Source organism: Juglans microcarpa x Juglans regia, chromosome 8S (assembly GCF_004785595.1).
Source record: "Juglans microcarpa x Juglans regia isolate MS1-56 chromosome 8S, Jm3101_v1.0, whole genome shotgun sequence".
Classification (NCBI taxonomy): domain Eukaryota; kingdom Viridiplantae; phylum Streptophyta; class Magnoliopsida; order Fagales; family Juglandaceae; genus Juglans; species Juglans microcarpa x Juglans regia.
Window position 1 is genome coordinate 19,822,138 of NC_054609.1, and position 140,629 is coordinate 19,962,766.

Below are 140,629 nucleotides of genomic sequence, written 5' to 3' on the forward strand. Positions count from 1 at the left end.
TGGATCCAATACTTGTTCTCAATGCAGCATGTGAAGCAAATTAAAGCATTGCACATGAGTAAGATATCCAAGTTTTTCGAATAGACCTGACTATGGATCAGTAGTCAGTAGTACGTCCGTGCTTCATTGGGTCTATCCATCCGATCAAGGAATGACTACTATCAAACATTCAAACCTATCCTCAATCACCATAGTACATTAGCTTGATTATTGATCTCTGGATACCATAACGAGACAAGAAGTGATGCAGAGCATCAGACGTTTGTGAAAAGGCCTTAGAGAAAATGACAGTGAATGAAAATGCTCCGTATATTTCATATATTCCAAGGTACTGCTGATTACAATACTTATAGACATTTCAACCACAACAGAATTCCACAATTACAATGCCAGCGCATACTTTCTGTTACAACAATACAATTCTAGATGATTCTATTTTATTCTCTTGGAATATTCTCTTATTCTTCTAGAGTATTTGCTGAGGTCTGTAACTGCATGACAGGTATTGCTGTTGCCTTAACATCCCCCCGCAATGCAAGCGGCACTGCAGTGATAGTGAGATTGGATTGAAGAGTGGCAAACTGTGTTGCTGATAGAAGATTAGTCATGATATCAGCAATTTGTTCTTTGCTTGAGATGAATGAAACTTGTAGTGATTTTGCAGCAACCCTCTCTTGAACAAAATGATAGTCGAGTTCGACATGCTTAGTCCGAGAATGCAGCACCAGGTTAAGTGACAAATAAGTCGTACTAATGTTGTCACACCATAGTATAGGAGGAGTATTAAGAGAAATACCCAGTTCATTTAATAAATACTGCAACCAAAGAAGCTCACAAGTGATTTTAGCCACAAATTTATATTCAACTTTCGTAGATGAACGTGCAATAATTGGTTGTTTCTTAGATCCCCCTGAAATCAAAAGAGCACCAAAATAGACACAATATCCACCCGTGGATTTACAATCATCAGGGCACTTAGCCCAGTCAGCATTAGAAAAGGCAGATAAATTGAAGGATGACTTAGGTGAAAAATATAAACCAGGATGCAGAGTATGATTAAGATAGCGCAGGATCTGCTTAACGGCCTGCCAATGAGGAATACGAGGACTGTGCATATACTGACAGACATGATTAACCGCAAAAGATATGTTGGGTCTAGTGAATGCTAAATATTGGAGACTACGGACAACACTGCGATACCATTGTGGATCATCAAATGCACAACCATCAAATGCATTGAGTTTCTCAGAAGTGGACATTGGTGTGGACACTGCCTTGGAATTGTGCATATTTGTACGTTGCAATAAATCAGAAATATACTTGGACTGAGATAGAAACAAACTAGAATTGGTACGAGTAAGTTTAATGCCTAAGAAAAAATGTAAAGACCCTAAATCCTTGACTGGAAAATGAGTACTAAGTGCTTTAATGACATCAATAATAAGAGTGGAATCTGAACTTGTCACTCTTATATCATCTACATACACAAGGATAAAAATACTAGCAATAGCAGTACTCAGAATAAACAAAGAGGAATCCGCAACCGAGCATGTAAAACCTAAGGAAACCAGCCTATCACTTAATTTTGCAAACCAAGCCCTAGGGGCTTGTTTTAATCCATAAATGCATCTTTTTTAACTTATAGACATATGTAGGCAGATAAGGATTTACAAACCTGGGAGGCTATTTCATGTAGACTTCTTCCTCAAGGTCCTCGTGTAGAAAAGCATTATGTATGTCAAGTTGGTGCAAAGTCCAATTAGATGAAACAAGTGAAAGTAAAGTGTGAATGGTTACTAGTTTCACCACCGGACTGAATGTCTCAGTGTAATCCTGTCCAAGTTGCTGATAGAACCCTTGAGCAACAAGGCAAGCCTTGCGACGCTCAAGGGAACCATCTGCACACCGTTTGGTCTTGAGTATCCATTTGAATCTAAGAAGATTGTAAGATGGAGAGGACAGGACCAGGTCCATGTGTGGTTTTGGAGAAGAGCATCAACCTCAGAATTCATGGCAACACGCCACTCTTCATATTTTGATGCTTCAGAAAAGGAACAGGGTTCTTCTAGTACAGAGGATCACGAAGATGTTTCTGTGAGGGAGTTGGAAATTTTGGACGAAGTCCAAGAAATGGTGCCATTATTGGATGCTTTGGACACTGAAGATTGGACTTTGAACGGGTAACCATTGGATGATGCGATGGCTGAGTGATTGGAGGTGATGGAGGTAAGGAAGGGGCTAGAGTGGAATTGGGGGGAGAATCAATGTGTGTGGCGGGAGCAGAAAGAGAAGAACAAACCCTAGAGAATGATTCGAGCAGTGAGGATGAATGAAGAGAAGATGGGCCAGAGATAGTGTGAAGGCTGGTTGAAGGAGACCTATGGGGGATGGGCCCCAAAGGACTTAGTGAAGAAGCTGGGCCCAAGAAGTCTGAGAGTTGAGGAATATGAGGCCCAAGAGACAAAAAACTAGGAGAGGGAGTAATAGGAAGAGTAACGGACTCAGATTGAGATTTAAAGGGAAAAACAGTTTCATCAATTGTAACATCTTTTGATATATAAGTTCGGCCTGAGAGGATAGACATATATAGATAGCCTTTATGATTTGGGCTATAGCCCATAAAAACACAGGGTTGTGAACGGTAATCCATTTTATGTTTGTTAAAGGGACGCAAGTTGGGCCAGCATAAAGACCTGAAAACTCTAAGAAAATGATAATCAAGAGTTTGGCCCATTAACATTTCAAAATGACATTTATCTTGTAATAATGGTGTGGGCATTCAGTTTATAAGGTGTGTGGCAGCAAGGAAGGCCTCAGCCCAATACTTTTGAGGAATCGATGCCTGGCATAAAAGTGAGAGGCCTGTCTCAATAATATGACGGTGACGACGTTTAATACTCTCATTTTGTTGATGGGAGTATGAACATGTAATACAGTGAGAAATCCCTTGTGATTTGAAAATGGATTGAAGTGGACAAAACTCCCCACCCCAATCAGACTAAACAAAAATGACATTGGTGGAAAAAGTATTGTGAACAAATCGAAGAAATACAATGACAAGAGATGTAACATTTGATTTTAAGTGCATAGGAAATAACCATAGAAATTTTGAGTAGTCGTCTACAATACACAAATAAAACGTGAACTATTGGAAGAAAGTAGGGGAGCTGGGCCCCAAACATCTAAAAACAACAATTTAAATGGGCTTGTGGATCGAGATGAGGTAGCCGGATGTGGAAGGGAGTGAGCTTTCGCTTGAGCACAGGCAACACAAGGAAGAAGTTTAGCAGAGGAGTTGAGAGGCAGCTGAAACCGTTTAAGGATGAGCTCGGTGGTGCAAAATGATGGATGCCCCAACCGTGAGTGCCAAAGCTGGGCAGAAGTGTGGGTTCCAATGAAAGCTTAAGGAGTGGTGGTGGACGGTGGTGGCAAGGATGTTTGCAAGGCATACAGATTGTTTTCAACGAGATCCTGAAGCAGAATCTCCCAAGAGCATAAATCCTTTACAAGAAAAAAATCTGAGTGGAATTCAAAAAAGACACGATTATCTTGACAGAATTTACGAACTGAAAGCAAATTTTTAGAAATTGCTGGAACATGAAGAAGATTATTTAAGGAGAAATTGCCAGAAGAAGTGGTCATTTGAGCTGAACCAATGTTGTGAATGGGCAAGGATGAGCCATCGCCGATCTGACATGATCAGGTCCCTGATACTGCATTGATCCCTGGTTAAGATTGTGAATATTCGGTGTGAAATGATCAGTGGCGGCTATGTCGGGAAACCATGTATTGAGAGGAGTTGTGTTGGTAGGTAAGGATGTGAGATTTGCCATAAGGGATGGAGAAGGGGGTGCTTGATAGGCCTAGTCAAAACGATAGTAGCAGTTTATGGCAGAATGCCAAGGTTTATTGCAAACCTGACAAACAGGACGTGAAGAAAAGGATGAGTTGGAGCAAAGCCACGAGATCCAGTAGAGTGACCTCGCCAACTAGAGCGACCATGTTGTCCTCCCCGAGCTGAGAAATGGGCACGACCACGAGTAGGAAAATTAGGAGCAGATAGGCGAGTGATGGTAGTGTTGGCAGAGAGGTTGGTGCCTATGAGAAGAAATTGATTTTGATGAGATAGGTTGGTGCCTGTGAGAAGAGATTGATTTTGATGATTGAGATGGGACTCATGATTTAGTGAGAAACTATAAAGTTGATGAGTAGTGATTGGATCTGGACGTGTAGTAAGCGAAGTGACTATAGAATCATATTCAGTACCCAGCCCAACAAGTAAATATATAGAAAACTCAAAATCGGAGAGAGTGCGACCAGCAACTCTAAGTGAAGAAGCAAGTGATTTTGCTTTGTTGAAATACTCAGAAATTGATTCCGACCCTTTCTTAAGGGTTGCTAACTGGTACTAAGTATGAGCAACGTGAGCATTGGATTTGGTAGAAAATAAATTCTAAAGAGTAGTTCAGACAGCACATGAGGTTGTACAGTCAAGTACTTGAGCCAATACATTTTCGGAAAGAGAAGAGTTGATAGTGGAAATGAGTAATTGATCTTGCTAAAGCCAGCGTGTGTGATCTGGATTGGGTTTATTTTCAAGCAGATGAGGAGGGCAAGGTAGGGATCCATCCACAAAATCAAGAAGATGATGACCTTTTAAAAATGGCACAATTTGTGCCTTCCAAAGTAGATAATTGTCAATTGTTAATTTGACTGTGACGAAATGAGGAGCTGAGTGTATAATGGAAGAAATGGTTGTGGAAGGAGATTCGGAAGTAGCCATACTTTCTGTTAAAACAATACAATTCTAGATGATTCTATTTTATTCTCTTGGAATATTCTCTTATTCTTCTAGAGTATTTGCTGAGGACTGTAATTGCATGGTAAGTATTGATGCTGCCTTAACAAAGAATAAGGTTTTTATTTATTTTTTAAATGATAATATTGTTTTTTATTTGGTATATTCTTTGAGTTATTGGTGTCACATTCATGGAATCATAAACGTTCCCTTAAATGATTATAATGAATTAGAAGTTAAGCAAAGTTTGGTATATTATTTGAATTTTTTTTGTCCATTTCGTCGCTTGAGCAAAGTTTTATGAAAAGGCGTCAAAGATTAAAAAAAAAAAAAAAAAGTTACTCTACCAAAATCTCAAAAATATGTAAATCCAGTTTTTTTTTTCTTCTTTTTGATCTTCTAAATGAAGTAGACTTCATTAATAAGCAAGGTCTTAATACAATAAACAAATATTACTACTAATCTATTTAGTGTTCAACTACATTTGGTGGATCCTTACCATTATGAAAATCTAATAGACATTGTGGGATTTTGAGTAAGGGTATGCTTCTAGTTACATTGTTGGATGCTTCACATTGCGCAATGGCATACGCGCATCGATTCTGAGAACGATATATTTTATCCGCCTCCAATTTTTCAAAGTTTTTCAGCATTAATCTTGTGTCTCTTATTATACCTTCTGCAAGCCACTCTTGGTTTCCTTGTGGGTCTTTTAAAGCTGATATGATTCTCTGAAAGTCTTCTTTCACTATGATATTCTTTAGGTGTTTGGATTGAGCTTCATGTACTCCTATGAACGCTACCATAGCTTCTCCTTGATTTGGATTATAGCTCCCTGAGTGCTCAGCTATTATGAATACAATATCACCACTGTGTAATCTGCATATGGCAGTAAATGTGCTACCATTTTGCCTAACTGTTACATCAAATGTAATTGAAAAAGTTTCTGGAAGAGGAGGGGACCAATTGTTGTTGCTATGCAATTCTTTCCATTCTCAAGCATTGCAACGATCCTTGTATGAATGCTGACTCTTGTAGCAAATTGATCTATCGACAAGATTTGAGAGTCGTGGACAATTTGATTTTTGTAAAACCACAGATTATCCATTGCAATCACCGCATAGGGTTGAAATTTGTGGATATCAGATTCCAAAATTTGGAGTTTATCCTCATGATCTAAAATGCACGAGATCCAATTGTTGATGTCCTACCTACCAATGGAAGAGATGTTAAAAGGCCATGGTGATTGTCTCCAAAGAATTATGGAATTGGAGCATTCTGAGAAAAGATAACAGATAGTTTCTTCTGTAGAATTATAAATTGAACATATAACTTGATCCTCATTAGGGGAAATACAACTTTTCAGTAAAGATCTCGTTAGAAGGATATTGTTGAATACTTTCCACAAGAATAATTTAAGCCTGTCTTGGATCTTTAAAGACCACATTTTTCTCCAGATTGAGGTAAGTTGTGGTTAGGTGGTTCCACTGTTCTGAATTACTAAGGTAGAATATGCAGATTTGATTGAGAATTTTTCCGAAAAATGTTGTATCCACCTGAGACTATCTCTTATACTATGAAAGTGAAGCTGAGCAAGAGGAATTTTTTCAATTTCGTTGGTAGTGTCCTGGGAGAAAAGAGATTGTAGGAGGATAGTGTTCCATCTTCTAGGCTCCTCAAAAACTAGTTTAGAAACTCTCAGTTGTGCATCCTGAGTTATAAGTGGTGATGATGGATTTGGAATTGGCGGGAAAAGAGTAGGAATCCAATGATCAATCCAGACTTCGGTGCTGACTCCATTATTAATCTACATGCATAAACTAGAGGGTAGAAAGTCTTTTTGTTTTAGCAGTCCTTTCTAGAATCTTGAGTCCGTTGGTTTGGCAGAGATGGTCAGTCAGGATACTTTTTTCACATATTTTTCAACGATGAGAGTCTTCCCCAAATTGGTGTTATTGCTAAGAAGGTTTCACCCTATCTTACAAAGCAAAGCTTTATTAAAATGAGAAGTTTGTCTCATTCCAAGACCTCCAATGGATTTGAGTTTGCAGATGGATTTCCAAGATTTAGGAGTGAAATTATGGATTTTTCTTTTTAAATCAAAACACCACTAAAATTTCATGAAAGATTGATCAATTTTCTTGAGACGTTATTTGGAATCAGAATACTAGACATCAAGTAAGTTGGGATGGAACTAGCAACGAATTTGATAGGGTTGTTCTGCCAGCTTGGGATAAGAGTTTCATTTTCTAACCAAAAAGTTCATTTTGAATTTTCTCAAGAATGTCATTGAAATGGTTTCTATTTAGCTTTTCAAAGCTTAAGGGAAGACCAATATATTTGATTTTGGATGAGGAGGCTTTGAAATTGATAGATCTAATAATTGAGTTGGAAGAATTTCTACTAAATTGGATGAAAGATTTATTATATTGGTCTTTTTACCAGACCAGGAAGAGTTCTTATCAAGACACCTGAGAAATGAGTTTGCATTGCTGATAGTTGCATTTTCAAAGAGAATCAGATCATCAGCAAAAAGAAGGTGGGTGATGAATGGTCCATTTTTACTGATATTAAACCACGAATATTGCCCAAATTTTCCTCTTTATTGATGAGTCTAGAGAACACTTCACTTCCTACAATAAAGAGAAAGGGAGAAAGAGGATATCCTTGTCTTAGGCCTCTAGATGGATTAAAATAACCCATTGGTTCTCCATTGATAACCACTAAGAAAGAAATCATGGTTATGCACTTCCTTATCCATTTGATCCATTTATGATTGAATCTTAAAAGTTCAAAACAGTTGATAAAAAGTTTCATTCCATAAAATCAAAGGCCTTCTCCATGTTAGTTTTAATAGCCATTAATTTTTTGTTACCCCTTTTCTTATAATTTTTTGTTACCCCTTTTCTTTTTGAAATGATGGAAGATCTCTTGGGCTACTATTGTATTTTCTTGAATTACTCTACTAGGGATGAAAGTCGATCAGTGAGTAGAGATGAACTTGTGAAGAACATTTTTGAGTTTATTGGATGGGATTTTTGCAATCACCTTATAACAATAATTGGAAAGGCTTATAGGTCTGTATTGGTGCATTGTACTGGGTGATTCAATTTTTGGGATAAGAACTATGTGGATATGATTTAACTCTTTTAGACAATATACATTGATGAAAAAAAAATATATATATATATGGTCCTGGTAAAATCATCCTTCACAAAATCCCTATAGTACTTGTAAAAGAGCTCAGTAAAGCCACCAGGGCCAAGTGATTTGGAAGAGGCTGTTTGTTTAATAGTCAAATGACTTTCTTCATCATCAGTTATTCTACAGAGGGTCTCATTGTCATGACTGGATAACTTGTCAAGAAAAAGATTCTCAAGATCATTAGGAAAATTAGGTTTAGAGGATTTGTAAATTTTTTGAAAATGTTCCAAAAACATGCTTTGGATCCTTGAAGGGTCTTGAACCCATTGATTGGTCAAGTCTTTAATGCAATGAATGTTGTTCCTTCTTCTTCTCATGATGGAGGTCTTATGAAAGAACTTAGTATTAAGATCCATGGTTGTGAGCCATTGCAGTCTAGATTTTTGTTTCCAAATGATCTTCTCCCTTTTTAGTTGTTCATTGAGGCATTGTTTTATGCTATCTTCAAGGTAAAGAGAGTTATCAAAAGAATTTTAGTTTTGAACCTCAATTAATTGTTGATTTAACTTCTTAATCCTTGTTTGTATATGCCCGAAGTGATTTTTATTCCAGATTTTTTAAAGCATTATTTTTTTATACAACTTTTAGTTTTTTAGGAAGGACATAATCAACAAGACCTGTTATGTTCCTTTCCCAAGCCTTTGCCACGACAATAACACTGGTAGGGTCTCTAACCCAAAATTCTTCAAATTTGAATGTTCTTGGAAGTTTCATGGAACTAATGGTATCCACGAGTAGGGGAGCATGGTCTGAGGAATGGATTGATAGATGAAGAATTTTAGGATTTGGGAAAAGAGTGGTCCATTTTGTGTTGGCCACTTCTCTATCAAGTCTTTCTCTAATATGAGAGTTGTCATGCCTCTTGTTTGACCATGTAAATTTAGAACCAGAGTACTCTAGATCTGCAAGTCCATTATGGTTCATGAAAAAATTTAGGGCCATTAGGTTGAGAAGAGGATGCAAAATATTTACCTCCAATTTTTTTAGATTGATGAAGAATTGAGTTAAAGTCACCTAATCCTAAAATGGATCTAGGAAAAGTTGAGACTATGTTGTTAAGTAGATCCCAGATATCTTGTTTCTAATTGTGATGTGCAGGACAATAAACAAGGATGAGAAGTCAAGGTATATGCACAGGATCAGAATACACCATAAAATCCATTACATTACTAGATATATACACAGGTTCCACGTCCAGACCTAGACGCCATACACAAAGCCCCCCCCCCCCCCCCCATTTTTCAGGGGAGGAACATAAAAATAAAGAGAAAAATCTAGCCTATTCACAACACCATTAGTCTTAATATTAGACAAAAATGTTTCCTCAAGGAAAACTAAATTAGGTTGGTGTAACCTGATCTGAGCTCACAGGGAACGCATAGTAGAGGGTCGGGCAATCCCTTTGCAGTTCCAACAAATCATTCTCATATTTGGGTTGGTGGCAGATTGGGCTCAGCCACCTTAGCCATTTCATCATGTGAGGTTTGTATCTGAGGCTGAGTAAGATTAGCGACTGGGGCCTCCTTAGGATTAACCTGAGGGGCTGAGGGTTGAATTGAGAATTTCCTTTTGAGTTTCTTCTTGGTCACTGGAGATTTCTAGGTTGTTTCTTTTGCCCTAGCCATCTCTGCCAGTGACTTGTTGACATCAACATGCCATTCTTTTCCACCCGAGGGATCTAAGATTGTGAAAGTGGGGTTTTGATTGATTGTACAAGCTTGGAGATTAGCAACTCTCTTCTTCAGTGGAACCTCTACTTCTAAATGAGCGACTTCCCTCTTATTTGGGTTTGTTTGAGCTTCATAATATTTATCTAGTCAGTCATTTCTTTGGAAGCAATGCTTGGGCTTTGGTTGCCTAGTGGGGTCGTGATGTTCTCAAATTGTGAAATGATCTGATGGTATATTGAAGGGCCCTTGAAAAGGGTACTGGCGTCCATTGGGTCCTGCTTAGAAAAGCTTAAGGAGTCATGTCTTGAAGTATTCTGACTGAAAATTAATTCAGAGATCTCATGTTGTGGTTTCTTGAGATTTATGGGACAAGATTTGATAGGGGAGATGACGAAAATGGTGGGCTCAAAGGCTTGAAAGATTTCTATTGGAGAAGAATTTGGATTATGGGCAACAAATGGGTTGGCAGCAATTAATGAGGCAATCGGTTTACTGAAGGCACATTGTTCATCTTCTTCCTTTCGTTCTTCTGTTATTTCTTATGTTGTTTTTCCGTGGCTCCTAGTAAATGTGCTTAAACTATTCCATTGTCTCGCATTTGGAATTCCTACCAAGATGTGAATTGTGTTGCTCTGATTCTCGGAACTGGAGTAATTTGGTCCTTTTTCATGAACATTTTCTCTTTCCCTTTGTGGAGCCGATTACCTGCAGATGCTTGAGTTTTGGGTGGCTAACATGCGACTAGATCTCTGATGCGAACTGGCGGCAGTATGCTTCTTTAAGGCATCTGAATTTCTTTTGCACGTTGATTTGATCTATAGGAATCGTTTCTTCTAGCCATGGGATTTTCAACTCTCATATATGACCCATATTATGATATTTCGAGTAGAACAGAGTACCTAGGAAAAGCTTGGGCAATGTGACCTAAATATCCACATGCATACCAAAAGTTTGAGAGCCTTTCATACTTGATTAGGATTTTTTTCAATTCACAGTTTGGCCTTGACAAATCAAAACCCTCTAAGAGAGGTTTTTCAATATTGATTTCAACTTTCAGTCAAAGATACATTTTCAGTGCTACACCGAATATGGAGGCTTTGTCTATTTCAGTAAGGTTGCCTAAAACCTCTCCTATTTTTTCTGCATTTCAATTTGTGAGCATTTCCATAGAAAGACCATGGATCTAGATGTAAAACACCGAAAAATTCAACCCCACTTCGTGCATACTAAACGTGGCCAGTGTCTTAGCACCATATGGAAACCCTTGAAGGTCCATGGGTAGTTGGCTAACACTCTTTCTTTGTCTTGTTGAGCTGGAAATGTAAACAAGAAAGTGATGGTGTCTATATCCTCAATTATGAAATCTGAAATAAAGCTTCAAACAACTTTGATTGTGGCATGGAACGTATAAGGTTTGAGGATATCAACTTGCCAACTAGTGCTAGATTGGAATGATTAACTGGCCTACCTCTAGTTCAAGCTAGAGATTACTCCATAACAGTGCTTCGGTCTGCCTGATGAGCTTAACGATATCAAGTTGTTGTGATGACATGTTGGTGTTGATTGTGGGATGATTTATTGGGTGGTTTTTGTTGAAGGGGGAGGAGGGAGTGCTGTAGATGTTTTATGGATGGCTACTAAGAGGGAAAAAACCCACACGAGACGTAGAGATAACTCATCCTAGAGAGAGAGTTGGTTTTTTTGCTACTATTTAATATATAAATCCAGTTATATAGACTATTCTTATTTACGGCTAGTTTAATTAATGAATGCCTTTTTTTGACATTACCTCATTGTTTTCGCAGATAAGATGCGATAAGTTGATAGGAATTGTGAAAACAAATGATGTCTTAGGGTTTATGAGAATCTGGTGGTCAGGGTTTAGAAAAGGAGAAATTATACTCATCAGCCACTATTCATTCTCACACCTACAACTTTTTTTTTTTCATAGAGTGTGAGGTGTGAGATAGTAACTAATGATTGATAAAAAGAAATTTTCTTAGGAAATAGCTACTCAAGATTTTAATTTTATTTAGAGCAATGCTAGGTACAATCCCCATTTGGAGACTGCAATGAATGTCTAGATAATTTTATCTTTATAATTTTTTAAAATTACAAAACTATCCCTCTTAAAATGATATTTTTTCTTATTTAATAAAAAGTTTGCACATACAGTGTGGGTTTTATTGGTTGCTTTTAAAAGCATAATGATAAAAATAATAATTAATAATAGAGTAATACTAGAGAGAAGTCATTGTAGCAGTGCACACTTTGCACTTACTGTATGGCTGCTTCTGGTTGATTGTTCCCAACACTCACTTGGAGAAATATGTGGTCTAGATGATGTCACATCATGTGTACAAAATAGATGCTCCCAATAGTAAATTCTATCTATATTTATTCTTAATAATAAAGGAATTCACTATTTTCTTTTCTTTTCTTTTGGCTACAGTGTCGGCCTCTCCTAGAACCCTTTTCCTCCTACTCTTTCTTCTCCTTGTTCTTCTTCCCCAAAATCCAAAAACCCCATTGCCTTTTTTAACTAACCAGATTTTCCCCGAGGTAATCTCTCTCTCTCTCTCTCTCTCTCTCTCTCTCTGGTTTTTCAATGGCCTTCAATTTTTAAGTACTTGAGTTTCCGGACCCATTTGTGTTTTGTGGTTCTATCTAAAACCATAATTTATTTTTATTTCTTTGGAACTCTATTTAGGGTTTTATGCTATTCTTGTGGCTTCTCTAAACGCTCCCCTCATGGTTTTTACTTCTAATTTTGGGTTTTTTTTTTTTTTTTTTTTTTTTTGGGTAATCCTGGAGTTCAGTTAGCTTTCTGAGAAAACGAGGGAATTCGAAGGAAAAAATAAGTTTCAGTCATATAGTTTGCTTGAAAGGGTGCTGGGTAAATGAAGTATGTCTTGTATGCGATACATTATTTTATTTTTCTCTGTTTAGGCTAGTTTTGCTGGGGTTCAATGTAGATCTTATACATCTTGTTGATCTTCATTAAAATTGGGCTGTGCATTTATTTTTATTTATTAATGCTACCTCGTTCTTATAAGAAGAGAACTTTTTTTCTTCTCATTTGAGAGAGAGAGAGAGAGAGAGTTCATCAGAAGAAATGTCTTTGTCTATTTGTCGACCGGTAGGGTTATAAAAGGAATGATAATTTTAGGATGGGAGCTCCGGTTGTCAGACTACAGGATTGTGTTGTTTCCGCTCATATACAGGCAAATGAGATTTTATAGGGATTGTGTAATATAAATATGACACCAACTTCTCCCTTTCCTGTGTCACATTCTTCAAGTGTTTACATATGATGATTTTATAGGGATTCATTTTTTGTTTCTCTCATATGCGTCTGTGTACTTGGGCTGTGCCTCTTGATTTTATCATTAAAATTTCCAATTACCTATTAAAAAATCGAAGGATTCATTTCTTAAGTGTTAAACATGTGACATCGTTTCGTTTGGAAATTGGCATGCATGCAATATAGAGAAAAAAGTCAGCAAAGGTATAACTAAAGTATTTAAGCATTCTCTTATGTTGCAGTTGTTAAGTGGCACTCAATTTCTGGGGAACTGGGTGGAGACTATAAGAAGGGATTTGTTGATCTTAGCTAGGAGACAGAGGGATGGCACAATGGGCTGGTCGAAAACAAGTTGGGTGCATTAGTGAGCATGGAGAAATTAAACCTCGATGTTTATTGAGAATTGCTGAGGATGTAGTGTTGATGGATGAGGTTAAAGCAGCAGGTAAAGATGAAACTCTGGCAATATCAGAAATTAGGAAAAGAAAGCGACTGGGCCGTAGTCAACTTAGAGAGATGAAAGCAGCAGAACGCATGAAGGAAAGGCAAAGCATGAGCTACATTAGTAGGCAAAGTAAGCGTGATGCAAGGAACCGCAAGGGTGTAGAAAGATGGTCTGCTGAGAGGTTAAGCCAATTTATGATTGCTCTTCTAATAATTTCTGTTTATTTTAATCTGCTATGTAGGTTTTGAATGAACTATGTATTATGCAGGTATGAACTGGCAGAGCAAAGTATGTTTGAAGTCTTGAAGGCTGAGGGAGCAACTTTTGGGAATCCAATTTCCCGTCTGGCACTGAGAACTGCTGCTCGTAAACGCATTGGTGACACTGGACTGCTAGACCATTTACTGAAGCACATTGATGGTAAAGTGATACCAGGGGGGACTGAGAGGTTCCGGCGTTGCTTCAGCCCAAATGGAGTTATGGAGTATTGGCTAGAGAGTGCTGACCTGGCTAACATTCGGCAGGAGGCTGGGTGGCAGGATCCTTTTTGGTTTCCTCCAAATAGGTGGCCAGGTTGTGCGCCTTCTCTGGATTCTGTTTCTTCTGGAGAACTGATGTTGCTTAAGAAAGAAATGGTCAACCTGAAAAGGTAGTGAACTTGAATACTTAAATTTTGATACTAAAATAGGTCATTATCATTGCTATCGCGTGTGCCCCTTATATTGGTCCATTTGCATAAACAGAGATATGCAGGAGTTCATATCCAAGAATCAAGAACAAGATCCGGCTGAGGTGAATTTTAAACATAGTATGTATATTGTTAATTGTGCATTAGGAAACCCAATTTTTGTGTTATTTTGACAGGTGATGCATAAGGATTTGGTGAAATATAAAACTACAGTTGATGAGCACCTAAAGGAGATCACAAGTTCTTTGGTTGGAATGAAGGTACTAAAAACATGCACTCGATCTCTCACCTAGTATTTTTTTTCCTCTATACCAGTAGGATAGATGTTTTTCTAAATTCAGTTAGGTGAATCTCCCTCGGATTTTTATTTGTTTGCAGGGGATGCAAGATGAATTGATAGCATGGAAAGTTCAAGTTGAGCAACAGCTGGTTGAAATTAAAAATTCCTTGAGCAGCATACAGGCATCAAAGCAAGTCACTGCCTTGAGTCTTCTGGCCTCTGAAAGATGGGAAGATTGGCTTGAGAGCAGTAATCTGGATAGTATCCAGGGTAATGAACTTGCACCTTTTTATGAGAGTGCAGATCTAGTTAATGTTAAGCAAGTGCAAAACCCATACTCAACCCTACCACCTCAGATGGTATCTGACCCTATTTGTGCAAGAGATCTAGAGCTATTTAAGGAAGAAATGGGCAAAACAAAGAGGTAATAGTATGGTACTCGGTAACTCAAACTTTATGGACATTTGTTATAGTTGATCTTACTTATGACTTCTTTTTCCTGCATGACTTCTTTTTCCTGCATAAAAACAGAGATGTCCCAGAGATGGTGCCCAAGAAGCAAGAGGAAGATCATGCCAATGTGACCCCAGATTCTTCTGCTACCACCAATTCAAAGTCAGACCGTGATAACTCATTACTTCCATTTCAGGTGATGTCGTAAAGCAGATGAAATTGAATGTCTGATAATAAATTCATAGCTCAACTCAATATTTTCCCCGTGGAATTATCTGTACTGACAGGAAATGATTATGGAGCTGTTTAAGTGGAAGGATAAGATGGAGCAGCGGCTGGAGCAGATATCAAATTCCGTGAGTTGTATGCAGGCATCAAACCAAATAGATTTTCTTCAGCCTTTTAGTTGTTAAAAGTTAGAAATCATAGGATAGAATGTCAGTCAGTTCCATGTTCTGGAGAACCATAGATACGATTTAGATTAGTAGGATTTAGATCTTGTATAGCATTTACAAGTCAAATGCTTGACTCCCTAGTTCAATCTATTAGCTGATAGGATTCTTGTCTAACACACATGAAGAGTCAAACCATGTAATTTAATGAGAAAATTTGTCATCAACCTTTACTTAATTACGTGGTGTAAATTGTTAATATTCTGCCTTTAACAGGGATGGGGCTTAAGAAACCAGTTGGTTCCGTTTTGGATGGTGTATATCATCTTGACTTTTTTGTGCTGGAATCAATGAGCTGTGGACCTAGCTTATTTATTTTGGTATTTTTGGTTGAGTTGATATATAAATATAATTATTTGCAATAGTATACGTAAATCATGGTATTTATGATTTCATCTTGGCTTCAATAATTGGTGCACGACATGCACTCAAGTCATGAAGAAGGCTTAGGTCGAAAATCTAGCCTTGGTGATAGTGCTGTTCTCATGGATTGCTTTGATGCTATGTTTTTTCCTTGTTTATTTGTCACTGGAAAACTACAAAGTTTCAATTAAAAGAGAGGTGTTGTTCATCATCTTTTTAATTCATTCTCGATCGTACACAAATCCATGGATAGATTACCAATTTTCATCATTCATTTACTTCAATTAATTAAGATGAGTTCCTCGTAGTTCAATGAAGTTTAGTTTGGGTGAAGAAGGACCTCACGGCATGGGGGTTCTCGATGATGGAGATTAGGCCTGGGCTCCGACTCCGACGGAGTCGGAGTTGTCCTTTCCGACCTCCAACTCCGACAAGAGTCAGAGCCAAAATGCTCGTCCGACTCTGACTCCGAACTGGAGTCGGAGTCCGACTCCGATCTAAGGTCGGAGCTCCGACCTCCAAATGGAAGCTTCGACCCCCGTTCGGAGTCGGATCGTTTATTTCTCTACATTTCTAACAGATCGAAATGTATTTGAACGGATGAATCAATTTGGACGGCAAAATTATATGGTGGGGAATATATAATAAATTACTTGTTAATGTTTTGTATTGTTGAAATCGAAGGACAAGCTCAAAGGTAGTACTTCGAGCTAATTAATCTGGATTAACTTCATCACCAGATCAGATACATGTATGTAAATACGTGGGAATAATATTCATGCATGTATGATGTATGTATATATAGAGAAGAATGATGATACGAATCTATATAATTCAATTAATTTCAGTTGGATAATAAATTATAAACGTTTAAGAGAGGATGGATAAGTACTAATAGAATCAAGAGTACTTATCTCACGTCTTTGCTCGGGATATAACTACATAAATATAACTACATAAATATGATCACCAAAGCCCAAGTCCAAAATCTGTAAAAAAAAAAAAAAAAAAAAAAAAAAAAAAAAAAAAAAATACTGAAAAGATAAAAATAAAAAAATCCTTAAATACAATAGTTTAAAAAGTAAATAACATGTATGATGTAGCCATAAGTTATAACAGTCTCATTTATAACGTAATAACAACATTGACTTAACCTTGAAACTTAAACTACATAAAAATTAAACACGAATTTCACTCAAATGCTTTTTGTTCCATTGGTCATGCCTGAAATGAAGATAGAAAGTTGCAATCAATAAATGAAAAAAATTGAACACGGTAAAAGTATAATTTGATTCTTACCATGACTCTCAAGGGGCATCCGTTCCAGACTCTCAATCATTGGCAATTATGTTAGGGTTCACAATTGGATCTATAAAATTATAAAAAGTAGAAGTTAGAAATATTAAAAATAATTAAATCATCATTTAAAAGCATATAAACTTACTCGATTCAAGCCTATAGCTCTCGGCATCAACGCCAACGGGGTATCTAGTCTAATGGGCGTTTAACTTATCCAATTCTATGTGCAAATGAGGGCCTCCACAGTTGACGGTGATAAGGAACTCCGATAAGCATCCAACACGCGACCTCCAGTGCTAAATGCCAACTCTGAGGCAACCGTAGTAACAGGAATGGCTAGCACATCTCGGGCCACACGGGAAAGGACTGGATACTTGGTGGAATTAACTTTCCACCGAGTTAATAACTGCAATACATCACTAGGTGCCTCGACAGCTTCTATAAAATATCATTCAACCTCAAATGTACAATGCATAATATTCCTTGTTGACATGAGTTGATAATACTGCCGTATAATACGATTGCCTCTAACCCCCACAGATGGGTCAGTATCACCTGAGGAAACTGTCGATCCCGTCGGCCTCGAATGTGAAGAGCTACCAACTGCGGATGAAGGCTGACAACTATTACTGTAGTGATTATATAAGTCATCAACATCACTTTTTAGTAATCTAATAAAATCTGCAGCCTTCACTGCCCCGAGGACGGAATTTACCCAAAATTCTAGAACGGCCAACTTAACTGGGGGGTCAAGGATTACAGTCACAAATAGCAATCTATTTATCTTCTCAATATTCTCCCAATATTTATCATATTTGATCTTCATCCTCGTAGCCATAGCAGATAACAATCCAGCAGAGTCAGTACAACTATTTTCTAACTGGAAGTGAAGCTCCGAGAGCTCGCTGAAGAATGAGTTCGCAGTCGTATATTTGGATCCAGATAGCCGCATGGTTATGTCATAAAAAGTTCTTAAAAATTCAACAAAGTAGCTCACACTGATCCAATCATGTGCGTCTGGCGCACCGAGCCCCTGTCCTGTTGGCTCCAACAAAGCATACTTCAAGCCCCCATCCTCGACCTCCATCCGCTCGAATGTTTTTTGGTACTTCTGTGCCACATCCAACATCATATATGTAGAATTCCATTGAGTCGAAACATCCAAGCACAGCATACTAGAACATTCAATCTTAAGATCTTCTGCTATTGCTTTAAACTTGGCAAGCCTCTGAAGGGAACCCCTCACATATCGTACAATGTTGCGGACTCGAGTTATGGAATCATCAACCTCTTTTAACCCCTCAACAACTATGAAGTTAATGATATGAGCACAACATCGAACGTGAATAAACTCATGGGCCCGAATGACATCATCTCTCACCGTCGTGTTCCGCTTAGACCAATCAATTGCTATTTCATTCGCACTGGCATTGTCAACTGTAATACACAGCACTTTTCGAATTCTTCAATCCTTTAAACAATCATCCATCTTCGCCCCAATGGATGCACCTTTATGATCCACAATTTCTTTAAAACCAATAATTTTTTTATGCAAAATCCACTCACTGTCAATGTAGTGTGTTGTGATACACATGTAGCAGATGTTCTGCATGGAAGTCCATGTGTCAGTCGTAAACGACACTCTCTGCCAGTGGTAATAAACATCTTCCTCATCTCCGCCTTGTCCTTTGCATGCCTCTTCATACAATCGCACATCACTGTATACCGTGATGGAATCAGAAATCGTGGCTCAACAAAATTTAGAAACTTTCGAAAGCCTCTTTTCTCGACTATGGTAAATGGCATCTCATCAGTAATTATCATCTCTGCAAGCATATCCCTCAACATCTTCTCACTATATTGAGAGATGACCAATTTCTTACTCTGTGTACCATCAGTGGCTGTAAAAGTTTGGTAACTAAGGTTGGTCTGATCAGTGGCTTGCAATCTCTTCGCCATCTTATATCGTTGGCAACCATTTAGATGTGCTATTAACACACTGGTACCTTGCTTCTTCGAATGGCATCCACAAAGTGATCCACAATAATGACATCTCGCTACCGGGTTCGCAACATCACCAGGAATTTTGGTGAAATGCTCTCATGTCCACGACCTCTTTTTAGAAGGCCGTGGTGGTTGATCTTGTTCAATGGGCATCTCTTCCTCTTCGTTGAACATACCCTCATCCTCTATATCAACTGGGAGTGGGAGTCGACTACTCGCACAAGAAGTAGCTGCTCTAGATGTAGCTGCCCTAGATGTGGCTTTAAGGGTGGAAGTACCCACCGGTGTAAGAGTTGTAGCATTGGCATCTGCCATATCCCCTTGTGGACGATCCATGTCACAATCAAAGAAACTGAAAAAATAATAATAAAAAAAAATTAGTTTAAAAAATAATTAGTTTAAAAATAATTATGGAAGAAGTCAGAGCAAGGTGGCTCCGCCCAAATGAAATTCATGCAATTCTTAGCAATTACAAGTATTTCACAGTCAATGTCAAGCCACTGAACTTGCATACAAAACACACGTACTACTATATGGATATATGGACACACACGTACATATAAAACAAATAACAGTTATACCCACCTATTCACATGTGTGCTCAATAATCATCACAACAAACAATTTACCGCAAACATAATCTATCTTGCATACAAAACAAAACAAAAGAGTTGTTGCTTATATATAGACAAATTAGACAAGTGTGAAAACAAAAGATCCTCTAATCAGTAGTTTCAATGTTATCCTATATATATATATATGCATGCTTCTTTTGATTTTGTTTGTTTGGCATCTAGCTAGCTAGCTATCCTCCAACACTATTGATCTATATGTATAATCTAACATGGTGTCTTTCAAGTATCTCACCAACTCTACGTTCCCAATTATCTAGTTCTTCTTGACTAATATTTCTTGTCATCATGGTATATACAAATATATCATCATCTTTTTTAAGTATAAAATGGAGGAGGAGTTATATATCTTTGACCCAAAACAATTTTTTTTTTTTTCTTTTTTGGTTATGAGAGAAGCCAAGCAGTGCAAGCACACCCAAGACCTTACAAAATGGATAGAATTAATTACAAAATATTCAATTGTTATATATCTGTTATTTGTTTTACATGTAAAGCAGTAAAGAAAACAACACCTCTAAGGGGGCTTGACTCTATGCACATCTCTTACGCATTTTATCAAACACTATACATGCATACAAAACAAATTACAAACACATCATACATTTCATTAAACACATTTCCTTACTACAAATTTACAAAATCAATTCATAGGAATTACAATAAAATACCAATTCACAAGAGAGTGAGAGACGTTTACATAAAATTAATTAATTAAACTACTAAATTTAATTTTAGGACTCGGAAGTTCGGAACCTGTCACTCTCACCGTAGGCTAAAGCTCGGCTTGAAGTCGCACGGAGGAGCAATGACGAACGGCGGCAACGGAGATGCGAGACGCGAGAGAGACGTGAGAGTCGCAGCACGGCAACAGACGCAGTAGACGAGAGAGAACAAAGAAGTGAAAAGGAATTCAAGGAAGAAGAAAGGAATGGGCCGGGGGGGGGGGGGGGGGGGGGGCTCCTGCGTTTTGGCCCCCTCCGTTCCATAAAACGATGCCGTCCCACATTAAGTGGGATGGCGTCGTTTATTTTTTTTTTAAGAAAACCCCAGATGTAAAACGACGTCATTTTACATCTGGGTTTTTTAAAAAAAAAAAATCGGAGTCGGAAGTCAGAGCTCCGAACTCCAACTCTGAAATCTGACCACTCCGACTCCGTCGGAGTCGGAATCGGAGCGGATGTCAGGCGGAGTCGGAAATTTCAAAATTTTGCCCTGTCCTAATGGAGATGACAATAGCACGGATGTGAATTATATATTTTATGATGAACATTACAACGATGATAAACTGATGATAACGGTAATGATAATGATAATGGTAGGATTGTGACGGCAGCAATGACGTTACTCGTGATGATGCAATAATAATATGGATAGATGCGTGGTGAATGATCCTAACAATTTTCATGTTAATGGTTCTTACAAGATTTTAAACTTCAGTTTAAGCGAAAGGTGGATGGTCAAACATCTATTCGGTTTAACTTGAGTTTATCCTCAAATTATGTATCAAACAAATTCGAGATTTTTCATGAATTATTTAATTTTGACAAAATAAAGTATTTATATTATATTTTATAATCTTATGTTAAAACTTTAAAAAAAAATTAATTTCTTGTTTTAAATTAAACTGTATTAGGCTAAAACACTTGTTCACCTCGTTAAATATATTAGGGTATCGGTGCCAATGGTTTTTCAAACATGTTGGATATAATGGGATTTCATGTTGATGTTGATATGAATTATCCTCTCCAATACTAGTGAATGTGGCTAACGGGGCAATGGATCTGCTTCTCATATCATGAACCGAACAGATTTATCTTCTTCGAACATTCTTCTTATGGATGGAACGGCACTGTTAAAAATATTAATATTCGCAAGTGGAGATTAACAACCCCTCTTTCACTCCCAAAATCTATCTCCAATATCAATGATGGGTACCAGAATGGATCTAATCTTAAAGATCATTTACAATTTCAGATATGTCAATTACAAGGTAAAGAGCTAGGAAGATCAAGAAGGCAATGTAAGGATTGGTGCAATCCACTTAGAATGAAGCTAGCAAGACTCCAACACTCAAGATAAGCTTCAGAGAAGGAGATCCAGTACTGATCTACCTGATACAAGCTATGGAAGACATGAGCTAGAGTTATTATTTGGACCTTGTTTAATTTATTAAGATGGTTTATTTTATTAGTTATAGGAATTAGTCTAGAATAATAGTGCTTGAGAATGTTTGGCCCACATATGTTTTATATTTTATGTTTTATGAACTAAGGTTTCAAAAGAAGTTTTTAAGGGTAATTTAGGGGTTGTTTTAATTTGCATCTAGAGTTTCTTTTGGGAAGGCCTTATATTTCGTCCAAAGGTATTTTGGAAAATGATTTTATGTTAACCTAAGATTTTATGTTAACCTAAGATTTTTTGGGGATTGATATATGTAAGTTACTGTAGCCGCAACACGATTCACTCAGAGGTATTTTTGGAATATGTGGATTGATTTTAGATAGGGTTTTAATTAAGTTTTGGTTTAAATACTCTTTATAACCTCATTTTATCAGTTTATGAAATTTAATGAATTTATTTATTATGAGTTAAGTTTACTCCTCTTGTTCTTGATTGAACTTTTGAACTTATTAAAAGTAAATCACAACATTTGTGACGTTGCTCTTTGTAATCTAGGTTCTTAGGACAGATTTTTCAATAGATCTAGATTTTAATATAATATAGATTCTTAAAACGAGTTCTCAACGGATCTAGGTTCTTCATCCATTGACTTGATTTTGACTTTCTTGGATAAATTTTCAAATTGATTTTGAGTTCAAGAGATTCCATTCCCACGAGTTTATATCATTTGTAATTTTATCCGATCCGAACGCCCAGGCTAATTAATGCTAGGCAATATGAGAGCCGGGGTCCGTTTGAGATTTTTTGGCAATGTGTACCTGTACGATTAACTTCATGTCTAATTAACTTATCTCCTAATTGAATCATCCAATTCACGCAGTAAAAAGTAGTCCCTCACTCGAGGACATTGAAACATCCTTATTCCAGAAAGCACCTCAAATAATCAGTCTACTAGATCTTGAAATACTAAAGAATAAAACGTGGTGTCTGGATACTTCATTTTCTTTCTTTCTTTTGATCTCTATAAAACCTGGGGTTATGCAATTACTGACGATCGATGGAGATATTAGTCGATTGTAAAAGGTTGTGAACTGATGATATCTTCCAATCATAAGATGAGCTTTCACATGGACTAACAACATACAAACTTCAGTCTAGAAGATGGTATGGATCGATATGATCTTATATGTGACGTCAAAATGTCCTGATGGGATTGTAACCTATGGCAAATCTCTAGAAGATTATTAACAGAACCATAAACAGCAGAATAATCAACATCAGAAAATTCTTCAAAGACCATTCAGATGCCATGAGACATTTACATTTGCCTATCAAAAAAAAGAAAAGAAAGAGGGAACTCGCAAAAATTGGAAGGGGTAGGTAAAGATCCAGACCTCCAGAATAGGTAATTCAAACACATGTATTGTTAAACAATCATTATTTTATGAGAAATTATATTTGCAATCTCCACTTAAGGACTGTATGTGCAGGTCTTTTATTAAATGAGAAAAAACATCATTTTAGGAGTGATAGTTTTGTACTTTTAAAAAATTTTAAAGATAATTGCCTAGGCTTGTATTGCAGTTCCCAAATGGAGACTGTATCTAGCATTGCTCTTATTTTATTTACAATGGGAACGAAACTACAACATTTTCGAATGAACGAAAAAATAGAAGCACGTTTTCACATCTTACTAGGCACAGCAAGGTACTTGGTATGACGCCCCTGAGCAATAATTTTGCCAGTCTTTTTCTTCCTCAACTCAACACTGACAACTCCAACAGCCTTCCCAACACGTAAAACCCTACCCTCAATCTCAATTTCCTCCTGCCTTGACAGCAAGAAAAGCTGTAAGCATGAATATAAAAAAACAACACGTTGCTGCAAGAAAATGCTAAAAAAGGGTCCTGAATTCCATGGAATCCAAATGTCAATTTGACACTAGAAAACAACTTCCATAATTATAAAGAACCTAATTGTTAACCCAAGCCAGCCTTGAACAAAAACATAAAATCAACCAAGATATATGACTTGAAAATATTGACAAACAAGGAGAGGAATAAAAAGAATAAGGATGACCAAAAACATCAAATGCACGGCTTCAACACTTGATAAACATATCAACCAAATAACATCAGATTCACTGCATTATGGGAGGATGAAGTTTTGTTTGAGCTAGAACTCATTGATGCTTATTGGTGATTGCTTATCTAATATTGATAAACATGTAAAGCAAACGACATTGGATTCATAGCATTCCTATGGGAGGAGGAAGTGTTATTTGAGCTAGAACTTATTGATGCCTGTAGGTGAATGCTTATCCAGCATTCTTATGAGAGGAGGAAAGTGTTATTTGAGCTAGAACACATCAATACTTATAGGCGAATGCTTATCTGAACTCAAATGCTTATCCAACCTACTTCACAGTGGTCATGCATTATCTTGCTTCTTACCTCTCTCTCTCTCTCTCTCTCTCTCTCTCTCTCTCTCTCTCTCTCTCTCTCTCTCTCACACACACACACACACACACAAAATAAGAAAGGATGTACTAGGAGTTGTGCTCCATACTTCCATAGCATTAATGCAAACCATGCCAATACTGGTACAAGTATACCAAGTAAAACTGTGGTCAAGAACAGGTCAAGGAAGCAATGCTGACTTTTCTTGAATTTTTTCCACCAAATTAGGTCCAATCCATTATCTCCTTCAAGCCTCAATGTAACAACTCAAGGAAGGCCGAAGCCACATCTGGACCATACTTCAAATAGACTAGTCAATAATACAACTTGAGTCCCTTGAAATTCCTCATAAAGGACAAGAACTTCTCCGTTCCAAGTAATGTGGGATCTCATTCACCACCTATACTCACTCAATATGGGGGTCTCACACTCAAGGGAGAAACTAAGAGGAGCCATCCAAAATACACTTTTTTCTAAGGATGCAATTGTGCCCAAGAAATGGTGAAATCAAACTGAAATAACAAAAAGACATGCTAATATTGCTGAAATATGTACAATACCGGTAAGCATAAAATAATATCTCTCTGTTCGACTCAGCTTTCCTGATAGATAACTTTTAGAACACAAAAAGTCACAAACAACTCAAGGTCAAGGACTTGACGTAACAAATAGTAGGAAAATCACTCACATCAGCAAAAGCAGCATCCAAGTATGAAACGTTGATCTCCACCGAAACTCCAGTCACTGGAGCTCCAACAGTGTATATCACAGCCGATCCCACCATGTCCACCAGTGTTGCCGTCGCTCCACCATGCAAGAAATTACCAGAGTTCTGGACGACATAGCACCAAAAGCATATAACCAGAATCGAAGCCAATTAGTGAATAAAAACAGTTCCAGAGAGAAAGGGGAGAGGATTCCCGAAGCACTCTCCCTGCTTTGACAAAAAAGAAATCCACTTTTTATTGGCACCCGTATTCGGAACAAAGTCCCGACAATCCCGGGATGCACAGGAACTCGATAAGGAGTTTTTTCAAGTGTAACTCGACTAATTCAAGAAAAAATTCTCCCTTCCGATGACCCCAAGCTTGTAAATGCAGATTTTCAAACCCATGACGTTCGTTTTAAAAAAGAAGATATCGCTGATTGTGAAAAAGCACTTCCAAATCCCTCACCAGACAGTACCCAAAATATCCACTTTCTCTCGTTTCCCCTGTCATCTCCTCACATGCGAAGCGAGGGTCATTCTCTTATTACTAACGTTCATCCACAAAAAGAATACAAGTGGGTGAGAGTTAGAATTCCTTATTCTAAAAGAGACCCAAAACTATATCCTCTATTTTTTATAATTTTCCCGATCAGCAACTAAAGGTCTAATTCTGATCAATTATTTTCACAAAGGGGGTTGCCACCAGATTCCTAAACTGAGAGGCAGACCCAGAAACGAGATCGTTGAAATTTCTTGCCTGTTGGTTAAAACTAAAGTTGTTTTACAATGAAATAGCTCTGCGTCAAATTCAGCATTTTTTTTTTTTATTCCTAAACTGAGAGGCAGACCCAGAAACGAGATCGTTGAAATTTCTTGCCTGTTGGTTAAAACTAAAGTTGTTTTACAATGAAATAACTCGGCGTCAAATTCAGCATTTTTTTTTATTTGTCTTTGAAATAAAACACAGTAATCACAGAGAGAGAGGTTTGAAGCAGAAAAGTAGAAAAGCAGAAGTAGGAGCCGACCAGTAAACGAGTGGGGACTTTGAGGGAGCAGATCAGACGGCCGGGTTCGATGAGATCGACACGAAGGCCTTGCATGGTGAATCGTTCGAAGAATCTCAGAGGCAGTCCATCGATCGTGGCTGCGTTCTCTTCTCCTCCTTTCTCCAGGTATCTCTTCACTGCTTCCACTTCCATTCTCTCTTCGTCTCTCTATGTTCCAGCTAATGCGTGGCTATTTACACTCTTAAGAAATTTTATATCTTTTTAGCATGAGTAGAACCAGGCTCCCGCTGGGCGTAGCACCGTAGACTCCTCCTTTTTTCTTTTTTCTTTTTTTTTTTCTTTTTATTATTATTATTATTATTATTATTATTATATTTTATTTAAATTTATTTATTCTTTTTATATTATTATTTAAATATATAAAAAAAATATATCAATACATTAATAATTAATTTCTTAAATAAAATTAAAAGATATGAGATATCAAAGTAACATTTTCCTTTTAATATACTTCATTTATATCACTAATTTTATTTATTGACGAGTCATCTTGGCTTATTAAAAAAATTAAAATATATAAATACAAAAAATTAAGACAATTTAGAATTTTAGTAATTTTTTTATGTTTTTTTAGCATCATTTTATTTTAAATATATATTTTAATTTTATTTAACATTTTTAACAAGTAGCGTGTCATCATATTCATAAAATTCATACATTTTTTATGTTTTTTTAGCATCATTTTATTTTAAATATATATTTTAATTTTATTTAACATTTTTAACAAGTAGCGTGTCATCATATTCATAAAATTCATACAAATTAGAAGATATGATAACATTATTTTACATTTTTTGCAATACGCCGTGTTCACTCAAGGCTCACCTTTTGCCATTTCCTTTAAAAAATAAATTTGGGGTCGACTGGGAATCTTTTTCTACAGTATAATTATATATTAATGTCAGTTATAAGTCTTAAATAATCAAGTTTGGCACAAGTTTTTTGTTAAAGGATAATGCTACGGCCCGCTGTTGAGTCCCGCTTCTCTTTTCCGCTTGATGTAGCATTCCCGTGACATCTATTTTAATATTAAAAAAAAACAAATGTCAGGCATCTATTTTAATAAAAAAAAAATTGTCTGAAATGCTTTATTTCTTTTCTTCGTCTTCTCTCCCGAAAAGCTTCTTTCTTTTTTGTCACTTCATTTCTTTTTCCTGAAAAGTTTCTTTCTTTTTTGTTCTGGGCGAACTCAGCCTCAGCTTCTTTTTTTTTTTGTTCTTCTTCTTCTCTGAATCAGTCGGCTTTTGTTCGCAGTAAGTTCACCCTCAACAAAGCTATACTCCCTTTCCGCCAATTCGAGTTATCATTGTTGATCCAAAAGCTTCTGAGCTAGCAGCAGTACAGTTGGTGTGTAAGTAACCTCTTGGATATCCGATTGAGACATAATATAATTGCAGTGGCCTGAACAAAAATTCCTTTCTATTCTCTTCAATCTCTCTTCTCTTTTTCTTCCATTTGATTTTTACTCTTCTTTGACCATGAAGATGACCTTGCAACAGCTCAACAACACACCATCTATCACAAAGAAAATGAAGGTTTCACCAACATGTATATTATTCTTCTCTCCCCAAAAAAAATACCCATTCTAGTGGCAAGTAACAATTTCAAATGTCAAAATGGTTTGCATGGGCAACATGTAGTACTAGTATAGCATATCATCCTCTCATTTTGTGAACCTCATCTCAATGCAGATGGTGGCTTCCAATACCAACTGATTAATGAGAACCAATAGTGTCAACTATGATGTGATTTAGCTGAGACCAAGGTGACACCAATAATATTGGCACATATGAAGTCCTTGTCTTCCATGTAAAACTCCACAAGGTACTTGGGAGATCCAATGGGCCAGGGGAATCTTGAGGTGCTCGTTCAGATTATGAGAGTTGGCAATGATGTGTAGCACATGACGAATGCTATTGCAGCATCAATGGAGGTGATTCGGGCCAAAGACCAATTGGGCAAGCGCTGGGCCTCAATAATTTTCAAAATGCTGCAAACCATTTTTGGCATTTGAAATTGTTACTTGCCACCAGAATAGGTATTTTTTTCGGCAGAGAAGAACAAAAGCTGACTGATTCAAAGAAGAAGAAGAAGGAAAAAAAAAAAAAAAAAAGAAGGAAGCTGAGGCAAAGTTCGCCCAAAACAAAAAAGAATAAAGCTTTTCGAGAAAAAGAAATGAAGCGTTCTGACAAAAAAAGAAAGAAGCTTTTCGAGAGAGAAGGTGAAGAAAAAAGAAAAATGAAACATTTCTGTGATTTTTTTTATTATTAAAATAGATGCCTGACATTTGTTTTTTTTAATATTAAAATAGATGTCACAGGGCATGCAACATCAAGTGGGAAAGAGAAGCGGGACTCAAGAGCGGGAGCTGTAGCATTATCCTTTGTTAAAAAAATGGGTCACATAAAAAAAATATTTTTTTCACTTTTACATAATGGATTCTACTTTATTTTAGAATGACAATTAGATTTGTCTATTTAAAATTTGTAAAAAATATTACTCTTAAAATAAGTTCATCCATCAATGAAGTAACATGAAACTAATGATCCAATCACAAACTACAAGTATCCAACGTAATCTTTTAAGAAAACAGTTTTGTTACTCATCAATGTCATCATCTCATACGATCCACTTATTTTTAATTTTTTAATTTTTTAATTTTATTCATCCTAAAGTTCTTCTATTTAAGAAAAAATTATTTTACCTCCTAAGTTGTACCGCTCAAATGTACCGCTTGACAAGAATTTTTTTTTTTTTTTTTTTACTTAGTAATTAAGGAAATGATTTTAAGTATATTGGTGTATTTTTAAAAAAAAAAAAATTTAAATATATTAAAAAAAATAAAAAAATGAAAAAAAAGTAACTAGCAGGACAGAGTAGCACCGCTTCTTCTACTTATCATCTATACACCACACATGTGTTAAGGAAAAAAAATTAAAAATTAAAAAATCATGTGTGGTGTGTGGTGTGTGGATAATGAGTAGAGTTTTTTTTAAGAAAAACAAATAGGACTTTTTTTAAATTAATTTTTATAATAGGGAATCAATTTTTTCTAATAAAAATCAATAATTATGGTTAAAAAATCAAAAGTTTAAAAACTACCAAATGATAGCCACACCAACCACCCGCAGTGGCCATGTTCTGGCTACCACCAGGGTGACCAGGAGCAGTCGACCTTCATGGTGGTCGATTTCCGGCTGGCTATCCTTATTTTTTTTTAATTCTCAAATTTTTAATTATATAAACTAAATTTTCAGTGAAAAAAAAAAAATTGATTCTTTATCTATAAAAGATTATGGTGGACACGTGGCAGTTCGTAATTGGGGCATGTTCTCGCTAATGCTGATGAATGGAAAAGTTACAAGATGGCCGATTCCTAGAAAACTTAGATCACAGTGCGATATTTCTAAATAAACAAAATAGGGAATTAATCCAAAATTGAATATATCACAAGAGGTGTGACCAAATTTACCTAAATTAATCTAGCTTTCTAATAGGAATTAACTATTAAGGTATTAACTATGCTAATGTGGCATGATGGCATCCCACATGAAATTTTACAAGTCATAAAAATATAAAACTAAAATATTTTAGAAAAATACATTTTTAAAATTAAAAAAACAAAAGAAACCAGGAAAAAAGACTTAAAAAACCTCTAAAATATATAATAATATATAAAACATTTCAAAATGTTCAAATTAAAAGAAAAAGGTAGGAAGGAAATGCGAGAGGTAGGGAGTCAGGAAAAAAGAATGGAGTGTTATTTGATTATTGAAAGCCATCGAGTTAGGTTGAAATTTGATTTATGAGAATTGAAATCAATTTCCTAAAAATAAGATTTGGATTTTTCTTTGACAAAAACCATTTTTCATTGACTAACTTTTTCTAGTGCGTTCAAAAAGTAAAAAACAATGAAAAGTATTTCCAAAAATCATTTTACAGCAAAATATATAGATAAAGAATGATATTTATAATCATAGAATGTGTAAGTATTGTATAATTTTTTTGAAAAAAATGACTAAATAAGAGATCTACACGGAAAAAAAAATTAATAGTGGATTCCAAATTTTTTTTAAATGACTCTACGCCATTTGCGCATTCTACGACTATATGTATTAGTTAACTTAGGCCTCGTTTAGTTATACAGTTTAGATGAGATGAGATATTTTGTTGAAAATTAAATAAAATATTATTATAATATTATTTTTATTTTGAGATTTAAAAAAATTAAATTATTTATTATATCTTATGTAGAAATTTAAAAAAATTATAATAATTATATAAAATAATAAGAGATAATTTGATTTTATGTAAGCCCATCGATTCCTATATTTATTGGAGTAAAGAAGTCCTTTCCAACTTATCTAACCCACAATTACCGGTTTTTTTCCAACTTCCAACCCCAGCCCAGAGTTTGGGAGTTGGGCTGAGTTTGCGCACTAGGGGGTAAAAGAAAATCTTGACAGAAACACAGGAAATCTTGGCAGAACAAGAAAGAGAAATTGCAGGGACACGATTGTTTTTTTCTACGAGTATTTTTCCAATTTTAGCACGAGGACTCAAACCGTAAGCTAGACTGAGTCCTATGCTGTCAATAATAGTATTTTCCAAAAGGGGTATTGGTTGAGTAGTTGTCCACTTTCCTGAAAGTGATGTACTTTTTTTTGCCAGAATCTTAATTCTTAACAAAGCAAGGGCATTCCTAGCAGTTGTTAAGAAAGAATGTGGTATGCATCTTTACCCATTATAACAAACAGGTTATGTGGCAAAGCCAACGGCTTCATGAACGGCTTTTGAGGTAGCTTTTTTTGTCTTAACTGGCAGTTCAGTGTCAGCCAGAAAATCTTTAGCTTCGTTTTACTTCTGTTAGCGCTCTCTCTCTCTCTCCCTCCCTCCCTCCCATCTCTTTCTCAAAGTCTTCTCTCACTTATTGTTTCAATTTATTGCTTGCCAATCGTTCTTTCTCTTAATTAGCTTCATTTACATGTGAACGCCACAAGAATTTCTGACTTGTGGCAAAGCTACATAATCAACACAGGTTTTGAGGGCGAAGTTTGTGCATGGCCGCCTAATCAACCGAGCACCTTTGAGGTAATTGTTTGAAACTTTGTTCGTCTACTCTTTGTTTCCTTCATTTTAGATAAACTTGAATGGTTTTATATGGAGATTTTTTGCAGTTGCATTGGAAAAAACTCACAAGATAAACGCCAAATGAATCTAAAATTTTCACTACTTTTTCTCTGCGTCTTTGTAATTGTACATTTAGTTACAGTTATGCGTGTGAAGTAAGTTTTTTGTAAGTTTTCAAGTACATTTAGCATTTTTCTTAAAGATATGTATACTTTTCTAGAGGTAAGTTTGTTCTGTCTTTTCAAACAAAACTTGAATAATAACCTTACATTTTCTTTTATTATCTTTATTAATATTGACAACTTACAAACGCACGAGATGCATCTTGAACTCAAGATCCGCTCTCTTATCTTTTTCGTACTAGAATAGAAAATCTTTAATTGAACTAGAGCCCGTCATTATCAATTACTTAATGTTTTCATCGTTGGTCTCAAGTAGGACGTACAGCGAGTCGCTAGCACATTAGGGCCTATCATGCAGAAGTTGAAGGCCATTGAGTGTGATGATTTCTAAGTTAGATGTAAATCAACAAGGCAGTTGAATTATTAAGTTAGGATTAATTAATCCTACTTACCTTTCGTATCAAACAGAAGCTCATTACAGATTCTTTTTCCCTTTCTTTATTGTTGTTCCATATATCTTTACTATTATTTATCTTTGATCATGACAACAAGGCTTCAGAGTTTGTAGGATTTTGCACATACAAATGTGGTGACGCTTGGTAGATATGGCTCAAGTACTTTTTCTTTTTTTCGAATAGGCAAATGGTGCCCAACTAGGATAAGAGAAAGTTCTCGGTGAGTCTAAAGTTTGTAAAAGTAATATATAAATAGATAGTTAAAAAAAAAACAGGCGAAAGTGTGAAGTTTGTCTCGGCCAAGATTCAGAATGTGCCACGGTCCCTATTAATCCATCTACCGATTCTTAGTGCTGAGAGAGAGATACTACTCGTGTTGAAGAAAAATTATGCGGATACAATAATCTGAAAAAATAAATGTAACTCTACATTTAATATGGTCACATATTTAATATCACAGTCAATAATAAATATAACAGCTCGGAGCGTCCAAAAAATCAGAAGGAAATATATTTTTAAAGATCATAGGATTCCCGGTTTAAAAGGTATTAGGATTTTACCTATAACAGGTTTATAAAAGTAATACATCAACAGGTTTGCTTCCTTTTCAAGGGACATCATCTATCCTCGTATCTGTTAGAAGTAAATATTAGTTCTTGCTATTCTTTAATTCCTAAGATATGAAAGATCATGAGATAGTGAAAAACTCTACTGGATGCTTCAAAATAGTTAAGTCCGGTACATCATTGCCCTTTGATGGGATACATAAAGAACCGCCTTCTACAACAGTCCATTTCTTGATTCGCTAGAGAAAACATGACCAAACTAGATCTTCTTACTTCAATGTCTGCTTTTTATTTAAGTTTCTGTACTGCATGTTTTGTAGTAGGTTTTGTCGAGCTCAAATTAATCCCCTCATTTTGTATTTCTCTATTTAGATTAGTGAAATACTTTTATCATTAAAAAAACACAGGTTAGGTAAAAAAGATGGCTACCATCAACGATCTGCACCCACCAGTGGAATTTTCCACGCAGTGCCTGTAAAAATTAGACGCTAGCATCGGAACAACAATGCCAACTGACGTTGCACATGTTGAATGAATTCTAGTCAGCTCCTCTGTTATATAATGTTAAAGAGCTTAAATATTTAAGCCTTTTTATAACTGCTCTTGACCGGACTGGGTTAGGCAAGTCAAAATCATTAGCAAACAGAAAGAAATATTAGATTTAGTATTATTATAATTAATAGTATATAAATATTTGCACCATGTTGTCGTAGCAATCACCTTAAGACGTCAGACTCCTATATATCTAGAAGGATGCTCTCTGAACGAGAAAACCAACCAGTTAACAAATGGATCTCTCTTGCAGATAAGACCCTGAACGAGTGGTGGAAAGCCTGTCAAATGAAATAAGCAGCCATGGAGAAGCCAGGGAACCAGGGTTGTAAACCCTTGACCACATTTGTACAAACAGACTCAAATACTTTCCGAGAAGTCGTACAACGCTTAACAGGCCCATCAGAAAGTAATGCAACACCAGAAGGAGCAACAATGAAGGTTGTGGGTGCAAAGAGGCCAACGGCCAAACTCCATGAGAGAAGGCAATACTCTAGGCCCAAGCTTGAGATAGTTAAACCCCCTTTCCAATTTAAACCCGGTTCATCATCCGACCACAACCCAAGCGCCTCACCCACCAAAACAGGTAACTCTAGTTTACTCCCAAGCCCTGTGACCCCTTCTACAATTTTCTCAAAGCTCTCCATTGAGGAAGAGGAAAAGAGGGTAGATTCAAGCATCGCTGATTTGAATAGCCAAGAAGAAGAGAAAGCCATCAAAGAGAGGCGATTTTATTTGCATCCATCACCCCGGTCCAGGCCAGGGTACACTGAGCCAGAGTTGCTAACCTTGTTCCCTCTAACATCTCCGAAAACAAGTGAAAAATCATCATGATTCTGAGAATGCAAGTGCTCCTGTTATAACTTGTTCTTGCCTATTCCAAACTACAGTACACCACGTCACCATATAGAGAGAACTTGGGGAAAGCTTAATAAGTTTCTAATCTCCTGTTATGTTCAATTTATATATTGTCCTGTCGAAACTAATTATATTGAACTCTTGCTTGAGTTTTTGTCTGCTTCAAGTAAATTCAGTTTTTCACTGAGAAAGAGGACCTAAATTTAATCTTGAGAAAGAAGAACAGAAAAGCTTTGGGATATATGTTGTTGGAACTAACAAATGAGTTAATTGCCAAATATACATAAATATATATATATACATAAATATATATATTTATGCGGATAGGAATGGACCCTCTTTGTTAGGCTTTAGATTTATTGCTATTAACGTTGAATTGCTATAGATAGAAGCATAATCTGTTATCCATTACTTTTCGTAACGTTTTTAATCGAGCATACTCGAAACTAGCTCTAACAGCATATCCAATCCGTCTCACCGGTAAGCGACTCAGCAGGTGGACGGAGGCCATTAATCACATACAGGAAGGAAGCTCATAATTAATCAATTAATTAGCATTGCATGGGATAAAATCTATCGGGACCAAAGTGGTTTTATAGGCCTAGCTCAAAGTGAAAGGTCTCATCAGGGGAAGAAAATGAGAAGGGAGGAGGGAACAAAAGGTTGAGAGATGACAGATTATCAAGAGGAAAATGAAAAATGTGACATAAAGGAGAGGAGATAAGACATAAAGGAAGGAGGGGGCAGAAGATAAAAGGGCTTTTGCCAGGCGACTTTTGGGGGGTTTCGACTTCTCCTTTAGCTTCTTGAACCTCACGAGAGGGACTCCAACGATGAGTGTTCCATCAGAATATAGAATTCTAATCTCCATTGTGTAACGAGAATGAGAGACTATGAGAGACAGTAAAACAAGCATATTATAGTGGACTCTCCCTCTCCAAACTCTCGTGAACGTAGGCCCAGTGTCAAACTACGTAAATCTGTGTTTTCTTTTATTTATCTTCTCTGCATTTATTTACTGCTCATTATTTTGGATATACACATGGACACCGTACAGACATAACAAACCACTGTCAAGGACTTCACACAATACTGATCGAGGTCTAGATTGTCATAGCAAATCAGGAATAACTCTTTATTCCCTTCCGGTCTGTTGCGCTATTTTTAAGGCATTAACAACAATCTTTCCCTGCATCAACACGAACCACTAGATTCCAAGAGTGAGATCTTTTCGGACATCCCATTAAAACTGTACACTCGAGTACACAAGTAAATAACTACTGAGAGTATTCAATCTGTACAGAGAGAAAATTCAGATACGAGATTGAATTTTAAATATAAAAACATATGGGATAAGACAAGTTGAGTGCTATGATTCAGGATATAAACTTTGAACTTCAACAGAGAGCTTTAACTGTGAACTGGAATGATCTTCAATATCAGTGGGGATTGTTGGTAAACAGAGCATGGGGACTGTCTGCGTCTGTGTGAACTCCAGAGGATTAACTTTCGTTATTCAGCAAAACTTTAAAGCTGAGTCGCCCAGCTTGAAGATCAGCAAAGGAGAAGTTGGAACTTGGAATCATACGAGGCCAGTGTAACAAGCAACAAATGAGTTGTACGCAAGTGCTAGACCACTGAGTATGACGGAAACATGATCTTCCTCATCATCGGGCTTCCCAACAGCTGCAAGTTGTAAATAGTTTTTTTTAAGCCTGGTCCTGCTCCAATTGTTAAAGATTCAACCTTTAATCTAAAAAACAGACTATTGAATACTAATTCTATAACCTCGGGATCATCTTCTTGTAGCATTCAGCCAACTGAATATATAATGATCCCTTCAATGCCAAGCAACAAATCCAGGATTCAGTAGTTCTTCACAAGCGGTGCAATAATTGCACCTTTTTTTTCGCCGTTTTCGCCGTTTAAGGGTGGTGCTCTCTCGTTCCTCCACCTGCAGATTGGTTACTCTCCTCCGCGACCCACGTCTCTCTCTCTCAGATCTTGAAGGTCGGCTGCACTCCTCCGCCACCCACGTGAACTCTGTCATCAGGTTCTTTGTTCTTGAAAGAGTTAAGAACTGCACCCTTATACGATCCCATGAGTTGGTTCAAATTCCTTATAGTAGTTCACTTCCCCACCCGAGACATAAAGGTCCCAGATTATAGTAGTTCATGTCTGTTAAAACAAAAAATCACAAGTACAAATATTTAATAGAATTGGACACCACTATACAAGTTTTAATTAAAATCCTCTAAAGATCACCAAATTAACAAGTTATTTTTGATTGAGCATTGCTAGGTACAGTCCCGGTGGGGGGCCAGCGTGAGGACGAATGGGGAGCTTTCGGTCATTTACTCAAATTGTTGTGAAATGTCAGAAAGGTCCGTGGTATATTTCCCCTCCAGCTATTATCACTCCCTCCCACGATAGAAGAATACCACTTACGTAGTCCAAGTCCAACCGATGCCAAGCCTTCCATTTCCCCTACCCATGAGCTCTGGTACGAGTCTTCACTCTCTGCATTAAGGAAAACAAGGACGGAACCACTAGCACAAACCACCAGTTGTCTCATTCACACATACTCCAACATCTTCCATGGCTTCTCTCCACGCTTTGGGACTCCTCGCGCATTGGGACTCCTTCCAGACTTCAGAGATCTCCATGGCGGTGGCAACTCCTTTAATTGTGTAATGAACCTTGTTGGTTGGTTGTTTGTATCAAGGAAAAGGGATGGTGTAAACGCAGAAGAGCTGCTGCAATGGGGACTCAGAGTGCATGCAAGATGTTTGATAAAAGGTAGAGAGAATATCACCAGTGTATTGCTACGGGAATTTTCAAGGGTTCCCAACCTCCATACAAAGTACTCGAGTTCTACAAATCCATCATAATCCATCATTTTTTTTTTTTGAGAAATTAAAATCATTAATATCAAATTCTCGAATTTCTATTTTTTAAGTAGAATTTGAGGAAATTTAGTATGGACTACCGATATAGTTCCACTAAAGCCAAGCGAGCAAACAATGAATGTTTTTGTATCTTTGATTTTCATAAATTCTAGGTGGTTTTGAGCATATAGCCATGTACACCATCTAATAAAACTACTATATATATATATATGTTGGTTCTTGTGACAAAGTTAAGAAAAAATTGAAAGTAATTAAGCATTAGTTTAAATGGCTTTTACTACAACTAGGCTACCCCAAAAATTAGTGGGATGTGGAAAAACGTAGCTGTGACAACTTTTTTATTGGAGTTAGGTTATCAAGAAGGCAAGAACAATCCAAGAAGCACGTAAAATATAGAATGACAAAAGGGTTTTATTTTGTCCATGAATCGGAGTAGCACTAGCTAGTTGCTGTCTCATATAGCTAAAAATGACAAGGTTAATTTCATGTTGCATTGTAAAGATCCGTGATTGTGTGCATTGACATGTAAAATTTGTACTATTTCTGATATAGAATAATCTGAATTGTCCTATCAATTATCAATATATCATGTTGCTTGTTATATGGAAAAACACAGGGGAATGTCAAAATTGAAAAGAACACAAATTCTCTCTCTATACTTCCAAATGTATATAATGAACTAAAATTGTTATTGCCTACTCTATCAAAAAAAGGGGAGGGGAAGGGAAATTGTATAGAACGCACTCAATTTCCTTGTTTTGATCCTATGGTACATCTATTTGATATATATGTTCTTACTTTAAAAGATTGGAAGGCACATGAAATCCAAATGATAGATTGGTAGGTGTTTTTATAAATGCAACAGCTTCATTAAAATCTGTTGGATATAGAAAATGCGAAGGAGAGAATTTTTATGTTGGCAAATATTATTTGCTCAAATTGGTTTAAAATGTGTTGATCTTTTTTTTTTTTTTTGAAATTTTCTCTTATAAGATGATTTTTATTGTTCTAAAATATTGAAAAATATTCTCTAGATAGGGAAAGGGAAATACATCTCCTACAACACCTCATATCACAAATCCATCACCAAATCTGTCAACGCAGGTATTCGAAATATTATTTGAAATTCAGTTTTGGTTCATTATCATGACTAATTTATATTTTAGGTGATACCAAGAGCATTTTATCAACATTTCTTAATACCTCCTACCACAAATCCATCAACCAATCTAGCAACACGGGTAGTTAGAATATTGATTCAAGTTCATTTAACTGTTCTATTAATGTCTATATTTATTACTATATCTTTGGTTCATTATCATTATTGGTTTATATGTTAGGTGATATCAAGACCATTTTATTCAGACTTCTCAAACTATATGTGTGGTTGCTATGCACCAATGCCACATGCATATTTACCACCATTTGTTCTTTGTCCTTGTGCCAACTCATTTCCATGGACTAGTCAGGTGATGAGTTCTTTCTTCAAGTAGTATGCTTATTTTTCACCATGCTTATATTGATCTAAACATGAATTTTTATTGTTGTAACTGTAGGAAAATCTTATGTCCCCATTTCACTCTTCAATTAGCCCTCCGATTGATTTAAATTCCTCAAGCTCAAGCCCATGTGGAAGAAATTCAGGAGGCCACACTGGACTCCAAGAAGGCTGAAACTTTGTCTACACCTTATGTGCGTAAATCCAAAGATGACGATGAGTCCAGGACACAAAATACAAAGCATATTGAGGGGGTGATAACATAAGGAGCCCAAGTTAGGGGACGTTGTTTAAATCCTAAGAAAAATTAGTTTCTTCTTATAAGAGATGAAACAATGCGGTTTCGGGATAATGACGCAAAGGAGTAAGAGGGATTAGGATAGGAGTCTCAGATATGTCACGCTGGGTTGTGCTCAAGGTGGGAAGGCACATAATCGGATGTCAAATGTTGCAAGGCCACATCCGACATCAAAGACAGATTATAAGACAAAGATAAATAATATGTTGATTGATGGGATGTTGAAAGTATTGACGATTCACAATACATACAATCATGACCTAAGTCTACAATAATCAAGGTTCTTTCACTGCAATAGAGAAGTGAGCGAGTCCGTAAAGAGAGCGTTAGATACAAATGATCAGGCTAACATCCGAATGAATAAGAGTTTCACCTCTCTTGTGCACGAAGTGGGTGTGTTCGAGAACTTGTCATTCTTAGAAAAAGACTTGGGAAAAGCAGTGATGGAGCCTTTTGTGAGTATTTTGGATGATGACTTCAGGTTGAGGAATGTTTTCTGGGCGGATGCACGGATTAGGGTAGCCTACAAATATTTTGGTGATGTCGTAACATTTGACATGACATATTTGATGAATAAGTATGAGATGCCCATACTGTTTGTGGTTGTAAACCTCCATGGTCAGTCAATCTTTTTAGGACATGTTTGATTTCTACCAAGGATATAGAAACATTTTCATGATTGTTTGAGACTTGCTTAAATTGTATGGATGGTAAGGATACGAATGCTATTATCATAGATAAAGATATAGCAATGAAAAATACGATTGCTACCATCTTTCTAAATAGTCGACATAGATTTTGCTTGTGACACATACTGAAAAAGGTATTTGAGAAGCTTGGTTCCCATGGTGCATACAAAATCGGATTGAAAAATTAGTTGCTAAAGTATGTGTATGACATTCAAACCATTGAAGAGTTTGAGAAATGTTAGGACATGTTAATTATGACGTACAACTTGTAGGAGAATGTCTGGTTGTAAAGTTTCTACACTGAGCATACGTATTGAGCATCGGATTCCTGAAAGATTTCTTCTTGGCTAGAATGAGTACAATCTAACGAACCAAGAGCATGAATGCTTTCTTCGACGGATATGTTCATGCTAGAACAAACTTAAAAGAGTTTTTTGATCAGTTCGACAATGCGTTGAGAAAGAAGGTTGAGAATGAAAATGGGGCGAAGTCCCACTCATTCAACGTCACAATTCTGGTTATCTCTACTTCTCCCTTGAAAAGATATTTCAAGAGTTGTATACGAACTCAATTTAGAGAAGTTTAAGAAAAAGTAATGAGGATGCTTGGTTGTCTTCTAGCTCTACACCAAAAGGATGATGTAATTACAACGTACCATGTAGAAGACGAAGTCTGTGTTAATGATCTCATTAAGGAGGTTATCCATTCTATGTACTTTAATGAGACTGGGTGCTAAGCGAAGTGTTCATGCAGATTGTTTGAGAAGATAGGGATATTCTATAAACATGTATTAGCCATTTTTAAGGCTAAACGAGTCTTTTTGCTGTTAGAGAAGTACATATTGGATCGATAGAGGAATGACATAAAAAGGATATGCACTCTTATTCGAAGTAGTTATGACGTTGCCGATAAGAGGCCAGAAGTGAACAAATATTCACGTATATTGAAAATATGTTATGACGTCACAACAAATGCAACATCATGTGATAAGCATGCTGAGGACATGATTGATAAATTATGTGTAATGAACGAGGTCTATCGCACCAACAAGCTTTTCCACCAACGTTGTAGTTATAGTTGTAGGTACAATTACAACTGCAAGTTCATAGAAAGTACACAATCTCTTTGTTGTGAAAGGCAAGGGCAAACCGTGATCCCTAAAGAGAGTATCTATGATGGAAAGAGTGTGCAAACCCATGACGAAGAAGGATACTCAGAAGGAAAAAGATAGACAGGTAATTGTTCATTATATGTACACAAATTTTTTAAGTCACTGTTTGACCTTTATCTTATGCAATTGTTTGTTATACGTAATCTGGTTTTGTTTATTGATTCTTAGTAGCGTGGAGGAGATACCTAAGTTCTTGACACGTGTAAAAATTTATTTCCAAACAGTGATTAAGACACAAGAGAGTGTTCTCATTTAGGTTTATTACCTCTTACTATTTAAATAATATTCTATTTTTATTTGCAATCAAATTATATGATTCGGACTTGTTGTGATACGAGTTATTTTGATCTCACTTTTTTTATTAGTAGTGTGGAAACACCATCGAAGTTTTGGACTCTAGTGGAATCCAATTCGGCCAACCAGTGATTGAGATTCAAAAAAGTTTACTTAATCATGTTTAACTTTTTTTGCTCTCTAATGTTCATGTTGGTGTTGGCATGATCTTAAACAACATTTTTAACTATTATATTCATTATATTATGTTCATAGATGCAACTTCGAGTGGATGGAACATAACTAGATAATAGGGATAGGACACAACCAAAGTTGTATGGACTTGTAGTTGGGGATTTTGGTTTTTCATTCTAAGGATATTGAGCTTGTGCTTGGTTCAATTGGCCATCTCATTCTTCTCATTGGTATGTCTCCTGAAAAAAGTTATTTGGACTAAAGGTTTTCTAAGACCATACATGTTAATATTAGAATTTAAAATGTTTGAAATTGTTCGTTTATATCAAGTGCTGGTGAAATTACTAGTTCTTTTATTTGATTCTGGAATGCTGATGGATATCAAAGTAGATCACAGTGAGGAGCTGTAGTTGGGCTTTTTGATAAGAGTAATACTTAACCCTGTAGTTTAAGGCAACAAAATATATGCGGGTAAAGTTCTATCGGGAAGCAAAATATATTATTTTAAACTATTAGACACTTAAAAGAAACCAAGGTGACATGCCTCCTTGCTTTCTAATGCTTGCTTGCTTTTTAATCAGAAGCTAAAAATTAATATCTCCTTACCTGTGGGAAGGGAAGAATAGTGAGAATGTCAATTCGGAAGTACTACAAGAACATGTACCTCTTTGCTATTAGCCAAGCATTTGTAACAACCTTAATTCTTTCAACTTTACAAGTGCCCTCATCTATGTATGGACAGACAAACTGTAAAATGATATTCACCATATAAATCAAGTTGGTGACCGATCGCAAACAAATAGCTATGATATATGTAAAAGAACAAAGGGTCCACTGATACTGCAATCACGCATGAGGGCACAAAAATCATCATCCAGATTCGAAGTTTTGCCCCTATGGGTCAAGAATTTTCATTTTTGTTGTTCTTTTCTTCTGTCATATGCAATACTCTATCACTGTGGAGAACATGCTTCTCAACATCATCTTCCCTGAATAGAAAATAACAAGCAAAGAATCATGTTGATTAGTTTTTTTTTTTGGTCAAGCATCAGGCTTGATCCTTTAATCTTAATATATTTGAATTTTAAATTTTGAATCATCCTACTTCCTATTCAAAAATTGAAGTTATCGATCCTTTAATCTTAGTTAATTAAGAAACTATATAAAAAAAAAATGGTCGCTCTCAATTTTTTACATACAAAATTTGAAGGGTTGACTTAAGAACGTAATACATACCAATATTCGAATTTCAATGTTAACTATCACATTTTTTTACTGGAATTCTCTTCATTCATCATCATACGACTATGTCGTTATGCTTCATATACTAAGAGAAGTAAATATCTCAGAATGCGTTAACATAGATGAGTATTCTCAAGGCTAACATGACATTTAACGACAGGTTTCAAAATACACAACAACATTCCAAATAGTCCCTAACATACGATGTACAAAATTCACATTAAGTGGGGCTTCACTTTGATCATATCAAGCACAATGAAATTAATATGGTAAAGTGGGGCTTCACTTTGAATATCGACTTAGTCGTTGTGGACTCCCGACTCCTTCACAATTTCTTCCTCTCTTTTTGGAAGTTCTTCATCCTTCTTTAATAATTCAATTCTATATTTACAAGTTCTTTCTCTCTGTCTTCACTAGTATCTGCTCATTTGAAATAGTTGCAGTATGATAATCCCTAATTATACACAAACAAACGACGGGTATGTTAGATAATAAAATTTTGTACAAACCCATGAAACGTCAAAGTAATGAAGATGGTTTCTATATCTGTATTGTACTTTGGACACCAAAGAATGACCGTCCCAGGTTTATTAGCTTATTTGATGTTCTAAGTGGAGCTTTATGACCGCACGTAACGCCCCGATCCCGAAGGTCCAGAAAGTTAGTTCTTAATACTTAATATCAACTTAAATAACACAACTATAAAATTCAGAAAACTCAATAAAATATTAATTCATTTACTCAACCCAAAAATTTATGTTCCTTCATAGGGACAACAAAGAAATTCTCGATAACATAAATTAAAAACTCTCCAAAGACTCAAAAATATCCTTAATTCATCAAATGTAAAATAACCAAAAATAAATCAATTTACTAATTACGACTCTTAAATAAGTACTTGTACCCTCAGCTGAACCATCAAAATTATCTAAAAAATATATGGAGGTAAGGGGTGAGTTATCAACAACTCAGTAATCAGATGACATATACTAGTATGTAAACATGAGCATTTACAGAGATCAGAATGCAGAACAAAACATTTTCATTTTAAGAGTACGGAAGCATAACATGTTATCAAAATATCACAGCGAAGATTTAGAAATAATTTCATTCAAAAATATCCTTTGGCATAGCATAAATGATCATCATCATCATTAGAACATCATATCAGAACAGAAGCCATGTATAACCCCCGTGGTAGGGTTGTACATCTGCGGATAGCCAAGCAGAACATAAATCACTCTGTCACCAAGGTGTGCACTCAAAACAGAGACCACTACTATAACCCGTGGCAGGGTCGTATCCACTATTATGACTCGTGGTTGGGCCGTATCCACTATTGTAACCCGTGGTTGGGCCGTATCCACTATTTTTACCCATGATTGGGCCGTATCCACTATTATAACTCGTGGCAGAGCCGTAACTGAACAGAGTAGAAACATAATCAAATTCAAAATCAAATAGTCATGCCAAAGGTTTTCAGAAATCACATCTTATCCAAACAGAGTACTGAACAAAATCATATCATCTTCATAATCAAAACAGATCCAAAGCATATTTACATAATTATGCATAAATTTTCATATTCGCTCTTTTTGCAAAGGTCATAAATAAAATGTCAAAAATAAGCTCATGTCTACACCGGTCATGACAAAAATGATTTCTCTTTCATCAGAGTTCAATGAGTACTGATGAACAAATAACTGAAATTATTTTCACATTTCTTTTCAAACACATAATGCATATTTTCATAAATCAACCCTAGTTCATTTTTATTTTATGCAAAGTCTAGCATATAAACCCCGCTTACCTGGACTTCTTAATTTTTTTCAAAATTTTCCTCAAAATGTCGAACAATAATTAATCGTCACCTATAAAATAATCACGTAATTCTCATAAATTTTCAATTAATCACGTATTTCGATATTTAAGCCTAAGCTTCTAAAATAACCTATTTAATTCCTCAAAACTTAAAATTATAAATCATCACTTTCTAAAATCATCAATGTTGATTTAATAACTTTGACTAAAACATTTAAAAGTCTAACCTATTTACAAGTGTAATCAAACTACAAAATTTAATACTAGATCATATACCAAAATATTTTAAATTAAATAACAACTTTTATTTAATAAACTAGATCATATCTAAAATGTTTAAAAATAAAATTACATCATTATCGTTTACTCTTGAAAAAAAAATCTTTGCTTAATAACAATTTAAATTGCTTAAAAGATTTATATAAACATAATTACAATAGAGTCCACTAATACATATTTAAAAGTTTAAAACACACTACTACAACAAGGCCTTCATCTCAATTAATATGTGCTTGACCAACTATACGGTAAGCTTTGTTATTAGAAATAGAAAACATGATCATAGTACGTGAAGTAAGGTTTGCACAACAGAGGCTCACCGTGAGGGGAGGGAACGTGGTAGGACCCCATGTTTTATGGCCCATGGCCAAGCCACTAGCCATGTCAGCCACATGCCTGTCAGCAGTGCCAACCATGCCCATAGCCCATGCCATGGGCCAGCCTAGGCCACCAGGGGCCAAAACATTGGTCATGCAAGACCTTATCATTTTATCATTTTTATTTATTTATTATTTATTTTATTTAATAATATTCCAAAGGACCTATTGGAAGTTTCCACTTTGTAATCTTTATAAATAGGACCTTAGGCATTGAGTTAAGGACTTTTGATCATTTGACACTTTTTTCCATTGTGGACCGTTTAGGCTTGTTCTTGTGAACACTTCGGTGCTTTTGCACTTGGGCTACTTGGGTGACATTCTTGAACCCCAAGGAGAGGATCATCACCTTGCAATTCTTTGAATAGGTGTTGTTCCATCTATCTATCTTTTGATTATTGTTTCATCATCACCTTGAAATCCGTGGATAGGTGTGATTCTATTTTTATTCAATATATAAGGTTTATTCAAGAAGAAATCCATGGATCAATTGTTGAATTATTATCATTTGGTTCATTCAAGTTCTTAAGTATTATTACTTTTGTTCTTGGGTGTTCTTCATTGAGTTCTTCGTGTTCTTTTCATTGTTGCTCTTCCAATCCATCCAAACCTAATTTTCTACAAACCCAAGTGTTTGTCCATTTTCCATAAATCATTTGCTCCATACACTTTGCCCTAGCCGTAACCCACTTTCCTTATTAGTCACATTCAAATTCGGCAATCACTTGCCTTATTGGAATTGCCATAGCCGCCCACTTCACTTCCCACATTAGTGTTCCTATAATTTAGGAACCCTAATTGCCCTCATCTTTCCATTCCCTTACCATATTCGGCTATCATAAGCCTTCCCTCCATCAAACCTTAGCCGCCCACCTCAAGGCCTATAAGGAAACTCATTCCTTTTAAGAGTCTTGACTTCCTCACATTCAAATTCAAATTCCAATTCAAATCCCTAAACTCAAGAAACCACTCTTGCCAAATTCAAATTCTTAAGGAACAATCGTAGACTTATTCAAACTCCATCTCATCTCCATAATCCAATCCATTAAATCTCTCAACTTCTTTCAATCTATCTAATTAACCAAGATCATCTTCCAAAACTGAACCACCATAACATTAAGGGTGAACCAAACTCAAAGTCGGCCAACCCTAGACACCAAACCGTAGTCCCATTCATCCACACTCAAACTCTAGCAACTCATCCTAGACTCCAACCTTAGTCCATCTCTTCCAATATCGAAATCTTCCTTAGCCACCGCACAAAACCTTAACTACACTACTCCATTCAAACCCTAATTATCATACAAGAGGCCCCAACATCAAGGGCAACCTTCAAGCCGTCCACATTGCATCAAACACTCATAATTATCATTTAGAACACTCATTCCATCACTCAAACACTAAACCTTCATCAACCTAAGAACCCTTCATTGCCATTATTGTTCAAAGACCAAGTAAGATGGCAAGGTCACTCAGTCATCATCCTCACCAAGGCAAGTTCGTGGACTTAGTGTTTAGCGACAAGACCGGGGCCCCTAACAGAACGTGCGGCAGCATAGGGAGCTGGCTGAGGTCAGCGGTGGTGGGTGCGGCGGTAGGGCACTGGGTGAGAGAGAAAATGATGAGAGAGAGAAAGAGATAATGTGAGAGAAGAAGAGACAACGGCTTACAGCTTATGACTTACGGTGAGCAGTCGGGACGATGGTGGCGACTTCCGTCATTGGCAACGTTTGAAAAATATTCTGAGGAGCACAAACAAGGGCCCGTGTGATGGAGGTGAGGAGGAGACGAGGCTGTCAGCGTGGAAGTAGCTTGCTCTATTTTTCAGACCAAAAACAGAGGAGTTTCAGTTCACTATGCAGGTGGTTGTTCTCGGCACTTTGGTGGTGGTGTAGTGGTGTACGGCGGAGGAGCTGGAGCTCCAGTGATGGATAAGTGGAGGTGGCGCACGGCGAGGTGGAGCTGCGATCCGTGGCGATGCAGTGCATGCACGAGTTGCGTCGATTCTGTATGGGGAGGCGGCTTGAGTTCTGGATGGTGTAGCGGCACTCTAGTCTAGGTTAGAGATCACTTCTGTCTTCCACGTACGAGTTCTATCTATACATAGGGACGGTTGTCGTGAAAATAGAAATGAAATGTGCGTGAACTGAAGTTAACGTGTGAATACATGGGTGATTGGAAACACAAAAAAAAAAAAAAAAAATACAAAACCCTAAAGCTAAGGAGATGAGAAGCGTACATGCATGGGAGTCTTAGAGTCGTACATGTGAGGAACTGCTCATAAACTGATAGGCTTTTTCCAAGGTTTAAACAAACGGTCAAAAGCTCAAAAATAAATAAAAAAATAAAACAATACTCGATCCATAACATAAAACCCCTAAAAAAAAAAACCTAAATATCAAGCTCAAATAAATAAATAAATAAATCTATAGTCCAACCATACAAATTCTGGGTCCGGGTGTTACACCGCAGATGCACACTGGGTCATTCCTCGGAGTATGATTAACAATTGAAAATGAAGAAACTAACAATGACATTCTAAATCTATCACAAGGAATTACAACAACCATTCTAATGACATTGAGTGTGTGGCCAGGAAAAAGTAACAATGTCACCAAGTATTTTATTTCAATAAAAAAAATTTTATTTCAAGTATTTTATAAGTCCATACATACATACACAATATTTTAATTTAGATTCGCACAATGCATACATACAAGCTCAAACAGGTCAAGTGAAGTTTTCATACAAGCTCAGACATTTCAGAGGATTGTTCACACTGTAGATTAACATATCATTTATCACTAAATCCATACAACACTTCAAGTATTTTCTCTCTTTCAAGTAATATCCCTTTTACATACAGTTTCCATGTTACTTAAACTCTTTTTTATATATAAGACATACATATCATTTAGTTTAAATAGAATTACATACTGCAAAAGATAATACTATATTGTCAAAATTGTCTGAAAAAAATTATAAAAGACATTTGAACATTGTCTACTATCAGCAGCACAAAAGAATAATTAAAGATTACAACCTCTCAATTTATCCTTTACCAAAATCCATTAAATGAAGCCTATAATATATCTTGGGAAGTGAACATCATATCTCGGGAGTCAGAATGATGGAACGATTTATGTATATTGTCCTAGATTTAAATAAGTGAGCTCCAGCACCACTGTAGTTGAGAGAAAGTAAGATCATTCATAGTTCAATACTATTAATGAAGATCATTCTCATCCCCTAGATTCTTGCCTCTCTCTCTCTCTCTCTCTCTCTCTCTCTCTCTCTCTCTCTCAAATACAGTCCTTCTTTGGACCTAAAGATACAGCCAACTCATTTCTCTTTTTTCTTGAGTAACTTGTTTCTTCACAAAACTAGACAACACAAAAGTATCACACTATGTTTCTATCTCTAAGATAACTGTCATTGTTAAGAATAACACCACTACTTGTCTCCTAAGAATGAAAAAGAATCATTAAAAAATAAAGTTTTAGGAAATAACAGCAAAATCCAGTGATATGGTTTTAGCCCATTTCCCTTTCATTTTTAATCACGTTACTATCCTTGTATTCAAACAAGCAAATTTTGATAAATAAAAAAATCATCTAAAAATTAAAAATTAGAAACCTAGTTTTTATTATGACGTTACACATTGCATCCCAAATACAAACAACAAAAATAAGATACAAGACATATCCACAATGCAAACTTAATCCACCTAAATTTTAACAATCGAAAATCACAAAGAAAAAGAGAGATACCGGTGGTGAGAATGAAGAAAAGAAAAATAAAATAGATTGGACGAAAAATCATGGAGGAGAGGGAGAGTGAACCTAGGGCTTGTAGAGTGAAGGAAAAATCCAATGAAGAATAAGAAGGGGAAGATAAAGAAATGGCTTAGGATTAAAGAGAGAATGAGAAATGAATGAATGTAGCACTTTGGCTTGGGTTAGGGTTAGGATTAGGATTCAGATATGGAAAGAGGAGCGAGATAGAAGAGATGAAGGAGAGAATGAGAAGGGATGGTGGAATGGATAAAGAGAAGGAAACAGTAAGTTTTGAGTTCACTGCAGGAGAAGGAAACCGTTTCATTTGCTACGAGGGCTTGTTTTGATGGAACACACTGTTTCATTTTCCCTTTTTGTTTCCAGCACATTTTCATTCTTTTTTCCTCTCCTACCCAGAATGCCATGCAACCCTTTTTCTCTTCGCCAAAACACAACGTTTCTTTTTCTCCCTAGCATGCCAGCTCAATTCATGCTCAAGGAGTGCGCAAAAACAACTGAGTATAGAGTTTTTCTTATTAATATGACATTATTTGATTTGTAAAAGAAATTTGCAATCCTATAAATCAAATCTTACCACATAATCATTGTGAATAATGTATCCTATAAATCAAATTTACAATCCTATAAATCATTATAGAGTGCCAATAGGACTACAATTTTTCATGTTAACACTCAAGGATCTCTAATGCATATTTAGCTTAGGAAAGAAGATGACCATAATCTGTGGGAATGACTTCAATATCCAAGAAGAAATGAAGAGGTTCTACGTCTTTAATGTAGAACTCAGAATGTAAAACTCCAACAAAAGTATCTTGAAGAGTATCAATGGACCCTATAAGAATGATGTAAATGAGGAGAAGGACAATGTAACTAGTATCGTGATGATAAATAAATAATGAGGGATCGACCAAGCAACAGTTGAGGCCAAGGTGGAGGAGAAAAGAATGGAACTAATCAAACCAGACCCTTGTTGCTTGTTTAAGCCCATGTAGTGCATTGTTCAGCTACAAACATGATTTGGGAAGGCTATATTTAGGAATCTAGAAGGTTGATCCATAAACACTGTTTCGGATAGAGTGCCATGTAAAAATGCATTCTTGACACCAAACTGTTTAATTGACCAATGCTGCACCAAGGCTAGTGATAAGATAGTTTGAATTGTACCTGGTTTGGTTACAGGTGAAAATATCTTAGAGAAGTCGACTCCATCAACTTGGTGGTAGCCTTTGGCCACAAGTTTGGCCTTTAGTTGTTTCATAGTGTCATCAGCTTTAAGTTGTGTCTTGAATACTCACTTGCAACCAATTAAATGCATTTTATCTATTTGACACACCAAATCCCATGTATTATTAGCTTGGAAATCAATTAATTCATCAATTATGGCTTGTTCCCACCCTTGATGCTTGAGATCTAAATGAATTGTCTTTAGTTCCTGAACTGGAGTGATGTTGTAGTGCAAGTTGGCATATCGTGGATTTGGTTTGTAACTTCTAGCTCTTACCTGTGTCACCATAATGTGAAGGACCAAGATTTGTTGTTTGCTGCATAGAGTCATCTAGCAGTGTAGGTAAGGAGGACAATGTAGCTATATCTTCACAGGGATGGTCTTAAAATGTATCTTGAGAGGTAGAGAGTTTAACTTCTAACTATGGACCAAAAGAATTATCTTGCAGTAGGGGGAGAGAGAGAGAGAGAGAGAGAGAGATACATCTTGGATAGTAGGAAGTGCTGGTGAGAAATCAGGCAATAAAGGAGGAATAGGGACAACATCTTCAATAGGGGTAGAAGTAGAGACAACAACTTCATAAGAGTTGAGGAATTCTGTAAAAGTGAAAGATTTGATAAGTATGAATGATCAACAGAGGGAGAGGAAAGTGGATGCTTAGGAGAAGACATCAATTCATGAAATACTGTAAGATCACCAGAGAATGATGAGGAAGTGTACAAATTAGTCAGATCCTTGTATGGAAAGACTTACTCATCAAATATGACATGCCAGGAGATATACAATTTCTGTATAGTTGGATGAAGACAATGATATCCCTTGTATTACTCACTATATCCCAAAAATACATATGGTAAAGACTTGGGGTCAAACTTGTTGTTTTAGTCTCCCGTAGATAGAGATAACATTTAGAGCCAAAGACCCATAAAGATGAGTAATCAGGCAGTCGACCATAGAGCTTGAAGTATGGCAAAGTATGGTCTAAAGAAGATTATGGCAATCTTGCCAATTAAAAATATTGCAGTAGTGCAAGCATTGAAGTATGGCGAAGTATAGTCTAAAGACGATGATGACAATCTTATTAATTAAAAATACTGCAAGAGTAAAAGCATCTATCTAGAAATGTTTAGAAAGTACACTGTGAAACATAATTGTCAACCCTAATCCTTAAATAAAATGATATTTATGCTCAACTACTCCATTTTGTTGAGAGAGTTGATCTAAAATACAATTCTACTAAAGGTGATGTTTAAAATCATTACTAAAAAACGCCAGCCATCGGACTGAAATACCTTTGTTTTCTTCCCAAATTGGCAATCAACATATTGTTCAAAGTGAATAAAGTGTTGAAAAAAGTCTGATTTATTTCGCAATGGAATAAGCCATATAAAACAATCGCAATCATTAACAAGTCATGCATAGTATTTGAATTTATCAACTAAAATGGTGGGGGCTGGACCCTATAAATCACATTGAATTTTATCATAAAGTTCTTATGACTTATTTGAGGAGGTAAAAAAAGGTAGACGACTTTGTTTCCTTAACTGAAAATTCTCATACAATGAAAAATCTTTATTTTTATTGGGAACTTGAATTAACCCTTGAGCACGTAACGGAGAGACATTTGATGCTTGTGGGAGTCCAAGCCTTTGGTGCCAAATGCTAAATGGAGCAGCATTAAATCAAATGGAGAAATGTGCTTCAAAGGTTGTTGTCAAGATGTAAACGTGATCCTATTTTCTCTCGTCCATTAGGATCTTCTTTTTCGTTTGGTCCAGCATATTAAAACCAACATTTTCAAATTTACAATTAACTAGATAAGTAGATGTGAATTGTCCAACAGACAACAAGTGTTGCTCTAACTCAGGAACAAGCAACTCATTGTCTAAATAGAGTTTAGTGGATCCATATTATAAAGATGCACCACTAGTATTTGTCATGGATAGAGTATACTCAATCCTAACAAGAACATGACCCTCACCTGAATATGGACGTAAATTGCTAAGAATACCTACATTATAAGTCATATGAGTAATATCTCCAGTGTCCATTGTCCATTCTGCACAAAAACACCATTCTCTATAGTCATGGCATCCAAAGCCTTAGGTAAATCACTGGCTTCATAGGAATGATTGAATCAATTCCAATAATGAAGAGCATCATGTCTTTTCTTGTTGCAAATTTGGCAATAGACATATTTGTTTCGTTTCTTAATTGTGCTAGAATGAGAGTTTTGTCTTGAGGGAGAAAAGTTGCGAGTGGATCTAAATCATGTCTTTTCTTGTTGCAAATTTGGCAATAGACATATTTGTTTTGTTCCTTAATTGTGCTAGAATGAGAGCTTTGTCTTGAGGGAGAAAAGTTGCGAGTGGATCTGTTTGACCGAGCCTTTGCCTTTGGAAGTAAATTGTCCATTGCTTGGATACCAATTTTGTGATGATAGGTGGTCTAGTTTTTGGAGTTATTTTGACTAAAGAATGTAGTATAACTATTAGGAGCAAGGACATGCAAGGTGACGAGTTTCATAGCTTTACAACAAATGAATAATTTCACCATATGAAGGTATAGGGGGCTTTAGCATAGATGTAGTTAATGGTTCATATTTTGCACCAAGACTATTAAAAAAAGAAAAACTTTAGTTTTATCACTTGCGGGACTACCAATGGCAGCAAGGCTATCACAAACACTCTTAAAATGTCTAAGGTAGTCATTGACGTTAGTGAAATGATCTTTACACATGTATGTCAATTACTGTGTGAGTTGAAACTCATGTTCTTGAGAGGCTTGTGTATAAGACTCCTTAAGAGCAAAACATATCTAGCCTGTGGTTTCCAAGACAATTACAAGTCCAAGCGCTTCTTTAGATATGGTGCCAATGATCCACCCTCAAAGAAATCGATCTGTTTTTTTTTTTTTTTTTTTTAATCTTTGATATTTAGGATTGGTTTCCTCTTTTCCATCACTAGTGCCTTCAAGAACCAGGAAAGAGAAGGCTAAGCCGAGAACCAACTCTTTCCACAATGGATAGTTATTGGGTTTTAATTTCAGAGTAACAAAGTTTCCAACGCTCTGAGAAGCAGATACTATGGAGAAGGACAATAAGAGCCTACTCTTACAATAGCTCTGATACCATGAAGAAGATGACAGATTTTGTGAATCACTTCACCTTGATGTGAGTGTTTCCTCTTATTTATAAACTTGTTGTATACATTTACATATATGAACCCACAGTCTATGTGATTTGATAGAGATATAAATAAACCGTATATGATAGAGATATGTATTGCAAAAATCATGCAAATTATACAAGGAAATTATTTGTCTGCAGAATCTCATCGGTCAACATGCATAACTGACTGGGTGTTGGCAGAATCCTATACTTCAATAATAATTATGTCCCCTCAATTGTTCATAAATTATAAGCTGAAGTCTGTGGCTCATCTACCCTGGAGGTAGATCATATACAAATTTCTCAACACCATCATTGATGATCCCTTTGCCTTTGTCATAAAAATGTCGATACTACATCGGCTATCTATCTTTCATTACGTTAAGGCATTCACAATGCCTATTAAACTAAATCCCTTAATAACTGTGGTGGTTTTTTTCGAGTCTTTATGCCGAAGTTGGGGGCTTTTTTCATTGTCATGAGATAAGGGCTTGCCAATGGAAGTATGATGACACTTGGGGAAAGAAGAAAACAAATGAAAAGGCGGAGGAAGTGCCGTGACATAACTCATGGTACCAAAGTTATCATGTTGCAAATAGTATTATTTTCTATGTGAGAAACATCAAATTAACTAAAATTAGAAATACAATTGGAGAGGACGGGGGACCCTATCAAACACCCCCAAATCGAAGGTAATAGTGCAAGAAATAAAAAACAAACAGGAATGGAACTTCACGGTTTGATCCCATACTTCTTAACTCGAGAGAGGCCTCATTGAAGATGGTTTTTTCTGCTAAATGAAGATCCAACAGTAATAGGTTGAGCATTAAAACGATTTGTGCTCAAGAGGCTACTAGAAATCTCCGCACCCGCATTTCGACCAAAAAAGCATCCAATTTCACACAAAAAATGGTAATGAGTGAGACATGAAGCCTTGGAGGCATGAACAAGCAACTGGAAGTGGTGGCTCAAGGTGGCCACAACTGAGGGGCATGGTGTAGCGCATGCTTGCTGGTTTTTCACAAAATGATATGGATCTAGCCCTTACAAGCATGAAAGTACACAAAAACTAGCATATAATAAAACTGTAAATCTGAAGAGGACGGAGGCAAAGCCAATCCAAAAGGATGTTTGGTTTGGAAAACAGATTGAAAGAAGTTGAAAAACCACGGAGGTGAGGGTGTTGAATGGAGACCCTGAGCACTGGCAGTGGTGCGTGGACATCACATGCCAATGGAATAGTGAAGGTACCGACAATTTATGGAAGATTGGGTGATGAGAACTCCATAAGAGCATTCTTCATCAAAACCATATTCAAAATTTGATGATATACTTAAAATTACTGTAACTCATAGTTCAAGCTGAAGCCAAAGTAGATCATTTTATCTACATTTCTTCAAATTTTGAAGATGCATTGGCTTTTAGCGTTCTTAAGACCCATAAATACTTGAAGAAAACTAAGAAGATGGGGTGGAAAAGGAAAAGAAGTTAAAAACGAGAGAAAATGAGAGAGCTGGAGAAGGGCAAGGAGGATCCCAAGCTCCTCCCTCCCAACGTGATGTTGCTCTTTTGGGTCTCTCTTTGAGTGCAAAGCTCTCTGGGAAGGGTCTCTTTGTACTTCCTGCAGTAGTCAGAGGTTGTTGAATGCAGGCTGCACACCCAAATACTTCACCTTTCCTGGCACGCCTCTTTTCGGCCTTCTCATAAAAAAGGCCTATGGTACCAAGAATATGGCCTGGGCCGAAAAGGAAGGAGACTACTTACCCTAGGGGTACCCATCTGCATGCAAGAGTTGAAATAAATAGATAACCAGCATTTTCATGATTCGGAACTTATATCATTACGAATCAACAGACTTGTTCGATACATCGGATCAGGATTAAATAGTTCTGCATACATTGTGAAGGCACCATTAAAAGACTTGACTAACTGGTGGATAGAAAATGCACCCTAGCAAGTGTGTATTCTTTTCCAGAAATCCATACTCCTGTTTGTGACCACTGCACGTCTTCCCAATCAAGATTTTCCTCCAATACCTATTTGAGCAGAACAAGATTCCATTATATAGATGTTCAAGCACATATAGAAATTGAACTCAAACAAATTTGACAACTATATCCATTTGTATAGCAATTCAATGAAAGTCTAAACAAGGATGCGAATGACGACAATGATTTCTCTTGCTCTTATGAAAATTGGAATAAAAAAACAGATTGAGCTATATGTTGGGCACTAACAAATAACAGCTCTAGTCTATAAGCAATTTACGGTGAGGACCAGCTTCACAGAAGCACCAGATATATGTGGAAAAGAAACATGCAAAAGCAAATAGTAGAGGCTGATGCAAACACCCAGTACATACTTATAATTTTTATTTTTTTGGCACCAGGTGCCCGAAAACAACGTCCCAACTAATCCTGGGGTGCACAGGATTTTATCTGAAAGCAACCATTTCTAGAGATTTTGAAGAAGAGTGCAGGTAAGTCAAAATAGACGAATGGGGACAAGAAGTACCTCCACATGTTCAAGGGGAAGTGGAATCCCAACTGATTGCATGACTTTCTGGGGAAGTGGCTTCTTACATCGAGACCACCGAAATGCATCAATCACCATGTTATCACAATCATTTCTTTCACCATTTGTCGAATGTGAGTGATGATTCTGAGACTTCTCCGTCTCCAAGCCATGCACCTGAGTTGCTGGTATAGCTTTGACCATTTTCTCTCCAGTGAAACAAAGCTCATACCTGCAGATAATAACTCAGGAGATGAGAAAAGACGAGTCACATGGGAAGTCCACGTGGACTTCAGCCTCCATAACCTCAAAATTTTGGAAATATGTGATCCCATGATTATAAAGAGTATGTAGTCAAACAACAAAAGAGCAAGGGAATTGAGCAGGTAAAGATAGACCCAACCAATCATAGAAAACAATAAAAAGAAGAGAGGATGGGTGGCTGGAGGTTTTAATCCCATCACATTGACATGCTAAGTTTTCCTAGTAACCTGTTGCATTTTAAATCTGAAGAGAGTCAGATGAGGGAAATCAAGCTAAAAAAGGGCAAAATTTGCAAATTTAGGTTCCATATTCATTAACTGCTTCCAGGGGTAGGTACCAATTGAATAAAAATAAACTTTGAGAGGGTGTTAAAACATGAAATTCAGTACATACATAATCGAGCTGAATTAGCACTTGCTAAAAAGAATACCTGCGTGAATGGGTTTCTAAATACAAAACTTCTCCCTTCTTCAATCGTGCAGATGTATAAAGGGGTTTCTTCAGACCCTTGTCAGCAACAATGCTTATGCTGTATTTAATCCTGAAGAAATTCATAAGAACATATGCGTGGAGAGCAACAATCATTAAGTGTTAAAGGCTTAAAATGAAATACAAAACAAAGCAGCAGCAGCAACAACAGAAGCTGCTAAAAAAAGTGTGGCATCTACACGTAGGTGAATGTGGAAAACCGGATACTCAAAATATAAATATGGTTACAATTCTTAAGCCATGTATTTACCATTGTCCCTACGACTGACAATTACATGCGACTGGTCAAAGATGGATTGCATTAACAGCACTGTAAAGCAAATAAATCATAGCCACAACAATGTAAATAATGTAACCTATACCAGAAGAGGTGGCGATGGAGGAGAAAAAGAGAATTTACTTGCATGGCATCCTTTAAGGCAAATGCATCCACTGAAGTAAAACCTAGCCACAATAGGGGCTGTTTGGTTTTGTTTTAGAGAGAAGGCAGGGAATTTTTCTTAGAGAGAGATGGGTGTAATGCCATAGTGCTGGATACGTTTAGTCTATTGCTCAGTAAATACCTATTCAAAGATGCAAGTGGCAGAATGGTTTGAGACATAGAATACAGTGGATATTCAAACTTGTGCACATCCAAACCATACATTTACCAGTAAACCAAACTTCTAAAAAACACCATATATCAGTGTTAAACCTATTTTTTAAAATGATACAAATAATAATTGCATGTGATGTCAGATTTTATGTACATGATCTAATAATTTTTGTAAGACTAAATCTTGGTCCATGCTTTCATTTAATCATGTGGCCACCATCTCATAGATCAATACCATCCCCCCCTCCCTCCCTCTTCTTCCCCTTTTTTGCTTCTTTCTTTTATGTTTATCAGACTGCCATACTAAAAATATTAGATTTGAGTAAAAACACCAAAACTTTTTTTTTTTTTATATATATATACATATATATAGGTAAAGATATAAAGAAGAAAGAACAGTAAAAACACCAAAAGTTGCGAGAGAAACTTACAACAGAGATAACAGAGCTTGTGAACACTAACAATACATAAGTTCTAAGAACTTAAATATCTGCAATCCCCCCACGGTGCATCTCTAATTATTAACAAAGGCTCATGATCAAAAAAGTATGAGAGAGAGAGAGAGATTTGAAGTGTACCAAGGCTCATTGCAGAGGTTGTACTGTATTGTAACTTCTCGTACATATCTCTGTTGCCGCAATGCATTCTAGAGAATGAAAGTCATCACGAGACTAATTACAATCCACAATTCATACACGTTTTTACAATTATATAATAACTTTGCAATCTCAAAACTCACGTCTCATAAAATTTAAAATTGCAATTATCAAAGGTCAGATATCTACTGTTTGATGATGCTACAATGCTTTACTACCTTATTTTTTACAAACTTAAGGCATAGTTAGCACAATACAATCCTAGAAAGTTTAGGCAGTAGACCATCTTCTACCCCTTCTTTCCCTAAGAAGTTGTTTTCTGGATCTAAAAGCTGCTTGATTCTTTCTTTATTAGCCTCTCTAGGTTTCGTTATCCTTTATCGACAGATATATGGATCTATCTGTGCAGTGCTCAGCATTCTAGAAACTTTGCCAGAAGTGAGGAGTTGCTTCCCAAGTTTGCATAATGATTTCCAACGTGGTAACAAAGCCTGGTAGACTGGGAGATCTAAAGCCCAAGATGAATCACCTTAAAGAAGGTTATGAAATGCAAATTTTCTTCTTCAACAGTATGATGCTTATATGCCAAATGACAATCATAACTTCCATTTTATTATTCGAAAACATTATGAATTCAAATAATTTTCATATTTCATTTCTTTATCTATTTTACATTTAAATTTTGGCAAGAAAATTGATCAAAATTCATTAAAGAGCGCTTGGGGTGCAACCCAAATATACTGGGAACAACAGATATGCAGCTCAAACTACTAAACAATAAAGTAATAGATGTAAGATGTCCACCTCTGGATCACACAATTAGGCCAGCCACCTGCCCTATGCGGGTGGCTACAGGCCATCCCGGCCCCACCCCCGCCCAGGCGGGGGTCCCTCTGTTGAACCCACACCTGGCCCCCATCCCACATATGTGGGTAGCCCCGCCTGGCTGCCCGGAGGGCAGATTGGCCTATGGGCCGTCTGGCCACCCATGGGCCTGAATGGGTTATAGGCCCATTGAGCCAAAAACCTGTTTTTAGATCCCATAATGACTTTAACAGCCCGAAAATGGCTGTCAGCCCATATCTAGCAAAATAAACACAATTTTTTTTTATAAGTAAAAATAAATGCATAATTTTTCAATCTAAACTTCATATAAATAAAGTTTTTGTCTACACTTCATACAACGATTTAATTGGAAAATGCATTTAGTATACAATAATAATAAAGTAATGCAAGATACAGTCCTATGGTCTATAAGACTTGCGCAGTCCCTTTGAAAAAAAGTGGGGCCCACCATAAAAAGTGATTTTTTCATGTGGGTCCTAGGTGTGCCCCACTTGTTTTCAAAGGGACTGTGTGGGGCTTGCACATCCTAGGACTGTACAAATCATTTTCCATAATAAAATGTCACTACCCAAAATATATGCTCATATTTAAGAAAGTTTTGTCCAAACTTAGTGTATTTCTCAACAATTCCACAAATACAAATGTGTCTCAAGTCTTAGGAGAATAGTTCCACATGGTTTACTTTCATAAGGACAAAATCTGAATTTAATTTAATTTCAGACCACAGACAATTCCTCTCATGGTGTCAAGTACACAAATGTTTTGCCCGTGTATTGGATGCTTGGGGGTATCACAGTCCCTACCCCACCTAAAAAAAAATGTTCTTAAACCGATCAAGGACAAGTTAAAAATTTTCTACAGCATCATAAAAAAAATTCATAATAATACAGACAGGGCACGTAAAAGATGCTTGCTACAGAAGCATAATATATATTTATATACTTATCAAAAATATATATATTTATAGGTAAGATACAATTTTATTAAGAAGAACGGGCATAACCCAGTAAATAGGGATTATACAAGAGATTCACCTAAAAAAAATCAAAGATGTTTTCAAAAAATACAGGCATGATAACTTTTTTATTTTTTATTTATAAGTAATGATAAAAGAAATTCTAGCTTGCGGAAAAGTCTCAAACAGTTGGTTTAAGAGAAGATGTCAGTGGTACCGAAGCGGCAGCCCTGGTAGTCATTGTCCGTTCAACGGCCACAGGAGCAAGGGTGGGCTCCACTGTTGATGTATGTGTAAGACAAGGTTCAAGATCAATGGTTCCACCACCTTTCTGAAATTTAAATATAAAAAAACAGAACAGAAAATTGAGACAACATCAAGATTGGCTTTCAGATAAGAAAATATTTCACAGATACCGTTTAGAGCATCAAATGAAACTAATAGCAAATCCAAGCAACAAGTCCATAGACTTATACAGCAACAAGTCCATAGACTTATACAAAGCATTTCCAAGATCAAATGAAAGCACAAAAGAAATACCATTACTTGGGGGAGGCAACAATGAAAATATAGACTATAACTAGATGTTTCTATAACCTTCACGATGCAGCATCGCTCAACACGGTAACTACAACCAATTGCAGCACCCCAAGCTCGAGAACGAACATTATTTCTCAAGGTGGATATGTAACCTAAAACGTTGGAAGTACAATGTTAGAATTACAAAAGTCATAAGCAGAATTTTTAGAAAAAATATTTTTACTTGATCGGTAGAATTAGTACAAAATATAAAAAGAAAACGAGAAAAATTAAAGAAAATTCTGGAACGTGCTCACAAAGTATTAATTTGTAATGACCCAAGGAAGACCCAAGTCATATCTGGACTCTAAAGGACTAGTCAATGTTACAATTGAAGTCCCTTGGAATCATCATAAAGGGCAAAAACTTCTCCTTCCCAAGAAACTCATTCACCATCTTCCTATACTCGATCCAAGATATTACAATCTCTCCCCTTAAATTCCTGAAGTTCAGGTCAGGCCATCCCATTCTAGGTGGCATGGCTCAAGTCCTACACTTATGGTTGGATTTGGCTTTGATAACATTAATAACAAACCAAGGACAGTCCAAAACCTCATCTAAAACCTATACTACAAAAGAACTAGTAAATATTACAACTGGCACCTCTGGGAATCATTATAAAAGACAAGAACTTATTCATCTAATGCAATGCAAGATCCGATTCACCACCTTCCTATACCCAATCTGGGGTGTTACAAAATTATTCGAGAAGTGTACCTCCCCTAAAAGTCCAACTGGTAAAGTTTTGGACCTTGCATTGATTGAGAGGTTTAAACAAATTGAGAAGGCTTTTAAATCATGTATTAAATTAAGTTTGAAGGAATTCTTATGATTAAAATCTGAAATTAAAAACAGGACTTACTTGATTAATGACTTAGAAATTGTCCAGTCTTGTTTTTATATAAGTAGAAATTGTTAGTAAATCAAATTGAGGAATGCAATAAAACTTCTTATGGCGGGGAAAAGGACTGGCAATGGAATTGAAAATTATGAATCAAAAGATTCCCAAGTTTCAACATTCTAAACCTCTCACTTTCATAATCCTCTTGTTTCCTCCTTTCTTCTTCATCCCTACTTAAACTTCGGCACTTTCTACAATTACTTCAAACCACAACCCAACCAGGAAAAATAAAAATTCAAAATAGTTACGTTCTATACTTAATCAGAAACCCATAAAACTTCTCTTGCCAGGTTAACAACTCTAATTTTTTCCTAACCATGAACAACCAATTAAAATTTAATTTGTGGCATCTTACTTGTAATGTCAAGCATCTATGCAGGACTGCCTTATGTGTTTTCAACCATTAAATTATGCAGAAAAGATAGGTACAGTTGAATATAGGCTTACAATCTTGTGGAGGTAGCACTCGAATAGTAGCACGCAACTCTAGGATAGCAGGTGGAGGAGGAGAAGCTGTAGGGCGGCAGTAACCAGTATGCATGAGAACTGGAACACAAGGAAATTTCAATATTAATCTTCATACACCACTTCAGTGATTTACTTTGATCAGTCCGTCAATTTTATTTATAAGAAAAAGGGGTGTAACCTAGGTACACAGGGAGCATACAGGAGAAACACCTAAACAAAGAATATGAAAAGATCTAGAGCCCTGAAAACTCGAAGTTGAACAACAATTCAGAAGTACAATCCAATGGTAAAGAGTAATGAGAATGCCGTTTTCTGGCATAATTAAAACAATCATAATACCACTAACAAAAGTCATGTGTAAGAATGTGGTGAATCTGCCGATCATTTATTACTTCACTGTTAGGTGACAAGGGTATAGGATGAGATCTTTTGCAGGACCAGACTTGCATGGGTGATGCCTAGGAGGGTGGTGGATCTCTTTGCATGTTGAAAATGCCTTCAGGGCAACCCACATTTTGCTGCTGTATGGAGAATGATTCCTTTATGTCTCACGTGGTGCATTTGGCTTGAAATGAATGGTCGGCGCTTTGATGATCGGAAGCGCTTTTTAGATGAGCTTAGAAATTGCTTTGATGATCAGGAGTGCTGTTGTATTCAGGTGTTTTCTTTTGTATACTTCTTGTGTACATGGGCTTCGCCTATTTCATTTGCTTCTAATAAAATGATTTCTTACTTATCAAAAAAAGATCGGGAGCATTCTTTAGATGAGCTTAGAAATTTCTTTTTCCACGCCTTATTTCTTTGGACTTCTGCTATTGTACTCAATGGATCTAGCTTTCATGATTTTCTTGCATCATTTTCTTGCTCCTAAATTGTAACTAGGTGTTCTTTTTCGTATACTCCGTGTAGTTGGACAACGCCTAGTTACTTGACTCATAAAATTTTATTTTATTTATAAAAAAAAGGGTCATAATACCACATACCAGCAACAAGATCTGAGTCATCAGTGTATATCTCTGTCCCCCAGAGCTGGCCACCTCTGACCTGCACATAATGGCCTCACTAAGTTGAAATGAAGATACAGCATGGCTATTAGGAGCATATATTCAAGCTTCAAACTCTACACTAGCAATAATTGGAATAAAGTGAGTAATCCGGCGTAGATATTTAATCAAATAAAACTAGAAGAGTGACAATACCCTTGTTTTGATAGGTAAATACAACTCACCGCACCCAAAAGAAGTTGAGTGATTCACCACTAACCCTTTCTGATAAAAAAAAGATGTTGTATGGTCCAAAGACACCATTGACAAGGAGCAAGATCTTAGTTTCCATAATAAAATCCATAAAGCCAGGTATTGATGTAAGAGTTGGTGAACAGAAAATATTAATCTTCAAAACCATCAAACACATGACAGACCACCACGAATACAGGAAGATTTCCCCATAACAGCAATGTGACAAGGAGCTGTGAAGTATACTGCAACATCATTTGGCCACATTTCTAAAAATCTAATGCCCTGTTCCATGCAGCTAGACTTTGATTAGCAATCCTGCCACCCCCCGGCAGGTGCATGATAGGGTTGACAATATTACCCTTTTCCTGACAGTATAGTCCCCATTACATCACTGTGTGGGATTCTTCTGTTTCTAGCCAATTTAACCAGTTTACACTTGCATTTCCAAGAAACAATATCCTTGAGAAAATAACAGCCAAAGATGATAACAATCTAACTTCATTTTTTTAATACAATTACAACAATCTAACTACTTGTGCAGTTAACCATTTATTCTTTATAAATGCCACATTAAACGAGGGGCGGTAAGGATAGCCAAGCAATCATTGAAACAACACAACGTCAAAGATCAAACTTAATAAAATAAAGAAAAGGAAACAAATCATAAGGTGGATGTCTCAAGTAAAATTATCTCCTAACTAGACCCTTCCATTCAGCCAAGGATGTGTGGCACTTCATTGCCTCCACAAAAAACTATCCAGCTAAGCATTCCGTCAGATCCATATCTTCAAAATATTTATTAACCCGAACGAACAAAATTTTGAATTGAATCGTACCAGTCTCTATTCCGTACATATTATTTTAAGATATGGATCTGACAGAATGCTTAGCTAGATAGCTCCAAATCCTACAAATACTCTCTCAACAATTTTACCCATTTTGTTTTGTGTGCATGGGGAAGTTGCAAACTTTTCCACAGTTTCATCAGATATGTCTATTGAGTACATGATAGAGGGAATGGCATTCTAGAATAAAGCCCATAATAGGTTGCACAAGAGCATAAACTGTAAATACCTAAGAAGTTTGTGAACACTGGGTAAATTACATTATGCAAATTATAAAAAGCCAATTGATCAATGTCATATAAACATGAATCAGTTTGACTTTACTTGGCGATTCGTAGCTGTAACATGCTCAGCGGGAATTCGAATTTCAAGAGTTGGACCATTTAATGAGCTTTCCCCATTATTTTCAGCTTCTGATGCTTTGTGTTCCTTCCACAACTTTATCAGTTCTTGCATACATTCACCAACTTTATAAACAACAGAAGATACTTCAACTTTACCTGAAACACTCGCAGCTTTAGGATATAACAGATAAGCACAAGAAACAAGTAATATTAAAGACATGATGAATGGAAACAATCAATTCCCATTTTAATATACAATGGCTAAAAGTGTATTATGAAATAAAGGGGTTAAAAAGCTTTACACCAATAATATTTTTTTATAGGTAAAAGCTTTACACCAATAGTACACTACCACTGATAATTAATTACCTTTTCACATTAAACATGAATCAATTTGAAATTTCAGAAGCATTGCGAATGATAAGAATAAGAACAATATTTTCTGGCCCGAGCTTTAAGGTTTTAATAACAAATATTTGATTTTTTTTCTTTATCACGCATTAATCACCCCCCCCCCCCTTTTCCTTCTCTCCTCCTTTCGGTCCACAAAAAAAGCAAACGCAACATCATGGTTGAAATCTCAAGACAATATATGAAATTAGTAATCAGAAGTTAGAAAATAGATCATTTTGTAAGTGCACATGCATTCTCAAAGATGCACATTACTTAGTCAGGCAATTTAATTGCCATAATAATTGTAGAAAATAGTATAATGAAATCCAAAGATATATGCATTTGTATCAAACAATGGATACTTATTCTAATTTCGAACAGACTCAACAAGAATCAGGTTAAGATAATATGAATTCTGATTTTCAAATCTAACGGAATGCTAATACTTTTTGATCGGGAAGTACAGATATTAATGCAAACAAAATCATCACAAAATGCAAGGTAAACTGGAGATGCACAAATGAAAGTGATTTTCGTAGAAATCAACATTACTTCCCCAGGGCATGTCAGTGAAAAGAAGTTACATCTGATAAGATGAAATACAGCAGCTTACCTTGAGATCTGCAAAAAAATAAAAGGCAAAAAAATAAAAATGTGCAACCAGGGGAAAGAAGAAAAATATTAAGATTACCACCAAACAATAAATATCCATTGGAGAGGATATATCACATAATATTTACAGCATAGATATTTGAAAAATGAAAAAATAAAAATAAAAACTACAGTGTTAGCACCATTGAGTTGGTAAACAAATAATGTCATATTCTGAAGTTAGAGTTATGTCATTTTCACTTACCGTTTTGCAGTTTATCTCCTATTAGTCATGAGCTTTCTTGTTTGGCTAATAATAACCCCCAAATCCTTTACCCACAACAACAAGCCCCAACCTAGAAGCCATTGGTAAACAAAAGAAGACAATTCCAACAACACAATTGCAAGGAAAAAAGAATACTTATTTCTGCTTTAAATTTCCCTACCGGACCACCTGAAAACACTAACATTGCCCTGCCTATAAATGCTTGGTTTCAAGTTAAAACTAAAATTTAGCATTCTACAAAAACTTTGTACTTTTGTATCGAACAAATTGAAATTAATAATTGCAATTAGTTTATTTGCACCATGCCACCAATCTAAATCACTGCATTTCTGCATAGCACATGCGTATGTAACTTTTATTATTTAAAAGAAAAAGAACGTCACTGGGCTTTAACTTTGATAGTTGGCATATAACACAAATCTCATCTACCCTAAACAGAATCAAGAAAAGGACCAAGCGGCCCCCAAATATCTTTTATTCCTCCAAAGATCATAATTTTATAGCATAGCAAAAGATCAAATATATACATCAAAGATGCACCAAGCCATGAAAAAAAAGCATATGAGAAAATATGAAAAATAAATATTAGAGTCCTTCTAGCAAGCCAGTGTGAACAACACACCATCCACTCCACGTACATGACAAGATTTGATTTGCAGGATTCAAGTTTTTAAATTTTGCTGGCAAATCAAAATTTAATAAAACTTAAAAGATTTTGGTTTCAATAAATAAACAACATTGTATCAATAAATTTTTTATGGGTAATATTTATCATTGAAATTAATATCTATCCAGAAGGGGATAAAAGATTAAGACCTCATTTGGATAGTGAGATGAGATTAGATGATCTATGAATAGTAGTACTCAAGGGAGGGGCTGTAAACAAGTTCCTGTCTTCACTTTTCTAGTATTAGAATGTAATTAGGTGTTTCTTTTGTATACTTGCTGTGTACTTGGGCTTCGCCTATTACATTGTGCTTAATAAAAATTTTAACTTATCAAAAAAAATGAATAGTAGTGAAATGGTTTGAGTTGAAATGTTTTATGGGATTTTGGGAAAAGAGAGAAAAAATTGAATAAAAATATTATAAAGTTAAAATATTGTTAGAATATAATTTTTTAATATAATTTTTGTTTTGTAATTTGAAAAAGTTGAATTGTTTTTGTGTTTTGTTTGGAAGTTTGAAAAATTTGTAATGATTAGGTAATGATTAGATGAAAAGGTTGAAGATTTGAAATTGAAAAGTGTTTGTGTTTTGTGGTGTTTGGATATTGAGATAAGATAGTATAAGATGCGAGGCTCTTGCTATCCAAACCAGGCCTAAGAAACCTAACAAATTTATATCCAATATTTTTTTTATAAGTAAAATAAAATTTATATGCCATATTAACAGTTTCAGTACACAAAATTCAATATGCAGATCTTATTTTCACCAACAGTAACGTTTAATATGCGAAAATTGATCCATTAAGGTTAATAATCTTGCAATTAAATTGGCAGCAAAAGAAAATAGTATGACACACCCTTCATTTTCTTGAGCACGAGACCTAAAACGGAGCTCGCGGCTAGCCACTTGAGGGCTACCCCTTGACCGCTGCATCCTCTTCCTTTGAACTCCATAATTATAAACTTCCCTTTCCCTTTCAGAAGCCCCTTCACCATCTGCACATCCATCATCCGATTCTTTGTCATCGCACCTAGTGCGCCTTTCAGTTATATCTCCTTCAATATCATTACTTTCCTTCCTCCTGTCTCTTGCTTCCCTATCAACATCTTTCCAGCTATCAAAATCTTTCTGTTTCTTCTGCTCTGATGCTAGATTTTCCTGCTCTGGAATTCTTAAAGACCCATCTCCTAATTCCTTCTCGTTGTGAGAAATCTCTTTGTCTACTCCATTCCATGGGTCCCTCCGGGTATGATCCTTTTCCCTCTCTTTTAGTCTTTCCCTGTCTTTGGAAAAATCTTTTCTCTCTCTCTCCCACCTCTCTACATCTCTTTCTTCTTTTGTTGAATCTTTGCACTCACCACCGCTATTAGCTACTGGAGGACCACTCCTACGATCAGTTCTTTCCCTATCCCTTTCTCCCCAATCCCTATGCTTCACATCTTTCCTCTTTCTATCCTTATCTTTCAATTTCTCTTCACCCTTTGAACCAACTTTGTTTTCTCCGACAGCCTCGTGAGATTCCCCATAATCCCTCTCCTCAATTGTTGAGCCTTCCTTTCCAACCTCACTGGGGCTTTGTGAATTAACACGTGGAACATGCCAGATATTTATACCTCCACTTGGGGCATCCAGATATTTTTTTACCCTATGGTGTTCTTTTGATTCTTTCCAATTCAAGTGACTACTTGCTGCACCATAAACATCCTTTTCCGTCTTCACATCACCTTTTGGATCATTAAAACTTTCCCTATCATATCTCATTTCCTTATTATCATCTCCTCTACTGTCAGGTCTTACATCCTTTTCACTCTTCACAATTTGAGATTCCCTCCTCCCCTCACCATACAACTCCCTCATCTCCATCTTTGTATCTCGGTTCTCAAACCGAAGATCTCTACCATCCTTGGAATCCTTCAATTCCATCTTGCTTTCAGAATGATCGACATGTGATTCATTCGAAGAAGATGGAATCCTATACAATGAATGAAGAGGAGATCTTCTATCTGCATCGCGAGATTCAGTCCGGGGAAGCTTCGGCACCCGACTTTCTTGAACTATCTCATAGGGGGGATGGTAGTCGCTCGAAACTGCAGCTGACATCTTGGGGTATGCACCAGAATCCTCATGTGGGTATTTTGAAGATGAGGAATGACCACTCTCATCATGTGATCGTTTAGGAGCACCGCTCATAATGATAATCCTGTACAATTACACAACCCAATCTTATTGAATACAATAACCAACACCAAAAAGCATCTCCTAAGAGAAAAGCCAAGTGCGCTATATGGGTGAGAACAACTTCGCATATAGTTAGAATCATTCATAACTAGAGCAATCCTCAAAAGACAGAAGAAAAAAGAACAATACAACTGTAAAGCATAACAAATTGGAAATATGATAGAAGTGAGAAAAATTAAAGATTTTTTTTATTTTATTGGCACCATATGTCTGAGAACAAAGTCCTGACTAATTCCAGGTGCACAGGTCCTCGAGAAGGAGTTTTCCATGTGTATACCTCGGATAATTCAATGGGAAGTTCTCCAGAACATAATTGTTTGCACCCAAGAGGATTCGAACCTTAGACCTGGAAGGAGCATACCACCAAAACCGTCTTTACCACTTGAGCCAACCCCTAGGGTTCGAAAAATAAAAGAAACAATAATCCTTTTCATAATTTTTGAGAGAACATACATTACACGAATTAATTCAAAGCCTGAGTTGTAATTTCTAAAGTTTAATGTTAAGCTTAGCCAGTGATTTTGGTGAAGATATACAGATAAATGACTACGCTTTTCATATTTTATCAGCAATCCAACAGGTAAACAAGGGATAATGATATATAAACAATATTGCTCTTCAACTCATTAAGTTTGCCGACATTGAAGCACCAAAAAACGATGGGAAAACTGAAATAGAAACAGGAAAAAAAAAAAAAACTATTGAACAATAAACCCTAACGAAATCCCCACGTTAGGGAAGAAGAATCAATTTCAAACCTTTTTATTCCCCTTACGGTTAACGAGAAAACTGAGGGAAAATGAAGGTAAAATCGCGATGAAACCCGAAAGATTTAAGACTTAGTGGAAAAGGAACCCTACAAATTAAATTCTGAATAAAAATGAAGCAAGAAATATGAAGGTGAGAATGTAGACTCAAAGCTTCCTGACCTGTGTCCGTGTGCTTGGATTTGTGCGCCTCTGTCTCCCCACTGACCACGTTATTCTGAAATCTGAAGTTCTTTTACATCCGTCTTTGTAATCCGACGTCGTTTTCCTTTATGGAACTATTCAGAGGTGGAGCTAGCGTGACGGTGGATGTGCTGATCGGATGTGATGTCTATTGAAATAAAATATTATTATAATATTTTTTTTTAATATTATTTTTATTTTATGATTTAAAAAAATTAAATTATTTATTTTATTTTATATTAAAATTTAAAAAAATTATAATAATTAAATACGATGAACTGAAAAGTTTCTTAAAAATAAATGAAACCTGAATGTGAGCATGTTTTTACTTACTAATTATTGCTAAAAAAATCTTTTTTCAGTTTTTTTTTTAATTTGTTAAGTGAAAATTAATCTTCTTTTAAAACATAAATTTGAAAATAGAAAATAAAGAATAATATTATAATAATAATATTTAGCGATGGTTATCAAATATTGTTTTGGTACTGAGATCTTTTTTCTTTTTAAAAAAAATCGCAACTTCCAAATTTATCCACGTAGACTCTCATATTTCTGGAAATATTATTTTTTGACATTTTTCAAATAGTAAATAAAATGGTAAGATGAATTATTTTGACACCTCTCTCCTATGCCCTTCTTAGCTCTCTCGTGGGTTTAGAATTCTTTTTCTTTAATTTACCCTTGATCTTTTTAAAGAAAAAAAGAAAAAAAAAAAAAAAAGGAAGTATGACTTCTTGTGTCTATAACACACCCAACTTACACACACTATGTAGAGAAATTATTATTTTATACGTGTTTCAAACGTACTGAGAGGACTCCTCAAATAGCTGAGAGGTGGACTAAGGGACTTGCAAATATACAAGTAAAGAAGAGAGCTCAGAGGTGGTCAGGGGACCCTTCGATGCTTAAGTCAGTTTTCTTTTTTAAGAAGTGTTTACTTTGCCTTCAAATTTCGTGAGTTTGAACATACCTTGATTAGGCTTTTATATTAGGTAGTCCGAAGTTATGTTACTCTCATCCTAAGGAGCTGTCTCATCGTGCCTCATGCCTCATGCACGTGAATCAATTAGGGGACGTGATACCCTAAGGAAAATAATTAATGTGGCGTTGAGTTCTAACTTACATCTCGGCAGCCTCAAAGTCAAGTTCGACGAGTCCCTCTCTCCCTTTGCGGGAAGAGTCATGGTTGTTCTTTCGGCACACATTCCCATGGCTATTGCTTCACCACCATCATTTCGGTTGCCTCTCAGCCTACTGCAACTGCGCCCACCTTTCCTTCCTCAGTGTAGTCTTCATGGTTACTTCTCTCGCACGCTTCCTAGCAATTGTTATCTAGGGACTTGTGGTGTTTGCACCTCCTCGGCTTGTCCTAATGCTGTCCACCTTTCTTTTTCTAAGTGAATGGTGGTTATAGTTTCTCCCGCACACTTCCTGATAGCCACGTGCTAATGATGATTCAAGGCGGTTGACAGGTCGGGTGATGGTCGGCATTTGTCACTCTTGGCATCCTCTGTCAGCATCTCATTAATCTTGGGCCGGGTCAAACAGGCCTCTCACTTGATGGGACAAGCCAACCAAAGGTCGCCATCTTCATTTTGTCAGACCGATGAGCCTCCCTTTAGATCGGGATTTGGGACTCTTAGACTGAGCCTTTTTATCCTTTCCAACTATAGTAGCCAAATCTAGAACATTTAGGTCAAGAAATTGAACAATTCAACACATGTTAATAATAAATTAATAATGGTGCGGAGACATAATGACAAGATTTTACGTTTTTGACATTGATGTCAGTGTGTCACGCCTTGCCATCCAAAAAAATAGTATTTTTAGCATCCACTTTTTTTAAATCAAAAGAGTTTGAAGATTTTAATATTCTAACTCTTATTTCAATGAGAGACCATTTATTTGTAAAAGATCATGTTTTCCCCCAAGCTAGCAAAATTGTGTTTGGTTACCCGACTAAAATTCTAGCCCAACAAGTAATTAATCAATCTAATGAATTTTTCTTAATAAAAAATTATACTCATTATCCTTACACCTCACACTTACTTTTATTTTTTATTTTTTTATTTTTTTTCCTTAGTATTTATGTAGTATAGGGATGATGAATAAAAGAATTATTTCTTAATAAGAAAATTTTTATTACGATTTTTGTGCCATCATTTGAATTATTAATTTGTACCCGTTGTTTCACTTTAGTATATAGTTAATGTTGTTGTATCAACAGAAAAATAGGATAAAAATATAGTTTCTAAGATTAGTTATGAGTAATGGTCCATTTTGGTATTGTCTTGTGATTGACCAATATTGAACATTAAGGCCTCGTTTGAATATAAAAATGATCTCATCTTATCATTTTAATTTTTTTAAATTTTCACACAAGATATAATAAACAATTCAACTTTTTTAAATATCAAAATAATAATAATATTAAAAAAATAATATTCTAACAAGTAATTTTAATGACAAGTAATTTCGAAGACCGTACAAACATAACATGACATTTATCTTATTAAATCACAATCTTGTATAATAATTAAATAAATCAATTTTTCACCGACGTAGTCTCATTTGTAAATAACGACTTATCTTTAGACCGATGAGAGCATACTACCAAGACTATCAACTTTTTGTATCAAAAAGGAAAAAAAAAAAAAAAAGACTATCAACATTTTACTAATCAGACGTGGTCTTATTTATACATATCAATTTCAATCTTAGGCTGGGGAGAGCATAACCCCAAGACAAATTGTTTGGCAACGAAAACATTTTAAAAAAATTTCCACATTTTTTAATTTTTTTCTCATAATTTCATTCCTAAACATTATTCAAACGTAAATAATTTTTCTATTTCAACTTTTCATCTAATTATTACCTAATCATTACTCAAACATAAAAATCAATTCACAAACTCCAATATAATACTTGCTTAAATTTATTCAAATATTTCTCTCTCATTTCCTAAAACTTAATTTCAAACAAATTCTCCTAATTCCTAAATATTTCCAATCATTTTTGGTAACCAAACATGATCTTAGTTCTCTTAGTAGGGCTGTAAGCCTGTAAATGAACCAATCCATATGGTTCGTCCAATAAACTCAAACTAAGCTTGACTCGTGAAAAAAAAAATAAATAAATAAAAAAAAACTCGATTCGGCTCATTAACTCAACTCGATTAATGCTTGTCTATAAATCATTGAATAAAAAGATTGACTCGACTTGGATCACTTACAGCCCTATCCCTCCCACGGATCTTAGTCTCGATGGCTGTCTGTTAGGATATCAATCAGAGATGCTAGGTGATAGGAGAATAAGATGTATTTAAATAGAAAACATAATCGAAGCAATACTTTTTAAACATGCGCACAAGGCACATTCAACAAAGCTTCACAAAACAAACGAGTCGGGGGGAGTCAGCAATTTCCTAATTTGTGATCATTTACAATGCTCTGGTACGACCCCAGCATAAATACCAGAAACCACATCTGAGGAGGTCATAGAGCCAAAGAATATATGTATATATCTATAATCAGCTGAGATCCTGATTATTCTCATGAAGGGTAACAACCAAAGAGGCAATAGGTTTGTCAGTAGAAGTTTACTGGGTTGTCACACTCTTAGCGAGATTCCGAGGCTGATCAACATTGAACCCCCTCAAAACCGTGAGATGATAAGCCAACAACTGCATCCAAAAGGCAGAGATCGGAATTAATTACACACACATATATGTACACAATGACCAAAAATAAAAGCTGGGAAAGTCGAACGTTGAAATATCCAGAAATTGTGGAAAAGTAGTTACTGGATTCCGCATTTTCTTTCTGCTGCTGTATCTATTGGACATGGTATTTCAAATCCAAATATAAGCTTCCTTAGATTGAGAAACGTCTATTTCAAAAAATGCAAATGCATTGGAGCTAGTAATCCATGTAATGTGTACCGAGTCATTTTTAAGCTAGAAGGTTATTGCAACCTAATACAATTTTTTTTATAGGTACTTCAACCTAATACATATACAAACATATGCAGGGCACCGACTCTTCTATTGAATACAAACAGAGTATTCAATAGAAGATATACAGCCACTCTACACATGGTTTTTGAACTACGTCTTTGTATATGCACGTGAATGTAACTATTAATGGTAGCACCCCAACATAGAATGACCAGACCAAGTCTTTATGACATCAGTTGAAATTAAACACTCTTAATTCAGGTTGCACCAATTACAGTTGATCAAGATAAATAGCGCATGTAATGATAAATTGCAGGAAATATACCTGTAACGGAATTATATTAACTACAGGTTGAAGACAATCCTCAACCTGGGGAACCTCTATTACTCGACAAGATCCCCCGGGGCCTACAGCATTAGCATCTCCTTTTGAACACATCACTATTAGGCGACCTTTACGGGCATGAAGTTGCTGAATGACAGACTGCTGCTTGCTGTTAGCAAAAGAAAGACGTCAGTAAACTAAGAATTTTAGCCGACAAAGCTTTTTTTTATCAGTTGATGACAAAGATACTCCTAAATAAGATAGAAGTGACCTGAAGCAAGCATCACGGGTGGCAATCACAACAATAGGGAGATTTTCATCAACTAAAGCCAAAGGACCGTGTTTCATTTCACCAGCAAGTATTCCTTCACTATGCATAAGTGCCACTTCCTTCACTTTCAAAGCACCCTCCAGAGCTGTTGCATAATTGTAGCCTCTCCCAAACACAAGGAGTGACTGCTCAGCAACCAATAGTTTTGCAAGATCCTTCATTTCTTGGTCAAGCTTCAACACCTCTCTGACATTGTCTGCAAAAACAGAAGAGAGAAAAATAATCACCTTTTAAACATTTCCTAAATTTCTTTGAAAACAGACTACATGCCAGAGACTAAAAACTTACTTGGCAAGTCAAATAGGCCATCTATTATAGCCTCTCTTCTTGCTTGATTGGAAATTGTATCACCTCCTATTGCTAGTGCTAACATGGCCATCACTACTATTTGACTTGTGTATGCCTATTAAATATAGTAATGGAATAAAAAAACCAACACCACTAGAACAAACAAAACGAGGATATCATAATTGTAATATTTAGTTATTTACCTTGGTACTGGCCACGCCAATCTCACAACCAGCATTTATATGAATGCCACAATGTGTATGCCTGGCTATTGCACTACCAACAGTATTGGTTATGCCAACACATAATGCACCATTTTCTAAAGCATATTCCAATGCAAGCAAAGTATCTGCAGTTTCACCAGATTGACTAACAAAAACAGTTGTATCTTCTCTGTAAATTGGTCCTTGTCTATCCAAGAGATCACTAGCAATTTCCATCGTAACAGGGACACCTGTATGGTTCATATGAAATAAACAAGGGGACAAAAATCAGAAAAAATGGTTATCTGGAAAATAATACAGAAAGTACAGAATACATTTTTTTTATTGGCACCGGGTGTCTAGGAACAACGTCCTGACTAATCCCGGGGGTGCACAGGCCATCGGCAAGGAGTTTTCTGCAAGTGCACCTTGGGTAATTCAAGGTGAAAATCCCCCAGTCCGATGGCCCCTAGAGATTGTTTACACCTAAGGGGATTTGAACCTTAGACTTGGGGGGAGCATACCCCCAAGCCCAAGGTCTTTACCACTTGAGCCAACCCCTAGGGGTTGAAGTACACAGAACACTTACCAGAAAGTTCTTCCAAGATGGGTCTTGCAGCTAAAGCAGCATTGTAGCTTGTTCCACAACCAATAAAAACAATCCGCCTACTTCGCCTAATTGTTTTAAGGTGATCCTTCAGCCCACCCAAAAGAACGGTCTTGGCTTTGCAGGTGCCACCACGTATAAGTCTCCCCCTCATCGTGGTTTTTAAAGATTCCGGTTGTTCATGAATTTCTTTCTGCATATAATGCTCATAATTTCCTTTATTTATTTGCTCAACCTCCATCTCAAGAACGGATAATGCACGTTGAACTGAAGCAGGCCTAGAAAGGGAACGGCCATGTTTTCCCTTGTCATTATCAAACTTGAGTATTGATACTCCTCCATCCTGAAGCAACCACCGTCATATGTACAACTAGGTGTTATAGACTTTATGCCATCTTATGTTATAACATCAACATCAATGAAATGAGTAACAGAATAAGCATCCATAACATCTTTAAGCAACAACATACAGCAATGGTATACCCCATAACTGTAGGGTCTTTTTCCTTCTAAGCTCTAACCAGAATATATCTGAAGTGTTTTCAGAAGTGCAATTCAACTGCCGGAGAGAAAAAGCTTCCACTAAGTATAAAATTCATAGAAAAGTATGGGAAAGCTACCATGAACCTGTTGTGTGGTAAGGAGCCTCTGTCTGGGGTGTGTACCAGATTCCTTGAAAAGCATAGGGGAATGTTCTGTAATAGAACAACTTCCCACAAGCAGTACATCATGCTTCTATCCTAGTCAAAGCTTCCAGGACTAACAAAATTCCCCTCCAATATTCATTTCAACAATGGCCAACTCCAAAAGACAGGTGGAAAAACTAGTACCGTTCATATACCAACCAAAACAAAAAAATAAAAAAGAATTTGAAGTCAAATACCTTGAGATGAACAACTTCACCATCCTCAATTACCAAAACTTTCTTTGTGTGTTCAACTAGAGCATTGGCATCACTGGATAAGAAAAGTTCTTTGGGGAAATCATTCTTTGACAGGAATTTTTCATCATGAAATGCTGATCCATTGCTCCTGCCTTCCATTAATTCCTGAGATAATAGAAGCGAGGGACAATCAGAGAAAAATAAATTAAATCAGACAGAAGAAATATCACATTATACACATGCACAAAAGTGGATGCTGTTGGAGGCAGTTTTCCATTCATACAAAGTTTGGGCATAAAGGTTTTTAACTCTGGCAAAGGTCTATCACAAATCTTTAGAGTTTAGAGTGTTGAGGAGTTATCCTCCATACTTCTACACTCTTTCCCTACTCACGTCCCAAAGCCGCCATCAACTTCACCAGTTGTTGAGGCATCACCCATTCAATCGCAAGAAGATGGAAGATCGAAACCCACAATACGCTAGCCACTTCACAGTGAAACAACAAATGATCAGTGGTCTCACCACATTTCAGGCACATACAACAGCAGTCCATTTTCTCTATGATATCATCCCATATTGGCTATGCCTTGAACGACACCCTACAACTAAGAGTACCACTCAATGCCCCAAGATTTCCCACATCACCAACCGAAACTATTTCCAATTGCCATTTGTAATGATTTTTTCTATGCTTTGAGGCTGTTTCAGGGTCTGACCATCTTGTTTGTGGAGGAACCCTTAGGATTTCGGGGCATTGGATTCATAATTGGGGTTTTGAGTAAGATGACATTTTCATTTTTTTTCTTTTTCGTATTGAAAAGTAATAAGAATGGGAGGCGTTATGTTTTTTCTTTTTATCATCCTGGCGTTGAGCTATTTTCCCGCAGGACTTCCCCTAGAGCACACCTTGTTTCAAGTTCCCTTGGTTGGTGTCAAGAGGACCATTTACAATACAATACAATATCCATATCATTTCCCCTTGATGAATGCAGGGGCCCTAAATATTATCTCCTCCAACACCACTTTCATCTTGTTTGCTAGGACATTAAATATGATCTTACACAAGCCCCCCCACTAGACTAATGGGATAAAAATCATTTTTGCAGCTTATAGTGATTTTAATGGGCTCTAATCATAACATTGACTAGTCATTTTTTAGTATATGCCAAATGTCGCCTGGCATCATTACATTTGATTAGCTCCAATAGAGCAAGAAGTGAAAATTTTATATAATTAACTCAACATGGGTGCTAAGGTTCCAAATCAGATGGAGATACTGATCTATCATCTATCTTCAAATCAGGTTTTGTACCTCAAAAAAGATGGAGAAGACCCTGAATAAATTAGGAATGATATCTTCTTCTTTGGTAGAAGTTGACTTGAATAGCGAGCCGTCACAACCAGAAGGTTTCCCATTATGAGGCTGCCAAGATCTTAGAATCAAATTAGGAAAATCTTCCTTTTATGGCAGAGGTTGACCAGGGTTTCAAGCTGTCACGGCAGTGTTAGTCTGGGAGAAAAACCCTATCTATTTTAGGAGAGTTTCCAAACAAAATCAAGGAGGAACCTTCCTAGAATGATGCTCAAAACCCCTCTTCTCCCAATCCAGAGCTGCCGCCCCTCCAGCATTAACTCCAATTTAAATTTCTAGATTTCCCTCCTAATATCAAGGCAGCCACCTGTGCCCAAGAAACCCTAGACAAACGATATCAACCATCCAACTTTGAAGTAGAGACCTAATACGAAGTTGGAGTCATTGATCCCCCTCACATTCCAAGAGAGAATTTTAGGCTTCACGGGAAAAGTAAGGTGCCCCCTCCCTTTCAATTTGTCCCTCCCAACACTTCCCTCTTTAATATCATAATTAATGGAACATTTTAATCTTCTTAATTCCCTTTCCTTCTTAGAAGTTCACTTCAAGGCCTAGGGGCATCCAGATTCGATAGCAACAAGAAGAGCCTTAAATTGCTCTTCAAACCCATCACAAGATAACCCCACACAAGCCTGTAATTCCTCAACCTTCTTTAGAACCCAATCAGAAGCAATACTGGATGGAGATTGAGGCAGAAGAGTGCTCAGAGGGATTGGACCACCCACATCCTCATCAAAGAAGTCCCTCTCACAAAAAACCATCTGTAAATTAGACTCATCTGCTTCCCCTCCAGATGAGACATTCTGCTGCACTTCTTCAGAAATAGACAAATCCGAATTTGAAACCCTACTGTCCAGCTCAGAATGCCGAGAAACCAAAAATAGGCTTAACAAACAAAGGTACAGACTCCAAAAGAATCATACTCTTAGCCAAGGGGACCAGAGACAGTAAGGGGCTTAAATCCCCTCCATTCTTTGCCTCCCTGCCGTCATTCCGAGGCACAAATTCCCCCCTCTTCCACTACTGGCAGCATTTTCGATTCCGACACACCACCAGGAGAGTCATCAGTGACCGGCGATGTCGTCTGTGCCAGTTCCATCTGTCAGCAGGATATGTGCTGGACAGATAGCATACGACTTCCCTTTCTTGTACTTAGTCATATATGGCATGTATCTATAGCTGTACATATCTTGTAATTAGTCATAGCTTCCTTATTTAGACAGATCTTGTATTTAGTCATAGCTTCCTTATTTAGACAGATTCTAATTCTGTAAATGGCTCGATTCTAGCCTTGTAATGTGCACGACAGTGCCTTTATAATGAAAAGAAATCCTCACAATGAGGTATTCAATCCAATTGACATGGTATCAGAGCCATAACTTAGAAATCCTTTCGGTTCTTTCTCTTGAGAATTTGTTTTTCGTTGGTGGGCGACATTGTTGCCACTGTCGACACTTTCTGTGAATTTTTTGGTTGTGGCTGGGCTGCGACATTGCTTGGAGATCATTCTAGTCATCTCAATGATCTCATTTCTTTGTTGTTGGCATTTTCTAGGAGTTTTTTGGTTGTTGGCTTCCAACTTTTGGCTTGCTTTGGTGCTGTCAGCATCTTCTGTTCCAATATCTGGTGACTCGGTTTGGTGTTGGGCTCATGTTGGCAAAGTCTGTGGAGGCTGGGTTGTAGTCGGCACCTTTTGTGGTGGTTGGGGGGCAAGTATCCTTCTTGGATGGGCTTTTTTTTTTTTTCTTTTCTTTTACAGGCATCATGTCTTCAGACTCCTTCACCGTGAAATTCGCGAGTAAGAACTATTCTGCCTAAGAATTTCAATTTCATTTATTTGTTATGGGAAAAGAGTTATGGGGTCATATAGATGGGTAGTGATCCCGCTCCTACTAAGCTTCCTAAGTTGGCTTAGTGGAAGATCAAAGATGCTAGGGTGCTGACATGGATCTTAGGATCTGTTGATCCTCTTATTGTTCTCAATCTAAGGCCATATAAGACTATTAAATCTATGTGAGAGTACTTAAGAAAAGTGTATAATCAGGACAATTCCGCCTGGCGTTTTCAGTTCGAGTATGAGATCGCCAATTACACTTAGGGTGATCTCTCCATTCAAGATTATTTTTCTAGGTTTCATAATCTATGGGGAGAGTTCATTGACATGATTTATGCCAAAGTACCAGAAGAATCTCTCTCTATTGTGCAGGAAGCTCATGACCAAAGCAAGAGAGATAAGTTCTTAATGAAGTTACGACCTGAATTTGAGGCCACTCGCTCCAATTTGATGAATCGTGATCCGTTGCCTTCTTTGGATGTATGCTTTGGGGAGTTACTTCGTGAGGAGCAGCGTCTTGCCACACAGGCTACTTACCAGCAGGACAAAATGATACCAAATGTAATGGCTTATGCTGCTCACGGGAAAGACAAGGCTACTATTAAAGCCATCGATTGCAAATGGGTTTACTCGATCAAGCTACGTTCTGACGGGACTCTGGATCGATTTAAGGCATGGTTGGTTGCACTTGGCAATTGACAAGAGTATGGGGTGGACTATGAGGAGACTTCTACTTCGGTTGCCAAGATGACTACGGTGCGGACTGTCCTTTCTGTTGCTGCATCCCTAGGTTGGCCCTTTCATCAAATGGATGTAAAAAATGTCTTTCTTCACGATGACCTCAAAGAAGAGATCTACATGACCATCCCACCTGGTTTGCCGTCCTCTTCATCCTCAGATGTCTGTAAGTTGAAACACTTGTTATATGGGTTGAAACAAGCTCCCCGATCATGGTTTGATAATTCAGATCAACCTTGCTTTAGTTTTCCTTTAAGCAGAGTCAATATAACTCCTCTCTGTTTCTCTGCAAGACATCCATTGCATTGTTCTTCTTTTAGTTTATGTTGATGATATTGTTATTACTAGGACAAATTCTGCCTTGATGACCCGACTACAACAACATCTTCAAGCCTTGTTTCATATGAAGGATCTTGGTCCTCTTGCGTACTTCTTGGAGTTGGAAGTTCATACTGATTCATCTGGCATCTTTCTAAATCAACATAAATACACTCAGGATTAAATTACTTTGGTTGGTTTTCAGCATACTTCTTCTGTGGATACTCCTCTGGAAGTAAACACGAAATATCGTCGTGAGGAGGGGTGATATCCTTTCTCATCCTACTGTGTTTCGACAGTTAGTGGGTAGCCTGAACTATTTGACTATTACTCGACCTGATATTTCCTTCGTTGTTTAGCAAGTTAGTCAGTTCATGCAGGCTCCACGTCATCTACATTTAGCTGTTGTTCATCGCATTATTCGATATCTTCAAGGGTCCCCTAGCTGTGGTTTGTTCTTCCCCGGTGGGACTTCTCTTCGCCTTGTCGCTTATAGCGATGCTGATGGGCCGAATGTTCTGATACGTGACGATCTGTCACGGGTTGGTGTATGTTTCTTGGTGACTCTTTGATATCTTGAAAAAGTAAGAAACATGATCGTGTCTCTAAATCTTCCACAGAATCCGAATACCGTGCGATGTCGGCTACTTGTTCTGAGATTCTCTGGCTTTGTGGGCTCCTAGCTGAGATTGGTTGTGCTCAGTTGGACCCTACTCCTCTCCATACTGACAATACTAGTGCCATTCAGATTGCTGCCAATCCAGTTTTGCAGTGGACTATCATTCCATTCGGGAAGTCTTGGACACTTGTATTACTTCTCTTCCTCATATTTCCACTGACCTCCAGATAGCTGATGTGTTTTCAAAGGCCATGAAAAGACAACGCCATCAGTTTCTTGTGGGCAAATTGATGTTTCTTGACCGACCAACATTAATTTGAGGGGGGATGTCAGCGGGATGTGTGCTGGACAGATAGCATACAACTTCCCTTTCTTGTACTTAGTCATATATGGCATGTATCTATAGTTGTACATAACTTGTAATTAGTCATAGATTCCTTATTTAGACAGATTCTATTGCTGTAAATGGCTTGATTCTAGCCTTGTAATGTGCATGGCAATGCCTTTATAATGAAAAGAAACCTCATAATGAGGTATTCAATCTAGTTGACACCGTCGACGTCGAGGCAAGAATCGACGCCAATGTGTTAGAGGAAGAGACCACCTGGTACGCACGAGACAGAAACGGCATGAGATTTTACACTCCACACATGTTTTGGGCTTTTAGTCAGGCCCAACCCATCCACCTTATTTTTGCCTTTCGTGACCTCAGCCCTTCATTGAGCCCATCCCAGAGCCCACCCCACATGCAGCTACCAACTTCTGCTTATCCCTAGAGCCCAGCTTAAATCCTCAGAGCCCATAGAACCCAGGCCCATCGCCACCCAATAAGGCACTATGTTTTTCACACCCAAAACAGAGAAGAAATTGACAGCCTCTCTCACCGATTCTACGAACCTCCTCCAACCCTCGCCCTTCGAGCCTTTTGGAACAACAATGAAACCACACCTCATTTCTTGCCCATAAGTCGCTTGTAATGTTGTTAAACCGTGTGCATACCCTAAAGTTTTATAAGTGATTGCTGTTAACAACCCCAAATGGCTCCAGAAGTCAAATCTGAGCATATTAGCATTTGTTTTACCCAAAGCTCAAGAATCCTTTGTAATACATCAGAAAGACAAGTGGGACAAACAGCCTGTTTTAATATTTACCTGCATTCTACTTACCAAAAATCATGGGAGCATGTCTACACATTCATACACAGCATGTGGTGAAATTTAAGAGTAGACATGCATGACCCAAGGTCAGTTTTGCTCACTTCCACTAGGAAGACAGCAAGAATTCTATAAGGTATGAGATTGGCGTGCTCAATTGTTTCTCAAAGCTAAGGAGATAAGGTAAGTGGCATGATCATAACGTTTATATGTGCTGTAATTATTCTGTTTTGCCTGAAAAAGTGTTACTTACCTATACCATGTACTGCCATGTTCATTGTTAGCCCCTTTTTATGAAAGTTCATTGAATTGTGACAATGTGCTTGCGGATGCAATTATGTACGGTATTTTGAATTCATTGTTTGTCTGAAATGATGCCATGTAATGTAAATTACTCTTATGTTATGCTTGTAGAATGTCCTAAATGGATACCATGTCACAATAACCATACTTATGTATGTTAACAGAAAGCATGTGAACAGGAAGCATGTGAGCAGGAAGCATCAGTGGCGGACCTCATGGAGATGTCCGGTGGCTCCGCTGATTTTTTCAAACTCTTATACGCCATGAGATTGAGAACTCAAGGAACTGATAAGTTGTGGTGGATACCCACTAGGAAAGGTACATTTTTTGTTTGTTCCTTTTATAAGATCCTCACAAATCCGCAGCACAATCACTTTCCATGTAAAAGTATTTGGAGAAATAAGGCGCCTCTCAAGGCGGTCTTTTTCGCTTGGACAACTTCTTTGGGCAAGATTTTGACTTATGGATAACTTACGAAAATACCGTGTGATTGTTCTGGACTGGTGCTATATGTGCAAAAAGAATGGCGAGACTGTGGATCATCTTCTTCTGCATTGTGAGGTTGCCAGGTCGTTATGGAATGATGTTTTTAGAAGATTAGAGTTAGCCCGGATTATGCCTGCTACTGCGGTCGAGCTTCTAGCCAGCTGGAAGAATCTAGGCGACACTCAACAAATCACAGCTATGTGGAAGATGGTTCCTACATATGTAATCTATGGTCCCTCTGGAAGGAAAAAAATGATCAGACTTTTGAAGATAAAAGAGCGCTCATTAGAGAAGATTAGATTGTTCTTTGTTAAAACTTTATTCCTTTGGTGAAAGCTGTAGATTTCAATGGCCTAGATTTTCATTATTTTCTTGTTTTTATTTTTTCCTCCTGCCTAGCTGTAAACTCTTGAATACCCCTATGTACTTGGGCTATGTCTATTCTTATTAATATAATCTGTTACTTAAAAAAAAAAAGTATGTTAATATGCCATGCTTATTGCCAAGCCATGCATAAGAATGTGACATACCCATGAATATACCATGCCATGAACCTCATGAAGTCATTATGGTCACATGCGTTATGACAAGATAAGATAAGAAAGAAGTCATGTGAACAACAAGAAAGCTTTAATGCTTGGCCTTATGTTATGGTGGATGTGCAAGCCACAGACCTAAGTGTGGTCCACCATATGTTTTGTTATGATTTATGTAGTCAATGACAATTAGATCAATGAACACGTTATCATTCACTCATCCATGTTACTCGAATTTCCATGATTACTTCATAATTTTCACATATGGCATGTGGATCATTCAACAATAACATTGGGGTGTACAAGATCATATCAAAGGTTCTTGTCAATCGTATCAATTTGGTTAAGGAGGATCATTTCAAAGTCGCAAAATGCCTTTGTCAATGAAAGAAAAATTCTCGATTCGATGCTCATTGCTAATGAATGCTTAGAAAATAGACTTTTTTTTTTTTTTTTTTATATATATAAGTAAGAAAGTTTATTGATCCTCATAATAAGACTCCGTTTGGATGTCAAGATGATCTGAGATGATTTGTGAATAACAATGAATTAAGATGTTTGAGTGTATTTTGTGTAAGAGTGTGGGTCCCATTGAGATATGTTTGAATGTTTTTGGATGTATGAAGTAAGTTGAGATATGTTTTAACTTTTTATGGGAAGTTAAAAAAGTAGTAAGTTCCACCAATGATTGGTTTGTTGTTGTAGTGATGAAATAATTATTTTATTTATATGTTTTAGTAATAAAATACAAATATTATTTAGAAAATCCCCCAATGCATTAAAAAATTAATTTCCCACATTTTTTCCCAAATTTATTTAATTCGAATTCCCCAAAAATTGCTTTTCTCTCCCCTTTGGCATTTGTCTCACAAAAAGTGATTTTCTGTCCCCACGCTGTGCAAAGGCTTTTCTCTCTCCCCTCTAGCATTTGTCAAATCTTTAAAAACTGATGAAACCATCAAACCAAGTTGAGATCAGTTCTTATGAAACCATTTTAGGGCGTTTGGATGCTAAGGCGAACCTACCGTACAAAAATATTTGAGGTAGGCTAAGATCACCTCAGCACCCAAACGGGTCCCAAGTCTCTAATCCCCCCCAATGAGCATTCTCTATTTTCAAAATATCTTCCATTCGATTAGCCATTCCTTTTGCATACAAAGCATCAATCCATTATGAAGAAACCACGCTTCCTCAACTTGTCTATGGTCAGAATTTTCCCGTGAGAGGCCAGCCAACCAAAAAAAGCAACTTTTAGGGGCACTTTGCTCTTCCTAGTGCGCTTCCAAAGGAAACAGTAGAAGAGTGGATAGACATAGCATTATATAAAGATCTAACTGAGAAATTCTTATTCCCGAGGTGCATCCACAACAATTTGTCCTCCAGACCACACTCCAAATCCAATGCATACAAGGTGTTGTAGAGATCAGAAATATCTCCCACTTCCCAATCTTGAATTGCTCTGATAAATGACACATTCCAATGCAACAAGCCATTCGAAGGGTCCATATAATCAGCAATAGAAGCTTCCTTATGCAATGTAATTCTGAAAATATAAGGAAAAACCTCCTTTAAAGCAACATTACCGCACCAAACATCAACCCAAAATCTGACCCTAGTTCAACACCCCACCACAAATATGAAATTACGAATGAAATCCTCCTTGCCCTTCCTAATTAATTTCCATACTCCCACACCATGTGATCCACGCACTTCATTAGAGATCCAACCTCCTCAAATACTTCTGAATCTGGTGTTAACCACGGTCCTCCATAAAGCCTCGCTTTCTTGATGGTACCACCACAACTATTTCCCAAGTAAGGCCTTATTGCAAATACTCAGTTTTCTAATCTCCAAACCTCCACAAGATAAGGGAGTACAAATCTTGCCCCATTTAATCAAATATACCTTTTTCTCATCACTCAATCCACTCCATAAGAAAGCAAGAAAGATTCTTTCCATCCGATTCGCCACACCAGCCGGAATCGGGAATAATGAAAGAAAGTACGTAGGTAGATTAGATAACATACTCTTAATAAGAGTGATTCTCCCCTCCTTTAGATAGATATATCTTTTTCCAACCAGCCAATCTATTCTCAAATTTTTCAATAACACTATCCCATGTTACTTTGGATTTATGGGGGGTCCCCAATGGAAGACCAAGGTACTTCATAGGCAAAGAAGAAACCTTACAGCCCAATATGATTTACCAAGTCAACCAATACCAATTCAGATTTAGACAAATTCACCTTAAGGCCGGAAACAACTTCAAAACAAAGCAAGAGAGCTCTTAATGAGCGAATTTGATTATGCTCCGGCTAACAAAAAATTAAAGTATATTCAGTGAAGAGAAGATGAGATACATTGACGCTCCCAAATGAAGTAAGTACCAACCACTGAAAATCTAGATAAAAAAGATTCATCCACTGTTGCCTCTAACATTCTGCTCAATACATCCATAACTAGGACAAAGAGAAAATGAGAGGATCTCCTTGTCTCAATCCGCGGGAGCTGTTGAAGAAACCCTAGGGGGTGCCATTAACCAACATCGAGAATCTAGCGGTAGTGATACAATACTTCATCCAATTGCACCACCTCTCCCCAAAACCAAATTTGCCAAGAATATAAACCAAGAAGTCCCAATTAACATAATCAAAAGCCTTCTCCATATCTACTTTGCAAAGGATACCTGGATTGCAAGATCGAATTTTACTGTCCAAACATTCATTAGCTATAAGGACCAAATCCAGAATCTGTCTCCCCTTAACAAATGCATTTTGAGGCTTTGAAATGATCTTTTCCATGACCGTGCTGATACGATTGGCAAGAACCTTGAATATGATCTTATACACTCTACTCACAAGACTTATAGGATGAAAGTCTCCCACCTCCACAGACACGACCTTCTTCGGAATAAGGGTTATGAAGGTTGCATTAAGACTTTTCTCGAATTTCATATGTGAGTGAAATTTAACAAAAACCGTCATAACATCCTCAATTCCCAACAGACCTGAATAAAAGCCATTGAAAATCCATATGGTCCCAGCGCTTTATCGCTGTCCATACCTTTCAGCACTTTAAGCACCTCTTCCTCTTCAAACATCCTCTCTAACCAGTCAGCACACGATTTATTAATCGTGTCAAATGACAACCCATCAACCTTAGGCCTCCAAGGGAATTGCTCCATAAGTAAATTATCAAAAAACTGCACTGTGATTCTTAATTTCAGATCTGTCCAAAAGAACATTTCCTCCCGAATGCAGCACCTCAATAGCATTAAATCTTTTGAGAGTTGGTTACTCTATGAAAAAAACTAGTACACTTATCTCCTTCCTTCATCCAAAAGGCTCGAGATTTTTGTCGCCAGGAGATCTCTTCCATGAGAGTAAGGGGTTGTTTGAGAAACATATCTCATCCCATCTCATCTAAAAAATTCTCATAATTTTCTTCCCAAACATCACTCAAATACAAACATTTATATCAAATATTCAATTTTTTCATTTAATTATTACAATTTTCTCAAACTTCCAAACAAAACACAAAAAATAATAGTACTTTTTTAAATTTTAAAATAAAAATCATATTAAAAAATCATATTCCAACAATTTTTTTAAATTAATAATATTTTTATTCAACTTTTTCTCTCTCATTTCCCAAAACCCAATAAAAATCTTATCTCAAACCATATTACTACATTTCACAAAATTCTCATCTCATCTCATTCCCCAAGCATCCCTTAAGTTTTTCCAAATCAGCCAAAACAACAATTTTCCTTGCCTTCTCCTCATTTGTGAGAACCCCGGAAGTCTCCCTTTCATCAAAGCATGAAAGTTCCTCAAAAAGAATCTTCCTCTGATCATCAATCTTCCCAAAATTTTCATCATTCCACAATTTCAAGTCTTTCTTCAAAACTTCAAGTTTTCAGCCAACACAAAGCTGAGGGTACCAGAAAAATCATAAGAGGACAAGCACACTCACCTTCTCCACAAATCCATAAGCTTTCAACCACATGTTTTCAAATTTAAAATATCTACGCCCCTCATGAAGACCCCCACTATCGAGCAAAATGGGGAAATGGTTTGAACAAAGTCTCGGAAGTCTCTTTTGACATAAATCAGAAAAATGGGCTGTTCAGTCTTTACCAGACCCTCCCATTGGACCATGTAATTCCCCCCTGCCAAAGGTAAATCAATGAAGTCCATTCAAAAATAAGATCAGAAAATTCTGTCATAGCTGGACTAATACAGGAATCCCTCGACCTCTCACTCGGAAAATGAGTTATATTAAAATCCCCCCAATACACCATGTCTCATCCCACTAACTACACAAACCAATAATCTCCTCCCAAAGGAGCTTTTTATTGTTGTCCACATTAAGACCATATACACCAGCAAAAGAACACTTGTAACCATCATCCACATTTTTAAAAGAGCAAGCCACCAAATATTCCCTGACATAATCCTCGACCAGATTGACGACTCTTGTATCCCACAGCAAAAATACCTCCGAATGATGCCCCTTTAGAGGCAAGATATACCCAATCCATATAAAGACATCCCCACAAACTTCCAACAATACTTCTATCTATGACCTTCAGCTTGGTCTCTTGAAGACAAATGATATCAGCCTTCCAATTTCTTAATAAATTGTTAACACAAAAGCGCTTACACGAATCATTCAGCCCCCTTAAATTCCAATATAAAATCTTTGGTTTCATTAATCATAGATATTTGCCCTAACCTTACTCCTTCCCCTACTTCCACTACCTTCCCGAACATCATAATTAATAGAGCAAGCTAGTCTCCTTAACTCCCTTTATTTTTTGGCATAGATCTAGCCAAGAGAGGTTCGACCAACTCGATAGCAATGAGGACTGGCAGCATAGAACATATGGGGCTTGGGTCATCCCCTGTACCTTCCATGTTATATTCAGAGCAGGCAATACCTTCGTCTAATTCCCTACAAACCAGCTGCAAATCATACACTTGCACGGACCCCCTCATTCGCAACCACCAAGATACTCTCAAAAGAGGAAGGAACCCCTACAGAATACTCGTCGGACTCATCCTGGATGGGCGTCCTCACACCAACAGAGGGACTACCACAGCTTATGGTAGGCTGCAAAGAACCTCTAGAGACTTGCGACAACCCATTTACAGTGACAAAACGCGGAGAAAGCTCATTTCCAGCTACCTCAATAGTCTCCTTAACCATAGCGAGTCTAATCTTGCTCGACAGAACAAGGACCCGCATCGACAAGCCATCCAAGGGATCGCCTGCATCTGGCGACCTTTTCTATGCCGGCTTGCAGGACCCCAAAGCAGTCGCTGACAGATCCAAAGAGGAGACCACTCTCAGGTTTGAGGAAGACTTGAGAAGTGGTTTGATTTGCAGGGAGTTGGTCGAGACCAACACCAGTGAGCCACTCAAAGGGTCACTGGCATCTGGCGACCTTTTTTGTGCTAGCCTGGAGGACCCCGAAGCTTCACCACCTCCTTTGATCCTCCATATGGGCTAGGTTGCAAGTTTCAAAACCCAGCCTAGCCTTAGCCTTACCTTTGTCCAGGCCCGCGTTATGGAGCCCATTGGAGCAGCCCACCTTATCTCTCAGGTGCGAACTGGCGGCCCATCTGCCAAATCCATTTCCTTGCCCAGACAACGTTCCACTCCAAGGTCCAAGCCCATTTCTCCTGCAAATGCCTCAACCATGTTGTCATATCCAAAAGTGTACTGTGCACATTGACCTCTGTCAAAGCAACAACAGGCCTACCACCACCACCACCTTGCCCCTGAGTGCCTGTTGTGCCAGCAATACAACAACCCTTCCTAAGGCCATATCCAATATTATGTCTTGTTGCAGCTCCTCCCTGTGCCACCAACCTGCCATGCCCTCCACCCCTTTTATGCACTTGTATCGGCATTGTGGTCGTCGACTGTTCGAGGACATCCTTATACGAACGTGATTTCGAATGATTCACCACCGCCATCGGCCCCAAAAACGACCGCCCTCTGTTACGACCACCCTCTCTCAATTCACATGCCATCTTCCTCCATCCCATACGTCCATCTCTTCCGGTATGAAGATAAAATTACATCTGCCACTGTTTCCATACTCCACTAGTGCCATGTATCGACCGCGGGCATTGGAGCATCTCTGTGAAATAAAGCTTCTGGTTCCCTCCTGTGTAGTAGCGTAAAAAACCCTTTTTTCACCCTTCAAACAATCCTCCAGCGATTTAGCGAACCACTACACCGTGAACATCCCCAACCTCATCTCTTTCACAACCTTTTGACTCCTTTCAGTAATAATCATGGAACTTCCATCCGTCTTCAATACAAAGAGTTTAGATTCTATCTCTAAGTGTTTCAGGCCCCCCATAATCACACAAATCTCACCTTAAAACTATAACGCTCGGAAAAAATCTCACCATTAAACCCCACCAACCATCATCAGAGTTTTAGTTGTACGGAGAGAAAAGAATGTAGCACTAGAAGTATGAATGGGAAAGTAGAATTAGAGTATGAGAATCAAGTATTCTTTGCAAATTGGATATGCAGAAGACTTATGATCACATTAATTGGGATATTCTGTTGTAATTACTAGGAAGGAATGGAGAGGTGGTGTAAGTGGATTAAGCATGGTGAGAATCGTGTATGGTACGGGATTGTGGAATTCTATTCGGAAAGGAATGGTGATTTTGTTAGTAAATTTAGATTTGTGGTGCGTGGGGGACCTCGGATTAGATTTTGGCATGATATTTGGTGTGAGAATAGAGCCCTTAAGAATGCTTTTCCTTTTATTTGCATTCGATTAGGATGCTTCTGTGGCGGATTATATGCACAACTCCAATGGCTCTTTATAGTGGAATGCGAGATTTATTAGAGCTCCAATGGTTCTCAGATTTTTTCAGCATGTTGTATGCCTCGAACATGGCTAGGGGTGAGGAGGATAGATTGCTTTGGATTCATCCCAGGAGCAAGAATTTTTCGGTCATATCCTTGTATAAGGCTATGCCATGCCAAACACCTAATGCTTTTCCTTGGAAGTGCATTTGGAAGAGCAAGGTGCCTCTCAAGGTTGCTTTCTTTGTTTGGCTAGCATCTCTTTGAAAAATCCTAACGACGGATATTTTGAGAAAACATGGTCTCGTCATTATGGATTGGTGCTTTATGTGTAAAAGGAATGGAGAATCTATGGATCACCTACTTTTCCAGCGTAAAGTGGTTAAGGTTCTATGGGATGAGATCTTTAATAGGAGTGATATTGCCAAGGTAATGCCTAGAAGGGTGGTGGATCTTTTGGCTTGTTGGAGAGGTATCCGGGGTAACCACCGAATCGCTGCCTTTAGGATGATGGTTACTTTGGGCATCTGCTATTGTACTTGATGTGCCTGTTTTAATGATTTCATTGTTGTTTTTTCTAGTTCTTAGCTAGTAATTAGGTGTTCTCTCTTGTATACTCCTTGTGAACTTGGGTTATGCCTAAGTACTTGGTTTAATAAATTTATTTTTACCTATTAAAAAAAATAAGTATAATTATGCATGAATGTTTCCAAGGTACAGCCTAAAGTTAAGTTATGTATAACTTACCTTGACACCTAGGAGCAATGGGCTGCCGCGTTTGCAAGCAATCAATTCATTTGGATAATGCCGGCTTTTGAAAATAAGCGCATAGGCTCCTTCAAGATGCCTCATAACTTCAAGCACCACTTGACTAAATGTAACAGTCTGGTCATCTGCAACATAAATAACACAATGCCCTAAGCTATTGTCATTTGTAATGGTGCTTTAAATTTTATATGCAATGGCTGAAAAAAGACACCAATAACATCAAGTGCACTATGTTTTGAGCAATGATAGTACGAGAAAAACACCATACTCGGTTCATCCACTATGGCCGAAAAAATAAAAATTCTTCGATAAGTATCAGCCAAGAGAAAAAGTATGGTGCTTTTGTTCAAAACTAGAGCCTTCAATAGGTCTAAGTGGCTACTAAGGGTTAGTCAAGCCAAGCATAGAGTACTTGACTATACGTATTCCATCAGCCAAAGGCACTTTTTTTTTTTTTTACGCATTTAAATCTCCCTTCAAAAAGTTTTTTTTTTGAGAAGTAAAATAACATTTTATTGATAGTAGTGAATAGGCATAGCCCAAATACACAGGAGGTATACAAACAGCATACACCTAGTTACAAAATAAGGAACTAAACCCTAAACCCTTCAAAAAGTAATATTAATTTGCAGGTGCTTTGTCTGAAGAATCAGATGCCAAACTTTCGCCTCCGATTTCACTATAATTGGTTTGGTATAAGTAAAAACTTATTTCACTATAATTTTACACTTAAGAAGAGCTTGCATCAGCCTTAAGGATGAGAGAAAGACCAGAAATTTCTAGAAGAGACCCTTTTAGAGTACTAGCTCTATGCTATATAGGTGCTTACATGTTATATAATATATATATATATATCTATATATATTATATAAATTACAAGTACCCATTGCTTGTTGATTTCCAGACATTTTTTTTATAAGTGATTTCTGGACATTAATGACATAGTCAATAGGACGATCGTGCTAAAACACACATAAATCTCAATTTATCCGTTCCAAAGCTATTTTACTACTTCATCAGTAGCTTTGTACTCGGGAAAAAGTGCTATTTTAATACATCAGAAAAGGTACAAGTAATGCTTGGGTTTCTTAAAAATCCAGAAAAAAATTACGATTTTTAATTGAGAAAACTGACTCCAGTCACAAATTAAGATTACCTTCTTCATTTGCTTTGTCAAAAACGAATTTGGCAAGCTTTGGAATGACTTCTGTATCTGTTTCAGATTCAAAGGTGAACCCATGTCGGACTAGTGTCTCCTTTAAGACCTGAAGATGTAAACCATTAAAAACAGCTCAACAAAAGCACATATATAATAAGGATACCGTTAAACTTTACATATGCAACTTGAAGCACAAATTAAAATATTGAATCCATATCAGAAGGTCATTTATACGAACATTGTAGTTACTATTGCACAAGCATAGACATTATCTCATACACAACCACCATTACTGCCATCTCAACTCTCAATCACTGCTGCGCATAAGTGAGCACCAATATCCTACATGGACCACACTTGTCTGCCTCACCCACAACCCCCCAACACATTAGACATTGTGCTCACACAAGCTTATCCCAAGCCAGTTAAAATTCGTTACAAGGGCAATACAAGCTATTTACCCACTTATGGGAGTATCCAATGCTAATCGCCAACAAACAAATCTAAAATTGGCGGGCTAACACAGACTTGAGAAAAGCGTTTCATTTGGACCCTTGAGCAAAGAATCAGAATATGAAATAAAAATGTGAACCTAATTAAGGATGTGTAAAATGACTTCTTATCCACATGACATATTACTGTAACTTATATCATGCAGTTATTCTTAGACAAAAACTCAAACTAAGACCAAGAACAGTAATAAGAAATGTTTGCCACATCTAAGAAGATTATCACATTAGAGAATACATCATTGTAGAGGAAATAAAAAAATAATAGAGGAATGAAACATCTAGCTGCAGAAATCTGTAGCATACCTCATAGTTAGTAATAACTCCATTATGAACGACCAAGAACTCGTTTCCATCACCAGAGCTCTGAGGATGACTATTACGTGGGGCAGGCTCTCCATGAGTTGCCCACCGGGTGTGTGCTATGCCAGCATGGATGGAAAAAGATTCCTCCAAATTTAAATCCGTTTCAGAAACCTCTGAAAATAACAAAATTACCATTAGTTCTACCTATTCCCCCATCATGTTCCAGCAAACATAACAAAATCCATGAGCCAAACTTGTAGAGAAATGGATGGAAAAATATAGCCACATTGACAATAGGCATGGATCAATTACAAACATGAAGCCAAGCGACATTTTTTCCAAAAAAAAAACAAATGAAAATCTAATATTAGGGAAGAGCATTTTAGGAGCAAACCTGACTAATAAACATTTTTGTTATAGTTGTATGTTGTAATGCCCCAAGGGAGGCCCAAGTCACGTTTGGGACGTACTCCAAAAGGACTATTCAATAGTACATTTGGAGCCATATTGGAATCATTATAAAGAGTAATAACTTCCTCAAGCAATATGGGATCCATACACCACCTACACGCACTATATGGGATAGCACAATCCCCCCAAAATCCCAAGTCTTCATCGGACCATTCCATCATAGGCAACACGGCTCAAATCCCGCATTTCTGGTTGAGATTAACTATGATAGCATTTGTAATGCCCTAAGGGAGGCCCAAGTCACATATAGACCATAGCCTAGTCAATGATACAATTGGAGCACCATTAGAATCATTATAAAGGGCAAGAACTTCTCCTGTGGGATCCCATATACCACCTAGTAACCTACACTCACTACTCATATGGGGTAGCACATATATGCTATTGGTTGTTTGTTATTGAAGGATCATTGACTTTCTTATCAGTCATTTATCAAACCTATACCCCCCTTTTCACATATTTGTGCTAATTTTTTTTTTTATTATAAGTAATCAAAGATATATTAATAAAAATAGGCAAAACCCAAGTACACAAGATGGTACACAAGAGATAAGACATATCTAGGTTGAAGTAAGGGAAACTAGAAAGTCATGAAAATTCAGGCCATTAAAATCTAAAGCAATGGCCCATAGAAATAAAGTACAGAAAAATAGCGTTCTAAGTTCCTTCGGAGACCGCTCTTTGTTTTCGAAAATCCGATCGTTGCGCTCTTGCCATATACACCACATAATACAGATTGGGATCATATTCCACACCGCCTTGATTTGTTGAACCCCTCTCGGAAGTGTCCAGCTGGCCAATAGATCTATCACCGTTGCAGGCATAACAAAGGCTAACTCTATCCGGCTAAATACTTCAACTCACAAGGCTCTAGTAGTCTCGCAATGTAGCAAAAGGTGTTCCACTGTCTCACCAGATCTCTTGCACATGCAACACCAGTCTAGAATAACTAATCGGCGCTTCCTCAGATTGTTGGTAGTCAGAATCTTCTCCAACGCTGCTGTCCAAGTAAAGAAGATCGCTTTTGGAGGTGCCTTATTTCTCCAGATTCTCCTCCATGGGAACGAGATGTTGGTGACTTGGGAAAGGGACTTATAAAAGGATCGAACTGAGAAAATGCCCTTACTCGTAGGAGTCCACCACACCCTATCAACTTGCTGTCTATTCGGCTTCACAGAATAAAGCAAGCTGAAAAAAGCCTCAAAGATGTCCACTTCCCAATCTTGCGCCACTCTACTAAATGTGACGTTCTACTGCACTTGGTCCCCTGTTAGAAGCATAAAGTCCTCTATTGAAGCTTCCTGGTTGCATGCCAACTGAAAAATAGCTGGAAATGTATCCTTTAGGGCCTCATTCCCACACCATATATCCCTCCAAAACTTAATGCGAGAACCCCTCCCCAACACCAATTTAGAATGGCTACTAAAATCCCCCCACCCCTTCCTAATGTGTTTCCAAACTCCCACACCTCTAGCCCTGACACCTCTTTAGTACACCAGCCCCCCACATGTTTCCATATTTACAGTCAATCACCAACTTCCATAAGGCTTCTGTCTCGTTATTATACCTCCATAACCACTTCCCAAGCAGGGTCCGATTGAAAGTTCTCAGATTTTTTATACCCAAACCACCAAACGAGAGTGGTGTACATACCTTATCCTAGCTTACCAGGTGAAATTTGAATTCATCCCCTATCCCACCCCATAAGAAATCACGGTACAGTTTATCAATCCGAGCAGCTACCTTGGCAGGCAATTGAAACAAATATAGAAAGTATGTAGGTAAGTTAGAAAGGGTACTCTTGATAAGAGTCAAACGGCCACCTTTCGACAAACACAATCTTTTCCACCCTGCCAATTTCCTTCCTATCTTCTCTATGAATAAATCCCATATGGATGAGGCCCTTGCTGCAGCCCCCAACGGCAATCCCAGATAGGTAATAGGAAGAGAGGCTACCTTGCACCCAAGAGTACTAGCTAGCTGCCTAGTATTACTCACATTCCCCACTAGCACCAACTCTGACTTGTCAAAATTCACTTTTAAGTCTGACGCTGCTTCAAAGCATAGTAACAAAGCCTTCAATACCCTCAACTGGTTTTGATCTGCCTCACAGAATATGAGTGTATCATCTGCAAAAAGTAAATGAGACAAAATAATAATACCCCTATTGGGATCACCAATCGGAAAGAATACTATCCCTAGAGGAGATTTCTTGGCACCAGAAGTCGAGAGCTTTGTGGCTGAAAGAAGGGGACCGGAGTACTAAGTTCTTCCATAGAGTTGTTAACTCTCATAGAAGAACTAATACCATTGAAATACTGAGCATTAATGGTATGGAATGTAAGGAAGTCCCTTTGATTCATGACCATGTGGTGGATTTCTATGAACAATTGTTAACAAAACGAGTGGGATGAAGGCCAAAGCTGGATGGCCTCGTTTTTTACACTATTGCGCCTCAGGAAGCCTCTTGGTTGGACAGACCTTTTAAGGAGGAGGAAGTGTATGATGTAATCAAACGCATGAGTAAAGATAAAGCTCCAGGCCCAGATGGTTTCTCGATGGGTTTCTTCCAATCTTGCTGGGAGGTGGTGAAAATGGATATTATATGTGTTTCAGGAAGTATCCTTGGTTAGAAAGTTTGAGAAAAGCCTAAATGCTACTTTTATCGCATTTATTCCAAAGAAAACTGGAGCAGTGGAGGTTAAGGATTTTCGACCCATTAGCCTTGTGAATGGGGTGTATAAAATTATATCCAAGGTTCTTGCTAATAGACTGGGGGCGGTTTTGGGCAAGATCATTTCGAAACCACAAAATGCATTTGTTAAGGGGCGACAAATTTTGGATTCAGTCCTTATAGCGAACGAAGACCTGGATAGCAGATTAAAGGCTGGCTCCACAGGTATTATTTGTAAGTTAGATATGGAGAAGGCATACGACCATATCAATTGGGATTTCCTCTTGTATTTTTTGGGGAGATGTGCTTTGGGCCTAGGTGGCGTAATTGGATTAGTTGGTGCATTTCCACAGCCAGATTCTTAGTATTGATTAAGTTGTCCTTCCGACTTCTTCAATAGTTCTCGAGATCTAAGGCAAGGAGATCATTTGTCCTCACTTCTCTTTGTTATTATTATGGAGGCTTTGAGTAGGATGACATCGGCGGCGGTTACGCATGAGTGACCATGTCTGATTATTCGACCAAGTGAAGGAACCCCCTAGAAGAGAAATATCTAGCAGGTTTAAATCAAATATACAATCTAAGAACTCTGTCATTGCTGGGTACAGCCACTCTCTCCCGATCGTTCACTAGGAAATCAGATTACATTAAATCTCCTCCTATACACCAAGGAAGCTTCTACCAGCTATGTAACTCAGCAAGTTCCTCCCGTAAGAAACGTATGCCGTTGTCTATATTTGGACCGTATAAACCTCCAAAAGCCCACACAAAGTTATCTGCCACACTTTTAAATGAGCATGCCACTGTATACTCCCCCACAAACTCCTCCATTTTCTCAACAACTCTTTTATCCCACATCACTAGGATTCCACCCGAAGCCCCATTCGAAGCTAGATAAGCCAATCTGCGTAAGTGCAACTCCAAATGCTTTGAATTAATCTTCTAGAAACACTCTTCAGTTTAGTTTCTTGTAAACATACTATATCCACCCTCCATTCTCGCAACAAGTTTTTTATGTGAAGCTGCTTATTCGCCTCATTTAACCCACGGACATTCCAAGACACAATTTTTGGCTTCATAAAGGATAAGCAAGACCCTTCCCTTTGGATCTTTCATGGCTTAAGCTTCCCTCATAATTCAAAGATCAAGTTAAGCGCTTGAGCTCCCGCTGTTTTTCCGACCCTGATTTCTTAGACTATGTATGACCCGCTTCAATTGCAGTAAGTAAAGCCATAAACTGCTCTTCATAGCCCACACATTCCATGCATATCCAGTGATGCAAATCCTTCACCTTTTGAAACACCAAATCCGAAGCATTCGACTCATCTGGTAGCAAATGGTTTAACGAGATAGGTTCCCCATCACTGGAAGCCCACTGCAAATTAGGAGTCGCCCTTTCTTCCTCCCCAAATAAATTCCTGCCCTCCCATGCAACCACAACATTACTAGTGGGAGATTGAGTCTCAAGGACCACCATTACCTCACTTTGATAAAGCCCATCATCAATCACCTCCGCCCCTGCCCCCTCAGCCCCTGGAAGAGCTTCAAAACTGAGACTTCCCGCCACTATACGATCTAGGTGATCCTCGGGATGGCCATGGGCCTCTGTCTAGGAAGGAGACTCTCCCACCATGTATATCGGTGCCTTCTGGCTGGCTGAAGCCACAGCAGCGTCGCACATGTGCAAAGACTCCTCCTCCTCCACTATCAGCAGTTTCTGGCTTACTATAAGCCCCCCCCCATTGCAAGTATCTCTTCACAGGAAGAGACCTTATAGCTCCGATCCTCTGCTAACGGCGAAGGCATCACCTGCGTTTCTGTGGCCGTCGCTTTACCGGCAATTGTCGAGGAGCCCTGAAATGGACTGTAAATGCTCAAATAGACTGGAATCCGGCACCATACCCACCGTTAGAGGTGTTGCCACCTTTGCCGGGGCCACCTGGCTCTTCGCCTGCGACAGTGGCTGAGGCCCACCCGTCGAAGGGCCTGAGGCAGACGGTACACGTCTCCTCCAAATAGGCCTCTTCAGTTTCGGTTGAAACCAAGGCCCAACTTCACCAGGGCCCATTTCCCAGTTTCTTCCTAAGGCCTGCGCGTGATTTCTGGGCCCATTGGCCCTACCATAGGCTAGTGCTTTTGGCCTTTCCCCAGGCCTGCGCCCACTCCCACCTCTACATCTCTTTCAACGCACCGTTTTATATCAATTAAATTTGCCTTCAAGTCTTCTACTTGTTTCTGCATCTCCATCACAACCCGCAGGAGGCTTTCCTTATTTAGACCGACAATATCTCTGTCAGCCCCCTCCAAGCTCTGACCCACTACCTCTACTGAGGCCACAACATCTCCAGACTGCAGCGGCGCCTCTCCTTTTCGTCTGACAAGTTGATGGGATGGGTCCGAAACCCTTGATGATTTTTTTACAGAATCCAGATGTGATGTCGGGGGATGAGTTTACGACGTTATAACCACTGTATGGCCAATTGTGAAGCTGGTCTCCCTCAACTCCGGAATGAGGATACTGTTCCCCCCCCCCCCCCCCCACCAAAATTCTGAACTCCACCAACGACATGAAATGCCCCTTGAGAGTTAACACACCTTTGGGCTATGAGGCCCCTGTCCGCATCTCTGTGAGCTGAATAAAACTCCCTCCTTCCCACCTTCAAGCAGTCTTCCAGAGCTTTGGTGAACCACCGTGCCGTGGCTAACTCTAGATGAAGACTTCTCACCAACTTCCACCCCTTCTCTGTGATAGTCACCCATCGCCCTTCTCTAGCAACCTCAAAAATCTTATGATCGATAGCAACAACATTTGGCATGCTTGAATGCATACTCAGATTTGCAATGAATCACTTACTCAACCTCCAATGAACAGCATCACCAACCAGAAACGAAAAAAAAAAGAAGGGAAAGTGTACGTAGAGAAAAAAAAGGAGGAGTGAGAAAGGCCAATGTTATTCAAAGCAATTTAATTCACAAATACATTTTTTTGTGCTAAATTTATAAGTATTTCAATTTCAAAAGTCACAAGATGCTTGTTTTGGGAATTAAAAAAGACCCAGATAAAAATAAGAGTGATAAAGTTGCATTGGTTCAAACCAATATTGAACGTTTTGAACAATGAAAGTGAATTGGTCAAAACAAATATGGACCATATGTTGCGATATGGAAGATGATTCATTCATGTTTGATGTGGTGCTTATGGTTGAAAAGGAATGGGCGATGCTTTGAAGATAGAGAATGCCCGAGGGGAGAACTTAGTTTTTCTTTAGTACTTTGTGTACTTGGGCTAAGTTTCTTGTGTTGAATGGAGATAACCTTTCATGATTTTCTCTTAGTTTATTCTAGTTCTTAGCTTGTATTTAAATGTTTTCTCTTTTATTCTTCTTGTGTATTTAGACTATGTCTATTTACTTTTAATAAAATCACTTATTAATTATTAAAAAAAAAAAAAACAAATACATCACTATCCTCGATCATATATGGGCAAGAAATTTCCATCAATTGAGATAGTACATAGACCCCTTGGTCGGTGAAAAAGCAATGAAATTGCCCGTGAACGCATATACACAATTGGCCCAAGAGTTCAATCCAAAAAAAAATAAAACAAACAAGCAAACATTTCCGGTTCGCTTCCTGCCCCCGAGTTAAACCGGAAGACAAAAAGAACAAAAAAATAAATGAAAACCAAAAACCAATAAAAAGAGAGAGAAATTTTCTCAGAGAGAGATCAAAGACCTTGGTAGACGGATTTGACGAGAGACTCGATGTTTCCCTCGCGGCGAAAGACGAGGGGAGGAGGACAGAAGATATAATTTTGGGACGATGATGATGAGGAACTGTCGGAGGAGGACGAGTCGATGGAAACGCCGGCGGAATCGTAGCCTCTGTACTCCAAACGCCTGAGACCGTTGAAGAGTACCTGCAGAATATACCGCCTCTCCTTGTTCACGTTGTAATTCAAATACGCAAATATCCCACACATTGTTCCCTTCCGTGAGCTTCTTCTTTCTTTTCTCTTCCGGGTTGGGTGGGGTGGGTTTAAGGGAGAGATTTTATTCTGGAGCAGGAGAAAGCGGGTACAGAACCGGCGGACAACTATGACTTTTTCGCGTCTGACCTTTCGTGTGGGCCGTGGCGTTACATTGATTGAAGGGGCTTTCTTGTCATTCGAGCGTGCATCAAGCGTGCGGACGTGGCTGGACATGGTTGGGTGTATTACGGTGTCATTTGATATTTTCTTTTCTAATTTTCTCTTAAAAATTGTTATGTAGCCCTCAAAGTACCGATTAAAGTAACTATTGATAAGGTATAATCGGTTCGGTTTAATCTGATTTTAGATAAAATTTGAGATCGAATTGATATGTATCGGTTTTATATTTTTAAAAATCGATTTTGTATTGGTTATCACTCTAAATCAATACTTACAGTTTTACCAATTTCGATTTGATTTGATCTGATATTTTTGGTTTTAATATACTATATTATATACTATATATAATAGTATATTATAGTATATAATACTATAGTGATAATATGTTATAATATATTATAATATATATTATAATTATATTATAGACTATAATGATATATTATATTATAGATTATAGTGATGTAAGATTTTAAAATTTAATATTATATTAATTAGTAATTTATCATATAATACAAACTATTTTATATATAATTATATATTATATATAAAATTATATACAATATAACAAATTATAATATATATATATATATGAACCGGTCCGATCCGGTTTTAAAAAAAAGTTTTAGAAAAAGAAAAATCGGAACCAGACTGATTTTAATCGGTTTTAAGAAAAATAAATTGGTACCGGACCGAACCAAACTTGGTATCAGACCAAACCCACTAGTTTGGTCCAGTCCGTTCCGATTTACCAGTTCACCTTCTTTTTTACACCCCTAACTATTAGTGTTTTTTTTCTTTTTTGGGTGCTCAAAAGTATCTCTAGTACATTTGTGTGTATTTTTTTAATATTTTAAAAAGGAAAGAAAATACACAAACGAATTAGTGTAACTTTAAGGGGCTGGTTAGCAGCACCCCTTTTTTTATTCCACTTTAGTTATTGTGAATGATACACAATTTTATCATTAGTATGATATAATAAAATTTAAAATTATCGGATAAATTAAATCATGTCATATTAGCAATATGAAAAACACACCAACTTATAAATATAATTTTTATTTTATTTTAAAACATATATAAATTTAAATAAAGGAAGAAGAGAGACAACCAACAATTATTAAAAACAACCAAAAGTAAACAGAAGTGTTATAGTTACAAAAAATTTCACAAAAGGAAACTAATAAATTTACCTATTTTCATATGATTCATTACATTTACTTTACAATGAAAACAGTTTTACGATCTACTGTATCATATTAGGTTATATCGATTTGTGAATTTACTTTTATAAGATTTCTTTGTGGTTAAAACATTTCTCAGTAAATTAATCAAATAAAAGAAAGAGTAAATTTGAGGGAAAATAGCACTACAAGAATGGTTGTCCATTCGAAGTAGTCCATATTGGTATGGGCGAAAAAAAAAAAATTTGGTTGAACCGGATCAAGCTGGTAGGTTTGGTCTGGTTCGTAACTGGTCCGGTTCGGTACAAGATTTTAAGAACCGAAACCGGTTCTAAACCGGTGTGATACCAGTTCTCATGTTTGAAAACTGGTCTAAATCAAACCGGACCGATATATATATTTATTTAATTTTTTATATTATATGTAACTTTTTATATTATAATATTTGGAGGGGATATCTGGGGTTCTCTCATTGCCAAGCCCATAGCAGGTAGGCATGCCTAGCTTACCACTTTGACCTACAAGGCTCGCGGCTCGAGGGCCTACGGGAGTATAGTATCAACAAAAGAACAACACTATTCATAAGGAGATAATGCCCCAAGATGAAAGTAGTTATCTTGGGATAGATAACTCCTATAAATCAGAGTTGTTATCCCCTCCTTCTTTATTAAGGGATAATTAGAGATAAACGCATGGACGGATGGTTATCAACTGCCTCGACATGTTCATACGTCTCTATAAATGGTACATGAAGGTAACGAATGTTTCTCTAAACTTCTTGAGATATTTTATATTGAGACCACTTCTCTAACTTAGACATCGGAGCTTATCCTAGGCACCCAGCACATCGGAGTTGTTTATTGTAAGTCATTCGAGTGATTGGTGATGTGAAACACGTCCTTTACAATATTTAAAACTTTAAATTTAATCACTTTCACGCACCCTTTAGGCACCAATTGAAGTGACAACAGCTGAAAAATAAAACTGTTCGTCTTGGAGAAATGAAGGAGGCTGGGTTGCGTTCTGGGTGGGAGATAGAAAACAGATGAAAATACAAGGAGCAACTTGCCTCGTAGTCATAGTCTTGGCGAATTTTTTGTTGAAGATCAGCTTGAAGCAACAAATTTGCCTCGTAGTCGTACTCTTGATCTCCATAAAGTAATCCACGGTTTGCCTTGAAGAAGTCACTCGAACTCTCACCAATCTCAATCGTTTATTAAACAAAGTTTCATGTGGAGACAGATGTAAATGAACTGATCTTGTGTTATTTGGGATCCTGGTGTGTTAATCTCACTTTTCTCACATGCTGCGCGTAGATTTTAGTTCTTTTTTTCTTTGGTAGAATTGCACAATATAGATATGTGTGAATTAAAGATATCGTTTAGAATTGACCTGAATTTCATAGATCTTTTTTTCCCTGTTAACTATTGGAACTTTATCGAGTGGGGATGGCCCTCCTGCAAGTTTGGCATGGGGTCCGTATTGCATGGGAGCTTAAGGGAAAGGCTAGAGCATAGTGGCTTCATTTCATACTATATGATCTATTGATCTGCTCGTTGTATCCACCGCTTGTTGTTCCAATGGAGGAAAGCAATCATGTCTTCTTGGCTGAGATTGACATCATTTTTAGGAATATTGTTTTCAGCACGAATATTGTTTTCAGGAACTGAAACAATAATTTAGGAAGACAAAAATTAATTAGCACGAATATTGAAGGGGGTTGGGAAACTTGATGCAATCTCCAGTCGATGACCTTTCTCAAACTTTGAATCTTACTATGTGTGATTTTGTAGCCTCAGTCCCTTTAAAACAAGAGGAACTAAGACTGTTCATTTGGGCCAAGTTTTTTTCCGGCCCATTCTGAAACCTGGGAAACTAGAACTAGATTCCAGTTCCGGGTTCCAGCCCAGAACCCTCTATTTCAGCTTGAATGGGAAGGGAGACTCACAACAGTCTCGGTTGAAGAGGAAACTAGATAATCACCTAAAAAAATATTAAAAACTGAATTAGATATATAATAAATTGAGTTAAATAGATATTAAAAAAATATTTCAAGTTTTAAATTTACCTTCAAGGTTAATCGACTGTATGTATTCTTCCAACTCTCAGATGTCGACCGATTTGGACTTTAACCAATTTTGTGTGCAAATGAGGGTTTCGACAATCTTTGAAGACAATAAACTCCCAAAATAATCCAAGATGCTTCATCCAGTACTAAATGCGGACTCCAAGGCAACAGTGGAAATGAGTGTGTCTAATACATCACGTGCTACATTAGCAAGGATAGGATAATTGTTGGCACTAACCCTCCACCAATCCAAAATATCAAATCTGGTGATTTTTGTGCACACACCTCCGACAAATACCCATCTAGCTCTGATCTAAACTCCATTAAACCTTGCTTCTAAGGTATTTTTCTATCATGATATCAAATTTACTCGAGATAGTAGTAAAAATAGAAGTAGTGCTTGGCCTCCCTTGAGCCATATCAGAACTCCCCACACTAGCCACACGAAATGTGTTGTACTGCTTAATCAAGCGGCTTAAAAGGAGTTTAACCTTAGTCTCTATCATATCTGCCAACATATCCCCTTTGCACTTTTTCAACTAAAACTTCATTGTCACCATTTTGTATCGTGGATCAAGCACAAAAACAACATATATAATCAAGTGGAACCTATCTATGCTACCCCAATACTTGTTATACTTACTTTTTGTGTTATGGCCCATGGTCCTAGTAATAATATCATGAAATGTGTACATATCATTTAATGCATATTCAATTGTACAGAGTTCCTGAAAATATACATTAGTCGTCACATAGAAAGAACAAAAAATGTTCAATGTAACATCATAAAAAATTTCCATCAACTCTACAACAATCTGTGCTTTTTTCCAATCATCATTAGTGGGGTGATTACACACAAAGAATAACGCGGTTGTCGCAATATAGATTGGGGTGTCGATTCCACAGAGAGATGGTAGAAACACTAAAAAAGACTAAAAATTTAAGAGAACAAAAATCAAAGTAGCAATGTAAGATGAATCCTTTCTGAAAAGAAATAAATTGAAGAGCCAAAACGTAATAATGAAAAAGTTTGACCAGAATTAATAGCAACAAAGCATCGGGAATCACTTACTTGGAATTGATAATTCTATTCATAGTAGATTCATTGGATACTCAATAAGAGATCATAGCACAAGACTCTCTAACCGGAAAATATATCTTTATAACCAATTTGTTCAAATATAATTCTTGAAAACCACCATTCTTTTGAAAGTGTGGATTCCTATCCTATTAGACTTAGATTCAAAGACAACAATATACTCGATAGCAATACTACAGTAGAGAATCACACCAATAAGATTGACAACCAGATCTGAACATAAACACCTCAATAATCCCATATAGAAAGCATGACTGAATCTATGAAAAGTATTGGTTATAAAATTATCCAAATACAAGAAAGACTAATAAGAGATGATCAACAAGAATTGTATCAACAAAAAAGTTTATTACATGAATACAATAAAATTGAAATCATCATCATTCAAGCAAGTTCATCCCTAGCTTCACCAATGAATTAGCTCTCCATTCGAAAGAAGAAGAATTCTTTTTCTAGAAGATGAATTTCTGCAAATAAAAAAAAAAAAAAAACCCCACCAAAAAACCCGTCTACCTCTCCACGTTATAGACTTGTGCCTTATTCCTTCGAGCCATCATCTTTTGGAAAGAAAATCATGTGCCAATCTCATGAAGGTAGTATTCCATATTTCCAATTGCATATTGAGAGCCGTTCTTAGCATAATAAACGTACGAATTAGAAAATTTCTATTTATGGAACAAATGTAGCCCATTAAGTGTGTTTTCCAACACATCTTGATTCGCCTTAATCGAAAATTGGACGGGAAAGATATGACCATAACACTAATGGATACTCAGAGAAGCTGCGAATTCTGAATATTTTTCATTAATTGCTCTTTCCTTCTTTGTTTATGACGCGAATCTTTTTTACTTTGGACATATGAATTTCTCCATTGATTGTTTTTTTCCTCCTTATTAGCTAAACTTCAGTTTAATCATTTTTAGATTTATTCTTGCAATAAAGTCATTAGATACTGAATCAAAACTTGGGCACTATGGAATTAAAGTTTAAATTGGAAAAACATAATCAAAATGCCCAAATAACACATATAATCTAGCAATTAAACTCGTAAAAGCAATGTTCAGAGTACACTTTCTTGCACTCATCATGGGGTTCACGAATCCATTATCCACGTACATATAATAGTGTTTAAAGGCTTGTTTGTGTTTTTCAGTAGTATTCAACATCAAATATGTTGAGTTCTATTTAGTAGGAACATCCAAACAAATCATTCTCAAACTAATATTTTTCTTTACTGCACAAGCCTTGAACTTGACAAGCTTTGACGGTGAAGATTTCACATATCTAATAGCATCTCTAATCCTTGTTACAAGCTCATAAATATCTCTCAAACCGTCTATAACAATCAAACTTAATATATGGGCAGTACACTACATGTGAAGAAACTCACTACCCAATATAGTACAATCACTATCCTTTATCTTTCTCAACATGTAATCCATAACAACATAATTAGATGAGGCATTATCAACAGTAATTGTCAAAATTGTATTAATCCCCCAATCATGCAACTCTAAGTCTAACACCCTCTTGATAGTTTAGCCCTTATGGTAGGAAATTTGGCAACACTTGATTATTTTTTTTATGCAATCTCCAATTGCAATCAATAAATTGTATGGTAATGCATATATAGTTCATATTTTGCACCGACGTCCATGTATTGGTGGTCAGACAGATTTTTTGGAAATCCAACAATTTCTTTAGCTGTATCTTTTCTTCGTTATAAACTTAATAAAATCATTTCTTAACGTGGTTTGTGATGACAAAGTAAATCGAGACTCTAAATCAGCCATGAATGCAATAAACACTTCGTTCTCCACTAGCTTAAAAAGCAATTCACACCTAATAAAAAAATTTAGTGGTTGACACCCTGAGTTTTTCTGCATCATACTTCACAAGTAGACTACATACTATTCCCTCTACATCTCTTTTAACACTAGATGTTTGACTTTTTTGAACTCCTTTAACTCTAGGAGGGGATAGAATAAAATAGTGGATACAATATATGTATCCAGGTGGATTAGTGCATTAATAGATGAGTTTGATTCTGAGTTTGTATACTGCTCTATTCAATGTTGAGTTTGAAAAAACTCTGCTTTTGCAAAACAATGGCAATATAGTTAAAATTCTGAAACTGATAAAATTCTATTTTATCATGTGAAGCAGTTATTATTATTATTTTTTACTTTGTGATAATGAAATTAATAGAAATGATGAAGAAATTGTGAGTTTCTTTGTCCTTTATTCTACTGAATTCATGTGAATTTGGAAGAAGAAATTATTAAAATACATCCTGATTACTGCTAATTGTTTGCTGAATTTGTTTAGGTACTGCTAATTATAATGCTTGAATGAGCTGTGTAAATGATAAACGGTTGTAGCTGCTTGTTAAATATTTGTGTGATGGCAGCAATTTCAAAGAGTTCAAAGTGTGATGGCAACAAGCCGACTTTCTCTTTATTTTGTGTGATGATAGAAGATTAGAAATTGAGTTAGATGAATCTGAATTGATTCTTGAGCTTGATTGTGAAAGATCTTGTTGGTGTCTTCTGCTATGGATGTCTATCTGACCCAATTGGATTGTAGATGCTCAATATTTCAATATGAGGATTAATTAGCGGAAGTTGTGTGATTTAATTCCAAATTATAATTTAATTAATATTTTTTTTAAACTGAAAATTTGAATGCCATGCAGTTTAATAGAACGTTAATATTATGATAAAACTCCACAATTAACCTTAAATAATAAAAGTAATAATAAGCAATAATTTGTTGACAAAATGTGTTTGTTGAATAATTAGATTAAGAAAAAGAATTAATTTCAAAACATTAATTTAAGTATCAAATTAAATTATTACTTAACATATTGTTAGTGTAACTACAAGATATGAAAGAAAAAATTAAAAATATTTTTTTAAAATAATATTATTATATTATTATTTTGATGAATTTAATGACTAATCCAATATGAGATTATGGATAGGAAAGTTTTACATTTATGAAAAATATATACTTTCTATCAAATTTTGAAGATAAATTTGATAAATCCAATGCTAGTGCTCTTAAGAGAGAAGAAAAAGCTAGTAGATAAAAGAATATTCTTCTCATCAGTTACTATTCACTATTCCAAACATCACCCTATAAAAAACACCTCTATATCCTATAAAAAAAAACTATAAGCATCAAATGTAAGAATGAATAATAACTTATGCATAATATTTCTCGTGACCCAAAACCCAAGGTTATGCAGCAAATACTTGATTCTTTCCTTCGCCTCCGCCATACAAAGGATTCGTTTTTGTTAAGGACTTGCGTCAGCAGGTACCGAATATATACAACATAAAAAGAAGGGTGGATATACCAAAACAAGTCGACCTCTCTTCGGCAATCTTACCAGCCAGTTTCATTATGTACACGTTTGTTTTGGCCCGAGGTAAACTCCTAATAAAACTCAGAAAACCTTTACAAACATTCATAGCCCTCAGCGAACATCAAAAGGCGTTGTCAAGCAATTTCCAAAGCAGCTGCTACTACCAACATCGGTAACTGTCTCATCCTTGCAGTGTCCACCGGCTTTGCTATTTCTGTTGGAACTCCTGCATCTTTGACAGACAAACATTGCAGGAACCGAGCCAGAGTCATTAATACCGGAGCACCTGGTGTGTTGCCACACGCCACAAACATCGCAAGCCAACATTCTCTCCCCATCATCATCCTTGGCCCCACAGCTACAATCCACCGTCCACCGCTCAACCCCCCTCTCCATTCTAAACCTACTCAGTCCATTTTTCCCCGGGCATCTCCCTCGCACTCGAACTGATTTGGCTGACCCTAACAAGAGCTTGACCAGCTTCGTATCATCCACATTGGCATAACCAACCAACTCTTCGGCCTGAAATCTTCTGAACATCAGATATACATCTTGAAAAGCTTTCGATGTTTGGAGCTTGAGGTCTGACACAGTGGCATTTGGAGGCAGGATAATCAATTCAGGTGGTGCGTTTACAGCATGCTCAGAGTCATCTATGAGCTCCACCTGACATGACAGGCACGTTACCGATGGGTTTGTCATCGGTGACATATTTTCAACCAAGTAGTCTTTCACAAAGTGCTTGCAGTCAAGAAGCTTCTCAGCCGCACCACTAGCGAGGACCCTTGTTGCCTCGTTTCCATTTCCTACCATATTTTGGAGATGGAGCAAGGATTCATACAGGAATCTGAGATCCTGCAGAAGGTTCTCTTCGGATCGACAATTAGAGATGGAAGAATCATTGCAGCCAGTCATTTCACCCATGGAATCGCACACAGGCTCGAGCCTGTTAAACATGAGATACGCTAAAGCATTAATCCAACCAGAAAGTATACAGTAAATTAGGAACATAAGAGAACTGATTTTTATTCTAAACAAACGAAAAATGAAAAAAAGAGGTCCAAAATTGGTAAAGTAGGTGGTCGAGTAGCATGATACCGTCTGAAATTAAATTATAACCAATTCTAATGATACTCTTGCAAGGATAACCACATCTTGAAATTTCGACAACTATCAAAACAACATTTATGAAAACATGCATGATAAAAACAATTTCCAAAAAGAAGACCGAGAGCAATTACTTTGTCAGGCCCAGTCTCATCAATATTAATATGAAGGCTTACATGATGCACATAAAGAGTATAACTGGATGCGGTACCTATACACAATCACAAGTTCAAGTTGAATTGGGAGTTCGCATAACACCTTGAGGAATGTTATTTTCAAAAAATCCCATTAACAGCAAACAGCTTAAGGAATTGTACACACTTTTTCCCCCCTCAAAAAGAGTAAACACGGTAAAGGCAAAGACCAGAATGATCCTCACCTGTATTCAAGGGCACCTGATTCAGGATTACATCGGGCTTTAACAACTATCCCATCTGCTGCAAATTTCCCTCCAAGTTTCCCAAGGCAATAATCAAGGAGCTCTGGGGGCCCCACCTTGCAAATAGCACCTCTAAGAGCACGACAACTAACCCAATTAGAACCAGAAACCGCGCGAAGGACTCTGAACATGGCTTCTTCCACTCGCTCAATGTCACTCCCAGTAAACGACCACAAGACTGCAGAAGTGCAAGCTCGACTCTTCTTGCAAGAGATATCATCCACCCCGGATGAAGACTTGTGGGCATCATGGATCATACGCATCAAAAAACAGAAGAGATCTCTTATATTAACAAGTTTACATTTTGCAAAGGACTGGTAATGTGAGATCATGTCCTGCAGGCGAGTGCAGAGTTCCTGTCCTTGGGAGAGAAAGATGGATAATGGCAGGCTGGAGAGGGACTCAACAGCCATTTTATACGCATCAAAAGTGAGAGCAAAGCTACCAGCCCCAAATTCATAACCCCACTCACCGTACCAAGGACCGCCTTTGGTGATGGCATGAAGCAGCCGGTACTCTAACCCATACTTCTTTGACACGTCCATCACACTCACTTTTCTGGTAATGTGTAGATAAGCAATCAAAAAATAACTAAATATGACTGAGGGCATCCAAAAGGAATGCATCAGAAAAAAGGGGGCAAAAGGGAAACAAAACATCCAACATGACATTGTAGAGAACACAGACATCAACTGTCAATTTCACAGAAATATAGTTCAAAAAGCTCTTGATTTCAGGAGAAACATTGACAGAAAAACTCGCCCAGATAAAACATTAATAGCCTTAAATTTACAATAAAACAAAACTTATATAGGTATCCAAAACTTCCCAACAAGGCAAAAGATTTCACGTTCTTTGCATTTATTTCCCTATCTATTTTGAGGTAATAGTCAATTTGTTGTTTTGTGATTCTAATATATCTTCCATTTAAAGACTTACAAAGCAGATCATTTCTCTGGACTTACTATAAAAATAACTTCTGGAGAAAAAGGAACTAAAATAGAAGCCAATATGTATGAAAAAATTAATGTGGATCTCAGACTCAGTATTTTGGGATAGGTTAACGTGGATTGCAGACTAATTGACTCATAAACATCATAGTAGTAGTCAATTAGTTTGTTTCTTAAGTATAATTACAAAAAGATCCTAACCTGACCCCAAGCAGTTTGCAAAGGCGATCCCAGAAGTCCATGATATGACATCCAGAAAGAACCCTTGATCCTCCTTCCCTACCATTAACTCTAAGAAGGTGGCCATAACCATTTGAATGGACAACACCATGCAGAAGATGAGTTGTGTTCTCTAACTGGTTAAACACCCAATCTTCCACGTCATCTGTACTCGTCACATGGTTGCATGATTTGCACCTGAAATTAATAAGAGTTCAGGCAAGGAAAGATCGCCTACCCAAATAATCATTCAATCATTTTCAAACAAGCTAGAAATAGCTAAAAAGACACATTTCTGTACAAACCCATGCATAAAACCAGTTAACACCAATGAAATCAATCCCGTACATCTCTCTCTCTTTTTCTCTCTCTCTCTCTCTCTCTCTCTTAATGTCGTAGTGGAACCTCATCAAGGCAGTCTTCAAACCCACACTTGGCAGTAAACCTTAGATCCACAACTCCACCTGTCAGAGCCATCTATCAAATGATCCAAAAAATCTCCTAATTATCCCAAGTTCTTCCTTTGACCATTAAGTTGCACACTGACGGGTTATATTCATTTTGTCCATGAAATTCCATACAGATTATGACAGCCATGAAAAAATTATTACCGTAGATTGGTCAACCTCAATAACACATTTAATTCAATCAATTAAACTAATTGATCTAATAGCACAACTAAATCAACCTTATATCAAGATTATTGTAGATATGTCCCTAAGATTAAAAAAAAAAAAGTTTCAACAATATCTCTTCCATAATACCCATGTATCAAGATGGTCCTTCCGTCGAAATTCCATTAACTCATTAACAAAAATGTTTGTCCTAACACTCAATTGCCACGTCATGACGAATCTTGAGTAAACATGTGCCAAATATACAATCAACTTGTCTAAAAAATGCACAATCAACATGCAATATCTGTAGAAAATGTTAAAAACGTAAAAAGACATCAAAAATTACAATAAAAACATATTAATAAATTAGAAAAAACACATCACAATTAGGCCCCGTTTGGATTCAGAAAGTATTTTTTCTTATCATTACAACTTTTTCAAATTCTCACTCAAAATATAATAAACAATTCAACTTTTTCAAATCCCAATTTGACTTTTTCAAATCCCAAAACAATAATAATATTAAAAAATAATATTCTAACAATATTTTTTTCAACTTTTATCTTTCATCTAAAACCATCTCATCTTATCTCTGAATTCAAACCAGCTCTTAATCTTACAAATTAAAAAAAAGCACAAAATTGAGAACCTAAATTTTAAATAAATCAAATTATGTGAAGTTAGCATACAATTAGATTAAATAAATTTAAATTCTATATAAAAAATGCAACATTAGAATTTGATTAGAAAGAAACAAAACAAATCGAAAAAACATAATAAAAAGAGGAACTTAAAATTATAAGCAAAATATGAAAATAAAGAAAAAAGACAGGCAAGTCAACCATAGGGCTGCCATAGGTTGCTTGATGGATGGCAAATCCATGGGGCTCCCTATGGTCACCCCTTGGTTGGTCCACAAGGGGCAGCCATTGATGGCCTATGGTGGCAAGTTGGCAACCCACAACAGCCACCCTTCATGGATGGCCCAGTTTTGTTTTCTACTTTTTATATGAAGTTCCTTTTCAAAATTTTTATTATTCTTTGTTCTTTTTTTTCCCCCTAATATTAACCTTTTATTTTATATTTGAATTTTCTAATATCAATAATATTTGATGATGAATTAATGGAAGACAAACTTTTTTCTTACCCCATGGATCAGTTGTATAATACCGTTCTCTTCATCATTTCCCTTAAATTAATTGTGCTCTTCAAATTACCATTGTCATATCTTCAAATCATTAAGTCCCAGGGACAACTCCGGTAACTTTCTCTTAAATTAATTGTGCCTTCACATTATTGAGGTCAAATACAATCAACAGGTTAAATCAGAGAACAATGATGTTAAAAGATATGGTAGCAAAAACAAATATCGACTAAATAAACATCTTGGTTCAATTTGAAGGTGCCCAAATTACATAGTGGAACCTGTTGTATCAATTGCTCTGAATCTCACCCAAAAAGATATGAGACACATCTCTATCTAGAATAATAACATATGCATCAAATTAATCACACATTAGATACCAACACCATTCACGTTAGAAATCACTGTTACAAAAAGAAAATGCAATGAATAGTAATTCCATACGAGATTTACTTTGAGTGTGCATGATAAACAAAAGGCAAATAAGAGGAAAAAAGGTTTAAGGTCCTCACTTGGATTCTGACAAGTGCAAGACATCTCCACAGCACATGCATGGCTTGTGATACCCACCAATGGAGCTACCATCAGCCTTTATAATAAAATGAAAACGCTTCGCACATACAGGATGGCCACTCCAGCCTGAAGAATTATAGCTAAAAATGATCAAAACTCTTGTACTAGAAACTTTTGGAACACCGAGCTTAGCAATGTCCCAGGCTCAAAAATTTGAGGACGTTTTCATCTCGACAAGCAGGCTGCACTAATGTTATTGGCTTTAAATGCTAACATATATTCAACTGCAAATTTAATCACCACTGTCAAACTTGACCTATTTCGTAACACAAATACTTAGTTTCGTGCATTTATTAGCATCCACCCGACATCAAGGGGTTTATGCACACCCGACAACAAAGGCTGTACCATCATCACAAAAACCCAGGAAAAAAATTGTGAAATTGCCAATTCCCACCAAGACTACTTTTTTTGAATGAATTCGAGAAATTTTACTCAGCAGAACTTGACTTTTTTAAAACAACAAAAACAACAGAATTGAACATAAAAAATTTCAGGTGACAATGCTCGCATAGCAGCATCCTAGGCACTTTTGCTGCACAGGTGAGCTCAAGCTTACCCAGATGACCTCCAAATAAAAAAAGTATTTTTCCGTCAAAAGTATCTGATTCATGACGTGACTCTAACTCTCAAAAATCCAGACCTCCGAATAAAACAAGTCTTTTTCCATCAAAATTATCGGATTCATCACGTATCTCAACCACTCATGAACATACAATAAGCATATGACCTAGTGAACTCTCACTCGTTACAGTTTATGGAAACCATACTCCATGAATATACCAAATTAAAGTGACATTAATCACTTGGTCGAGCATGAAATATTGTCCATACTACCCTCACAAAAAAAGGCAAAAAGTAAAACAATAATAGAATATTATTAATAGTTGTCACGCAACAAGAACAGTACTTTGTCCCATCCAGCTCCACGTGTCAAGCACAAGAAACAGCTGACAAAAGGGAACATGTCCCTCTCAGCTGTAGGACCACCCACAATTGTCTCATCCTATATCGTTGGACCCAAACTTAACCAATAATAAATATATCATATCGTACTCTCGCGACTCAATCAGGGGATAATGCAACATCCCGATTATCCATTTCCTGCGAGATGAATGTGACTCGTCCTACAGTATTATCACGAAATTTTGCGAAGAGACCAGAGTGAATTCGATATATCTAAACAAAACAGAGAAATAGAATCGTTGAGACGACTCACCAACAACTCGGCACTGGTCGCAGTATAGGGATCTAGATCTGGTCACGTCCTCTTCGACTACGTCGAGGCAAACCACCGACGGTAGCGAATCTGGGCCATCGGTCTGATCCCCCACCCGGAACAGCATCTGCCACGTCATCAGGTGGGGAAACAGCGACGACGGAGGCGGGAGCAGCGCGTTCCTTGCAAGGAACTCCCTCACGCGAGTCCGGAACGGCCCGCCGGATAAACCGTCCGTGCAATCTACGGACGACGAAGATGACGATGAAGAAGAAGGAAACGTCAGGAAATCGTGGAGATCAGCGGTCACGCGCCTCTTCATCCGCTTCAGGGGCCTACCTGTCACGACCATAATGGTTGAAACGAGCGCGTGGATATTAATCCGAAGCGCGTGGGTCAGAAGGATTATATAGAAGTAGGCGGAGCGTTGGAAGGTTCTAGATCAGGATCTAAATTTGATAGATCGGACGGTTGGTATAGAAAATAGTAGATCAGGACCGATCAGATAGAGAGGATAGAGGTTGGAGAGGGGAAGGGCTCGGCTACGGTTTGTTTTGGGTTAAGGGCTTTCTTTCAGGGAGACGGTGTTTGGATTCTCTGATTACTTCATCGTCGTCATCCAGTTAGTGTGTATGATATGATACATGTTCGTTGCTTTTATTTATTTATATTTATGTTCGTACTTTTAAAAAAAATTTATCAAATTTTTAAGTTCTGGGAATTCGGGAGAAAAAGTAGAGTCGGTTTGGCTAATAGAGATGAAGGGAGATTGACAAGAGAACGGGCGAGGGCGGAGCAAATTTCTAGGGCGTGTTTACCGCTTCGAAATGGTTCTCGAGAATAAAAGGGCAGGTAAATTTGTGGAATTACGTTGTTACCCTTGCACGTTGAGGCCGAGACCTGAAAATAGATGTCATCCTAAATTTTTATATAATCTCATCTTATTTAATTTCATCTCATTTATAAACATAATTTAAATATAAAAGTTACAAATTAAGCATTATAATTTTTCAAAATTTTCGAATAAAAAATAAAAAATAATCAAATTTTTTCAAATTCTCAAATAAAAATAATATTATAAAATAATATTTTAATAATATTTTAACTTTATAATTTTTTTATTCAATTTTTTTCTCTCATTTTCTAAAATCTAAAAAATATTCAACTCAAATTATCTCACTACTATTCACAAATTTTCTTTTTATTATTTACAAAATTCTCATTTCATCTCACTCCTAACGAGCCATAATAAAAAAAGCAATGTGTACACATTCAAACTTCCAATTATACTCTTCTACTTGGGGTGAGGCCTAATTGTTGAAGCAAAATGTTATCGGAGTCCCTCAAACTTACTACTTGATTATTTAAATTTTTATTTATTTATTTATTTACTTAATTGTTAAGAAAATGACTATTAGTTAAATTGTATATTTTTTTAATAAATAAGAATGTTAAAAAACGTTGAATAGAAAATAAAAGAAAAAAGAAAAGTTTTAAATACACTGCCTGTGATAACCGCTGGGCGGCCCACTAGTAGTATCCATTGTCAAATAGTTTTCAAGTGTGATTTGAAGGGAATATTCGGGAAATAAAATGATATGAGAATTTTGTAAATAATAATAAGATAATTTATGAATAATAGTGAGATAACTTGAGTTAAGTATTTATTGAATTTTAAGAAATGAGAGAAAAAAAGTTGAATAAAAATATTATAAAATTAAAATATAGTCAGAATATAATTTTTATTTTATGATTTGAAAAATTTGAATTATTTTTTATATTTTGTTTAGAAGTGAAAAAGTTGTAATGATTAATTTGAAAAAAATGTAATGATTATTAAAATTGTAATGAGATGTGATGAGATGAAAATTATTTCCAAACAAACCCTAAGGCTATGTTTGGTTGATAGAGTGAGCTTAATCCATCTCAAACTAATTATTAATACAGTTCTGTTACCTACAGGCATAACATGCGGTGGATGATGTTGACGTGGAAGAAGAAGAAAATGCAGACGGAACCAAGCACGCCCTCTTCCTAGAATCAAGCATGTTCTATAACAGTCCGCTCTTCACGGTTAATAATAAAGTTTTTCTTTTAAAGATCTAAAGAGCAAGAGTGTTGAAAAAGCAGTGGTTCTATCCCATACAACACCTAGAGGCGGGTGAGTAGGTGCAGTTCAAATTTTCTAATCTAATAAAATTTAATGACAAGAAATAATTAAAAGATGACACAAATCATACAAATAATCAACACAGAGATTTGGTCATGAAGTGGAAACTCATTTGAAGAACGTCTTCAAATTCTAAAACCATTATAGAAAAAGTTTGTTACAACCAATATAGAGACACTCACAAAACCTTTGTAGTTCCTAAACTTGGCTTGTAACACCACGAGTGACCCACTCGATCTCTACACGCATATAGTGTCGGAACTCCGACCTTTCTATAGCATCCCACGAGAACCTCTCGATCTCTACATCAACAGCAGCTCCGGAAACCTTCCGGCCAATTAAAACGTCCACTTCAATGGATTTTGAAGAAGATTTGATATTGAGTGTGGTGTGGTGGAGATGTGTTTGTCTAGGAGAGATTTAACAATGAAGAAAAGTTTCTCTCTATGGCTCTTGAAGCAACTAGGGTTTTTGCTCTGTTTCTCCATACGAAAGAACAGAAATAACCTGTTCTATTTATAGTCCCAGCAAGACATGGCACTCAAAATCATGAATTTTAGGTTGTCTTGAACATTGGCTCGAGCGAGGTGTCGAGCGAAGGTCGAGCGCACGTTGTCTTCTGAAACCGCTCGAGCGAGACGTTGAGCGCACATCGAGCGAACCTCTCTAGATGAGTTCTGCTCGAGCGCCACATTGAGCGCACATCGAGTGAACCTCTCTGGATGGGTTCTGCTCGAGCGTTACGTCGAGCGTACATCGAGCGAACCTCTCTGGATGAGTTCTGCTTGAGCGCTGGGTCGAGCGCACATCGAGCGAACCTCTCTGGATGGGTTCCGCTCGAGCGCTAAGTTGAGCGCACATCGAGCGAACCTCTCTAGCAGAGTTCTGCTCAAGCGCCATGTCGAGCGAACCTCTCTGTATGGTTCTGCTCGAGCGCTTCGTCGAGCGCACGTCGAGTGAACCTCTCTGGAAGGTCCCGCTTGAGCACCAGTCGAGCGCCAGTTGAGCCATGTTGAGCACACTTCAATCTTTTTCATATTACACCGCTTCAACACTTGTTACAACTCAATTTTACATAGGTTTTCACAAGAATATGCCAATCAACTAATTTTTCCCTCAACAATCTCCCCCTTTGGCATTTCTGTGACAAAACCTCTAATCTATACATAGGACCTAATCCTGACACACCCCAAACAGGATTACCATGATTTAGGCAAAATCTTGAACATGTTGAGAAATTTCTACAAACACTTAGCAAACGGTTAAACGAACCATAAAAAATATGTAAGAAATAATCTCATAAGCATAAACAATGTCAGTTGCACAGTTTTCATAAAAAAACTTTTCATTAAGAAATTAATCAGACATTGAGTTCAATAGACAAACAATAGCAGCATGTAATTAACAACAAAAGCTGCTCCAAAAAAAAAATATGTTACTAACAAATACAAAAGCTGCTCCCCCTATATCTATACCACTCCCCCTAAATTTATACTACTCCCCCTTTTTGTCACAACAAGCCAAGGGTCTCAACTATCACCATCAGGCTGACTGCCATCATCATCATCTTCATCGAGGCGCTCATCTATATCGTTGAAGCGTTGAGTTACAAGCTGCTGCAGGCTGTTAACTTTAGCATCAAGGCTATCAAACCATGCATCAAACTGGGCTTCAAGACGGGCAAGGTACTCAACGACCTGCTGAAGGTTGGGCTCGGTCAAACCAGGTGCCGATGTGGATGGTACCGAGTTATGTGGCTGTGAGCTCGAAGGCCGAGAGCCCGATGGCTGAGAAGAGGGTGGTGGAGGATGCTCAACATCCAGAGGTTGAGGGGCAATGTGAGCACGACTCAGTTGCATGGTCCCACGACTAATAGGAGCTTTAAGAGGGACTCTAGGCTCATGTGGAAGAAGCGCAACTGACTGAGAGAGGGCTAACCTAGTGATGAGGCAAGCAAAAGGCAAACCAGTCTGTGTTTTAGGGGAATTAAAAGCCTCAAGCATAACCCAGCACAGATGACTCCCCAGGTCCATGGAGACATCGTTGATCAGTGCATACAAAAGAGTGGTGCGGTCATGACCCACATCACTCTGATGACCAGTAGGATAGAGATTTGTAAGGACTATCCTACTGAGAATGAGAAAATCAGGTGGAAAACGTACTGTTAGAAGGGGTGACTTACCATCCTAACTAGAAAATGAACCAATTAGACATTCAACAATGACTGACGGACTAGGAGGAGAAGTCTGTGTATAGGGATACACAGGATTTGCCACACGCGGGACATTCAGCAAGTCCGCTAACATGCCTGGAGTCACCCGGAAGACAATGTTCCTGAGACTAACATCAAAAGAGCCATCATCAGAGATGGCATGAATGTTTACTCCTTAACTAACTCCACAGAAGGAGTGGGATGACCAGTAGTCAAGGCCAGCCACTGGTGAGACTAAAAAATAAGTGGGATAATAGTCTCAGTAAGCTCACCGAGGGTGACTTCCCACTCGACAATAGGAGAACGGGTGGAAAAGTTCTGAGCGTAAAGTTCTCTTACACGAGCATCGTGGAAATGTGCTTGAGCGGGGGCAGGGGGATTTTGGCGTGGACGAATACGTCAAAAGAGAGAGGCTTACCGTGATTAAGAAGAGATTTCTTGAGAGAAATCAAGAAAAATGCACACGGAGAGAAAAGAGGGAAGTATCGCACGCAAGGGAAGAGAAAACGGCGCAGGAGATGAAACTGGTCTGGGGAAAAAGAAAGGACGCGGGGGGTTTTAAAACACTTTCGCTCGAGCGAAGTTTAAGTTCGCTCAAGCGGAGGACCAAAATTTTCTCTCCTTACAAATTTCAGTGTGATCCAACTATTAATGGAGTCAATTTTCAAATCATAAATACATGTCAAATGTAGAAGAGCATCATATCCTCAAAAACATGCAGGTAGTAAAAACAAAGTACCACAAGTAATAAAGATAGGCGTGTTACCAGGGTCCTTGCTCAATCAAGAAATTTTAACCGAAAGGTGTGAGCGGGGTTGGGCTGTACAAAAAACCATAAGTGTTTGAGAGCTCTTCCAAGATGCAGAAAGTCAAACCTAATGCCGCTAGAACCTGGGTTCTTCTGTTTGATTACCTGTATCAATATCAAGATACTTGTTTCCCCCCTTCCCCCCCCCCCCCCCCTTTTTTTTTGCAACAACATCCATTTTTCTTTTCAATGATATACAATATCATCTCTTTTCCTTTTTCTTTGCACAAGGGAACAATAATTTGCAACAACATCCCTTTTTTCTTTTTAATGATATACAACATCATCTCTTTTTCTTTTTCTTTACACAAGGGAACAATAATGAGGTTGTCTAGCCCATGGTCAATTCTGTGTGTAGGTAGAGCTTCCTAACACTTTTGATTGCCTCCCCAAAACTCACAGTGGTGAAACGTCGATTGACTAAGCAGGGAGTGAAGTGTGTAATGCTAGTCACAAATTACAAAAGATACATGTTTCAAACCTTTGTAAACCATAGATATATGATACAATTCTCAAAAGACACATGCACCTAGATTTTTAGAATTAACAGCACCAACACTCTTTGTCACATCATGATGTTTGAGGAACACACACACCAATATACAAAGACAAAATAATGTATGAATTGAACACACACAATATACTTTTAACAAAAATGAAGAAAAACTATACAAGACTTAAACATGTGTAAAATGCATGAATGCATGAATGCATGACCATCAGTCTATACCATGTCTGGTCTGCTCCTCCCTCTTTCTCATCCACACTTGTCTCACTTTTGGATGATTCACCTTATCAGCCTTCTGGCTAGTAGTCAATTGGTCTAACTTTACATTGATAATCTCATTTTGTTTGGTCAAGACCATGACTTGGCTCCACAAGTTTTGATGCCCTTTTCTTGAGTATGACTTTTCCATTCTCTTAGGATGGCCCCTAAGCTCAAAACTGTTTGGTCGTATGTGACCAATTTTACCACAATTGTGACAAACCTGATTTGCCTTGTGAGCTTTATGTCCCATAGAGGGTGAGATGTACCTAGGAGCATTCAAGAACTTCTCACTCCTTTTAGAAGGATAACCAGTCTTACTTTTAGAGAATGCAGGAGCATGAACAGATTGATTTTTTTAACTTGAAGCAATCTGGTCTAACATGACCAACCTTCCCACAGTGATGACATATAGGGCTCATGTTGCGAGCTCCTTGTCTCTTGGGAGGTGGGACAAACTTTTGCACATGTATGGTTTTCTTACCCTTTTTAAACAATTGTGCTTTGCCATTCTCATTCGATGCAGGAACAAACATTATTTTTCCTTCATTTTTGCAGAAGATTTTTGAAGTTGAAGCCACATCATATCCTATACCTCTCTTGTCACCAAAGAACTTTCCCGAGTTTAGGATTTTGTCAAGCTTTTGTTTCCTAGAAGAAAAGTTTTTCAGTTTATCATTTAACAAAATCAACTCACTTTCCTGCATTTTCATTTTATCCTCGAGTGACACATTCCTTTTTTGCAATTGATCGGTTAGACAAATAGCTTCATTCAATTTACCTTGGAGATCTTTCTTTTCTCTTTTGCAAATATCTATATTCTTAATATGTGCTCTATTGAGTTTCCTCAATTTCACACATTCCTTGTACAACTTCTCATAGATTTCCTCCAACTCATCTTCATCCTCGGATTCACTTCCGGATGTACTCTCATTTTCAGACGTTGATTCACTTCTGTGACTTTGGCCACCAACAGAAGAAGTGAATGCTATGTAGTTGAATTTTTTCTTTGAAGAGGGACTCTCTGAAGAGTCACTTGTCTTAGAATCATTATCACTCAAGGAAGCATCATTTGCCTTCCCTTTGGCCTTTTTGTAATTTGCACACTCAAGGTGAATGTGCCCATAACCATGACATTCATGACAGGTTGTACCTTATCTTTGATAGGTCTAGTGTATATCTTAGAGCTCATTTCCTTGTTTCCTGAACTAAAATTTTTATTGACTCTCTCAAACTTTTTCTTCTTATGACCCTAGTTCTTTCTATTTCTGGACACAAACATCTTCCTGAATTTTTTAGCATAAAATGCTACTTCTTGTCACTCATAGTGAACTCATCGGATGATTCATCGATAGTGTTGAGGGCTATGGACCTATTTTTCTTATCCACAGGAAGAGTATGCTCATAGGTTTGTAGAGAGCCCACCAGCTCCTCAATCCTCATGTTGTCCAGATCTTTACTCTCTTCAATGACAGTGACTTTGGGACGGAATTTCTCAGGAAGAGATCTGAGAACTTTTCTCACAATTCTATTCTCAGAAATTCTGTCCCCTAAATTAAAACTAGAATTGACAACATCATTGAGTTTGGCATAAAAGACATCAAATGTTTTATCATCTTTCATTCTAAGTTCTTCGAAACTCGTGGTCAGCATTTGGAGCTTAGAATTCTTTACACCCTTGGTACCTTCATGGGTAACCTCAAGAATGTCCCAAGCTTTTTTGCAATTTTCACATATGGAGATTCGCTTGAACTCCTCTTGGGACACAGCCATGAAAATCGCATTTAGACCTTTGTTGTTCCAACCACACTCATTTATTTCATCCCTAGAGTAATTTTTCACATTTTTGGAAATTTTAATTTCTTCAACGACTGTAACAGGTTGTTTCCATCCTCTTACTATGGAAACCCACACTCGTTCATCTATGGATTTCAAAAAAGCTCTCATTCGAACTTTCCAATAGGCATAATTGCTACCATCAAAATATGGTGGAGATGTGAGTGATTGAGACCTATTCATTTTTAACCACTATAGCAGGATCACACTCAGGAACTAAATCCTAGTGGAGTGAACCCGCTCTGATACCAATTGAAAAAGCAGTGGTTCTATCCCATACAACACCTAGAGGCGGGTGAATAAGTGCAGTGCAAATTTTCTAATCTAATAAAATTTAATGACATGAAGCAATTAAAAGATGACACAAATCATACAAATAATCAACACAGAGATTTGGTCACAAAGTGGAAACTCATTTGAAGAACGTCTTCAAATTCTAAAACCACTCCGGGTGTAAGCTACCACCTAAAATCCACTATAGAAAAAGTTTGTTACAACCAATATAGAGACACTCACAAAACCTTTGTAGTTCCTAAACTTGGCTTGCAACACCACGAGTGACCCACTCGATCTCTACACGCATGTTGTGTCAGAACTCCGACCTTTCTATAGCATCCCATGAGAACCTCTCGATCTCTGCATCAACAGCAGCTCCGGAAACCTTCCGACCAATTAAAACGTCCACTTCAATGGATTTTGAAGAAGATTTGATCTTGAGTGTGGTGTGGTGGAGATGTGTTTGTCCAAGAGAGATTCAACAATGAGGAAAAGTCTCTCTCTATGGCTCTTGAAGCAACTAGGGTTTTTGCTCTGTTTCTCCACACAAAAGAACAGAAATAACCTGTTCTATTTATAGTCCCAGCAAGACACGACGCTCAAAATCATGAATTTTAGGTTGTCTTGAACATTGGCTCGAGCGAGGTGTCGAGCGCATGTTGTCTTCTGAAACTGCTCGAGCGAGACGTTGAGCGCACATTGAGCAAACCTCTTTGGATGAGTTCTGCTCGAGCGCCACGTCGAACGCAGATTGAGCGAACCTCTCTGGATGAGTTCTGCTCAAGCGCTGGGTCGAGCGCACATCGAGCGAACCTCTCTGGATGGGTTCCACTCGAGCGCTAAGTTGAGCGCACATCGAGCGAACCTCTCTGGAAGAGTTCTGCTCGAGCGCCACGTCGAGCGCACATCGAGCGAACCTCTTTGTATAGTTCTGCTCGAGTGCTTCGTCGAGCGCACGTCGAGCGAACCTCTCTGGAAGGTCCTGTTCGAGCGCCAGTCGAGCGCCAGTCGAGCCATGTTGAGCACACTTCAATCTTTTTCGTGTTACACCGCTTCAACACTTGTTACAACTCAATTTTACACAGGTTTTCATAAGAATATGCCAATCAACTAATTTTTCCCTCAACAAGTGCTATTATTGAACCGAACTTAAAAATATATATATATTTTTTCCTAAAGGAAGTGTCAAGTACAAAGATTCCTTATAATTAATAGAGTCGTTTTGTATTAAAATACTGAAATAATAAATGAGAGTATGTGGAAGCATTTATTAAAGTTTCTCAAAGTTCGTGCCATAAAAATCATAACTTAAAATTTCTGTACATGACCTAGGTCACTGTCTCGTTTCCTTGGACTAAGTCTTATCCTGCAGCTCTACATTCATAAATATTATGACCTGAGTGATTTAAAATAGAGATAATTATTCCGTTAATACCTTAAAAAGGGTCTAGAGGTGTCTAACGTGGTTGTTTAACGAATAACTATAGCCCATGATCAAAGTATACCACCAGTCGTCTAAGTACAGGTGGAGTAGCTTATTGTGGAGGGTGCATAACATGGCAGGGGCATTGGTGACTCCAAAAGGCATAACCAAATCAAACGCCCTTTATTAGTAAGGTTGCTTGCTTGTCACATAAGTGGTCTGTTTCGCAAGCGATAAGTACAGAATCCTAAGCCCCCCAGGACAAAGATAGCCATAAAGGTAATGAAATCCAGCACAGCTAAAGAGTAGTCATGAAAGGAAAAAAGATCGTCAACGCTTCCAACGTCCATAGGAACTAAGTAGGAAGTTGGGCCGGAACTAGAGGACTCTGTGAGACCCCATTTCCTGTCTACCTCTCTGAATGCTTAGTTTTCAGAGCAGTAGAGACTCACGCTTTAGCTGTTTCATCTGAAGGAGGGCTTACAAAAGTCACAGCACCAGAAATTGACAATAAACATATTTAATATAAAGTTTTTCATAAAATATTTCATGTTGATAACTTAAAATCATGATCATTCATATCTATGCTTATAACATGCATGACTTATCTTGGCTTATTTGACTTATTTTACTTATTATACTGGCCCACAAACTTAATCCTATGTACAAAGTTGTGTGCCGGCTCCACATTTCGCGGCTGCAAGGGGAACCGCTAATAGTTTTCTAGCATATTATGTGGACCACACTTAGATTTGTGGCTTGCACATCCACCCATAAATCGTACTGGTACCATTAACTTTTTGAATGACTATCTGTTTAACTATTTTGAACTTATCTTACACTTGATCTTATGAAAGTTTACGTATTTTATGTAACGTGTGATGCATAATATATACATAACTATAATATGCGAGATGAAACATAATGAATGATGTGCTTGCAAATATCATGATGTGCGTGGTATATAAACATTGGCTTTGATAATAATATATATAACTACCTAACGTATGTTAATCTTAATTTATGATTAAGTTATTTATTTTGCAGCATCAATCTAATATTTTAGGCATGAAATCGATCACGTGAACTAGAAGGAGAGAGAAAATGTGAGAGATGTTGTGCGAGCGAGGAATGAGGCAATTGGCTTTTGGCGTGGGACACACACGGTGCTAGATTGGATATCTTGGGTTTGACCACTGCACTTACGAAGGTTTATATTTCTTTTTTCAAATAACACACGAAAGGGAGATATTTATAGAGTGACGACGAGTTCTAGTTCGAGTTGGACTCAGCCGTGATCATTCAAAAAGAGAGTTTTAATTTAAAAACATAATCTAGTAGTTCATTCAACTACTCGATTACTCGGTCTTGAAATTCTAAAAGGAGTCAAACTTGTTCAATAAATAATAAATAGAATTTAACTTAGTTATTGAGGCTAATTAAAACTTATAATCAACCTTAATAATTTATCGCTCGAGTTTATTCAATATGGCCCATTAAATATAATTTAGGACCAATAAAAATTATCAATATTTCGACATTAGAATTATTGGGTCGGCCCGTTACATGTCCTCTTCCTCCCTTTTAGATCTCTTCCTTCCTCTCAGATGGCAGAACCCTTCATCCAAAATCTTCAATGGCCAAACCCTTCGTTCTCAAATTTCTTCCTCTATCTCAGATTTGAGAATAACCGTCTGCCAGTTCTCTTCATCTTTCCCATATCGGCATTTTGGACGGAGTAATCGAGTTATGCTGCTACCCATTCGTCGACGTCTAACCAAGTAATACTACTTTGCAAGTTAATAACTTTTCAACATCACTTGTCGACCGCTACCTATCTTGTGTTGTTCTCGGTTAGTACCCACACACATGCTTTTGTAGTGCGCATTAATCATTTTGCTTCAGTGGAAGGAGTAGTTAGTTTGTTAACAAACAAAACCAATCATCGATCTTTTCTACTTGGCTAGCTTTTGATGCTTTTATAGCTTTTGATTCTCTGTGTGGTTGTTGGTGAAGTCCTCCAAATTCTCTTTTTAATCAGCATATTGGAGTCCTCGACTTTAGCTTTGACATGGTCTCCATGCCAAAGTCCAAATCAATTTTTCCCCTGAAGTCCATAATACAAAGCAAAATTAGGGTTAAAAGAAGTTTTCCCTATTGTTGGCAATGTTTTGTGGTGTCAGAATTGGATGGCATATAAACCATCCTGAATCTGACCGATTAATTAAGCAGATAAGATCAATCAACTCTAACTTGTTAATTTCGCGTTTAGATAGCTAGTTGACAAAATTGTCAACTTTAAATGTTGCATATTTGATATGGGTTGTGTCAAGTTGAGTTTGGGGACAAGAGCAATGATATTGCAACATAAGGAAAGAAAAAAAAAGAAAAAGAATGAGAGCAGACTACCGACCCCTAAAAAGCTCTTCACTGAGTCAGCCAACTCCTATGACACTCATACTTAGAGCCAGAAGGGCTGAGAAAACAAGCCACACCACACCACACCACACCACACCACGCTACTCAATTCCCACCTTTTACTACGCACCTACGTTCCTTTCTTAACATTAATTAATACTGATTGCAATTTTCTTCCCTTGTTGTTGGTCCTCTTTAATTTTCTTTCCCCTTATTTCTCTGATGTCAAAAATAAATCAAAGGATTTCTCGATACTTTTTCGTGAGCCATAATAAAATTAAGAGAGAGAGAGGGTTTTAACAAGAACAAGAGTGTTGTAACATGACACTCGTAGTTAGCATTCTCTTAGACACATCCATTTGCTTCTTTTTGCCACTACCTAGCCAATCTCTTATGCAAAATCATATTCGTAATGCTGAAAGGTAGCATCCATAGCCTGCACCAAAGTGGTCTTTGCCCATAAGTTTCAGCCATTTAAATGTGGTGTCACTAAGTACAAATACCACCCCAACTCATAAATAAATCATCATGGATGTTTTTTGGGTTAATTACACTTTACCCCCTCGAACTTTTACTCAATTCATAATGTGCATTCGAAACTAATAATTGCATCAAAGTAGACTTTCGAACTTTCAAAATTTTCCAATCCCCATTCCGTCTACCAGCAACGTTAAATCTAATAGAAATTCATTGTAAATATGTAATTTTTATCTAATTTATTATCATTGACTATATAAAATATAAAATAATATATGCTATCAATTAATAATAAATCATTAATCATTAACCATATATAAAATTATTTTATACCTAAGTTACAAGCAAGTATGAATAATCTATATATACAATGAAATTATTTTATATTCATTAACCATATATAAATTAATAAAAAAAATTATTTAATGATTAATGATTTATTATTAATTGATAGCATATATTATTTTATATTTTACGTGGTTAATAACAATAAATTAGATAAAAATTATATCTTTACAGTGAATGTTATGCACATGAGCAGCACGTGTAGTGAATTTTCGTTACATTTAACACTAATGGTAGACGAAGGGGGGATTGTGAAGTTTTGAAAGTTTGAGAGTATACTTTGATGCAATTATGAGTTTCGGAGGTACATTGTAAGTTGAGTGAAAGTTTGAAGGGGTAAAGTGTAATTAATCCATGTTTTTTAGTTAATTTCAGGGGATATTAACTACACAATGCCCACAGGACAAGTACATATACTAACAACCTAGAAATATTGCACTATACTATGCTATTCTGTTTTTTAAAAGTAAGGAAGATTATGGATTACTTTTTCTACATGCATTCTTTAGTAGCAATCATGCCAAAACAAAAGTTGGAGAAAGAGAAAGAAAATGCATCTCGCATAACATCTCCTGTCAATACATCAACCCAGATATTGTAATATTGTTTCAACAGTTGACGTGTGTTTATTTTATGTGTAGTTTTAGCACTTAGACTTGGGTTGATTAACATTATTGTTTATAAGTTAGGATATATGGAGACCACTTTATTCAAACTTTTCAAACTACATGCATGGTTACTAAGGACCAGTGCCTCATGCATGGTTACCACCTTTTGTGCCTCTTCCCAGTGCCAATCCATATCCATGGAGCAACCAGGTAATGCATTGGATGGAAAAGTAGTTAATGGAAATCAATTTTATGATCTTGAATATTTGTTTTAATTATTTATGTTTTTATTTTTTTGGAAAATTGCAGCAACACCCATGAAACTTTACTACCACTACCTTGTATAGTTCAACTTTACCAGTGATGAGACCTCTTCCAACTGTATATCCATGTCCATGAAGCAACTAGGTGATGTGTTGGATGGAAAAGTTGTTAGTGTGCTTTATTTTTTTGAACTTGAATATTTGTGTTACAAATTTTTAAGATTTTATTTTTTTTGTAAATTGCAGCAATATCCATGGAACTCTACTTCTGCACCCATGTTTACTTCCGTTGCCATGTCTAGTTTTGCTCCCATGTCTAGTTCCGCTGCTAGTGCCAGCTCTAGTAGCAAGGTTGTAATATTAGGTATATTTGAGCCCCCATTTTGTATCTTCTTACTTTTGAAATGTAAATCTGGTTGACTTGAATAATATAATTTATGTCTTTTCTCCCTCTTAATCAAATGCCACTTTCCTCTTTTTATTCCCATAATCTCATTTGTTGATAGAAATGAAATGAAACAACATTCATATTTATAGGCCCAAGCGTCAAGTACATAACAAAATGCTATCTCAATTACATAACAAGAAAGTCCCATGTACATAACAAGAAGTAACATATGTACATAGCATCCCCCATTACCAATGCTAAGTCCTTAACACTAGTGATGACGACTGGTTGGTTATAAACAATACAAATCTTAATATCGTGTTTCGTACGCCTTTGGGCCGTATTCCAACAACTCAAGCTTGAGCCTCTATACCTGCACACTCAAGAAAATAGAGAAAGGGGAGCCCCGGAAGGGGGGGAGGCTGGAGAGTCTCCGGTGCTTAAGTCAGTATATCTCCTTAGTAGTTTGTGGGAGGCTGGTGAGTCTCTGATACTTAAGTCAGTATATCTCCTTTAGTAGGTTCAGGCCAACCCCCCAATGGCTGATGTTACTCAGCTTGAGGGCTCTTCCAATCATTTCAAAGGTTCCTTCTCTGACCCTACCAGACAATGCTGGGGGAATTGTGGATTTTTCACCAGGGGAAGAGTTGCCCTCCTTACAGTTTTATGGAGTCTTTTTGGACCCTTCTACTCGGGTGTCCCAATTAGCCATCTCTTGAGATTGATATCGAGATGATTACCTCACCAGTGTCCGAAGAACGTCCTGCTGGGGGTGAGGATTCTTTCGACCGTATCCTGGAGTCTCCCATTGCTTATTCTCTTGAAGTCGATGTTGTCTCGTCTGAAGCCGTTTCTGGGATAGGGTGGAGGTGACGAGGTCTTGCCTAGGAAGGAAATAGAAGGGCAGTGTCTTGGGCGCCAGGGTTCTGGTTGATGCATCCGAAGTTGAGGCTGCGGTGGTGCCACTTGAGGTCAATAAAGCTTTGGCTGTTGTCGTCGATATTAGGGCTTCATTGCTCTTTACTGGCACCATCCCTACGTTCGTATCCGCAGGAGACAGGACCAAGGTCACAATGGTGTTAGTGGGGGCTAGCGAGATCCCCGTTGTTTTGGTAGACGTTAAGGCCTTATTGTCCTTCACTGACTCCATACTAGCCTTAGCGTCCACAATAGTTGGTGCCGAGGTGGCGATGGGAGCGGCGAGGGAGACCAAGGCAACTCTTCTCGGACCTGGCTTTGGTGTGTTGACGGTTGGTGAGGCTCTAGTTGTTCCAACTGACCCAGGAGTCAGAGAGGATCATACAGCAGAAGATGAAGGTGAAGGTGAAGGTCGGGGAGGTCCATTTTATGTGTAGTTCACGGGAGGCGTTGATGCACTGGGTGCCGATGGTGCTTTGGTCGGGAATCCCTCTGAGGGAAGGGATTACATTGCCCCAAGGTCGACAGTAGATGGGGCCTGTTTTGAATCTGTCAAAGAGTTGACCGAGAAGCTCAAGGGGTTCTTTTCCGGGGTTGACTATTAACTTGTTGCATTCCTCTTTAGTCTTCTTGGCATATTTTCTTTTGGTATTGACTTGAAAACTTTCATGGTAGGGTGTGGAGCGGTTGGTGACCTTCATTGTGGGTGACCGAGAGGGGCTGTAAGGTGAGAGCCGAGCACTCCGATCATTGTCACGATTGAACTTGCACCATGCCAAGGGGGAGAGAGAGAGAGAGAGAAAATAAGAGTTAGAGGAAGCCCTCGTGTTAAGGTGCAACTGAGTCGCCAACAGAGGCAAAAGAGGATACTCCAGCGCTGCCATCGAAAGGCCCAACTCCAGTCTGACTTGGCGAGGTCACGAGAGGAGGCTGGTTTCCATCACCTTGAAGTGGCGCTTAGTAGGGAAGCAAGGGAAAATCTTTAGGACTCCCTCGATCGCCAATTTAATGAGCTGGACAGGCTCTGGGCCGAGACCTCAAGGTTGGCAAAACAACATGACTCTGATGCTTAGTCGTATAAATGGCTGGAGGGGATATACGAGGAGCTTTCCAAGTCCTCAAAGAATAAGTCAAACTCTCTCAAGGCCAAGTCCCCTAGGGTGAAGGAGTTGGAGGCTGCGAATGCCTTAGCCCATGTCGGGGAATCTAGTGAGACGGGCTAGTCTGATGCATTGGAGATCTAGTTGGTCGAGGTCGATCGTACGATGGATGCTCGTGAAGCAACTATCGAGGACCTGCGTTCCCGCCTAGATCATGTTGAGGCCGCCGTCCATCAACTACATGCATAGTTTTCGCACGCCCTTTTGGTTCTTAATGATGCCTGGTTTTACGGCTATCTTGAAGGGTTGGAGAGGATGCAGGACCATGTGCTTGTTAACCCTCATAGTGACTTGAGGTCTCTAAAGGTGAAGGACCTGCCTCTGGATTTGGCAGCACTAAAGCGAGGTGCCTCAATAGGAAAGGACTTGATCCCAAACGCCCTCTCAGACAACCCTGATTGTATCTTTGTGTTCTTTGTGTATCTTTGTGTTTATCTTTTTCTTCATCTGTACCTGTACTTTGTAACAATGTTAATGAATTTGGGAGTATTTCTTTATGCTCATTTCTCATTTTTTTTTCTCGGGGAGTATGACATAAGAGCAGTTGGGTGAAGTTAGCGAGTAGAGGTCACGCCACACATCTTTGCTAAGCGTGCCAGATTGGGCTTGAGCGGGCAACCCAGGTCTCTGAAGACCAGTACATTTCACCAGCCAGCTTATATTCCGCAGGTTCCGTAGGGGGTAGCTATAGGAAAGGATTAACACAAATAACACTTAATTGTAATTGTAATTGTAATTGTAATTGTGGAGGTTGCAAACCTGGGCCGTTTTGATGGGGTGCGACATAAGTTTGAGGCGCTTGCTTAGTTGCCACCTCCTCGTTGGGGGAGATACACTCGGGCGTTAAAGTCGGGCAATTGAGATACTGGACTTGCACTCTTCTGGGGAGAGGTCGAGATGCCTTAGGCTAACTTGCCTCTTTGGTTCCCCTTGAAAAGTAAGTTGTCGGACAGTTGAGTAGCTAGTCCGCTCTTCACCGTAACGGGGCTTGGGGTAAGTCGTCCCCCGCTGCGAGGGGGAGAAGTCACTCTAAGTTGGATTCTCCCTTTAGTTCCTCACTGGGAGGTAAGCTGCGCAGTTTGAGAGTAAACCCGCTTCTGCCCGTTGACATCACAGGGAAGGTACGTGTTGGGTAGGCTGGTGCTAATCCCGCTCTTCACCGTGGCAGAGGTTAGTAAGTTGCTAGATAGCCGAGAGGCCGAACCCGTTCTTCATCGCTAGAGGGATATAGCAGTCTTAAGGCGTAACTCATCCATTTGTGTTCCGCTGGCAAGTAAGTTGCCTGATAGTTTGAGACTGGATCTGCTCCTTCCTGTTAAAGCCTATAGGGAAGGTAAGTGTTGGGCAGCCAAAGGCTGGACCAGCTCTCTACTGTGGGAGGGATAAAGCAGCTTTAGGGTGTAACCCATCCCTTTGGATCATACAGGGAGGTAAGTTGTCAGACAGTTAAGGAGCTGGACCTGCTCTTCGTCGTGATGGGGTCGAGGTAAGCTATTGGCCAGCTGAGATGCTGGACCCATTCTCCTCCATGAGGAAGGTCGGGCCACCGAGAGGGCTGGACCCGCCTGGTGATCCTCGTGGGGAGGTAAGTTGTCGCACAGTTTGGGACTAGACCCACTCCTACCCGTTGATATCACATGGAAGGTAAATGTTGGGTAGGTTGGCGCTGATCACACTTTTCACTATGGCAGAGGTCGGGGTAATTCGTCGGGTAGCCGAGAGGCTGAACTTGCTCTCCATCACGGGAGGAATAGAGTAGCCTTAACGTAACTCATCCCTTTGTGTCCAATGGGAAGGTAAGTTGCCGGACAATTTGAGACTGTACCTGCTATCATTTGTTGACTCCCATGGGGAAGGTAAGGATCAGGCAGCCAAAGGTTGAAACCGCTCTTACCCATTATGGGGTCAGGGTAAGTTATTGGGCAACCAAGAGGCTGGACCCGCTCTCCTCAGTAAGGGAGTCGGGCGGCCGAGAGGGCTGGACTCGCTTGTTGACCCTCGTGGAGAGGTAAGTTGTCAAGCAGTTTAAGACTGAACCTACTCTCGCCTGTTAATATCGCAACTAAGGTAAGTTGTCAATGATAGAGAATACATTATTGGAGAAGGGACTTGGAACATAGCTATAGAGGGTGTTTCAGGTGAGACACAATTCATCCCTGGAAAACCATACTTTCATTAATAGAGTTTACATTGTTGGCCATGGTAATATAACTTACACGTTTTACACTTTTCAGCAATGAAACTTCGGTAGATGCTTAGCGTTCGAAGGGTGTGGTAGCTCATTCCCTTAAAAGTCTCAGAGACACTAGGAACTCGGGCAGTTGTTGGCAGTAACTACGTAGGTGTAACATCCCATTCCCGTAAGTTATGAGTGTCACGTGTATTTCATAAAATAAACCTAGCAAGAGATCTCATATTTAATAAATGAACTTAGGATTTATTTTGTAAAAAAATGTCTAATAAAAAAAAATGTTTTCCAAAAATATTAAATGAATAAACTGAATAAATTCATGTCATAAAAGCATGTTTTATTTTAGAAAATCTAAAACTAAAATTTACAGCTCCTTCTATTCTTGGCCTGCCTGCTCGTATTCATCATCCTCACCTGAGTGGTTAAAAACATGAAAACAAACTAAAATGAGTCGAAGACTCAGCAAGAAATCCATCACAATGTAAACATAATAAATATAAGGTTTTCATAAAAATTTTCATGCTGAGAGTTTAAATTCATGACTGTTCATACTGATGCTTATGCTATATATGATTGATTTAACTGAATTAACTGACTGATCTGACTGATTTATCTGACTGGCCAACACACTTAACCTTGTGTGCGAGGTTGTGCACTGGCCTCACGTCCCGCTGCAGCAAGGGGAGCCACTTATAGTATTCTGGCATACTATGGTAGACCACGTCTGAGTTCGTGCCTTGCACATCTGCTCTAAAACTGAACTGCATTGGTACCATGCATCTGAATGACCATCTTATTAACTGATCTGATCTTATCTTGCACTTGAAATTAAGATAGCATACGTGTCTTATACACATGAGATGCATGACATATTACATATATAATTATAATTTCTGAATCTGAACATGATGCGGAATGACATGATTGTGTGTTATGCTGGATGACATGTTTGCATATGACATGAGTGGTGCATAAATAATAGTTGTCAATGAACTGGCTTGAATAATACTTATATATAAATTGAACTGTGATGATCCTAATTTGTGATCTAATTACTTACCTCACTGCGCTTCTTCTTGAATATTACTTTATAACTCGACACCTATACGTAATAATAACTATCACTAAATCTATTTAGGAACAACATGTACTAATATCCTACTTAATTAAATTCACAATCTAAAAGATAGTCAAACAAATATTTTGTTTAACACTATAATCAATAAATCCTAGTATTTAAATTACTTAAATACTAATTTATAATTTAGTAGAATACTCGAGCTATTTTAAAATAATTCATAAAACTTAAATTCTTAAACTAAGTTTTATTTCTTAACATAATTATTAAATCTTATAAGAAACCTAATCAATACCAATATTGTTTAAATATTCTTAACATAATAATTTTATTAAAATTCTACTAAATAGACAAATGAATATTAACAAAATATTAAGCTCAATAATATACTTTAAAATATATTTCAAATTCTTTAAACACTTCTTTATAAAAATAGCATTTGACTAATATATTTATTTAATAAATTTAACTCAACTTAAAATAAAATTACGAAATAGTCTCCAAAAATATCATATACTTAAGTGTAAAGTTACAAAGTAATTATACTTAAAACAATCCTTCAAGATATTACGGGAAGGGATTAAAAGGGCATATAAGTAATATTATTAACATCTATTCATAGTAACCCATCAACCCAAAAACTCAACTTAAACAAAACTCAATTTATAACATGAAGAGAACAGAGGCTCGAGAGAAAGGCATGCAGTACACGGGCTCACCGAGAGAGAGAGGAGGCTGGCGGCGGTTGTGGGCTTATCGGGAAGTTGCGGGTTCGACGGTTACTCTGTTTTGGAAGTGGAAAACAGAGGCTTACCATGATGAGTCCGTGTGGTGCGTGGTGAGGCTTACTGTGTTGTCCGAAGAGTGGGTTCGTCGTCCCTTGAGTTGGTCAACGGTGGCGTCAGCATGCCCTGGGCAGAGGGGCTGAGTGTGGGCTGGGCAAAGGCTTGAAATGGTTCTTGGTCTGTGGCGTGAGGTTTTCTTCATGCAGAAGATCTAGCGTATAAACATATATATATATATATATATATATATATATAGGTGGTAGAGAACACCATAAAAATAAACCCTAGGGAAAGAGACGTGCATGTGCGTGGGAGTGGAGACATGCGGATGATCACCAACTGAGTTGGTTCTCACGGTTTAAAGCAAACGGGTGTGGGCCTCGGTTTTGGGAGTACGAGTTTTGGAGTTGGGAGTTGGTTTCCATAAGGAAATTTATTCAATTAGGAGATGTACTGAAACTTACGGGTGGAGATAGAAAGAAATAAGGCAGAAGAATTCTAGTGGTTATTGCACAAAAATCGGGTCATTAATAAAATACCAATAACAATATAATAATAATCTTATTAAAATTAATAAATTTAAAATCTGATAAAATAACAATAACAATAACAATAATAATAATAATAAAAATAAAAATAAAAATAGAATATTTATAATTATATGAAAAAAATACGTAAAACTTATTTTATGGCCTAAACTTAGGATCGAGTTGTTACAGTAGGGGACCTCCCACTGGGGACCCTGTTTTCCTTCGTCTTGGGTGGTCATCCCTGTTTGCTCTAGCACCATGTCGCCTATCTTGAATGCTTTTGGTCGTACCCTTTTATTGAAACATTGTTCAACTCTCATCTTATTGATCGCCATCCTTATTTTTGCTTCAAGCCTGACCTCCTCCAATAAGTCAAGCTGTTCTTCTAGTCGCTCGTTGTTAGAGTTTTGCTCGAAGTGTTGCACCCTGTAGATAGAGATCCTGACCTTGACTGGTGGCATTGTGTTAGAGACCCCGGTCTTGTCCCTAAACACTAAGTCCACGAGCTCGCCTTGGTAATGATGGTGACCGAGTGATCCTTGCCAACTTGCTTGGCCTTCAACAAAGGTTGGTGTTTGGATGATGGAGTGATGGTGGAATTGGGTAGGCTAAGTGTTTAGGCTTGCAATTCAAGATGGACGGCTAGGGTTGGTTCCTTGAGTGTGGCGCCAAGTTGATGGGCTAGGGTTGATGAGTGGTAGTGAGGCTAGGGTTTTTGGGTGTGAGGCAACTAGGGTTGCCGAAATTGGATGATGCGAATTAGGGTTGTCACCCAAGGAGAGAGGAATCTAGGGTTTCAGATTGCAAGGCCACTAGTGTTGTCGAAATGGGGGAGTGGAGATATTTTAGGAAATATTCCTAAGTGGTAGGAATCATGGAGGATTTGGTTGGACAAGAATGGGAAGTCAATGTTTGACTTGAGAGATTTTAAGGGTGAGGGATTTAAGGAATTGAAGAGGATTGTCAATTCCTTAAATCAAGGGATTTGAATTGGAGGAGGTTAAGACTCCTAAAAGGGAAGAGTTTCCTTATGGAGTCTTGAGTGTTTCGGCTAGGGCAAAACAAAGTGGAAGAAGGGCAAATGTGGGAATGACCGTGTATGGTAAGTGAAGATTAGGGCTAGGGTTCTATGGAGGTGGCGGCAAGGTGTATTAAGGTAAGTGGACTAGGGCAAACACTCAAAGGGGCGGCACTTAAGTGTTTAGATGGATCAAATGAGGCAATATGATGGTCACGACAATGAACACAAGACGAACATGATGAAGTCTCATGAGCAATGCAAGATCACATAAAAAATAATGAACATAAAATAATAAGATCAATGGAGAGAAAATGGAAGACAAGATAATGAATGAATGATACTCATAAGATTGATAAACTGGATCACACTTATTCAGAAATTACAAAGTGTGATCATCTCCTTGGGGATTCACGAATTGCACCCCAAAGAGCCCAAATGCTAACCACCGAAATTGTTGATCTCAAGAACAAGCCGTCCAAAAGGAAATTGTCAAAAGATATAAAAGAAAAGACTAAGGGTCCTATTTATAAGAGTTACAAATTGAAAACCCCCAATAGGTCCATTGGAATAAATAAATAAATGAAAATAACATAGTGGCATGGATCAAGTTGGCCGTGGCATGTATGAACCCATGGTGGGCTAGGATGGTGCACGGTGGTCTTCGGGTGGGTCCATGGCTAGATGACACAACATGGCTTGCTGATGGGCATGGCATGGTGCCATGTACGAGCCTACTGATGGGAATGGCCTGGTGCCATGCAAGGCCTGCTAATGTGTGCGTGCTGCATGGCCCAGGTTGGTGGCCTGGGCATTAGGCTGCAAGGCATGGGCTGGAGCCATGCGCTGGATGGCATGCCACTAGCCTAGCCTGCAAGGCACGGGTTGGAGCCGTGCGCTAGATGGCCTGCCTGCAAAGGCATTCCACTAACCTTGCTGGCGTGCGGCATGGGGCGCATGCAGGGGGCGTGCGTGCAGGCGTGCGCAGGGTCACGCACATGATCAGGTGCATGGGCGCCCGCGGGGGCGTGCGCATGCCAGGCCCCCCGCTGGGCGGTGCGCGGCCACTAACCTCGCTAGCCTGCATGCTGGGAGCCCTGTGCGTGTCAACGCGTGGGCTAAGGCATGCATGCATGCTGGGCGCCCGTGCGTGTCACGACACAGGCCAAGGCATGCGTGTAGGCTGGCCATGGTGCTGTCATTGCCTTCTAAGAGCAGTGTCGAGGCATGTCTCGATGCCACTTTTGTAGGGGTTTTAATACATTGCCTCATGTCCGTAGGTGAGAGTGAATGGGTTCTCTCTCGTTGGGGTTCTCATTGTGATCCGATATGCCCATAACATACTGGGGAGTTCTTCTACCTAGGCGCCTTCCTGTTGTTGAGTTTGTTCTTGAGAATCCCCATCAGCGTCTTATTGGTTGCTTCAACTTGCTTGTTGGACTGTGGATGTCTTGGAGAGGAGTATCGAAATTTGATTCCCAAGTCCCGTCACCAGTCCTAGTAGTGATCAGAGTCGAACTACCTTCCATTATCCGAGATTATGCGGGGGATGTCGAATCTGTAGATGACTGTCCTCTACAAGAAGCAGGTGATGTTGCTTGCCGTGATTGTTGCCAATACTTTAGCCTTTTCCCATTTAGTGAAGTAGTCTATCGAAACTACCACAAATTTTACTCTCCCTTTGCCCCTAGGGTGGGGGCCTACCGAGTCAACTCCCATTGGGCGAAGGGCTAAGTTGAGGTGATTGATGTTAACTCTTCTGGCGGGCAATGAGATACTTTGGAGTATTCTTGACATTTTCTATACTTTCAAACATGTTATTCTGCGTCTTGGAGGGCAAGAGGCCTGTAGTACCCCGCCCTCATCACTTTGCCTGCCAACGCCTTTCCCCCGGAGTGGTTATCGCAGACTCCCTCGTGTACCTCTACCAACACGTACCAGGCTTCTTTGAATGAGACTCACCTTAGGAGAGACAAGGAGTAAGCTCTCTTGTATATGACTCCCTCAAGTAGAGTGTAGTGTGCAACTCTATTCCTGATCTTTCTAGTTTTCCATATGTTATTGGGTAGCTCATTGGCGTCTATATACTTGATTATGTCCAACGCCTAGTCTAAAGCTCTCGGCTTTACCTCTACGACATCAATCCCCACGGTGGGTACCTCAATAGTCCTGACCATCATTTGTTCTGGCAATGGAGAATTTTCTTGCCCAGACGTTGCCTGTGCCAACTTGTCCACTTTTTTGTTCTCGGCCCTCAGCACTTGTTGGATCTTAAAGTATTTGAAGTGGGTGCATTCGCCTGCTATCAGCGCTAAATACTTCTTCAATTTTAGCTCTTCGTAGCGAACTCTTCCCGTACCTGGTTGACTACTACATGAGAATCGGCCCTTACCTCTATCTTTTCGACGCCCATTGTCCTGTAATCACCAAACCAGAGAACAACACTTCGTACACTAGCTCATTATTGGTGGTTTTAAATACTAACTTAATAGTTTAATCATGCTCTTCGCCCGTAGACCTACTAGGGCTTCATAGGAGGTGCATGTTCGACTTTAACAGTATTTTGGGGTATGTATTCGATGTCGAACTCGCTCAGCTCCATTGTCCAATTCGTCGGGTGCATTGAGGCATTTGGTCTTTGTAAGATCTTCTTCAGGGGGGTTTTGGTCAGAACCCGCATTGGCTGAGCTTGGAAATATGGGCGGTGTTGTCGGGTGGTTAGCACTAAGGCGAAGGTGAGTTGGTCCATGCGTGGATATCTGGCCCCTGCTCCTCGGTAAGTCCGGCTGGTGTAATACACTGCTTTTAGATCCCCTTTCGTCTTGTACCAGTGCTGAGGAAGCCGCATATAGGGAGATTGACAAGTACATAATTAAGGTCACTCCACATCTGGGCTGGCTAAGTAGTGGAAGGTTGGTGAGTTATTTTTTTAGAGCCTCGAATGCTTGGTCGCACTCATTATCCCATGTTCGTCCCTTTTGCAACACCTTGAAAAATTGTAGGCACTTGTCGGTAGACCTCCATACGAATCTGTTAAGGGCTGCTACTGTGACGCCCCCAGATTTCGCTTGAGAGCGGATGAACATCCGAAGTGTTGGGACATGCAGCACAAGGTTACCTGTCCCCATTCATGACATATAAGATGCAATGTTCCTAACATGCATATAGCATTATTCAATATTCACAGTGGATAATATTTTTTTTTGAGCAATACTATGCCCCAAACTTATAATATCTCAAATAGTTAAAACATAATCCATGCATACTTAACAAAATAAACATCCACGATTACAGTACGGGTCTCAGAAGACTGTAATTTCAAAATAACGGAGACCTGACTTCATAATTATATTGCCATAATACATTATTGGGCTAGTTCGTTGAGTAACTCGCGTAACTCGACTAATGATGCCAGAATACTATCCAAAGACCTAACTATGGAGGCTGCAAGTTTCGTGTTGCGTCTATGACATCTAGTCAACCTCATCCAGTTTGCTAGTATTTGTTCCTTGCTCTGATCCTGATATATCGCCTACCATTTTGGGGGAATGATAGCTGGGACTACCACGCTGAGATTTGAAACATAACATGAAACATAAACTTGAAACATAACATAAACGTGAGCATACATAACATGAACCTGAGTATAACATAACATAAACGTGAATTTGAAATATAACATGAACGTGAATATGACATAATATGAATGTGAACATAACCTGACATGAACGTGAACTTGAAATATTATATGAACTTGAAACATAGCATGAACGTGAGCATACATAACATGAACGTGAACTTGAACATAACATAATGTGAAACATAATTTGAATGTGAAATACATGAACTTGGAATCTTATTCAATAGACTTAATTAATAAAAGTGACCATATAGGTGCTACACGGGTCCCCTTGAGCCGTGTGTCCCTGCCAATCACTACATCACAACACAGGTGGCTATACCAACTGTGAGTGCTTTAATATGTATTCCACAGTTGTTGTGGCCCCACGAATTATACGTGTCACAATTGCTGTCTCACATAGTGTATGCTTTATAGTTGTTGTGGTCCCATGAATTGTTTGTGCCACATTTGCTGTAGACACACGTAACATAAAGTGTGGCTCCATCGGCTTTAGTACCTGGCGTGCTCCGGTGACCAGCTAGTTAGACCCCATTTGCAACTTGTTGACTGTACTTCGTCAATCCAGAGAATTTCACACCTATTTAGACACTCTAGCGTAAACAAAGGAGTTCCACTAGGATATTACCCTATTCTAGCGCTCAGGATCGTGATTTACATGAATAACTTAACTGACATATATGACATTTCATAACGTGACATGACATGAACGTGACATAAAAGACAAAAGTCTTGACATAGCGAATAGTGACATGAATATAAGACGATAAACATGACATATTTTGAGACATAAATGTAACATACAATATTCCATAACATGACATACATATAACAGATGGCGTACGTAATGTGACATACTTGCTGATATGAACCCGCGATAATGAAATCCCTTGAACCCACAATCATAATGAAAACTTCCCAAGAAAGTCAAAATCAAGTCAATGGATGGAGAATTTAGACCAAATGAGAACTTGTTTCAAGAACCTATCTCAAGAACCTAGATTACAAAGGAGGAACGCCACAAATGTTGTGATTTACCTTTGATAAGTTCAAAAGTTCAATCAAGAACAAGATGAGATAAACTCAACTCACAATGAATAAATTCATCAAATTTCATAAACTTATGAAAATGAGGCTACAAAGAGTATTTAAAGTAAAACCTAATTAAACCCTAGCCAAAATAAAGCCCAAACTTCCAAAAATAACCCTGAGTGAATAGTGCCACGGCTACAGTAACGTGTTACAGTACTTGCTACGGTAAAACCATAACCCTAGTTCAATAAAATAATAACTTTCCCAACAGACCCTTGCATAGGCTCTCCTTAAGTCATTCCCATAATAAACTCAATTATTCTAAACTAATAAAATAAGTCATTTAAATGAATCAAACAAATTGAAAGCCTTCAAGTGCCCAAAGCCTTTAAGTCATGTTGTTGCCATCTTCTATAGCTTATCAAATGAATTAAAACTAGCCCATCTTGAATGTTGGGCTCTTGCTAAACTTTTCCCAAGTGGATTGCATCAATCTTTGCATTGCCTCCTTGATCTTCTTGACTCTTAGACTTGTAATTGGCCCATCTGAAAGTTGCAAAGGATCTTTAAGACTAGGCCCACCTTGGTTCCCATCACTTGCAACAAATAATAACATGAGACAAAGTATATTGTGTAACAAATAAGATTTTCGTGACAGAATAATTCGTATAATAGATAAACATGTGATGACATGGCATGTCATGATATATATAACAACATACGAGTATAAACTGTAGTTCCCTTACACATCACACATACACAGTAAACTGATAGTAAGTTAAGAGCTAACTTATCTCGATCGTCACGTTTTATGAGAATAAAATGCGAAATACGAAGAACTGTAAGAGAGTATTCTAAAAGTTAGAAATTTAATTATAACAATTAGAAATGTGAAAAGAGACAAATTTGAGTAAAATTATCATTTTATCCTCTACATGTGGAAAAATGATCATTTTAACCATAACTTAAGGATTTCACATCCTAATTTCAAAAATTACCAAAATTTACATTCCTCATGTAAATTTTGTCCTAAACTAAAATATCAACTTAGAAAAATTTAAAACCATTCACAACTATGAAAAACTCACTATGGCCTAAACGTTCATAGGCCATTTCTCTCATTTTAGTTGCAATT

At 37.6% G+C, this 140,629-nt stretch overlaps 6 protein-coding genes across 13 annotated transcripts; 2 read left to right on the forward strand and 4 right to left on the reverse strand.

Annotated features, from left to right (window-relative positions):
• Positions 1–12,085: 12,085 nt before the first annotated feature.
• LOC121244784 (protein DYAD-like) lies at positions 12,086–15,581 on the forward strand. 2 transcript variants are annotated; one of them, XM_041142992.1, is made up of 8 exons: positions 12,086–12,234; positions 13,219–13,602; positions 13,690–14,070; positions 14,165–14,213; positions 14,286–14,369; positions 14,488–14,813; positions 14,921–15,038; positions 15,130–15,581. In XM_041142992.1, exons 2-8 carry the CDS (start codon positions 13,301–13,303, stop codon positions 15,253–15,255), a joined length of 1,386 nt encoding a protein of 461 aa, XP_040998926.1. In that variant the 5' UTR covers positions 12,086–12,234; positions 13,219–13,300; the 3' UTR covers positions 15,256–15,581. The 2 variants fall into 2 exon arrangements, with proteins under 2 accessions (XP_040998926.1, XP_040998927.1); XM_041142993.1 differs by lacking the exon at positions 12,086–12,234 and adding an exon at positions 12,469–12,577.
• Positions 15,582–22,984: 7,403 nt separating this feature from the next.
• LOC121244857 (acyl-coenzyme A thioesterase 13) lies at positions 22,985–26,127 on the reverse strand. Of its 2 annotated transcripts, XR_005936500.1 has the most exons (4): positions 25,910–26,127; positions 24,864–25,007; positions 23,337–23,543; positions 22,985–23,157 (listed from the first exon to the last, which is right to left on the reverse strand). XR_005936500.1 is itself a non-coding variant. In XM_041143080.1 (3 exons), the coding sequence occupies exons 1-3, from the start codon at positions 26,081–26,083 to the stop codon at positions 23,400–23,402; spliced, it is 462 nt and encodes a 153-aa protein (XP_040999014.1). In that variant the 5' UTR covers positions 26,084–26,127; the 3' UTR covers positions 23,332–23,399. The 2 variants fall into 2 exon arrangements, 1 of the variants encoding a protein (XP_040999014.1); XM_041143080.1 differs by lacking the exon at positions 22,985–23,157 and having other exon boundaries at positions 23,332–23,543.
• Positions 26,128–30,808: 4,681 nt separating this feature from the next.
• Positions 30,809–33,842, forward strand: LOC121243948 (VQ motif-containing protein 31). The gene is made up of 2 exons (XM_041142006.1): positions 30,809–31,042; positions 33,030–33,842. The coding sequence occupies exon 2, from the start codon at positions 33,080–33,082 to the stop codon at positions 33,608–33,610; it is 531 nt and encodes a 176-aa protein (XP_040997940.1). The 5' UTR covers positions 30,809–31,042; positions 33,030–33,079; the 3' UTR covers positions 33,611–33,842.
• Positions 33,843–54,361: 20,519 nt separating this feature from the next.
• On the reverse strand, positions 54,362–68,464 carry LOC121244350. 6 transcript variants are annotated; one of them, XM_041142382.1, is made up of 13 exons: positions 68,317–68,388; positions 67,665–67,733; positions 66,006–67,349; positions 64,218–64,225; positions 63,192–63,382; positions 61,768–61,828; positions 60,764–60,862; positions 59,377–59,528; positions 59,054–59,167; positions 57,018–57,085; positions 55,786–55,896; positions 55,092–55,323; positions 54,362–54,613 (listed from the first exon to the last, which is right to left on the reverse strand). In XM_041142382.1, the coding sequence occupies exons 3-13, from the start codon at positions 67,337–67,339 to the stop codon at positions 54,503–54,505; spliced, it is 2,481 nt and encodes an 826-aa protein (XP_040998316.1). In that variant the 5' UTR covers positions 67,340–67,349; positions 67,665–67,733; positions 68,317–68,388; the 3' UTR covers positions 54,362–54,502. The 6 variants fall into 6 exon arrangements, with proteins under 6 accessions (XP_040998316.1, XP_040998314.1, XP_040998318.1 ...); XM_041142380.1 differs by having other exon boundaries at positions 67,665–67,781; positions 68,317–68,350; XM_041142384.1 differs by having other exon boundaries at positions 63,192–63,367; positions 67,665–67,781; positions 68,317–68,348.
• A 3,193-nt stretch (positions 68,465–71,657) lies between these two features.
• Positions 71,658–99,128, reverse strand: LOC121244431 (glutamine--fructose-6-phosphate aminotransferase [isomerizing] 2). Its single transcript, XM_041142496.1, has 11 exons — positions 98,752–99,128; positions 91,872–92,044; positions 91,054–91,162; positions 89,877–90,022; positions 74,930–75,094; positions 74,029–74,389; positions 73,440–73,690; positions 73,237–73,351; positions 72,889–73,144; positions 72,618–72,786; positions 71,658–72,019 (listed from the first exon to the last, which is right to left on the reverse strand). The coding sequence occupies exons 1-11, from the start codon at positions 98,996–98,998 to the stop codon at positions 71,936–71,938; spliced, it is 2,076 nt and encodes a 691-aa protein (XP_040998430.1). The 5' UTR covers positions 98,999–99,128; the 3' UTR covers positions 71,658–71,935.
• Positions 99,129–106,678: 7,550 nt separating this feature from the next.
• On the reverse strand, positions 106,679–113,964 carry LOC121244389 (PHD finger protein At1g33420-like). Its single transcript, XM_041142450.1, has 5 exons — positions 113,153–113,964; positions 111,873–111,999; positions 109,582–109,797; positions 108,371–108,988; positions 106,679–107,830 (listed from the first exon to the last, which is right to left on the reverse strand). Exons 1-5 carry the CDS (start codon positions 113,502–113,504, stop codon positions 106,996–106,998), a joined length of 2,148 nt encoding a protein of 715 aa, XP_040998384.1. The 5' UTR covers positions 113,505–113,964; the 3' UTR covers positions 106,679–106,995.
• Between the last annotated feature and the right edge of the window lie 26,665 nt (positions 113,965–140,629).

Excerpts from the sequence above, each read along its gene's own strand:
- LOC121244784 (XM_041142992.1), top strand. The coding sequence starts at position 13,301 with ATGGCACAATGGGCTGGTCGAAAACAAGTTGGGTGCATTAGTGAGCAT. Across the intron at positions 13,603-13,689 it reads GAAAGATGGTCTGCTGAGAG|GTATGAACTGGCAGAGCAAA; the intron begins GTTAAGCCAATT and ends TGTATTATGCAG. Across the intron at positions 14,214-14,285 it reads AAGAACAAGATCCGGCTGAG|GTGATGCATAAGGATTTGGT; the intron begins GTGAATTTTAAA and ends TTATTTTGACAG.
- LOC121244350 (XM_041142381.1), bottom strand. The coding sequence starts at position 67,339 with ATGAGCGGTGCTCCTAAACGATCACATGATGAGAGTGGTCATTCCTCA. Across the intron at positions 57,086-59,053 it reads CTACCAGGGCTGCCGCTTCG|AATGCATTGCGGCAACAGAG; the intron begins GTACCACTGACA and ends TTCATTCTCTAG. Across the intron at positions 55,897-57,017 it reads AACCTCTGCAATGAGCCTTG|GATTAAATACAGCATAAGCA; the intron begins GTACACTTCAAA and ends GAATTTCTTCAG.
- LOC121243948 (XM_041142006.1), top strand. The coding sequence starts at position 33,080 with ATGGAGAAGCCAGGGAACCAGGGTTGTAAACCCTTGACCACATTTGTA.
- LOC121244857 (XM_041143080.1), bottom strand. The coding sequence starts at position 26,083 with ATGGAAGTGGAAGCAGTGAAGAGATACCTGGAGAAAGGAGGAGAAGAG. Across the intron at positions 25,008-25,909 it reads AAGTCCCCACTCGTTTACTG|AACTCTGGTAATTTCTTGCA; the intron begins GTCGGCTCCTAC and ends TATGTCGTCCAG. Across the intron at positions 23,544-24,863 it reads TGGATGCTGCTTTTGCTGAT|GAGGAAATTGAGATTGAGGG; the intron begins GTGAGTGATTTT and ends CTGTCAAGGCAG.
- LOC121244389 (XM_041142450.1), bottom strand. The coding sequence starts at position 113,504 with ATGGTCGTGACAGGTAGGCCCCTGAAGCGGATGAAGAGGCGCGTGACC. Across the intron at positions 109,798-111,872 it reads TTGCACTTGTCAGAATCCAA|GTGCAAATCATGCAACCATG; the intron begins GTGAGGACCTTA and ends TATTAATTTCAG. Across the intron at positions 108,989-109,581 it reads TGCAAACTGCTTGGGGTCAG|AAAAGTGAGTGTGATGGACG; the intron begins GTTAGGATCTTT and ends ACACATTACCAG.
- LOC121244431 (XM_041142496.1), bottom strand. The coding sequence starts at position 98,998 with ATGTGTGGGATATTTGCGTATTTGAATTACAACGTGAACAAGGAGAGG. Across the intron at positions 74,390-74,929 it reads GTGAAGTTGTTCATCTCAAG|GATGGAGGAGTATCAATACT; the intron begins GTATTTGACTTC and ends TGGTTGCTTCAG. Across the intron at positions 73,691-74,028 it reads CATCTTGGAAGAACTTTCTG|GTGTCCCTGTTACGATGGAA; the intron begins GTAAGTGTTCTG and ends TGAACCATACAG.